General features: G+C 36.3%; 6 protein-coding genes and 1 non-coding gene across 7 annotated transcripts; 4 read left to right on the top strand and 3 right to left on the bottom strand.

Moving 5' to 3' along the window:
* Positions 1 to 25,466: 25,466 nt before the first annotated feature.
* LOC121420023 (UDP-glucuronosyltransferase 2C1-like) lies at positions 25,467 to 31,579 on the bottom strand. Its single transcript, XM_041614546.1, has 4 exons — positions 30,553 to 31,579; positions 28,342 to 28,567; positions 27,410 to 27,629; positions 25,467 to 26,227 (listed from the first exon to the last, which is right to left on the bottom strand). The coding sequence occupies exons 1-4, from the start codon at positions 31,399 to 31,401 to the stop codon at positions 25,945 to 25,947; spliced, it is 1,578 nt and encodes a 525-aa protein (XP_041470480.1). The 5' UTR covers positions 31,402 to 31,579; the 3' UTR covers positions 25,467 to 25,944.
* Positions 31,580 to 40,910: 9,331 nt separating this feature from the next.
* LOC121420022 (zinc finger protein 600-like) lies at positions 40,911 to 44,019 on the top strand. Its single transcript, XM_041614545.1, has 2 exons — positions 40,911 to 41,168; positions 41,823 to 44,019. Exon 2 carries the CDS (start codon positions 41,843 to 41,845, stop codon positions 43,496 to 43,498), a length of 1,656 nt encoding a protein of 551 aa, XP_041470479.1. The 5' UTR covers positions 40,911 to 41,168; positions 41,823 to 41,842; the 3' UTR covers positions 43,499 to 44,019.
* A 14,796-nt stretch (positions 44,020 to 58,815) lies between these two features.
* LOC121420675 lies at positions 58,816 to 75,222 on the bottom strand. Its single transcript, XM_041615337.1, has 4 exons — positions 74,831 to 75,222; positions 61,892 to 63,040; positions 60,927 to 60,992; positions 58,816 to 58,985 (listed from the first exon to the last, which is right to left on the bottom strand). Exons 1-4 carry the CDS (start codon positions 75,096 to 75,098, stop codon positions 58,816 to 58,818), a joined length of 1,653 nt encoding a protein of 550 aa, XP_041471271.1. The 5' UTR covers positions 75,099 to 75,222.
* A 263-nt stretch (positions 75,223 to 75,485) lies between these two features.
* On the top strand, positions 75,486 to 82,117 carry LOC121420674. Its single transcript, XM_041615336.1, has 6 exons — positions 75,486 to 75,925; positions 76,958 to 77,090; positions 78,061 to 78,131; positions 78,630 to 79,190; positions 81,712 to 81,811; positions 82,090 to 82,117. The coding sequence occupies exons 1-6, from the start codon at positions 75,583 to 75,585 to the stop codon at positions 82,115 to 82,117; spliced, it is 1,236 nt and encodes a 411-aa protein (XP_041471270.1). The 5' UTR covers positions 75,486 to 75,582.
* A 4,586-nt stretch (positions 82,118 to 86,703) lies between these two features.
* LOC121420673 lies at positions 86,704 to 92,696 on the top strand. Its single transcript, XM_041615334.1, has 5 exons — positions 86,704 to 86,833; positions 87,276 to 87,512; positions 90,764 to 90,896; positions 91,834 to 91,904; positions 92,266 to 92,696. The coding sequence occupies exons 1-5, from the start codon at positions 86,704 to 86,706 to the stop codon at positions 92,694 to 92,696; spliced, it is 1,002 nt and encodes a 333-aa protein (XP_041471268.1).
* A 9,867-nt stretch (positions 92,697 to 102,563) lies between these two features.
* On the top strand, positions 102,564 to 102,635 carry TRNAL-UAA. The gene has a single exon. It is a non-coding gene; the product is annotated as a tRNA-Leu (tRNA).
* A 22,830-nt stretch (positions 102,636 to 125,465) lies between these two features.
* LOC121420021 (UDP-glucuronosyltransferase 2C1-like) lies at positions 125,466 to 131,017 on the bottom strand. The gene is made up of 4 exons (XM_041614544.1): positions 130,124 to 131,017; positions 127,956 to 128,181; positions 127,034 to 127,253; positions 125,466 to 125,850 (listed from the first exon to the last, which is right to left on the bottom strand). Exons 1-4 carry the CDS (start codon positions 130,970 to 130,972, stop codon positions 125,568 to 125,570), a joined length of 1,578 nt encoding a protein of 525 aa, XP_041470478.1. The 5' UTR covers positions 130,973 to 131,017; the 3' UTR covers positions 125,466 to 125,567.
* Positions 131,018 to 144,179: the final 13,162 nt, after the last annotated feature.

Raw genomic sequence — 144,179 nt, 5'->3', positions numbered from 1 at the left:
CACTCACTGACTTTTTACTTTCAAGTCTCGCGCAACTTTTGAGACCAAAATTGTGACCCCCGGGTACGCGGTTCGGAAATTATGCAACATTTCGTAAGTGCATGCACACCCAAAATTACTCAAAAACGTGAATTTGTGTACAAATCCAATGCAAATAGTGTTTTTAACCAAAATTCATAAATGTATCATTATTTTTCCTTTTACTGCTTAAAATCAATTAATTTTATCTTTTTTATGGTCCAAATAAAGTCCCCGACAATTTCCATTGAAAAAACAATAAAAAACAAAAGTCGAAAAACAAAGAAATACATAAGAAATTTAGAAAACAATAGAATACATAAGAAAATAAATGTGATGTTGAAATTTTTTTTTATAAATTTGATCAGATGCCTATCTAGAGTATGTGAAACAAAAATTAGCATTTCAGGGGCATTATTTTATTAATTACAGCAAACTTATGATTTTACGCATAAATTAGCATAATTAATCAAACATGAGATTTTTGCAGAATTTGATGTTATAGTTTTGTAGATAATGCCATGGGTAACGCGTGTGCCAATTTTCGTCGCGATCGCGCGATCGACGGCCGAGATCATAAGGGGGGGGGGGGCTGAATCAGCCCCCCCCCCCCAGTCTTCTTAGGCATCGAAATAGCCCAGTCTATTTAGGGTTAAATTGTTAGGTCATTTGTCTATTTTATTTATGAATAAGTAATGATAAATAATCGCTAAATCTCGGTTTCGTCTTTTCTGGGACGCACTGTATAGTCTTTGTAGTCGAAGAAAACCCAAATAACACCCCTAAATTCATTTTTAAAAAAATATGAACGATAATCTTTATGGAGTATTCGAAAGTTGTCCGATTGTCCTAGTCCTTGAATTTACCACTCGTGACGTTGTCCTAAATGTCTCCGGTTCTGTCCTAATACGATCTGCATGCTGTCCGCACCGAACGCCGACAAATTTATTTAGATAATTTTGTCCTAGGACATTCCCAGGAATGTCCTACGACAATACGCAGACAGTCCTGGTTGTGTCCTAGGACAAGATCATTTGCATAATCTTTTACGGAATTTTGGTTGCGGACAGCATGCCGAAATGACAAAAGTTGCTTCCGCAACCCTTCCTGGTCTTGTCCGCGCCCTAGTGGAAAACCGCCTTAAAGGCGGTTTTCCACTAGGGCGCGGACAAGACCGCGTCAGGACAGGGTCCCGAAGGTGTCAGGAATTCAATATCCGCGTCCAAATTTTGGTCTCGACCAAAATTTGGATGCGGACAAATTTTGATTTCCCGAACACCAGGAAGGGTTTAGGACAGCGTGCGGACACTCCTAGGAATGTCCGGACAGGTTGCGGAAGGGTCGCGGATTGTAATTATTACATTCCGCGCCTTGTCCTGACGCTGTCCTGGCCCTAGTGGAAAAGCGCCTTAAAGAGCGTGTATAGTGACTGCACTTCGGAGTGCTGACTTGTCTAGTTCAAATTTGAACGAGAAAAATCAGCACTCCGAAGTGCAGTCACTATACACGCTCTTTAAGAGCTGAATTAGCACTTCATTTTTTTAGAGTGTATATATTGGGGTGCGCTAATAGCCCCCATCTCGATATGTGTGTACACAACATGTACACATGCATTATACTTTTATTGAATTAATATCCTCCATATTTCTTATGTTGAGAGGGAGCGAAGCGAGTAAAAACAATTGACCTTCATGATTGATTATATACATCATATAATATGTAATCATAATGATGATTATAAGAATAGTTGTGTGTATGAGTATAATGATAATAATTATGGTTTTATATCATTATAAAGAATATTATAATTGCTTTTTCACTTTTTTCCACGTTGAAACCGGAAGGGGTGATTGGAGGCCTACACAACATCCGCACCAGTGAACCCCCCCCCCCCATAAACCTGGATTTGATTTCTAATAATGTAAATAATTTTGACTGTTCCTAACGTACACTACAGTCCTATGTTTATCTATATGATAAATTACAAGGCTTCATATCTATTTCGGGCATACGGTCGAACATATGCATGTATAATTATAGCCATAATGTGACGAATAGCTACACTCTAAAAGGTCAAGCCCACCCTTGAATGAAAAAGAGAAATATCAAGCAAATACAGGCCCTAACAATGAAAAAAAATATATAAAAATGGGTGTAAAATAAGAATAAAATGACATTTTGAAGTTTCGCATGTCACCCCCAAACCCCTAAATTTTGAATTGAACCCCTAGGGGTGCAGTTTTGAGCCCGCAGGGTGCAAAAATGAACCCCAACCGCAAGGTTCAATTTTTGAACTCCAAATCAGGGGTTCAATTTTTGAAGCCATAGGGTGCTGATTTTGCATCAACCTTTCGGGGTTCAATTTTGAACCTTTATTTCTTAGAGTGTAATATCATTACCGATAAACATGATAAATGACTAACTTTGTTTGCTTTCAAAAAAGTTCCATCACGCAACTCTACAAAGTTCATTTGGGTCAGTCGCAGGTCTTGCGCAATACATAAAAACACAATTCATGGACTACTATTCGTTATGAAATCAATCCAGAGATTTAAAAAATAAAAGGATGATTCCACTGTTTGTTATTCAAGTAATATATTCCTCGGGATGTATTTATAACTAATTCTAAACACGATACAATGATAAATTAATTTTAAGGGTATTTCATTTCAATATACTGCTCGATGCAGATATAATTCAGACACATACCTACACGAAGGCGACCTTCGTTTATTTTTTCGAGTGCCTTTTTTATTTAGTTTTAAAAATGGTAAATAAGAGTTGAATTCCAATACAGGTTACTGTTGAAAGTTTGTTTTAGTTATTATTTACATGATGACTAGAAATTTTGCTTAACAAATCTCTATGATCGTTACATGTTTTTTTTGTAAGTGATTTTCAGCGACAGATGCTTACCATTGCATCTGCCGCTGAAAATCAAATGGACTATTTATATTCATATACACCATTATGCTGTATCTTTAATTTATGTATTCAAGAAGGAATATTTCCTGATCGTTGTAAAATATGCCGACTAATACCTGTATATAAATCTGGCCCCCAAAAAAGTTTTCTTAAATTATAGGCAAATTTCCTTATCATCTTGTTTCTCCAAAATGCTGGAGAAATGTATTTATACTAGGCTAATTACAAAATATTTCAATAATCAACATATACTTCATCAAATACAATTTGGAAGTAGAGAAAAACATTGTACTTCTCATGCTCTCATAGATTCTTCAACTGATAATAATGAAATAACGTTTGGAAGTATGATCTTAAGGCTTTTGATTGTATTTACCATGACATATTGCTTAGTAAATGATCTTTTTTTTAGGGAATACGGGGCATTGCCCTTGAATTGATACATAATTATTTAAGTAATAAAGAGCATTGTGTCCGTTATAATTCATGTCATTCTGAGTTCAAACCAGTATCATAGTCCAGGATAGAAGAGGCGTAACCTTGTTTTCTTATATATACAATATTTTTTAATGGTTTCTTGTCAATTCGAGGGTGCTGATTACAAATCTGAATGATGCCACTCGTGTAACCTTGAGCATTTTCCGCAAATTGGCAAAATCTAATATGGCCGCCAAAATATGCAAATTACCCATAAAAATCCTAAACTTGTCTGCACATTTGCTACGAAATGCATAAAATTGTGTGGCAGGAGTGAGATACTCTCTGAAAAATTCAATGATTTTTGACAAAATATCTATTTTCCTCATATTCAAAATGGCCGCCAAAGTCCATTGTATATTTTGTACAATATAAAGAGGAAAACTAGATTTCGCAAGGTGAGCACTAAACTGCAAAAAATCGCGATGTATGAACGAAGTGATATATGCAAATCATTATTACTAACGAGATATGTCATTCATTATATCATAAATGGGAAGATTTCTGTATTTTGATATCTAAAATGGCCGCCACTGGCCCAAACAGTATTGCGTACAATGGCGATGGGGGCCAAAAAAATTCACAAGAGTGATCCCTAACAGGCATATTATTAAGATTACACGAGTGGAATACTGACTAAAAACAACTGTTAACGAAATATATCATTAAATGCCATGTATGTGATGAATATTGTATTTTCATTTTCAAAATGGCTGCCAAAGGCCCTAAAAGTATTATGCACACAATGAGAAAGAGGGGCAAAGAAATCACAAGAGTGTTCACTAAAATGCATATATATCTGATAAATTAATGGGATACTGTTTAAAAACATATTTTCTAACGAAATATATCATTCAGGTTTAAAGTTTGTGTTAAATACTGTAGTTTTATTTTCAAAATGGCCGCCATCTGTAGTGCACAATGCAAAGTAGGAAACCAATTATGAGCACCATAAATGCGAGTATTAGTGCTCTATGAGTAGAATATTGTCCGAAAGCATAATTTACATTAAGAGATATCATTTATTCTGCCAGTTAGGTGATGAATACTGTTATTGGAAAGTCAAAATGGCCGATACAGGCCCTTATGATATTATGCACAATGTGAATGGGAACAAATTATTTCAACAGAATTTGGCTTTGCTTGGCCAAATGGTGATGTATGAGTGAAATATCGTCTGAAAACACGATTTATAACAAAATATATCATCTCTTATTTAATTTAGGTGATAAATACTGTATTTCAACATTCAAAATGGCTGCCATATGCCCTTTTTGTGAACATTATTTGTCTACACTCAAATTATATATTATACGATAAGGGCCTATGGTGGCCATTTTTAATTTAAAAATGCAGTGTTTATCACCTTTAATACACGATATTATGATATATCTTGTTAGAAACCATGGGTTTAGACAACATTTCACCCTTGCATCAGAATTCATAATTATAGGCAATATTTAGAGTTAAACAAAGCCAAATTATGTCAAAATTGTATGTCCAATGTTACAATGTACATAATACTTTTAGGACCTATGGCAGCCATTTTGGATTTCAAAGTACAGCATTTATTACCTCCATAAGCAATATGTGATGTATTTAGTTAGAAATCATGTTTAAAACAATATTTCTACTCGTTTCTCACAGTCATATGCATTTTATGATTCTCACTCTTCAATTTTTTTTTCAATTTTCAATTCATTTATTTATTCAACCATCAAAAGGATAAAAACAGTACAATATACAGTATCAACAAAGTATCAGAAAAAACAAACAAACAAATAGATGGTTCGGAGACCCCAGAGAAGCAATGCTTATGAAAGGGGTCACCACGCGATACATTAATACATTACAATTGACAAAATTAAGGAGTAAAAATCCCAGATCAAAATTAAAAGAAACACTCCTGCAGAAAAAAAAAATGAGCTAAAGGGGGGGGGGGGGGCAGCACTAATGTAAGATGTGAGATCATATGCATTCGATCAATAAACAGAAAATAACATTTTCCTGCCCTGCATAAAGATCTAAATCTTGATAAAGTAGAACTATTTTTTATATCATTTGGAATTTCATTCCATAGTTTGGGGAAGTAAGTCTTAAATGAATTAAAAGCAATGGATGTTCGAACATATGGAGGGCGTAGGCATTTGCTGTGACGAGTATTATGAGAATGGATTTGAGAATTTGAAACAAAAATGTCACTGAAGAGAGGTGGTAAGATTCTGGCATTAAGCTTGTAAATAAAAACTAGTGAATTTAATAATATCAGATCTTTTAAAGTTAATAAATTTGATTGTAAAAACAAAGGCTTTGTATGACTATTAAAAGGAGCATTTGAGATAAGTCTTATTGCTTTCTTTTGTAAAATTATTAATTTATCTAAGTGTGTTTTGAATGTATGACCCCATACAATGTTACAGTAATTTAAGTGAGGAAGTATGATACTGTTATAAAGAGTAATTAAAATTGAATGGGGAACAAAATGTCTAATTTTAGAAATAACTCCAATAGATCTTCAAACTTTGGTACAGATTGTATTGAGATGTGGTTTCCAAGAGAGGTGTTCATTAAAAATTACTCCTAAAAATTGAAAATGTTTTACTTGTTTTATATTATGTCCACCAAGAAAAATATTTAGAGAATGAGGAGGGTCCCTCCTGCCTCGAGTTCGAAAAATGATATACTTTGTTTTGTCTAAATTCAGAAAAAGTTTGTTGCAAACGAACCAATTGTTTAATTTTCTTAATTCATTGTTTGCTGATGAGACAAGATTATTTATTTTTTGTGAGATAATGTGACTGTTGTGTCATCAGCAAACAATGAAAAGTTTAGAATTGGGGAGCTATTAATTATATCATTAATGTAAACAAGAAACAGGAGGGGACCCAACACAGAGCCCTGAGGAATTCCACAAGATATGTCTCTGTGTTGAGATTTGACACCATTAATCACCACATGTTGGTTTCTATTAAATAAATAATTAAGAAACCACTGAAGGGGAATTCCTCGAACTCCATAATATTCTATTTTTTTTAACAATATGTGGTGATCAATGGTGTCAAAAGCCTTAGACAGATCCATAAAGACACCAAGGCAAAAAATTACCATCATCTATTTCTTTTGAAATTTTGTTAAATAAATTTAGGACACCAAGGTCAGTAGAAAAGTTCTTCCTAAATCCAAATTGTTGAGGTATTAAAACATGATTAACTGTTAGAAATTTGTACAACCTGGTATATACTAACTTTTCTAATAACTTGGAAAAGAATGGTAATAAAGCAATTGGACGGGAGTTTACAATGTCATGTCGATCACCCCTTTCAAAGATGGGAACAACTAAAGCAGTCTTAAGCTTATCTGGCACTATTCCTTGTGATAAAGATTCATTTAAGATATAACAAAGAGGGTTTACAATGGAATGAATACACTTCTTTATAACACGACTAGCAATAGAGTCAGGACCAGGTGAAGCAGAAGTTTTCATGGAAGACAGAACATTAATTATTTCAGTATTGGAAGTGGGATTAAAGAATAAAGAAGGTACAGGGTTTGATAAATAGTCAGTGAAATGAGAGACGGGATTAGGAATCTTTCCTTGCGTGGTTTTACCAACATTAACAAAATACTTGTTAAAAGCTTCACTGATTGATGTTTTACTAAAAATCTTTTCATGGTTAAAATACATATGAGATGGAAATGAGTCTTTCTTTTTACCTAATATATTATCAATTTCAGACCAGGTTTTTTTTCATATCAGAATAAATTACACCACACTTATTGTTCATATCAATAAAGTTAGTAAAAATCTGTTAACGTAGCAGAGTGCCTTGTCACCCGTGTAGGTTTGTTAATAGATGGAAAAAGGCCACATGAAAAAAGATAATTTAAGAATTCATTTGTCTTGTTGTCAACGTTATAATCGATTAAGTTAATATTGAAATTACCTAATAGATAAATGTCCTTTTTTGAGTAGTTAATGTCAGTAAGAATATTTGAAAGTGTTTCGTTGAATAAAGTTATATCAGTATTGGGTACTCTGTAAATGCAACCAACTACAAGAGATTTCTTTTTTGGTTGATTAATTTCAACAAAAACAGTATCACAGTGATCTTTACTTAATGATATCATATTGCACAAGTTATAATCAATGCCATCTCTTATATACAATGCTACACCTCCTCCATTTCTACCAACTCTATCAGTGTGAACAAGGGAATATCCATCAATATTATACATATCAATTGAAATATTATCACGAAACCATGTTTCAGAAATCCCGACAGCGGTAAATTTATAATCTAGAGATTTCAAAAGAAGCTGTAAGTCGTCAAAATTACGAACAAGACTTCTGGAATTAACATGTAATATAGAAAAGTTGTCACAAGTAGAATGATACTTAGGGATAAATTCATCAGAAAATATATATTTACAGGAAACATTGTTTACATTGTTTACATTAAATGGAGATTGAAAGCTACTTATATCATTATAGTCATTCTCAGATTCATTCAAAGTAAAAGGATTAATAGCCAAGGCATGAAAATTGTCCTCATCAATAGACTTATCTAAATGAAAGAAAGTAAAAATTGAGAAAACAAATTCTTCATTGCTTACATAATGGTTAAAAGGGAATAATATAGTATTGCAGGAATCACAAAATGCATTTTCATGATGAGATTTAAGTTTGGAACAGTTACTGCAGGTGAATAAATTACTTATCATAAAAAGCGTTCAATAACAAGGAATACAAATACAATCAAGTACATGGGAAAGAAATACTCTATAGACAGAGAGAAAAAAATGAAATTGGGGGAGGGTGAGGAGCTGCAGAGAGTGTTTAAAAAAATAAAAATAAAAAACACTTAACAATCAAAGAACAACAAATCAATAACAGTTTTAGACTTCAACAGTAAAAACAGTGTAGTAAGCTGTAGAGGTGAGTCAAGGCAGGCAAAGTTGTGAAAATTAGTTTCTCCATTCGCATTGTACATAATAAATATAGGGATGATGGCAGCCATTTTGAATGTCAAAATACAACATTTATCACATAAATGGCATATTAACAATGATGTTTTTAGTCAGTATTCCACTAGTTTATCTTAATTATATGCATTCTAATGCTCACTCTTGTCACTTTTTTGCCCCGGCCATTGCCCTTGTACATAAGCAGTTTCCTAACTGAAGTGGCTACCCTGGGTAAATAAAACGTTATTATTTATTTCTTATTATAATACTCTTTATGCCACTGGTCGCCATTTTGAATGTTGAAATACAGTATTTATCACCTAAATTACATAAGATATGATATATTTGGTTATAAATCGTGTTTTCAGACGATATTTTACTCATACATCACCATCTGGCCGGCTCTGTGTAAAAATGGCAGAGGAAATAATCGCAGAGGTAAAAATGGCAGAGGTAATAATGGCAGAGGTAAAAATGGCAGAGATAAAAATGGCGGAGTTAATAGTGGCAGAGGTAAAATTGGCAGGGGTAATAATGGCAGAGGTAAAAATGGCAGAGGTAATAATGGCAGAGGTAAAAGTGGCAGAGGTAAAAATGGCAGAGGTAAAATGGCAGAGGTAAAATGGCAGAAGTCATAATGGGAGAGGTAAAAATGACAGCTCTAGGTAAAATATGGCCAGCCTCAAACCCCGATGCAATGAATTGTCAAAAAGTCCCCGCATGTACAAAGATTAAATTAGAAGTGCATGTCACGGTTAGGCATTTCATCATATCATTATGTCTATATCTGCCTAACAATGCTATTTACGAATTCGTTGGAGGTGTACCGTGAAGGCTTTTTAAAAAGAAATCAAACGACAAATATTTTTTCATTCAATTCATCAGGAGCAAAATGAAACTGCACTATTCTCATTCATCATTTTATAACATTACTTTTTGTCTAGCTGTTTTTTTTTATCTCTAAAGTTTTGCCGTTACAAAAAGGAGGAAGAGTAGACATAAGAGAGGTGGAGAGATAGAGAGGGTTAGGGGTGGGAAAAGAACATAGCGGGAAAAGCTTAGACCTTGAAATTGTCACGAATGATTGTGGTTGAATATTATGTCCTTATTTGTAACGTCGTCTGTACTATTCTTTTTAAATATTTGAATGACAATAAGCATGCGTTCCCAGGCTTGGCACTGAATATGTAACTGATTATGAAAATCAATAATAATCTTGACTGGTAAACCAATTTGGGGTCGATCGAGGGGGACCGTCTGGTTCAGATTCTTTGCATAAAAGAAGACCCTGAACCTTCTTTACCATTGCATCCAATATGATATAGACGGCTTGATGGTCATAACCCTTGTAAGCGGAAGTGCTGTTGGGTATTTTGTACACCATAAGCAGCACCCTCTTGGTATAATTAGCTTGGTATGCTAAAAAACATTGTTTATTATCTGATTGTTATTATTTTTGTTGTAATTCTTTTTCTGAGTCAAAAGAACTTCACTTCTTCCTCATTTCCATATCCATTTATGCTCTATATTAAACTGTTTTTTTTTACGAAGTAAGAATGCCCTTCTGTAAAATTGTATTTGATTTGTATTGATTATATTACTTTGTATTATGTTTTGAATGGAAATGAAATAAAAGAATTGAATTGAATTGAATTGAAATAGTTGAAATAATTATTAAAGTCATTTCCCCCTTGACCAAATCCCCTTTGATTTTAGAGTGAAAACTTTTTTCTTCTCGGCTTTTTAACAAAGCAGCATCCGATATCTCTTTCATTTTTGCTTTATATGCCATCTTTACCTTTGCCATTTTCAACTCCGCCATTTTTTACACTGTTAGAAAATTTATACTTAAAAATAAAAAAAAATCCTGCAACAGAGTCTGGAGAACTCCTGTAATCTTAATGCACTGTGTAATCCTACATGCATGCATTTGTATAAACTTACAGAAAATTGGTATTTTGTGCATGTGCCCTTACAAATTTATTAATATAAAACTGTTTTCCCCTTTTTTAAAGCATATCTGTTCTGTAAAATTGTAGAAAAATTGTGGAAAACCCTCCTTTAAAATTATTTTGTTTTTTTTCTGTGAAACCTGTTTTTTTTTCTTCTGTAGAATCTATTGTTTTATCTAATAGTGTACCTCGACCACTTTTATCTCTGCTATTGGCACGTCTTCCATTTTTTACCTCTTGTCATTTATGCCTCTGCTCTTTTTATATCTGCTGTTCTTACCTCTGGCATTTTTACCTCTGCCATTATTACCTCTGCCATTTTTACCTCTGCCATTTTTACCTCTGCCATTTTTACCTCTGCCATTATTACCTCTGCCATTTTTACCTGGCACCATCTGGCCAAGCAAAGCCAAATTCTGCTGAAATAATTTGTTCCAATTCACATTGTGCATAATATCATAAGGGCCTGTAGCGGCCATTTTGACTTTCCAATAACAGTATCACCTAACTGGCAGAATAAATGATATCTCTTAACTGCTTAATATAAATTATGCTTTCAGACAATATTTTACTCATAGATCACTAATACCTGCATTTATGGTGTTCACTCATGTGAATATTGGTTTCCCACATTGTGCATATTACTGTTAATGTCTCTGGCGGCCATTATGAAAGTAAAAATACAGTATTTAACACACACTTTTAACCTGAATGATATATTTCGTTAGAAAATATGTTTTTAAACAGTATCTCATTAATTTATCACATATATATGCATTTTAGTGATTACTCTTGTGATTTATTTGCCCACTGTCTCATTGTGGATAATACTTTTAGGGCCTTTGGCAGCCATTTTGGACATCAAAATACAACATTCATCACATACATGACATATTAATAATATATTTCCTTAACAATTATGTTTTTAGTCAATATTCCACTCGTTTAATCTTAATAATATGCATTTCTGTGATCCCTCTTGTGAATTTTTTCGGCCCCCATTGCCATTGTACGCAATACTGTTTGGTCCAGTGGCTACCATTTTTATATCAAAATACAGACATTTTCCCATTTATGACATAATATCTCGTTAGTAATGATGATTTGCATGTATTACTTCGTTCATACATCGCAATTTTTTGCGGTTTTATTGCTCATTTTTGTGAAAATTGGTTTTCCCTATTTTTATTGTACATAATAGAGTATACAATGGACTATGGCGGCCATTTTGAATATCAGGAAAATAAATATTTTGTCAACAATTATTTTTTCAGAGTGTATTTTACTCCTGCCACACGCTTTCATGCATTCCATAGCCAATATTGTATGAAGCTCTATTCAAGCCATTATGCAAGCCTCCTTTTGAATACTTGTACAAATCCAAACCCTTTACATTCATATTACATACGCTGTAATCTAACAGACATAATATAAATAAGAGCCTTTTTCGGATGTTATTTTGATTTCATCCATGCCTTTTGCTATAAATGTACAAAGCTGCCTGTATTAACTGTCTGCATACTTTAATACGTTTACCTTTATCACTCACCTTTTGTTAAACAGTTGTTTATGACCATACATGTGATTCCAACTATAGGGACATTTACAATAGTCAGATTGCAATTTACAATATGTTGCATTACATACATTCTATAATTATGCCTTTTGGTCAACTGCCTAGCTATCTTTTATTTAATCAAACATTCTTTTTTTTATCGCAGTAATCTACAGAACAGGTTAACAACCTCATCACATATCGCGACGCAAATACCTTTTCGAATGTGATTCTTGGCATATCATCGTTGTTTGGTATTTGACTTTCTATAGTCCATCTGTCCATTACGTATTTTTTTTTTCAACTACAATCGTTGCATTTATTGCATGGAACAGTATCATTTGTGCTAATGAGGATTTCCATTGTGTAACGTCTGCTTAGAATTTGGATTCTTTTATACAAAGTCAATCTACACGACATATGACTTCATTCAGTACACCCTTGCTCAATATACTAGGTTTAACAAATCCCGGGTGACCCCTCCCCCTTTTTTCACTAAAAGCCCGGAGTCTGTTCGTCACATGTACGCGCTCATGATCGGACACACTCTTTCATTATGTACATACACCCTCACTTGCACCTGCACACACACATTTCACTACAAGCTTTCAACACCGTATTACAAACCCAAGTTTATGCCCTTTATGAACCTGGATGACGTATTGGATAATGCAGTATTTACACTTCAGTGTAGATACTATACTGTCAACGAATTTAATTCAGTTTTTAACACTTTCCAAAATGACAAACCAATCCACCTTAGCTTTATGCACATAAACATTAGAAGCTTGCAAAAGAACTTTGATACTTTTAGTGAATTTTTTTCTATATTGAATACTTTTCCATTTTCTGTTATCGCAATGTCAGAAACTTGGTTACACTCAACCACCCCAACCATTTTCAACATTGACAATTATACATTTAAACATAGTGATCGTAATCGTGGAACTGGAGGAGGTGTCGCTTTTTATATTCTCAATGATTTAAATTTTAAATTAGACATGATATTCACCTCCAAGGAATAGAATCCTTATTCATAGAAATTAGTGATGATAAAAATAAAAATAAGATAGTCGGCGTTATCTACAGACCACCAAATAACATCGCCAACATATTTTTGGATAAATTGGAATCTTGTCTCGAATGCATATCACACGAAAACAAGGATACATATCTCATGGGCGATTTCAATATAGATATATCTATGCCTCATACTCCACTGGGCCAACAGTTTGTTAACTTGTTTTCATCATTTTCATTTAAATCTCACATTAACAGACCAACACGGATAACAAGTACAACACACACAATCATTGACAATATATTTTCCAATGTAGGTCTATTAAATAATGATAATAACAATGGAATCATTTACTATGACATTTCAGACCATTTACCAATATTCACAATTTGTAAAGATAATAGACATTCACAAAAACAACAAAATATAGAAAATATTACCCGACGAAAAGAGACTAAACGTAACATTGAAACACTTAAAACTGATTTGAGTGCAGAGAGTTGGGAAGATGTCTATAGAGAAGACAATGTTAATAAATCATATGATGTATTTTTAAATAAACTTAGTCATTACTGTGATAAAAATGTACCTCTGTTAAGTATTAAACTAAATAAAAAGAAGAATAAACAACCGTGGATCAGCGAAGGCATAATTAAATCAATACTCACTCGTAATAGATTATATTAAATATCACTGAAATCACCTACTCAAGAACATAAAAACAAATACAAAAAATATCGTAATAAATTAACGTCAATAATTCGTTTGGCACGCAAATCGTACTTTTCTAACAAAATTGAAAACAACAAAGATAATAATAAAACATTATGGCACACTGTGAACGAAATATTAGGGAAGAAAACACATGATCTTAACAATGTTGATTTCCTTCTAAACAGACATGCAACGAAAAACCCTTCCGAAATTGCTGATGCATTTAATTTGTTTTTCGCCAATGTTGGTCCTAACCTTGCATCTAGCATTGCGACTAATGCCAACGACTTTTCTACATATTTACATAACAATACTGAACATTCTTTATTTTTTAATCCTACCGATCTTCATGAAATTTTAGAAATCGTTCGAACATTGAAATCTACTAAATATTGTGGCCATGATGGTATCAGTGTGAATTTACTAAAACAAATAATTCATTTTGTGGCTTCTCCCCTTGTACATATTTTCAATTTATCTCTCTCAAAGGGAATTTTCCTGGATCAACTCAAACTTGCAAAAATAATCCCCATATACAAAAAAGAAGACCCTCGCCATATTGCTAACTATCGCCCTATTTCATTACTACCAAGCATATCAAAAATACTTGAAAAAATTGTTTATAAACGTCTATATTCTTTTCTGGACACAATTCAATTATTAATTCCCAACCAATACGGTTTTAGGAAAGATCACTCAACTGACTATGCAATCTTACAATTATATGACAAAATAACAGATTCACTTTCTAAAAAAAGCACACCATTGGGGTTTTCATGGATCTATCGAAGGCATTCGATACCATGAATCATCATATTTTGTTGTGTAAATTAAAGACATATGGAATTAGAGGCATTGGTTCACAGACTACTTAAATAATAGACGTCAATTTGTTAATTTTAAATCAAAATCATCCAATATATGTTCCGTTAAATGTGGAGTACCTCAGGGTTCAATCCTAGGCCCCTTATTATTTTTAATATATATGAATGATATTATAAATGCATCACCTTTACTTACATATGTTTTATTTGCAGATGACACTAACATATTTTATTCACATCAGAACTTAAACATTCTTGTCGCAACTCTAAATCAAGAATTAAAGAAATTATCATTATGGTTTAAATTCAATTCAATTCATTTATTTTCTCTTTCAATCTTTTTACATTTACAATGATAGTTCAATAGACATATTTACAAAATATAATACATAAATCATTTCTATAATACAATAATGCTATGAAATCGAAAGAGAAGGAGACCAACTAAAAAGCAGAGCTTGTAGGGTGAAGGCCCCCTTTCATAAGTACATTTTATGAATAAAAATATGATAAAATAAAGAAATAAACAATACATAATACAATGAATAAAAAATAAACAAAAATAAAAATAAATAAAAATAAAAATTAATGAATCAGTATACACTGTATACAGAAATCATAAAACGATTAAACATATATACAAAGAGAAATTAACAAACACATTTACATATTAAGTTCTGAGTTACATAACTTTGTGGAAAAATAACGATAATCTAATATGAATCCAGAAGATATTTTTTCAGTTTTCCTTTGAAATTTTGTATTGAATTACATTGTATAATATCCTTTGAAAAAGAATTCCATAATTTTGGACCAGTAAAAACAAATGTCTTCTGTGCAAACGATGTTCTATTCAGAGGTAAATGAAAGGAACTCGCCTGGCGAGTAAAGTGCTTATGAATTGTATTATTTTTTACAAACATATTATTAAAAGGTAACGGTAATTGTTTATTAATAAACTTGTACGTTAACTGTCCGAGTTGAAAAGAATCAAATAGACTCTCCCTTAACATAAACAAAACAAACTTTATGTACTTTAAACATATCAATTCTAAACACGTTTTTTGCGATATCATTTATATCAATGATATGCCCATTCACGAAAAACAGGAAACTAAATTTTTAGGTATATTGATCGATTCTAACGTAACATGGAGTAGTCACATTCGTAATATTAGCATGATGATTGCAAGAGGCATAGGTATTTTGTACAAACTGAAATATTATCTATCTCAAAGATCATTACTTATGCTTTATAACTCCTTTATTTTGTCACACATATCTTACTGTAACCTTGTGTGGGGAAACAGTAACAAAATAAAAATAGATTCGATATTACGCCTTCAAAAGAAAGCTCTTCGAATTTGTTATCATTATCTCTCCCATACTGATCCCATATTTCATGATTTTAAAACATTGAAAATCTACGATATTCACACTTATCAAACTGCTATTTTCATGTATAAATTTTCCAACAACACTATACCAGCATCCTTCCGTAATATTTTTGTTTACAACAAAGACATTCATTCATACCCTACACGACATTCATCTGACTTTCACTTAACAAATCCAAAACTAATAATTGCTCACAAAACAATACGTCATCACGGTCCTGAAGTTTGGAACACTTTGCCGAATAACATCAAACAAGCTACATCTCTCTTTTCCTTTAAAGCTTTATTAAAGAAGTTTCTTGTATCAAAGTATGTGTAAAAATCTCACCTGCACGTGCACCCACACTCACACACTTCACCTGACCCTTATACACTCTCCCCTTTTTTATTGATATTTTAAATAATTTTCATGATTATGTGACATCATTTTTTATATGAATTGTTTCTTACTACAATGGTCAAACTGCGCACTGTACTGCGCACTGTGATGCGCACTGGATCGGCCCGAATTCAGGGAGAAACAGCGTTAGAAAGATGGTCGTATAAACGCTGATTCTGTCAGATCGCGATTCATGTTGCTGTTTTGAATTATGATTCAAATCGTCATTCAAATCATGATTCTGGGTTGAGGTCGCATAAACGCAGCCTAAGTCACCTCAATTACATTTTATTTTTTCCCCAGTCTTTCTCTGCAAAAGTCAAATTCTTTATTGACAAGTTGGGATTAAGTTTTAAGTTTTTAACTTTTTAAATGATCACCCACATTTACATAGACTGTTTCTCTTCTTATCTTGTATTTTTGTATCATTTTGGTTTATTGTTGTAATGTATTTTCTGCATTGGAATATTTATATGTATATATTGTGCAATAGTATGTGATACCATCTATGCATGTTTGTCTTTTTTATAATATGTGGAAATATATGATACAATCAAAAACAATAAATACTTCGGCCCTACAGGGACCTACTGTTTCATTTTTTAAAAACACCATCCCCTATTTACTCCTCAGATTGTTTAAGAGGAGAGTTTCGACCGGTATATGGAGATAATATCAACCCCCTCCCTCAATTCACACACACACCCACATACACACACACGCGCTCACCCACACACACATACACACACTCTCTCTCTCTCTCACCACGCACCTTCCATGCCTTCTTCATATTATTTCGTTGTCAAACGTTCATGAACCCATTCCGTCACCACCATTAAAAAATATGACAATGGCCGACAGTTTTGAGGTAATCAACCCCCCTGGCAAAAACATGCTAACTTTATCATCTCTATCAGACTACAATGAATCAACAAGAACAGACATGACAGATGGGATGTTTTTATCCAGTTATTTTAACATACGTGCCTACATCAATGACCAACTTTGTTTGCTATATAATCTCGCAATGCTACGAAGTTCGTTCAGATCGATCACACTTCTTGCGCAATAGTTCTAAGTTGCAAAGCTTATCCTGTCATCCCCACCATGGCCGGAAATCCCAGGTGGGACAGGGGGTCGTGTCCCCCCTTCTCAAAATAGTAGGGGGACACAATATCAAATGTCCCCCCTACTATTTTGGGTCTTTGGTGATGCTAAGAAATATATCACTGAAAATGGGAATAAAACGTGCGTTTTGGGACGAGATGACCTTTTTTTTTGTCAAATTTTCCAGACCCTTGTCCCCCTACCTTTTGGGAGAGATTTCAGCCCCTGGTCCCCACCACACTTAAAATAAGATGTACTACAAGTATTCGGTGTAGTAGGCCTAAATGAGATACAACCCATGCGATAAAAAACAAACCCAAAACCCTGACACCTCACAAATCCATAACTTTAAGGTCAAATATGTCATGAACACATATGGCCTGAAAGAGTATCTTCTAAAAAAAAATTGTGCAATATTTCTGTGATGTGTGTTAACGCTTTAATAGTCAGGTTTCAAGTTCAAGTATTCTTTATTTCGACTCAACACATTGCGCAAATATGAAATAATAACCATACAAATCAATACAAGGGAATATACTATGTAAGCAATATGACCATACAAAGGAAATGGATAAATGTGTTCGGTAAGCAATGAACAATAATGATAATCATACAATTATGTTTTATACGATGAGGGTAAAGCAAAATGTAGAACAATCTCGATTAAACATCTGCAAGGGTATTTAAATTTATATTTTAATAAAATAAAAGTTGAGGAAATGGAGGAATCCACCGAAAAGCAGGGCTTGTCAATTGTGGATCCCTCGAAGAATTAGAGCAGGGAGGGTGGGGGATAAAATTTATTTGATTGATGGTAAATGGAATATGGAGTTAATAGAAGGAGAATGAAAGACAGAAACTTAACCGAAAGGATAGCTGCTTAAATTTGATGAATAAACAGCCCCTTATATTTCACAAAGCAGAGCTAATAATCTCTCAAAAGCCATAACAATTAAACACCATTACCAAAAGGAGAGGGAAAGCAATTTATATTTGTCTAAATTGAAACGAAAAAGGGAATGCGAATTCTCTTGGTACGGTACCTGGATATTGTCAAAATGGGTATTGAAAAAAAATGTATTCGACAATGTTAAGAATCTTAAATTGACATTATATTAACACAAATTTAAATTGTGTCGAGTTCATTGTAATGAGATGCTCTGGAAACAATTTTACTTCGCAGGAGGGTAACATGCTTTACAATGGAGATTAATGACAACATTCTCCCTTTTTGACTTTCGAACGTACATGTAGGTGGTAGTCCTTCATAAAGCTGCTAAGAATTAACACTACACCTCAGAAAATGTCATGTACAGTTGGTATGTAGGTGTGTATTTTGAAGGGTTTGCTGTCGAAAAAAAAACAACCTAACCGTTAGTCATGACGTGCCGATCGAGGTACTCGATAAACATTGTTATTGAAGTTCGTTCGAGGTATTTTTTTTATTGTGCTGTAAAGTGATAGCGTGAAAGTAAGGCATGGTTGCAATCCGGATGCCAATGATGTCAAAATCGAACATGAGTTTGCAAATCCTTTTTCATTGATACAAAAAAAGTTTATTAGGCAATACCAGTCAAAAATGGTGTTTTGCAATGGGTTCAATGCAACCCTTGTAAGAGTATGACATCCTTGACATCTAACTGCAGCCATGCCTTAGCTTTCTTCGGCGCAAATCAAAAGTAACATCGACAAAGAATACCTACTGATTATCGAAGCATTGAAGACATACAACATAAATATGGTACTAAATTATCTGAGAGAAGATACTATTTCCAGCCATATATAAGGACTATTTTTTTACTTAATTTGGGAATTAGTGATGTGGCATTTTTGTCTCGCCTGTAATCAAGTATAACTGAACATCCTGCCTGAGTTTCAGGTCACATGACCAAGGTCAAAGTTCATATAGGGTCAATAAACTTAGACCATATTGGGGGAATCAATATCAAAATATTAACCAGGCTAAATTTTTGGAACGTTGTCATAACGTAAAAAGTATATGAACCTATTTCATGAAACTTAAATATTAGGGGAGGGGGGCGTCCCCCACCTCAAATTTAGGGGGCAGGATCCCCCTCCCCCCTGCTTCCGCCGCCTATGCTTGGGGCGCTTGCCAGGAAAATTTTCACGACCCCCCCCAAAAAAAAAAGAAGAGGAAAGAGAGGAGGGTGAAATACGATATTACTTTCTGTTTGTGTCAAAGTCTATCTCAAATTATTTTTTTTTAATATGAAATGTCGAAGTTGTTAAGCCTATGCTATATTCTGAAATAGGGATAAATCTAAAAAGTGGAATAATTCAGCTACATACTGGTAGTTTTATCTTTTAACTATGGTTGGAGGTGACGTTTTTCCTTTTATCAGTAAGTGCGAGCAAATGTTCGCTTAAATGAAACAAGGATTTTCCGTATATGTACAGCACAAAGACGTATTTAAAAGGTACATTGCCTCTTCCATGATGATGGAATATGACATAGTTTCGACCATTTTGACCTTGCAGTGCAAATAACAACGTGAACGAGTTATCAGCAGGGAAATCAATTTATGATCATCGTATGAGTACACAAACCCTGTTTGACTGACGATATATATAAATGAATAAGGGGGTGAATATGCGGTTAATCTTTTCTAAATAAATGTTAATTGGCATTTGAAGTATGTTTAAAGGTGTTTTTATGTTTATCAATTCTAGGAAATAAGGACCTGTAGCTATTGCCAAGTTTGTCATTATGTGTTTATTATAGTTATGTGTTTAACTTCGTTACGAGTCTTGGACCGCCTGGTAAAGATTTATCATCTGATTTCAAACAAAAATGTCTATACAATTTCGTTATTATTCCTTTATTCATTCCAAATCTGTTATATAATTTAAATATGAAACATTTGAAATGAGATAATAATGTCACATGCATAATGCTTATTTAGGTCTAGTCATTTTAGTGACTGGATCTGGACCATCGAGATTATACATAAAAAAAAAACACTCAGAATGATAATTTCTGTCCGCCCGACCGCTGCAATATTTTACGCCAAGAATTTTCATCCACTTCTCTGATGTCTACACACTCAGAAATAAAGGTTCAAAATTGAACCCCAAAAGGTTGATGCAAAATCAGCACCCTATGAGTTCAAAAATTGAACCCCTGATTTGGGGTTCAAAAATTGAACCCTGTGGTTGGGGTTCATCTTTGAACACTGCGGGTTCAAAACTGCGCCCCTAATTTTTTTAATTGAACCCTTAGGGGTGCAGTTTTGAACCCACAGGGTGCAAAAATGAACCCCAAACGCAGGGTTCAATTTTTGAACCCGAAATCAGGGGTTCACTTTTTTAACCCTTAGGGTGCTGATTTTGCATCAACCTTTCGGGGTTCAATTTTGAACCTTTATTTCTTAGTGTGTACCTTTCTGCACTTTGCCCCGCCCCTCCCGTCCATTATCTTCAACCATTCCATCATATTAGATAATGGAATCTTACATCTTAGACCGATTCGAGCTAAAGATGGCGCAAGTGTATCAGGATTCCAGTCGCCTTCCAGTGACTCGAGTAGTAATCTATGACGAGTGACATTTCAAGCCTGCCCGCACTTGTTCATGACAGAGTGGTTGCTCCCCATGAATTAAAAGAACTTACTTGAAATGAAAGTCATAATTCATACTGCGAGTGTGAAACGAAGTATACAGCAAAGGCAAAGACACGCAGTCGAGATTGTTAATGAAGGGGGATCCGACGAGCATCTGGACGAAGAGGAATGGGACAGAGGACAGTTATGAGAAGAATAAAACAGGATGTGGTGTAAAGAGTTACATTTGTGTACATTATTTGGAATTACATGGATTGATTTGATACAAAACATTGACATTCACCAGTGTGTTGGCTCAGTTGGTAGAACGTCTCACAACCGGGAGGTTGGGGGTTCAAACCCCGGCCGCGTCAGACCAAAAGACGTTAAAAGGTGGGAGTTGCTGCTATCCTGTTTGGCGTTCAACGATTAAAGGGATAGGGCCTCGTCGATCTGGCGCTGCACAGTGGCTGCCGGGCCCACGATCAATTGGGCAAAGCAAACTTTCGGAGTGCTTCCTTTCATGTCTATTTCGAACAATATATTATTGATTTTCCTTTTTAATTTTCATGATGCTTTTTAGATGTTTCATTGATTTATGAAAAAAAAATCCTGAAAATGTGTTTTGTTTACCATGAATTCGTATCTATATATGGTTTTGAAAACGTGTTCTTATAACACCGTTTAAATACTTTTCCGTGACCTTTCTAAAATGTTTGTTATTAAAGTAATATCATAATAGCATGTTAAAGGCGTTTTGTTACAGAAAAATAATCAATATGATACTATTAAAACGTTTTAAAGAATCTATTTGTTTATTTTTATTTGATACTGCATGGTAGCCCTGTTCAGTTTAAATATGCAAAATCCCTTTCCGACGGCGCACTGCAGTTTAACAAGAAACTCTCAATAGCAATTCAATGCATATGACATATCAATAAAGTAAAAGCAGAATGCATTTTTTCATACATAAAGAGTTACGTATCGTGGAATCATTACATTAAGCTATTTAGTGTATGGCTATCAGAATGCCTGGAGGGACGTGCATTTTTGTATACCACAAGGGAGCGAATTAAATAAAACGGCAGCAACATATTCAAAATATTGTCCTTTATAATCCGTCCTTGGGCAGGGTATTTGAAAGGAACATTGTTCAGAATATCGTGTTTTATAAGTTACATCACGTTTGTAGATAAGTGGTTCCAGATAGGCTGGTGCTAAATCGTTTTGTATTTTGTAAGCACTGTAGGCCTGTTTGTGTGTGGTAACAATTCATGTTGAGGAGTAAGATATAGTCCTTATTCAAACTTATTCGGGCATAGTTATTCTGCAGTTTTCGTATCTTATTTTTGTTGGTTATTGCACAGCTTCCCCAAGTTGTACAACCATAATCAACATAAGATAAAATCTTGGCAAAATGTAAATTCTTAAGAATTCTAGGCGGAAGAAAGTGTCCGATTCCCTTTATCAACATGTGGCTGCTGGTGTTTGTGACAGGATGACTAGCTCATATTTTGGACATGTTCTAACATAATTTCTGGAGTGACGAATTAGTGACAAGATGAGTACCAATGTTATCACACAAGTTGACGTTTCGTCCAGACTTGTATGACCAATAAAGTGTATCTTTAACTTGAACTTGAACTCTTCAATAACATTGGCATCTCCAGATTGACTTGACTTTTATAAAAAAAATCCGAAAATTACTTCCATTCTATTTCAAAGAAAATTTCGATCCTCGATAAATCGACTACGCCCTCACTCGGCGTGTTCGAGAAAGGTATCCGAAACACTCGCTTCTGACGTCATCGCAGAAATTCAGAAGCTCGTATTGACATAACCTGTCGTATGAGATATTTTAACAATGATACTAAATACATGTTATCTCCAAGTCATACCAAAGTCAAGCGTTACACCCAAGTACATGAAGTATTTCACTATATTTCACATTTTCTTTGGGTTCATTTCTATATTTTATCATTAAAGCATCAATTTCAATCTTTTCCTATGACTTTTTTATGCAAATGCACGTTTTGGTCGAGCCAGTTACAGGTAACATCAAAATCACTTTGCAATTTTCTTTAACCTCCTTAGATAAAATATCATAAGAGAAAGTAGCAGTATCATCTGCATGAAGACGCATTTGGAATTAACATTCGAATTCAAGTTACATACATCATTGAAAAAAATACAAAATATTAATGGACCCAAACTGGAGCCCTGTGGGACGCCTGATTTATTTCTAACACTTTCACTAATACAATTAGTTACCTCCGATCATTCGCCCCTGATCCATTTTATCAGACAAATAGTCTTTAATTTCAGTTAGGCATGAATGCAACGGTCTGGAACCTGACAGGGAATTTGTTGCCAATTCGTTTTCATTCAAGTATTCATAAAGTTGATTGTGGATTGCTTTTTCTAATATTTTAGACGAGGCAGGTAGAACAGATATTGGTCTCAAATTACCAACATCATATGACACTCCTTTATGTCTTGAAGTAATTCTTGTCGTCTTTAAATTTCTTCTAGTAGTACAAGTTAAAAATGTCATATTGTATAAATAACCAATGGTTCTACTGAAAAGGAGCACCCAATTTAAGAAGCTATGGATGTATGCCACTAACTCCACTTAAACAGACTTTGAACAATCAATGTACGACAATGGCTTAAAAACATAATCTTTCATTTTATTTCACTGAAATGAAATTCGCATTCGGGTAAAGATGTTTGTAAACTATTCAATCCATCAATATTTTGGAAAAACATTTGGAAAAATATTTTGATAACCTTTCTACAACTTTAATGCTATTATCATTAAGTTCTAGCTATCCTTTGAAATTGTATTTTTATCTTTTGTATTTATCGTAATATAGAGATGTTATTACGATAAATACATTGGATAAAACTTACAAAACCTTTTGTTATATGTTCATTTTTTTAATAACATATTTTCACAATTATTCGAGAACGTTTGATGTTATTGTCACACCCAATACATAAAGATGTTAGTAAATAGTTGTTTCTAGAAAAATGTTTAAATGATATAAAAGAAATCAGAATATGTATGTTTCTGATACACTTTTTAAAAGAAATTATAAAAACATTTCTAAAAAAATGTTTTGTTAAAATAGTTTAAAATATTATCATGACATTTCGAGAAAATTTTATGTTATTTTAGTGATATACTACGAACATATTTTAATGTTTTTTCACATATTGTATGACATTATAAGAACGATGTTATATAATCGAAAGACATAGTTTCATACCAATTCAAGAACGCTTGATGTTATTGGTATGATATTATAACAACCTTAAAATGTATTTTTAAATCCCATGTATAAACATAATACTAAAGTTATAAAATGTTAGAGAATTGTATTATAAAATACAAGACACTAAAATAAGGATTTTTCTGACACATTCTGAAATATTTTGGCCAATATGAGAAAAAAATCAACATGTTTTGTCGAACTATTATAACAAATATATATTTTTTTACGTTTCAATAATCGTTGACGTTATTATCATATTCTAACACATTTTTTAAAATGTCGATTTTTCATTAAATATATATCCTTCTGAAAATGTTAGTAGAATATTACTAAATTTTTGGAAAAAAAGTAAAAATCATATCATAAAAACATTGGAAAATATGTCTAAAATACATTCGGTAACGTTTGGAAACATATTAGGAAAACATTTCTCAAAAACGTTGAGTTGAAATATTGTATAAACGTAGTTTCATAACATTTCAAGAACGTTTGATGCTAATTTTAGAATATTGTAACAACGTTTTTAGAATGATATTTTAACATTCAATGTGTCACATTTTAAAGATGTTGGTAAAATGTTATTGTGTTTCTCAAAAAATGTCAATACATGTATTGCATCACAAAAGCGTAAAAGAGGGAAATGTTTTTATACATTTTTAAAAAAAATTGGAAAAAATTGAAACACCTTTTTCAAAAAATGTTTCTTTAAAATATTGTAAAATCATCGTTTCGTATAATTTCAAGAACATTTATTATTACTGTCATAATATTCTAACAACGTTTTGAAAATTTTGTTTTTACATCAAAGATATAAATTTTTAAATATGTCATTAAAATATTGCGTTTCTCTCAAAATGTTAAAATGATATCACAAAAACGTCAAAATTATTATGTTTCTAATACATTTTAGAAAAAGTTTTAGAAAACATCAAAAAAACATTTTTCAAAAACGTTTTGTTGAAATATTTTGAAAACATATTTTCATGACTTTTTATAACATTAGATTTTGTTGCCAAAAAATCCTAAGAACTTTCTAAAAATTATATTTTTACATTAATTATGCAACATTATAAAAATGTCAGAAACTCATTATTTCGTTTTCTTAATGTTTTTTTCATGTCATTTTAACATCATGATTGGACATTGGACATTGCCTTCATTTAATATGTAATTCTGATTATCTGTTTGTATAAATAAATGAACTTAAATTGTGATCGTTTTAGGCTATGTGGGAAAAGCGCGTTATAAATGTTGAGTATAATTATTATTATTATTTTTGTAACATTTGAAAAAAATGTCTTTATTTTTTTCTTGTCTGGCCATCAAAACATATGCTTGATATCATAATAAAGTTAATGTTTCATTAATGTTATGCACATATTCTTAAAAAATGTTTTTTGAAAGCATTTCCAAGAAATATGTCGTTCTGACACTATTCCTTTGATTTTTTTTTTCATGTCAAATTTTCTTTGGGGAATAAGTGCCACCCCTTTTCACCCCTGACGTCATTACTTATGTCCTCATGCCCCCAACCAGTAGCGTACCCAGGATTTTCCACAGGCCCCTCCCCCCCGTGGAAAATCCTATACGCTACTGTTTGGGGGCATGTGTACCGGGGGGAACCGTCCGCCAAAAAAATTGACAAGAAAAAAAAAAAAAGATTTCAAGCACGTCAGGGGGGAGGGGGGCAGGGATAAGTCCTTTGCATGGGTTGTGACTCGTCAGGGGGGCGGGGGGCAGACTGCTAGTGCCCCCAACAGACAAAAGGTGTCTTTATTCAGTTTTAGCTTTGCTACCGATAAACATTCGCTTGCATCCCTCAAAAGTAAGTTTACATGAATACACCACAAAAACAATTGATGTGATGAAAACGAGAAGGAAAACGGCGACGACATCGAGAAGGTAATATTGATACCAGGTTAGGTCATGAATCGGTGATCGCATGTAGCCGCCACCGTGCTTGAGGACGTGTTCGATCCAGTGGACTGCCGTTTCAAGAGGTGTCATCGGTCGGTCATGGAATATCGCCGACAGCTTTGTAACCGTTTCTTTGTATCTGAAATTGTTCAAATAATTGAAATTTACAATTAGTTAATTATTATAATTGGTTAATTGACCAATTTTGCTAATATCTAGAAAAAAATCCCCTCAAACTAGACATGCCAGCAAACCAGAATTGGAACCATGATTATGAAATTTCATTTCCCCCTTAAAGAATTTACATGAAATTATTTTGTGGTAAGAATTAATGAACTTATGTTTTATTTTTGGTGTTTAAAGGCTTAATCTGAAAATTTACAAGATCTGAAAGATTTTTGCAACCGATAACATGTAGGTCGGTACATTGCCGGATCCGGGGATGGCACAGCCGGCACATCCCCCCCCCCCTTGAGAAGCAAAATTAAAATTTGAAACGTGAAAATGCCGTTAAAACAAAAGTGTGCACCCCCCCCCCTCCCTGTGATAGTGAAGAATCTGTCAATTTGTTTTCAGGGCTGCAATTTACTGTAACTTTTAGTTAAAAACCTTGTCAACTTTTTCCTCGGAAAAATGGTTCCCCTTTTTGGAAAATCCTGACTCTGCCCTTGAGTCGGCACAACCTGTCGAATGGGGGCGTAGGAGTGGCTGCAATTGTTTCAAAATACCCCTCGAAAGATTTGAACATGACCAAAACCAAAACATCAAACACAAGAGGTGTAACATTGTCCCCTAGCGCAGCTAAGATGCATGATTCAATGCTTCTTAATCGTTTGTTGAAACAATATCAAGGAACAACCAAAATGGTTTTAGAAAAGGAAGATCCATATTTCCGGTGAAAATTTACTTTTAGTCAAATAGGTACCCCTAGAAGACTTCCGACCTCATTGTGCTCACAGACACATATCTGATATTATCCAAGGATTATATTTACCAATTATGAACATAATTTATACAGAAATTAATGAAAAGTTGAACAAAAACTAGCAAAAAGTCTGATGATCAATATTTTCTGCCATTTGGCGCATGAATGAAATGCATTTTTTAGTGGCATTTGAAAGATACGACATCAGATCATCTATCAACATCCAAATATAAACATCAAGATTTGAAACAAAATTTTGATAGACTTTTCAAAACTGACTCGTTTCCTTTTATACGCACTGTATAGATACCGGGTTGCGGTAGAATACCATCGGTGTTTTTGCATTGTGGAAACTGTCTGGAAACACAAATTAGGTTTCGCCTCGATTATACTTACTTCTTATCATGTATAACGGCATTGAGGGCGTCTACGATCTTCTCCGATGTTACGGTCACTATATCGAGTGAGAGGCCCATGCCTCGAGTCGTCACCCTAGCTGCGATGTCGGACTGGTCAGCGAACAAGGGTATGACGACGACGGGAACTGCATGATAAAGCGCTTCGTAGAGACCGTTGTTTCCTCCTTGGTACATTAGAACACGTGTTTTATTGTGACCTGCAGTAACGTATGAAAAGGGCGATATTGAAAAATTTAATATGATGCAATCATACCACAATTATCATGTTACCAAATAAGAAACCAAGTAATTTTCAACTCGAAATTTTTAGGTCCCCTTTACCCTAAAAAAGGTAATATGAAGTTAAATTAATTTCTATGTAATCAATGCTGAACTAAAGAAAAATGGGTTTCTTTCTTAATACATGCCATCGACATTTTAGGACGGGTTGTTTTGTCCTATACAAACTATATTTTTTTTATAACTTCGTATTTATTTTGTATTTTTTATCATTTATTTAATTTTTTCTCATTTGATTACATATATCTGTATTTTTACTTTGTTATTGGTTGTGTTATCTATTTTTTTTTGAGGGGCCCACATTGTACAAGCATTGCTTTTAAGTGGGTCCCTCCATTTCCATCTTAATTTAATTTCTATTGAAAAATAGTGTACTTACTTAAAACCTCCAATGTGTTGCCCAAATAGTGCTTTTTTCACAACATGTGTATTATTATTTTTGTTTCTTTGCAACGGATACAAATACTTATGTTTATATTTGGTATACAACTTGTTTTTTTTTTGTTTGATGGAAGTGAAATAAATAAAATTGAATTGAAATTGAATTGAATTGACAAAAGACAGTTTTGGTCATTTCACCGATGTTTTAGAAGCTGGCATCGAAACCTCAAGACACGAGAACGGTCTTACCGAGCAGGTCATTCTGAGGAAGCCATTCCATGGTCTTTATGTTGGGTATCTTGTCAACGAGAGGTGGCGCTGTTCCACGGAACTGCCAGAGCACCTTCTGCGGAAGTCTGGCGAAGGCATTTGCAAATTTGACAATGAACTCTTCTTCCATATGCATCACGTAGGTCCCGAGAGAGAAGATGATGATTCCATCATCCCCTGAACTCTGGACGAATTCTTCCAGGTCCTAAAAACAAAATAGATGAACAAAGCGGGCGTGTGTCGAGGGTTCGTGACAACGAAAGAAAAGGGAGATATATACACAGGGGCGTCGCCCAAGGGGGGGGGCAGTCAAATGTATTGCTGTACACATGCGTGACCAAATTATGTCCAAACACCCCCTAAACGAGTTTTTCTCTGTGTGCAAAATAATCCCCTAAACAAGTTTTCGTGGGATTTATTTACACATTTCGGCCCCTATAGACAAGTTTTTTAACTAGATTATGTAGTGACCCCAGGGAAAAAAAACTTGGGAGAAAACGTACTCTAAACACGTTAATTGGCTAATCTTAAAAAAAAAGCTTTGGGAAAAACATCCACTAAATACGTTTGACCCTGCGATTGACCATTGACCAGTCTTTCAAAACTACCTTTTTTAAATCGTTTTTTTTATACCCTCAACGAGTGCACGCGCGGCCCGCGTCCCAAACTGAAAAAAAAACAAAGCTTTAAACGCATTTTTTTTGGTCACGCGTGTGTACAGCAATAGATTTGACTGCCCCCGCCCCCCCCCCCCCCGGTGAAATAAGATATATTCTGAATATCGAAATCTACCACAAATTAAATTTTCATATAACAAAGTCGACAGTTTTTCTTCGCTAGCAAGTTTTTATAAAACCATTTAATACTTTTCTATGCATCTTAGCTGCCTCGTCAAAATTTGTGTTCTGATCCATTCTTGAAGTTAAGCTGAGAATACACTGTCAAGAAGTGATCATGGATAAAGTGGTAATTTTATTACAAACAGGGCGTTACTCCGAGTTAATATGGAAGGAGTGACTTTAGTTACCCCTCCTCTAACACCGACTAAGATACTCCTTGAGTTTTCTCAGAAGTATATCGTGGGTTGCAGTTGGCTTATAGAGGGGGAGGGGGTTGGGGACCTTACCGTTAAATGTCATCTTGCAGTCATGGCAACGCGTCTTACCGAGATGCGTCTTTTAGAGTGCACTTCCTCCATGTTCGTTTTCGGATAAACGAGTGAGCCTTTGGATTAACGAACCCTTTTTTCGTTTTCGGATTAACGAACATCGAGGTAAACACAACTTACGTATTTCGGAGTTACGAACCTTCGGAATTACGAAAAGTGTGACCGCCCTTTCTATAATCAGCGCGGTCATTGTTAGATGGTTAATCATATTCATACACTCTTGTCAATCAGCAATATGAAAAAAAAACTTAGATGGGTTGGGTTGAATGAGTATATTTTGCCATCTTGTTTTATAATTAGGCTCATGGCCCCCACCCTGTTAGTTTTTAGAGATATAGGCGTAATGCAGGGGCCGATCCAAGATTTTCCAAAAGAGGAGGGGCACATTTTCTCGAGGAAATATTTGAAAAGCCAAAAAAGAGTTTTTAACAAAAAATAAGGATATCTCGTCCACGAAAACATTTGACAAGCATAAAAAAGGTTTTTCATTAAAAAAATTATGGGTATTTCGTCCACAATAAATTACAAGCAAAAGAAGGGGGTTCAATGTTAAAAGGGGTTCAATGTTAAAAGGGGCACACTTCTGTTTCATTGGCACTTTTGCATTATTTTTTTTAGTTGTGCCTCTCGGGGGGGGGGGGTGGCACGGGCCGCATTTTCCCCAGGCCCTGGATCCGCCAGGGGCGTAATGTAGGCCTCCCCACTGGTCCATGCCCTACCAAACCTATGTATTGCTCACCTAATACAATGTGTGAGTGTTTATTGCTAGCCTCAAAGTCCATATACACTCCTCAAAGAATATTCCATCTCAAACAATGACTTTAGATCATGATCTTAATTTTAGAAAGATGCGGAAAAGAAAAAAAACAATAATTATTCTCCTCTCAACCTCTCCATACAAAAAATCATAAGGGTTGTCACCCCTTGCATGTACCACCCTAGCTCCCCGCCCCCTACCCCTGCCAGGGTCTCCCCTGTGCAAAATGGCGATGCTCTGCTTTTATTGCTTATAGAATACTAACCTGAGTTAGACTGCCTGCTGGTCTCGTCATAATGCCACCAACTGGTATCAGGTTAGGCATCACTGGAACCGGAAACTCAAAGGCGAAATCAACATTGGCAAGGAGCAGTTGTGACCTTTGATAGAGGTCACTGGGACGAAGCCCCGGGCAGATTCCATGGGCATCCTGGATGGCTGAAACGACATCGGTCATTCTTCTCATCCATTCATTAATTAAAACCATTATACAGTTGATAGCCCTTTGGATCAAGGTCATCTGATTTGTGAAACCAAGGCTCATCTCTGGCATGTAGGCAGCGTTTGAAGGGTTCCCATTGTATCTAGCAAGGTGTGAAAACGAGGTAGCCATGATCGACACATGTCTTTTGGCAGCATACTCAGCTACAAGCAACGTGCACGGAAAATAAGGATCAACCAATGCAACATCAAACTGAGCTTGACGAAGTCTTTGCAGAAGTTCCTTGTCGTTGAACAAATCCTCACAATCACCAATATACTCGTTGATAGCTTCACTCATCCTATACCAGCTCTCTTGACGCCAAGTTCCTTTGAAGACCCCTTTTGTAATAAGTTCATGCCTCCTCCACACTTCTTCAACCGGCACACTGTGCTTGAAGATCTCAAATTGCAAGTCTTTGTACTGTTCTTCCTTTGACCTATTCTCATAGGCATTGCTAATTATGACAGTGACGTTGTGGCCACGCCGCTTTAGCTCGTTTCCAATATGAGCTGCACACATAAAATGACTTCCTGCGCCATATGAAGTGTATATCAGAATATTACTCCCTCTCCCTTGTGCGATTTGTAAAAACCAAAGCAAAACGCCGAGTATTGTTCTGAAAGAACCCATCGTCAAGTACCAAACTTTACCTAACTGCGAGAATCATTTTGATGCAGAACGTAGGCGCGAAATTTCTTCATGACTAGGCAACTGTAATGAAGAAATAGAATTATAGAAAAGGCTCATTGAAGAGAGTGGGGTGTGGGCATGGCGTTTCAACTTGAGTGAGCTTCTGTTGTCAGCTTATTAAAGAGCTTCGCATTAGCACTTTGCGATAGGTTTTCCAGGTCAAATGCCCACTGATTGGAACCAATCGTCCTTATAGGGAGTTCGAATCTTTGTATAGGCATACATGAGCCAATATCCGCATAAGAATAGCCTTCTGTGTAGTTTTCACCCAAAGCACATATTATTGGTTAAAAACTGCCCAGAATTGGATGTAAGTTTTAAGCAATTGTTTTATGGAGAAGCTGCACATTTCCAAATTCATGCGGTACCCGTACCATAGAAACTTGTTTTGGAACCTGACATTCACTTGGACTAGCTGCAATGAGTTACTTAGAACACTGAACAATAATTGCTATAATTGCATCATTTTCATTAAATCATGTGGTATATATATATATATATATATTCGGATCCATTATGATGTGGAAGTAACGAATATTACTTTTATTACAGAATATTTGTTATTTTTCTCTTATCCAATCGATGCAAATGGTTCTATGTAATCTCAAACTTGTATATTTCCGTGGGTTAATGGCAGCGCATATTGGCGTTTACATTAAAAGTCGTTGGGTTTGCATATGTGATATAAAAAAATCCCTCATATACACAAAACGTTCACTTTCGCTCATCATATTCGTCACATTCTTATAAATTTTTATACGTCGAAAGGATATCAAGATATCATGATAAATATGGGCTTGAAGGTGATAAGTCGAGAGCTCGCTTCGTTACTGATATTATGGCTAGCATTTCCCTCATCTTGACGTCGAAGACATTTCTGACGAAGAAGCTGATTCTATTTCAATTGATAACAATACGAGCTCCAAGAACTCGGAATGTCTAACAATTAACCAGCAATGCAGAAAGTGCACTGAAATGGTTGATAAACTTCTATACAACTGCATTGCAATCACTTTCTGAATCTGTAGCTGCTATTGTGTGCACAAAGATTCCCTTGATCCGCATTTATCAGATGATTGTCCAACTCTCCAAAAGCCTTGTGACAACACCACTAGCCCAAAGAAGTCTGTCTATTCAAGATAAAATCAAAGCTTATAGGGATAAGCACAATAGGCTTCACGCAATGTTGAATCTCCGTCTAATAATACCGATTCAATGACAAAGGATCACGCTTCACGTAAGTCGTAATGATGTCTCCGAGACATCTTGGGCCAAGAGAGCCATAATAGCCGATGTCTTGATTATAGATTCATGTGGATCCCGGGGGGGGGGGGCACTTACATTGACGATTGGATACCATGCGCGACCAAAAAAACACGTAAAAAGGATGTCTTTTTCACGATAGGACACGTTACGTACGTAACGTGATAAGGGTGTCAAAAACATAAAAATAATGAAAAAAGGGTATCTATTTCGCTGGGAAAATTACGTGTTTAGGGTCGAGTTTGCGGGGATAATAAAACAAAATTTAAATGTTTTATAAAGGATGCCCTTTTTGCCTCAACAATTCGTGTTTAGAGTCCGATTTGCGCGAGGTGTAGAAGGTGGGGTCGTACTAAACCAAATAAGGTAAAGCCGACGACCGAAGGACCCGTAACAATAAACAGTCTTTTAATAATATGTTTAGATTCAACAGGTCTGTCCATTCCTACCCAACCCGCATATCTGGAAACCTCCACCTCACTAACCCCAAATTATTAATAACCCACAAATCCATTCGACATTACGGTCCCGATATTTGGAACAATCTTCCAGACAATATCAAATCATGTTCAACAATCTACTCCTTGAAAGCTAATATCAAACGTAACATTATTACATCTTACGCAGCCCCCTCTTAAACTTAATATCTCAACTGCTCTCTGCCGCACCTGCACCTACACCTGCACAGCACCCACTTGATCAATGAAGAACTACTACGTACCTTTTATGAGGCCTCCATCACCATCAAGCCTAATCGCTCACGATGGCGGTCTCCTGCATTCATTTATAACCTTGTTTTGAAAAAAATATACAACACATCTTTTTTTTTGGTTAATATTCATTTACAATATTTATACTATGCGACTATTATTTTGTTATAATCATGTATTACCTTTGTAAATATTGTATATATGTATTTTGTAATTCTGATATTGATGTGAATGCAGAAATAAATCAAATCAAATCAAATCAAATAAACATTCCTGTACTTGTTTAGGGGTTAATTTCAGGGAATATTTGCCAAGAGTATCGTTTTGTTTTCAATACTTGTTAAGGGTAGGGTTTCACACGCCAATACTTGTTAAGGGTGCATTTTCAGAATATGGAAATTACGTGTTTAGGGTGCTTTTCGAGACCCCATGGTCGCGCATGGTATCCACTCGTGAATGGAAGTGGCCCCCGGGATGTGGATCGAATTACCAAACTCCAAAAAAAGAGCAGCCCGTTTGATCCTTAGATGTCACATATATACCCCATCTAAAAAAATGTTTTAAAATCTAAATCGGACGGCTTTCAAGTACAGAATCATTTATTTTCGATATATATAGTTGTTTATACTGTGTTCATGGACTCGCACCAGAATACTACTCAAATCATTTTCGGAATCTAAACAAAACCCATTCGAAAATGCGAGGCAGTCCGTCAGACACGATCTTGTTATTCTAAGTTGTCGTTCTGATTATTGCAAACATTGCTTATCTTTAATACGCCTGTCCAAAACTCTGGAATATCTTGCCGGTCATCATACGGGAATCGTCATCTTTAAATTCGTTTATATAATATCTATAAAAAAACATCTCAGGTAGATTGACAATTAAGGTTTACGCTGGCACTTACTACTTTGAAAAAATTATGTATTTGAATGTAATGCCATTGAAATAATCTCTCTAAGTTTGCAATGTTTATTATTGATATATTCACAATTCATCTTTTATTGCATTTCTTTGCATATTTTATGCTTTTTCGAATGTTTTTATCTGTAAATATTCTCTGTTATTGCATTCTTGTGTATTGGGGCCCCATATGGGAGATCAACTGATGTTGAATGGGCTACCTCGTCCCTTATTGAATTAACAATACACAATAAAAAACATTGAAGCACTGTTCTAATTACGAACAGGCCAAGATAAATTCTTTCATTAATTACTCACTAATTGAAATAATGTTGGCAATATATTTGTTAATCATATCAACGGTAAATTATAAACCTATATATAATGATGTAAAACAAGACAAATTATATTAGATAATATAGCTCATTTCATCGACAAAAGTCTGTTCATGGTCAAAGGGCTCTCTCTCTCTTTCTTGTTGCTGTAGCATGTCATCTTAACCTTTGTCATGTTTAACTCCGCCATTTTTACCCCTGCCATTTTTACCTCTGCCATTGTCACCTCTGCCATTTTTACCTGGTACCGATAGTATGACTTCCCCAAAATTCACGCCAGTGAAATCGAAGGATGTTTTGGTTGGTTTATGATCAGTTATAACCATATTTACAAATCATTTGTATCAATGATTCATAGATGGACGTACGAATACTCTCGTGATGCAACGTAGCCCTTTGTCATGGCCAAAATCTTGTAAGATTAGAATGAGCGCGCGGTCCCAAGCGGAGCCAACGCGCGAGAAATTATGCATTTCAGGAACTTGGCAAATTTAAGCACTTAATTTGATTCCATTTAAAGATGAATCCACACATTAACAGTGTAGTATTTCAGGATGAAAAAATATTTTTTATGTCTTGAAAAGTGAAGGGGGTGATCGTACACCCCCCCCCCTCCGAAAAGATTGCTCCGCTGCAAATTCCTCACAAAAATGGAACGACCAACTTCAACCCTATTCTAAACCTAATGCGAAACCGAATCGCAACATAGACCCAGACCGTTCCCACGTATTGCACGACAAATCAAAGATCAGTCGGAATCTTATAAGCTACTTAACACAGAAATGCAAGCTTTCTGCCTTTTCACTACTAACCAGCTTAGTACTTTGTTGAAGAATATTATCGGGCGAAAATAAGAGTAAAGCGTCAGGCTCTAATGGCCGCCCGCGAAAAGTTACGTCCCCTCCAGAGTAAGAGCTGTCATTGGTGCTAGAATGCTTCTGAAAGGAAAGAAAATGAGTATCCAAGAAGACTTGACACAGGTTCGCCAAATCCTCCATCAGAGGTTCAAATCGATAGAAACTTCCAAGATCCTATTTATTGGAGCACTGATGACAGAGTATTTGTGTCACTGCAAGGGGCGGAAATCTCTCCTAAAAGGTAGAGGGGACAAGGGGCTGGAAAATTTGACGAGCAAAAAAAAAAAGATATCACCCCCAAACTTAAGCCCATTTAGACGAAAATAAATTTGACAAGCAAAAATAAAACAAGGAAAAGTAAAAGGTAATCACCCCAAATTTAAGCTCATTTCGACTAGAATAGATTTGACAAGCAAAAAAAAAAAGAAAAAGAAAAGGTTATCACCCCAAATTTAAGCTCATTTCGACGAAAATAAATTTGACAAGCAAAGAAAAAGTTTATCATCCCAAAAGTAAAGTCATCTCGTCCTAAAATACATGTTTTATTTCGATTTTGAAAGATGTATTTCTTACCATCATAAAAGACAAAAAAAATAGTAGGGGCAATTGATATTGTGCCCCCTACTACTTGGGCTAGGGGGAACACGTCCCCCCTGGAATTTCTGCCCATTGTCACTACCCTCCACTATCGGAAAGACAGGTGAAGAAACTCATCACATGTGAACAACATCTCTGGAATATCTAGGACTGGAATGAACATGATGAACGCATTGATCTTCCATTGTTTTAAATGTCCTGAGAGTATTTCGGATATTTTTATTTTACCTACCTGTAGTGTTAATCTGTCTCTTTTTACTGAGTAATAAATTTTCGCGATTTTTAACTGTATTTTGTGTTGCCCATGTTTACACCTGCTTTATTGCCAAAATAATTTGTATGACATAACTGATATATATGTTAGCCCATCGCACACATCATTTGTCTAAATTAAGTAAGATCCTATATCAATACATATTCGCCATGTCCATCTTACCTTGCCTCGATCTATCTTACCTTTCTATGGCATTGAAAATGAACCAAAATTTGTATGAGTGGTCTCATGTTCCTCATGCTTACCTGTACAAACTCGACATTTTGAGGATCTTGAGATATTTTCTTCTCTACTTAACCATGTTGACAACTCGAATTCTAATGAAGTTTTGTAGATAATGCCATGGGTAACGCGTGTGCCATTTTTGTTGCGCTTGCGCAGTCGACGGCCGAGATCATAAGGGGGGGGGGGAGGCTGAATCAGCCCCCCTCCTCCCCCAGTCTTTTTAGGTGTCGAAAATAGCCCAGTCTATTTAGGGTTAACACTAAAAGGACGGGGGGGGGGCATGATGACCCCCCTCGAAGCTTTTTTCAGAATCGCAAAAAGGTAGCACTGAAAAATTTTATGACTTTTTCTTTGGAGTCTCATGTAACTTTTGAGACCAAATTCGCAACAAACGGGTTTAGCATCGGGACACTACGTGACTTTTTACGAGACAATGTTCTGAAAGTGACTAATTTTTACACTTTGTATAAAAGTCTAGATGGAAAATGAAATTCATTTTAGGGTGATTATTTTTCATGCTAATTGGTCTGTATTTACTTTAGGGTTTAATTTAGTTGATTAATTTTCATTGAATAAACAATAAAAACTTAATATGAAAAAACAAAGAAATACATTAGAAAATCTAAAAACAAAGAAATACATATTAAAGGAAAAAGATGACTTTCGCATTTTTACTTTGTGGAAGCCTTTAAATCAGTTTATTAAGATGACATCTGGAAAAAAAGAAAAAAATTAATTAGTGAAATTGGGAGTTAAATTGCAAATTAGGTTTTCAAGAGTAGATTTGTATACCGTACTTTATTTATAGTGTATGAATAAAAATCTAATTATTTTCATTTTTTTTGTACTGGCTTGTAGTGCATTTGGTAAAGAATATACATGCCAAATTTTGGAGTGATCATGCAAACAGCAGCCAAAATCAGAAGGGGCCATTATACTCCCCTCCTTGTCCTCAATATGTCTCAAATAGCCCAGTCCATTTAGGGTTGACTTACGTGTGGGGTTTGCACAACTGACTATAGACAGTCTGTTCGGTGTAATAGGGTCTTGTTCATTTGTGATCATGAAGGGGCTACCAAAAATTACACATTTGGGTATTCAATAGACCAGTTTGTAGTTACCCAACGGACAATTTTGTTCAAATGACCTTTCATTTCTTTCCTTATGATAGGCAGATTTGAAAGCCAGATATTATATATGCATGCCTGACATAGCGGGATGAATAAATTGAGTAGACCAGGTGACTAGACTAGCACATCAATTAACACTCTATGAGCATTTCTACTTTGAATGCATTTTAAAGCATGTTCTACAGCGTATAGCTTACTAGGCAAACTGTGAAAAACCAGTCATTCATGGATGCATTGTTTTTTTTGTGGATATATTACTATTATTATTTGTTTTGGCGTCACCTGTGCCTGGGAGGCGAAAAGTGAACTGAATCACTATGACCCGAAGGTCTCTCCTCCCAGTATAACTGATTGGTGGAATGCAGGTGGACCACTACTCCGGGGTTACCCCCTACTCTTATACGAATAGTGCAGTGGGTTTTAACGTGCAAAGGTAGTGACTCTCCTCTACACGGGGCCGCCATTTAACGTCCTATCCGAGGGACGGAGTGTTTTCCATTGTAACATAGCCTGCATCTATGAAACATGGGAGAGACGTTTACAGACAAAGCACTGGCTTCAGTCATCCGCCCGGGGTGGACTCGAAGCCACGATCTTTGGTTCGACAGGCAACCGACTGAGCCAACACCGCTCTCTTAAAAATAACCTTCGCCCGATAAATGAAAAACACAATTCAAAATAATATATGAATAATGAAGACATCAAAGTTAGTGCTTATCTCATTAAATTTAAACCACCATGTCTCTTTAGTCCCAATGACCTTCCTCTGATCATGCGCAGAATCTTCTGATCATGGAACTACGAACTTGCTTTAATATTATCAAGGCTTCAAGGTCATTGACAGCCATTTTTTTTTTGGGGGGGGGGATTTAGTGCCTCACTTGCCTCGGAGATTTGTTGTGCGCTCCCCCCCCCCATTTTGGCTGCAATTTACATGTGGAAATATATAGGATGGGGGGGGGGACCTAATGCTACGCACTTTATTTACAAACAATTATAAAGACTTAATCCCAATTTTGATATTTGAACAAATTGTCTTTCTCTAATTATCTCAATATTTGTCTCAAAATCATGCTCTGATGGAAATAAAATTCAGGAATATCTTAAGGATCGTACGTATACAACTTGCTGTGTTCTATTGCATGAGCTTCCCTATGAAGAAGTATATTTTGGTCATTTTTAATGCTAAAACCTAGTTAACGTAAGCCAATCACCGAAAAAATTATAAAGTGAAGTTATCGACTGAACCTCTCTAAAATATCATCATTTTTTAAGGTCACCTATTATCTAAAACCCTTGTTTTTTAATTACATGATTGGAACCGGTATTCCGGCTTTATTCTGGTATATGCATGTTCATGGTGAAACCAGTATTCCATTTTTTGGGGTTCAAAGGGTTAAAGAATGCTAAACATGTCTCAATTAAAAAAAAGTGAGGGAGACACACCCGTCATCGAGCAGACAAATTTACGTCGTGCAATTGGGAGTCTTTTTTTTTCATTTTCAAATGTTGGCACTTGGCAGGCCTGTCATTGGTCTACCAGTATGCATTTGAACCTGCCATTTTCTGATGCAATTTGCTTCTCACAGCTGACCAATAAAATCAAGAAATACATAATCTAGGGCACTTTTAAATTCCCTTGACAAGTATTACCTATTAAAGAACTGAATTTCATTAAAGGGGAATGAAACCTTTGGAACATATAGGCTTGTGTAGAAACAGAAAAATCAAAAAATAAGAATAAAGAAAGTTTGAGAAAAATCGGACAAATAATGAGAAAGTTATGAGCATTTGAATATTGCAATCACTAATGCTATGGAGATCCTCCCATTGGCAATGCGACAAGGATGTGTGATGTCACTGATGAACAACTTTCCCTTTGGTTGACTATAAAATACACTCAAAATGTCTCTTTTTGCTTTTTCTTATGATGATACAAACTCTTTATCCATGATGTATTCTTAAAAAAATATGTATTACATGCCCTCATGTAGAAAGAACACATGATCTATGGATAGATGTGATAAAAGAGGCAATTCAAGTGAAATATATAGGGGAAGGCGGGGTAAGTTGTGACAGTTTTTGCATTTTGCATGTTAGAATTGATATGATTAATAATCTTGTCGAAATAAGTACCTTGCCTTGAAATTTAATTCTTCTGAAATATATGCCACCTATATATAACTTTCTATCCCCACACTGAAAGTCGTCGTGACCTTTGAAAAAAACGATGTCAAATGGCTCAACTTGCCCCATATATGGGGTAAGTTTGAGCCACCTTCTGGGGTAAGTTGAGCCACAAAAACTATGTACAAAATGTATGGGGGAGAACCAGCATGTCAATTTTTTGTTAAAAGTCTTTTCACTTGCTAATTCTCTATAAATACTAACATCCTGTAAAAGGAAAAGAGCAGTCATGTAAATTTGCTCCTTTCAGCCTGCATTTCAATCGATTTTTATGGTTTGTTTGTTTTTTAAGATACATTACCATAGGAATTACCATGGCTCAACTTGCCCAATGCTGTTTGGCTCAACTTACCCCAGTCCGAACTTAGTGCGATAATTTTGTATCCACACATTTATTATGCATCCATCATATAAAAGACTATGACAAGAATGAAGATCCATACCTGGACTAATAATGTTGTTATGTCTTTATTTCATTTAAAGATGTGTGTGTGTTTATAAAGCACTTATCCATTTCACACTCTTTTTTTACTTTTTTGGCTGAAATTCATATTTTTCCCTCTAAAAAACTACTTTTTGTTTCAAAGTTGGAAACAATGTGGTGGGGTTAGGGGTTATGCTATGGGTCATCAATACATGACACCACCACAATGTCTGACTCATTCATTATTGGCCTGGGGCTGGTGGCTCAACTTGCCCCTATGCTCAACTTACCCCGCCTTCCCCTACTAAAGTATATGGGGAGAGTTGTTCGCAAGTGACATCACACATCTTTGTCGCATTGCCAATTTGCTATCTCCATAGCTATAGTGATCGCAATATTCAAATGCTCATAACTTTCTCATTATTTGTCCGATTTTCCTCAAACTTTTGTTGATCTGTTTCTTTGATTTTTCTGTTTTCACACAAGCTATCTTGTTCCAATGGTTTCATTCTCCTTTAAAGTTTGAACCTTTTTTCCCCTTGATTTCAGCTTTGCCTTCGGGGAGTTGTATGGTACTACCTTGACGGCAGGAACGTCAGCCATAACAACTGGTTATCCTACATCAGTCCAGCAAGAACCAAAGCTGAGCAGAACCTAGAGGCCTTCCAGCATTACGGAGATATCTATTACAGAGCGATAGGTAACATCCAACCTGGTACAGAACTCAAAGTCTTCTATTCAGATGAATACAAGGAGAAGATAGGTTGCAAAATAAAACTGGACGATCTGAAGTACCAAAGAGGTAGGAAAATGAAGATACCTAAAATATGGAGCATTTTTGTCCATAGCCATGTATTTATATCCTCTTTTGTAAAGTGCTTGTCACCATAATGATGTATTTGGTCCTTTTTCATTATAATATCAGTATAATACCATTAATGATATTAATAGTAATCCATATTTTATTGTTCGAAATAGAAATCCTCTGAAAATTCATTTTTCCCAATTGATCATGGGCCCAGCTGCCACGGTGCAGCGCCAGATTGACATTGTTCTATCTCTTGAATCATTTGAATGCCTAACATTGTAGCAGCAACTCCCCCATCTTTTAATGTCTTTTGGTCTGACGCAGCCAGGGCTGGAACTCCTGACTTCCGGATTGATGCTCTACTAACTGAGCCAAGACACCGGTTGATTTCTACTTGAAATAAGATTATGACCAACCTATTACTTACCAACAGCAGTCACTTCTGGGGAGTATTTCATCAACATTTGTCATCGTCAGGGTTTAAAGTACTTTGAGTATTTGTCGATTTTTAGATTGATCATTCGTTATCAGAAAAGGTTAAGTATACCCCTCAGGTTTTTTTATCAATGGAAATGTCCTACTTTCAACATTGTGAAATCATCCCTTTAATTGCTTCATTATTGTGTCATCCCCTGTCTTCCTTTCCAGGTACCGATGACTTCCAGTGCATGGAATGCAATGCCAGGTGCAAGACCTCAAAGTTGATGTTGAGACACATGAAGTTCAATCATGAGCAGCAAGAACAGGCTACCAATCAACAAGAAACCTCTGGTAGACAGTCAGCATGGGGCGCCGCTTCTGCTTCGGATCAACTCCTTCACTTTGCCAGGGAGGCCTTGTCCAAAAACAATGCTGCCCAGACAACCTGTGAGAGCGCTGCATCCGAGAAGGATGTGGTCAGGGAAAATAGGTCCATGCTGAAGGATAGATTACTAAGTGGAGGCCATCTCAAACAGAGCATTACGCATTCTTCAAGATGTGGCAGAGAGGCTGAGGCAAGGAAACATTCTATGATTTACAGCAGCAAGGACGCATCGATGGTCGATAAAGATGCTATGTCGTCAGGACCAGTCGCTTCTGTAGGACTGAATTTAGAGTGTCCAACCTGCGGTAAGAGCTTCCAGAATGAAGGTATGCTGGCTTCCCATGAGTTGTTCCACCGAACAACCATCAAAGAGTTCATTTGCGATGTATGCAGCAAGGTTTCCAAGACATTCCAAGAGCACGTCAGACATCGGAACACCCACGCAGAGCATCTGAATCACTGTTTCCTGTGTGACAGCAAGTACCGTTATGTGTCCAGTTTGTACCGGCATTTAAGGAATGCACACCATATTAAAAAGCTACGGGAGAAATACTTCTGTCGGCTGTGCAAGGAGACATTGCCTAACCAAACAATCATGATTGCACACCGGACTGAGTGTGCACCAAGGAAACGATGTGTTGATAAGGAAGAGTATCAGTGGAGACGGGAAGAAGCTGAAGCAGAGAGGAGATCAGAGGCTATGAAAAGCCGTAGACAAGCAACTCAAGGTTCTACTAATTATTATGCCAAGGAAGTTGCCACTGATGAAGAAGAATCTGATGATCACGAGCCTCATTCAGGGGAAGATAATGGAAGTTGGATGGGCGAGGTGGAAGAGCAGAGATCTGAGGAAGGAATGGACTTGAGCAGTGTGGACAGTACTTCAAGCATCAAAGACACTGATGTTGCTGATTTACAGCTTAGACATCATCAAGAAGACTCTGATAAACTTGGCAAGATGATTGATTTTTATGACAGACCACGTCCTTTTCATTGCAAATATGATTCTTGCCCTAGGAGCTACACCACCCACCAAGATCTCTACAGTCACATCCGCAATGTCCACAGACCTCAAACCAAGAAGAAATTGGATGGCAACCAATGCCCTAGGACTTTCGCATCTCAGAAAGGATTCAACAACCACAAAGTGGATCACACAGGCACCAAACCCTTCAAATGCAAGCCATGTTCCAAGTGGTTCCACACCGCGGAGCGCCTCTACAGGCACAATCACAGAATACACAAGAATCGCACCAAGACGCACGAGTGCGAGGTCTGCGGCAAGAAGTTCCTGGAGGAATTCGCGTTGAAGAAGCACGAGCAGCGTCATCGAGGGGAGAGAAACTTTGCGTGTGATATTTGCGAAAGTACCTTCACCTCCAAGCACTGTCTCCAGACCCATATGGTGAAACACACAGGAGAGAAACCTTTCTCATTGAACCTCTCCCTAGTTCGTCATGCTGCTACACATGATTCTCTGGACGGAGCAAGCAATATTGTTGACAGAAGCTTCATGTGAAAATGACCAAACACATCTCAAGAAGGAGGCAAAAAATATATATTTCTTCTTATTTTCGGGGACTACTTCTCACAACCAAATGCCTTAATCTGTAGTGAAAGGGGAAGTTTGGCAGCTTTTGATTTTCCTTGGCTCTCTTGAACATTTCAGGGTTGAATGGATTGCCTCAAGCCCCCAAGCACCCATGATTTTCCCTGGTGAGAAGTCTCAACTTGCCTGGATTCTTATCTCAAAAATCATCTACATTTTCAATGTTTTGGGGGTCTTCAGTTATTGCAAAGTTATGAAAATCACTGATATGATGATGGAGGAAATGTGAATTTCTGCCATGAGATTAAAAAAAATTCAAGAGAATAAGGAAATACAAGGCAAAAGCATTTTTGTGTCTCGCCCACTTATGAAAAATAACCAGAAATATTGTGATTTACGAGGGCATGCAAGGGAATAATATTGAAACTTCATTGTGAAATGACTGGGATGGAATAACACTTGTCATAAGAGCCTTGCACGTAAACTTTAAGGTTGACTTGAAAATCACCTTTGACCTTACCATGTGACCTCCGACTGTAGCATAACATGCGGGTCCCCCAAATCCATCTACCATCCAAGTTTGGTTGAAAAGTGACTTACAGTTGCGGAGTTAGGTGTCATTAGAGAGTCTTGCATGTAAACTTTACGTTGACAAGAAAATGACATTTTGACCTAAACATGTGACCTCTGACTACAGCATAACATGCAGGTCCCCCAACTCCATCTACCGTTCAAGTTTGGTTGAAAAGCGACTTAAGTTTGCGAGATTAGGTGTCCTGCATGTAACCTTTAAGGTTGACCAGAAAATGACCTTTGACCTTACCTTGTGACCTCTGACTGCAGCATAACATGCAGGTCCCCTAAGTACATCTTCCATCCAAGTTTGGTTGAAAAGCGACTTACGGTTGCGGAGTTAGGTGTCATAAGAGAGTCTTGCATGTAAACTTTAACGTTGACCTAAAAATGACCTTTGACCTTATCATATGACCTCCGACTGCAGCATAATATGCAGGTCCCCCAAGTCCATCTACCGTCCAAGTTTGGTTGAAAAGCGACTTACGGTTGCAGTGTTAGGTGTCCTGCATGTAAACTTTAACGTTGACCTGAAAATGACCTTCGCCCTAACCATGTGACCTCTGACTGCAGCAAGACGTGCAGGTCCCCCAAGTCCATCTTCCATCCAAGTTTGATTGAAAAGCGACATGCGGTTGCGGAGTTAGGTGTCATAAGAGAGTCTTGCATGTAAACTTTAACGTTGACCTGAAAATGACCTTTGACCTTACCATATGACCTCAGACTGCAGCATAACATGCAGGTCCCCAAGTCCATCTACCATCCAAGTTTGGTTGAAAAGCGAATTACGGTTGTGGAGTTATGTGTCATTAGATTTGTGACGGACGGATGACATTTGGATCCCTAAGTCTCGCCTTCACCTCTGGTGGGCGAGACAAAAAGCAACTGTTACCTTGCAATTGGGCCATAAACAGTTTGAGAAGAAAAATATTTTTGTGCATGGACTTGTGAATCACACAAAACGGTATGGTTCTTTAATTATTGCTGTACTATGCTTGAGTGATAAAATATTTTATAGATATTGACAGTTCTTGATTATGTACACAATCCACTTATTTTTTTGCAAAGAATCGCACTTCATGATATAAAGAACGTCGTACTGGTTCCAGAAGACATGCTGTCATAAACAACGTGCATGGAAAAACAAAGGTATATATAAAGTGAAAAAAGCATAATGCTTTTTATTTTTCAATATCAGCAAATCCTGAATGCTTCCTTTAATATGTACACTGTTCTTCCACTCTGTAATTCGGAAATTTTGACAGATAAAGTGTAATTTTGTTTCAAGACATATTTTCTTTGAATACTTGTGCAGTTTTGCAACATTTATACTTAAATGGATGCTCCGGGCTGAAAATATTTACATCTAAATAAATAGAGTAAAATTCACAGAGCCAAATGCTGACAGTTTCATCACAATCTGAAAACAAATAGCGAAGTTATTGAATTTCAAGGATATGCAATATTTTGTGAAAACAGTTACATGCACATCGTCATTAATTTTTATTATGTGGGCTGATGATGTCACATCCCCACCTACCCTTTTTCTTAATGTTATTACATGAAATCTTAATTGCTTCATTATTTCATACATGTGTGAATGATATGTCTCCCTTATAATGAAATAAGCTGCAGCAATGAATATCTTAGGCATCTACATGTAATCAATTTTCAATCCAATGTTTTTAGTTTTCGAATGAAAAAAATTGAATAAACCCAATATCATATAATGAAATACAGAAGAACATGTGGGGATATGACATCATCAATTTGCTCTTTGAATATGCATGAAGACGAGCCTAGCATTTTTTCACCGGAATATTGCAAAACTTTGAAATGTCATAACTTTATTCCTTGTCCGATTTGGATCAAACTTTCAGTGTTTTGTTTGTTTGATTTTTCTTTATCTGTTCAAATAATTTTTTCCTCAGCCTGGATTATCCCGTCAATTTGAGACATACGGGTACATTATCATATGACTCTGTTTTTTAGAGAGGGAGTTAGACCCTAACCCTAGATAGTGCACCATTAGGTGGTTTCAGACCGCCTCGAAGTTTGTCAGTTCCAGGTATTCTCTGATCGGGAAATTTACCCCGAACAGAAAATACCAGGTATTTTGGTAATGTGAAAGCAAACTACGCGTAATTTCCCCCAAAGAAAATACCCGCTCAATAGTAGGTACTTGGCGAAATTGCGAGAACTTTCGCGGGGATTTTTCCAAGGTCGCAGGTATTTTGGCGATGTGAAAGCAATTTACGGGAACTTTTAGCCCAGCGTGTCGTTGGGCGCGGCGGCGTGGGTGGCTGCTGGGCTAGTGATTTTGAATCTCGCGCCTTGCCTGCTTATGAGACCATACTGCGCATGCTCGTAACTTCGGGAACTTATCCCGAAGGGTATGTTTCAGGGCGGTGTGAATGCAGGAATAATAATGGGTATTTTTTAGCCTAAAAAAGTTTTCGTAATTTAACGGGGATTCTTATGATCGAGGCGGTTTGAAACCACCTATAGAAGTGGAAACTAGATAATCGCCACCATAAATGCTAATGTCTCCCAACCATTTGGTCTAATTACGATCTAGCCTATTTATTGTTCTGTCTCGTTTTTGTCTCACCTGCGAAGCAGAGTGAGACTATAGGCGCCGCTTTTCCGACGGCGGCGGCGTCAACATCAAATCTTAACCTGAGGTTAAGTTTTTGAAATGACATCATAACTTAGAAAGTATATGGACCTAGTTCATGAAACTTGGCCATTAGGTTAATCAAGTATTACTGAACATCCTATTAAAGTTTCATGTCACATGACCAAGGTCAAAGGTCATTTAGGGTCAATGAACTTAGACCATGTTGGAGGAATCAACATTGAAATCTTAACCTGAGGTTAAGTTTTTGAAATGTCATCATAACTTAGAAAATATATGGACCTAGTTCATGAAACTTGGACTTAAGGTTAATCAAGTATCACTGAATATCCTGCATGAGTTTCACGTCACATGACCAAGGTCAAAGGTCATTTAGGGTCAATGAACTTTGGCCGAATTGGGGATATCTGTTGAATTCCCATCATAACTTTGAAAGTTTATGGATCTGATTCATGAAACTTGGACATAATAGTAATCAAGCATCACTGAATATTTTGTGCAAGTTTCAGGTCTCTTGATTAAGGTCAAAGGTCATTTAGGGTCAATGAACTTTGGCCAAATCGGGGGTATCTGTTGAATTACCATCATAACTTTGAAAGTTTATTAGTCTAGTTCATTAAACTTGGACATATGAGTAATCAAATATCACTGAACATCCTGTGCGCGTGTCAGGTCACATGACCAAGGTCAAAGGTCAATGAACTTTGGCCGAAGTGGGTGTATCAGTTGAATTACCATCAAAACTTTGAAAGTTTATGGATCTGATTCATGAAACTTGTACATAAGAGTAATCAAGCATCACTGAACATCCTGTTCGAGTTTCAGGTCACATGATCAAGGTCATGTAAGGTCAATGAACTTTGGCCATGTTGGGGTTTTTTGTTGAATAACCATCATCTCTCTGTAAGTTTATTGGTCTAGTTCATAAAAAGTGGACATAAGAAAAACCATGTATCACTGAACATCTTGTGCGAGTTAGAGTAGTATTCAAAGTCAGCACTGCTGCTATATTGAACCGCGTGATGCAGGTGAGACGGCCAGAGGCATTCCACTTGTTAGTTTAATAGGCTAGACCCATTTGGTCTAATATTACATCTTTGTCTGACCACCTAATCTTCATGATTAACTGAATTGTTTATGATATAAATAACAAAATATAGGATTTGTATATTACCCCGGCTAAGCTAGTCTACCGATTCTGGTCCACACAGCTTTTTGAGGAATTACTTTCTGCCGGTACCCATTTACCTCACCACAGTGTGGGTAATTATCATGCCGAAGGAAAACACGGCATGGCTAGGATTCTAACCCACGACCCTTTGTTTGAAAGGCGAAAGTCAGAACCACTAGACCACTACGTGCCCACATATAACTTGAACATATCAATGTAAACTTCTGAAAATCTGCCAAGGAGTAACATAGTAATGATAGCAGAGGCGTCGATCCTGGGGGGGCAGGGGGGGCGATCGCCCCACCAATGAAAATATTGGGGGGGCAAACATATCATTTTGCCCCCCAATAATTCCGGATATGGCAAAAAAAAAACAAGATTGTAAGGTTCAGCAAGCGGCGAGAATGAGATACACAACTCGTTCTTTATTTAAAATCGTGCTCAAAATGCCCGCTTTTCTGATTGGAATATAAAAATTTTCAGCTCGCGCTTCGCGCTCGCATCATTTCTGTAGCAAAAACCCAGTTCTCATGATTATTATAGGTGAATGCAAATGTCCCGTTTTCACTTTAAAGCCTCAATAGAACCCCGGCTTCGATTTGCATTCATCTTTTCTTGGATATATATCTTGTTCTTTATCAAAAACGTCCATTAAACTGTCATTCTTTTCAAATCGAAAAATCAAAATTCTCTGCTCGCGCTTCGCGCTCGCATCTATTCTTCTTTTAGATACCAATCTTAATCATTGGTACCAAAAATGCTTAGAATATCAAGCTTTCAGGTCAGAATATAAAGAAATTTTAGCTCACTCTCGGCACTCGTACTACCTGTGTAGTGAGATATGTATCCTCCTCATGAGTTACTACAAACAGTTCTAAACAGGCACGCTTTCCCTGCCAGTATACTAAAAAAAAATCAGCTCGCGCTTCGCGCTCGCATTAATTTGTTGGTGAGATACGTGTCTGTGTCTCATGAGTCATATATATCTATATATATATATATATGTGTGTGTGTGTGTGTGTGTGTGTGTGTGCGTGTGTATATGTGGGTGTCTTGTTACTCTTGTACGATCCAGCGCCTTTGGAACGTTAATGATTTTGCCCCCCCAATCTGAAAAATGGATCGACGCCCCTGAATGATAGTTAAATATGTATCCTTTATTACTTATTCAGTGTGCTACATAATATTTAAGAAGCACTTGCCCAGATGGGCAAGTAATTTTTTGAACAATTTAAATATACTTGCCCGAAAATTGATTTCACTTGCCCGAAAAAAAACTTTTACCTCTTCCAAAGTAAGTATTGTGGTCTCATAAACCATTGACCTTTTTCTCTCTTTTGACCTGATCTTGACCCTAATTTTGGTCATTCTACTGTGAGAATTTTGCTTGCCCAATTTGGCAAGTAGTTTTGGTCTTTACTTCAAAACACTTGCCCGACCAAACTTTTACTTGCCCCGGGCAAGTGCTTATGTAGCACCCTGCTATAACATGTATATGTGGATGACTCCATTGAAGTCATCATTGTCAGGTAGGATCCTTATTTATGAAGGGGGTGGGAGCATGTCTGCGCACCTTGGAATTTAACTTAGATAAAGCATGAATTTCTTTAACATTCCACAAAATACACAGTTGATAAACTGGTCCATGCATTTACAATTCTTTAGAGTAATTGTGCAAAAATTTCATTTAAAAAAATAGAGAAATATGTCATTTCTTCTTGCAACCTTTGTGTTATAAAGCTCTGGTAAAATATTATTTTCAAAAGGTTGTTCAATGATCTTGTATAGATTCATTTATATTTTAGTTTTTCAAGTCCAAAGAATGTATTCTGAAAAAAAAGTTATGTATTTTTATTTTATCAATATAAGAACTTTAATACATCTAGTCTTCTTTCTCTCTTTCCAACATTCTTGCCGTTTTGCCATTGGCGATTGAGCATGTTTTTAATATTTTTTTTTAATTTCTTTTACCGGGTATCTATTCTTGGCTTTACAGTCACCTCATGTGAATTATTGCAACTCTCCACTGAAACACATCTGTTTGTGTTATCAATTTCTTTCTTTTCATTGTGTTAAGTTATTCCATATTTATTTGTTCCTCATTCCAAGCTAATTTTGCATTAGACTGTCCCAGTATTGTAAAGTGCTTTGAAATCTTTGGTAGTACTTATGAAGTGTGCCCCCCTCCCCCTCGGTCCTCCTTTTCCCTCTTCTTTTCTATATATTCATTAGTATCATTATCGTCATCATCGTCATCATCATTGTCTTAATCATTGTCTTCATTGTTAGCATCGTCATCAGGATCATGATCATTACCGTCATCTTCATCGTCATCATTACCATCATCATCATCATCATTACCATCATAATGACCATCATCATTAACATCGGCATCATTAACATTATCATTAGCAACTTCATCATCAACAATCATCATCATAACCATCATCATAACCATCATCAAAATCATCATTGAAAAGCTCCTCATTGTCATCATCTGTTATACCGGGTGTAAGTTTTTGATTATTGAATTATTTTGGTGCTAGAAATCGTAATGTGTAAATATTAGTCTTCCTTCTCAAACCAGCATTTATGTCAACTTCCTTTGATGTGTGCTGCCCTCGTTTGACAAGTATTGGAAAGTACCACGTAGAGACTTGAAACCTATTTGCTTTCAATTTGTAAAAAATTTGAATATCAATTACAATCCCCAAAGAGATATCATTCTCAAATAACTTGGATGACATGTAATAAATTCATTTTACTATTCTTATATACACGGTAGTTTTAGTCTTCTATTAGGCCTATATCACTGTAATATTTGGATGAGCTCCAAGTTGTGTTAAAGGTCATTTTAAGTTGAGGTTAATGTTATTTATATGCCTTGTGACAGAGTGAGACTATAAGCACTACTTTTCACAACCAACATAGTATTTTATCATTATATGAATGGTGTTTTTTATGAATAATTATCTTATAGTCGTTTTCAAAGTCAGCACTGCTTCTGTATTTAATCGGGCAATGCAGGTGAGACTGGCAGAGGCATTCCATTTGTTTAATTCTTGAATACATGTCGAATTCCTGCTCCAATTATTTTGACGGAATTTATTTGTATGAAGTTTCACATGATACCAAAGTCGAAACATTTCAAAATGTCCCCCCCCCTTCAATATTTCATTTAAATTGTAGATCTTTGTTGAAAGTATAAGCCTACACAATATGTAAGTTTTACTCTAATCTTTACATCATTTCACTATCATAGTATAGCAAATATCAAACTCAATCACATATTTTTGTCAACAACAAACAAAACCTTTACTGTATTTTCATCTCAGAATATGTTACTGTATTGTGAAACCCTTCCAGATTCATTAAACTAATGTAACATGTATATGGTATATATATATATATATATATATATATATATATATATATATATATATATATATATATATATATATATATATATATATATATATATATATATATATATATATATATTTATTTATATATAATCATGGCCAACCAAATGAAATTTTCCCTCAGATTGAAAATGTTCAGGGATTATACAAAGTTCTTTATAAGGAAGACTGTTTCCTTCATTCGACACATCTCATGTTTGTTAAGGAAACTAAAAATGTTAATGCAAGTGTAAATGTAAATGTATTTGTACATTAGGTAAATGTATTTGTACATTAGGTAAATGTATTTGTAGATGTAAAATACAGAAATTTAATTTGTGCACGTAAATGTAAAAGGGTGCACGTAAATGCAAAAAAGCACATGTAAATGTACCAAGGACATTGAAATATGTGTACATATAGGCCAACAGTAAATTGCATTCTGTTGTACAGTATTTTGTAGGAAAATCTTGCAGTTTTTAGAAAACATTGCAACTCTTGTATTGATTATGTAATAAATCTATACTCGTTTAAAATGCAATTCTTAGAGGTCTACGGTCAAGTTTGTTATCGCAAGTGCTTGCAAGACATGGCTTCAGCTTCTGATACAAATAAGATTAACAAATCATTATTTACAATTGGTTGTCAGGATTTGTACATGCCTTGATTAAAAAGGGTTTTTGGTTACATGTAATTGTAGATTTGATCTTTTTTTGATGTTACACAGTCCATAATGATAATGATGACTAATGAAAGAACTTTGGGGGTGCATGAAAAGGAAAGAGATGTTCGAGGAAACCAAAATCTTCAGCTTCTGGTATAGAAATCAAATCATTGGCCCGAATTCACAAAGGTGGATTAAAGTTATACCCGGGGTATAAAACGCGTCATTTGACATCATTTTAATCCATGAACTAAAGTTAGCACCGGGGTATAACTCAGAAGTGGATTAAATTTAATGCGGTGCTAAAGTTAGTCCATGGAATAGTTAGTCCACTGTTTGTGAATAGCGCAGTGGACTAACTTTATACCCCGGTATTAGTTAACCTTTGGCTACGTTTAACCCCGGTATAGCTTCAGTCCACCTTTGTGAATTCGGGCTATTATTTACAATTGGTTGCAAGGTTTTGAAATGGATTTGAGTATTTTGTAGATTTGATCTTTTTCCATTTTTTATGTAATTTTGACCATAATGATGACGGTGATTAATGAAAGAGGGAAATGAATGAAAGAACTGGGGGAAGTGAAAAGGAAATAGTGGGTGTAGGACTTTCGGGAATAAAACTATTTATAGAGGGATAGGGTTGGGAGTTGGACTACACAGAGAATGGATGTCTGTGTGTGTGGGTGGGGGGATTGTGTGTATAAATTTGGGGGTGTGTGTTTGTGATGGTGAGGGTGTGTGTGGGGGGAATTGTGTGTATAAGTGTGAGGGTGTGTGTCGGGGGAATTGTGTGTATAAAGTGTGGGAGGGTGTGTGTGGGGGATTGTGTGTATGAGTGTGGGTGTGTGTGTTTGTGAGGGTGTGTGGGGGGATTGTGTGTATAAGTGTGGGAGGGTGTGTGTGGGGGGATTGTGTGTATGAGTGTGGGGGTGTGTGTTTGTGAGGGTGTGTGGGGAGGATTGTGTGTATAAGTGTGGGAGGGTGTGTTTGTGAGGGAGTGTGTGTGTGTGTGAGGCATACGGGGGCACGTTTCCAAGTTGTGGTCCTAATGACCTACTGAGCCCCACATTTTGATAAGTTGTTTGCTTTAAGTGATTTTCAGTAATAAATTTCTGATAGGCAAAATAAATGGGGCAGGGGCGGGGCCTATCAATCAATAAGAGTAGGGTGCAGATAGTTTTGGGTTGTGACGTTATTAGGTCCATGTTATGTCTTTCCCCTAGGTTCAGCTTGAGAAAGAGTTGTTGGCTCCCGGCCATTCACAGAGTCCAAACTGGACTAGGGCCTACCAGCCCATATGATTTCGTTCAAATAATGATAAACAATTTTTTCTGACTTATGATTTTCATACAGATCGAGCATACTGATCTTAAACAAATAGGAGTAATGCCGAAAATTTGTTAAACAAATTAAAAAATAATGATAAACAACTATTCGAGGAAACGAGAAAGTGGGATTATGATCGCGATGATGTAGGCTCAATCTCACACAAGAGGCCTGTACAGGGGCGGATCCATGACCCCCTCCCCCCCCCAAAAAGGGGGGCACATTTCCCAAGGAAAATTTGACAGGCAATAGTTCCTAGCTTTCAAAGGGGAGGGGGGCACTTGTGTTACCGAAATGACCTTCATTTTGTAGCAAAACCCTTTTTACTTTAGCTTGTTAAACTTATAGGGAGAAAATTTACCTTGATTTACGTTTAGAGTGCTCAAAATGCATAGAGAAAATGGAAACGTTTTGAAGATCTTTAGAAAGACTCGACAGAGATGTATATATGCCTACAAGTTTTCAAGCCCTTGAGAAGTTAATATGTTATTAGCAAAGGATAAGCATATTACGCCCTTATATGCCTAGGGTAGTGAAATTTTTAAGTTTAATTTCAATTATGAAACCATATTAAAAATAGTATCTGGGCCCCGTTGCATAACAGGTACCATAATATCTTGCATGGAACCCTGCATTTTGATTGGCTGTTGATCAGCGTTTCCATTAGGGCCTACAATTGGATGGCAAATTAAGTTACCACATTTGATTTGGAGCCCTGCAACTGTTTAAGCCGTGTGACGTGTCTGAGAATTTTATATATAATATGTATATAATTTTGCACTTGGTCAGGCGCGGATCCTTTTTGAGAACCATTAAAACAGAGGTGTGCCCCCTCCTTGGAAATTGAAGACCTTTTTTTTTGCTTGTCAATTTTTTTCGTGTACGATAAGTGGTTGAAAACTTTTCATTTTGGCTTGTCAAAATTTTCCTCCGAAAATTCTCCCTCCCCCGCCTTTGGAAATGGAAAATCCTGGATCCGCCCCTGGAATCATTTGGGAATTGTTGTATTAAAATAATGCACAAGAATTGGTCATCAGATCTGTTGAATCATAGTGTGTGGCGCCATCTGTAGCTCGAATCATGCTCGAATCAATGAAACAATAATTATCTCCCAAGAATCCAAGAATTGTGTGTATGTTTTTTTTTATTAATATAACTTCCTCATTAATCAGTTTGATTGAAGAGTACGGTAAACGAGGGAGGAAAAAAGAAAATCTTGTATAACTCGAGTTTTATATACAGATTATAAGTGCATTTCCGTAAATCAGATTTTTGCTGTTGTTGTACCCCGATTCTGTTCTGTATTAATCCCTTCGTGATTATAATTGTTAAAGAAATGTGAGCAGATTGATTCTAAGTTTATATTTGAAATTCATTTATATTCCTTTTCTTACCATGTTAAAAGGTTTGTGCGTAAACTTGAAACAATTATGTTAATGATGTCATGTCATATTTATATTTACATGTGATATGAGGAAGAAATAAATATGATTAAAAAAAAAATCCAATATGATATGATGGAATGATTGTGGGCGGTGAGGGGGGGGGGTTGGAAGTGAAGACAACAAAGAAGATTTTCACGATCGTGAGGAAATAAATTGACAATCTGAACTCTCTCATATATTTAGGTGGCTGACCCTAACTGGTATTTTCATGATTGTTTCTGTTGAAATATAAATTTTAAATATTTGCAATATGATAGATTTTCATCAAGGGAAAATTCTGTTTAGAAATCAGAAGATTATTTTTACACCTTAGTTCTATTCGGATGATGTGAGAAGCATTGTCAAACAAAGATAAATAGAAAACGTTACTTTCGTGTGCTTGGCAATAGGCTACAGGTTCTTATTTGATTTATTACATTAAAAATTGTTAACGATACAAAGTTCATTGCACTCAACATTCTAACGCAAAAGATTAATTGCATTTTCACTCCTTATATCATAAATCTAATTAACACAATATTGTATACTCTCTAAGACAATGATTGAATCAATTCTGTTGTTGCCAAAACGTCAACGATGTTTGTATATTACATTCCAAATTTTAAACGATTTAAACATTAAAAAACATTTAAATACTCCATCTCATCATAACACGTGATTTATATCATTCAATAAAGTCTCTGATTTGTCGATCACGCGTGACTTGTACAAAAATTCATATTCTATAAAGGCGAACATTTTGCTTACATGCACTAATATGAAAATGATAAATCAACACAATTAGTGAGAGATAGCTGGAAGTTGAGTAAAAAAAAGCGACCAGGATGAACCGGAGTGATCTATTTTCTGATCCATCTCAATAATCAACATTCCAATGTATTATTGTTGTCTAAAGTAAAATTATTTACCCGAGGTCTATTTATACTAACTTTTATTTCAATTAAAGTCCCTAATACTTGATTACTTTGTTATGTTATATAGGTCTAAACTTACTAGGAGCTATTAAGGTAACAATGTTTTTGACTCACTCTTCTGTTGTTGTTTTTTGTCTATTTCTATTTCCATATGGAATAAGCTTTGAAACGAGCATTGCGGAAGACATTAAACTGACCTGAATTAAATTCGCAGTATTGCGTGTCGTGATAGACTGCAAACTAGGTTAGTCAATAACGTACTAAATTCAAACTACATTTTCAAACTAAGCTTGATGCGAAAGTATATCTTGCAAATTGAATTTAGATTTATTTGAAGTGAGTAATAAGATAAACCATCTCAGCTCAAAATGTGCACTTTAGATAGGTAAATGACAGCGATATATTTAGTTTTGTTTAACCCTCCAAGAGTGCACGTCGCGCTTCAATTTAATTCCATTAGTGCATGTGCCCCAAAAGGGTTGAGGTGTGAAGGAAATTAACTAAAACAATTGTCTTATAATATTTGCAGCATTTGAGTCATGACATTACCTTTCTTCCCAAAATTTTGGCAAATTGAGTCAAAACTTTTGAGTGTGCAAGACCGACATAGGGGATTATAAAATTGGCGAGCAAGTGAAAAGAGTAAGCCAAAAAAGTATCGACTTCTTTAAAATGATGATATGATTATGTGATAGATATTCACATAATATTCAGAGGATGAAATAAACACCACCATTTTATTTCACCTTTTCTTGTTTTTCCTAAGTCCTGACGCTTTGTTGCCCTCCCCCCTCTTAGCAAAAACAAGTGTGTGCATAAAAACTTCCCAATAATTCTTTATCAAAGAATATAGATAGGCTATTCTTTGATGAAGACTTATTGAGAAGTTTGTATGCACACATTTGTTTTTGCTAAACTTGATTTTTAATTAGTGGGGGGGTCTACCTGAAATTTTGTGATGGACACATGTAAAAAGAATTTGACAAGGAAAAAAAAAAAAAAAAAAAAAGGGTCATCAACCTAAATTTTAGGGGGGGGGGACAAGAGACATTTTAAGGGGGTTTCACCAGAATTTAGGGGGGGGACACAGGGAAAAAATTGACAAGCCCCCCCCCAAAAAAAAAAGAGGTTATCAACTAAAAATTTAGGGGGGAGGTCATCCGCCGCCTATGCGTCCGTGGCGTTTGTCATAGGGCTTCTTCACACGTGAATCTTGAATCATCATTGTAATGATGATTGCTATTGTTATCGTAACTGTGATTAGCCTTCGTGATTCTAATCACGTTCAGGTTTGGTTTCACACGTGCTAAATATTCGACATTAGCCTTATATTGTACTGGAATCATCATTCGCATTACGATTTATTTTTTACCTTGAGAAAGGGCGGTAAATAACTGGGAAATCCCTCTATTAAAACCGTTACCGTTACTGAAAGATCAACATAATATTCGATTGAATTCTAAGAAAAATCTACAAAATACAGAAGCACTGGCGTAAATCCGTGTTAATGGGTGGGGGGATGACTGAAATATTTTGGCATTTTTTTGCAATCATGTATTTAGATATGCAAGGAATTATCATTGATATGTCCACAGTGGCGTACCGTGGGTCACGGCATTGTGGGGTCACCAGCAAAATTTTTGAATCACTGAGTGAGCGCGCGAAGGGCGCTCATTTGACAGTTATACTGACCTAATTGAGAAATTTTAAGGACAATGTCATTAAACGGATATGTATCTCACTGATCAAATAATGCGAGCGCGAAGCGCGAGCTGAAACTTTTTATATTCACACCTAAAAAGGGACATTATTATCAAAATTGTGTAATCACGATAGGTACCTGTCTTGCTAAATAAAGCGAGCGCGAAGCGCGAGCTGAAATTTTCGCATATTTTGACCCCAAACAGCGAGATTTTAAGGAATATAATTATATTTTAAGAATCCATTAAGAGTATGCATATCTCACCATAGTCATCTAATGCGAGTGCCAAGCGCTTGCTGATTTTATTAGAATTACATCTGAACACATGAAACACTTTTTGTAGTCATTGCAATCATGATTATCATACGCATCTCACTTATCAAATATTGCGAGCGCGAAGCGCGAGCTGAAAATTTAGACAATTTAGACCTGAAGTGGGGCATTCTAAGGTTTCTTTGTAGGAAGTAACTGGGACCATACGTATTTCATTAGTCAAATGATGCGAGCGCGAAGCGCTAGCTGAATTTTTTTTATATTCAGATCAGAAGAAGGGACATTTTAAGGACTGATTTTAGGAATTCATGAAGAGCAGACATATCTCACCAATCCACTAATGCGAACGTAATCACGGACAGGAAATGTTTCATATATACGAAGACCTTAACATGGGGCAATCACTTTTTGAGTCATGTAAAAGAAGCATATGTCACTACATAAAACAATGATAACTCAAGTGCTAGGAAATATATTTGGTTTATATTGAATTGAAAACGGGATGTTTTATACTTCAGGATTATATATCTCGTTAAACAGACAATGCGAGCACCAGGAACAATGAAGACGTAGGCCCTGGGCAAATTATGTTTCATAAAGTTATGATAAAAATGTTTCTTATGTAATGTATTACATAACATAATTATAATATAATATACCATTATAATGAATATTTTCTTCTTTCCCACTACGTTTCTCTTCCTTTCTCCCTCTTTTCTCCTTTCCCCCTTTTTTTTTTGGGGGGGGGTCAGCCGATGGAGGGGGGGGGGGGAAGTGCCCCCCGTAGTCAATATCCCTCCAATATTATTATTTTTCTTACCCCATGATGGTTCAATGGTTTTATTAGAGATTACATTAAAAAAAATGACTTTCCATCTTAATCCCTTCCCAAAGACCCCAACATTGATGAATTGGAAGAAACGAGGGTTTCTCTTCAATGTTATAGTAAGGACATAAGTATTTCGTTTGGAAATGGTGAACTGGCTCTTTATTTGCATTTTATGTTTCAATAATATTGTATTATTTGTTAAGTGGTATTTTAGGAAGAATTTTTACCAATAAAGCAACTATCTCTTGTGATTTTTTTTCATTTCTTTCGTAAAAAGTGGGGGGATGTTTGTACAGGCCACCCCCCCTCCTCGAAAAGTGGTAGGATATATCCCCCCATCCCCCCCGGGATTTATAACAGTGTACAGAAATTCTTCCGATGCAGGTTACCATAGTGTCGGAGGGAACAGTCGCTGAGCCAATGAACCAGATTCTTTTTGGCATCGTCACCAAATCTTCCTGAATCCGGGTAGTAGGGAAAGTAGAAGACTCTTGATGTTGAAACGAGGTGATAAAAATTTTCTGCATTCAATAAGAGATAAAATGAAAGTGAGACAAGAACAAAGGCGTGCATCGTCCATCCCACTTTGAATAATTTTGTTAGCACTAAATTATCCTTAAGCTCGTTCAACGTGTTCAAGTTCCGTGTATGTTCAGGAATCCATACAAACATACAATTTGTGGCCTAAATCTCTTCTTATAGAAGTACATTTCAACAAGAATATTTTCTGATATAATGCTATACGTTCTCCTCCATCTGCTCCCTAAAATATATACATATAATTAACAAAAGAAAATTCCAATCGCCTTATCCTTGAGATGCAAAAACATAGACAATGTAGACAGTTTCATGTTTCTTATTGATCTCATCGGAAATGAATGAAACCAGTTGAACAAAAACCGTTAAGTCCAAACAGGGGCGTCGATCCATTTTTCAGATTGGGGGGGGCAAAATCATTAACGTTCCAAAGGCGCTGGATCGTACAAGAGTAACAAGACACCCACATATACACACGCACACACACACACACACACACACACACATATATATATATATATATAGATATATATGACTCATGAGACACAGACACGTATCTCACCAACAAATTAATGCGAGCGCGAAGCGCGAGCTGATTTTTTTTTAGTATACTGGCAGGGAAAGCGTGCCTGTTTAGAACTGTTTGTAGTAACTCATGAGGAGGATACATATCTCACTACACAGGTAGTACGAGTGCCGAGAGTGAGCTAAAATTTCTTTATATTCTGACCTGAAAGCTTGATATTCTAAGCATTTTTGGTACCAATGATTAAGATTGGTATCTAAAAGAAGAATAGATGCGAGCGCGAAGCGCGAGCAGAGAATTTTGATTTTTCGATTTGAAAAGAATGACAGTTTAATGGACGTTTTTGATAAAGAACAAGATATATATCCAAGAAAAGATGAATGCAAATCGAAGCCGGGGTTCTATTGAGGCTTTAAAGTGAAAACGGGACATTTGCATTCACCTATAATAATCATGAGAACTGGGTTTTTGCTACAGAAACGTTGCGAGCGCGAAGCGCGAGCTGAAAATTTTTATATTCCAATCAGAAAAGCGGGCATTTTGAGCACGATTTTAAATAAAGAACGAGTTGTGTATCTCATTCTCGCCGCTTGCTGAACCTTACAATCTTGTTTTTTTTTGCCATATCCGGAATTATTGGGGGGGCAAAATGATATGTTTGCCCCCCCAATATTTTCATTGGTGGGGCGATCGCCCCCCCTGCCCCCCCAGGATCGACGCCATAAGCCCTAACATGACTCTTTTTTCCAAATAATAATAAACAGTTCTTGTATAGCGCATATCACAATGAATAATGTCTCTATGCGCTTCCAAAGGACTTGGATATTATTACCCCAGCTGTAGCTTGTCAGCCGTAATTACAGCGCACACGCATTTCAAGGAATAAATTCCTGCCAGGTACCCATTCACCTCACCTGGGTTGAGTGCAGCACAATGTGGATAATTTTCTTGCCGAAGGAAATTACACCATGACTGGGATTTGAACCCACGACCCTCTGTTTCAAAGTCCGCAGACTAATCCACTGGGCCACAACGTTCCACTCCTCCCCCTCTTCGCTTTGTGTTCCCCTCTGCTGTGAATTATGTACCGGAGGTTTATTCGAGTGCTCTATTTACTAGAAAAGTTTTACAAAATATAACCGAAGAATAGTTCACGCTAAAACGTTCATGATAGGTAATTCAACTGCGTAATAGTTAGTGCATCGTGTCCTCCATAAAACTTGGAGATGCCAACTTTCACACAATATTCATGAGACTTGTATGTCCGAGTTTGGCTTGAGAGTCCATCATTAAAGACTTTCGCTTAAACCACCTCCACGATCCCGGATTCCCACCTGCCTAACAAAAAAGTCCCCATAACCATAATGCACATCGAATTGTGTTTGACTTGACAACTTACTTTCAGGTTCTGAGACGGGGCCTGTAGTAGAGGCCGGAAACAAGATGGCGACATTTTGTCTATCATCTGGCAAGAAAGCAAAGAGAAAAAAGTTATTAAAAAATAAATAATAATACTGTTAGAGCGATACTATTTTCCACGTTTATTGACTGGAGTATTGATTTCAATTATTTCCTACAGATACCAAGTGATAAATTCAAATCTTGTTATTTAAGTTTCCAACTACGTTAAGTAAATTTTAAATATTTATTTTGAAAGAATTGTTTTGAACCAAGCTCCTCCCTTTGATCTCATTCTAGCCGTGAATTTATCATCCAGTAATGAGCTGACGTAAAGACAGTGGTAACAGTCTTGACAGGGAATATCAGTGTCCGACATTCTGTAGCCCAGGAGTGGATCCAGAATCCAGGATCCATGAAGGGGGTGCATTTGTTCCAAACATTTCATGAATCAATGAAAGAAAAAGAAACGGTCATCAGTAAAAACAATACGAACATTTAAAGTCTAAAAAAGGAATTGACAAAAAGAAGTAATCACTCTCAAAGTTTCGATTACCCCCCCCCCGACCAGTGCCTGCTCTACCATCAAAAAAGGCAATGTAATATTGGATGTTTTACGTACTATTGTAAATGTTAAATACGCCGAATCTCATCAATTATATCCAAAATGTCCTTTGGGGGAATGGAGCTCAGCAAGTTAATTCTTAAAATCTATGACATTTTTAAACATATTTATACGGTAGAGGAATCAATCTAGCCAGATCAAAGGAAATTCAATGAAAATTATGATGGTTGAAAAAAGAATAGAAATATTTTACCACCCACCAAGATAACACTTTTAAGGGAAGAGGAGCAGGGACAGCCGAAAAGTGCAAGAATACGGAATATTGCTTGGACAGTAATACAGCTGAATATAGACTGCATTTAGAATGGAAGCGATATATACTTTTTAAAATTTGAACATACACATGTTATCCAGGCAAGCCAACAAGACATCTCTATGTAGTTCGGAAGTCGGTGATATCCCGACGTCGATAAGAATGGCCGTGTACATATGCCACATGCCTTCCAGTTCTTTCCAGTCGCCATGCGGCATAAGTGTCCTTTGAGGAAAGAGTTTTCTAACAGCCTCCGAAACTGAATGGTTTCCTCTACGGGAGAGATCAAAGAATGCCAAAGCAGCGCACTTCTCGCTAATAATCTTCTGCTGACTAGCCATCACGTTCGCTGCATGTTGGTCTACAGTTGATTCCAATGGCGTAGATGGTTGCGTCTTTGCTGAAGTCGCTTGTCCGTAACCATGGCTCTTCGGATGAGGATATTCTCTGACGGCTGCTGACGAATAGGCATCGTCGGATGAAGTTGTGCTACGATGCTGGGAAAATCCTGAAGAATTACTTCCTCCTGCTTTCTCACTGTATGATCCCAAGCTAAGGCTGACAGAGGGCTCATGGGGATCTTGCGATAATGGATGTGGAAGTGAGGACATATCTGCTTTGCCAGCTTTAGGCATATGTCTATCAAAATTGGCGGGAGGATCTCTAGTTGGCCTTGTATTTTGAGGAACCTCAGTCCCCTCTTTAGAGTCATCTATCTCCATCGGTGCGTCAGCGGCGGAAGCAGTAGAAAAGAGAGTCTTCCTGTCCTTACTAGCACTAACATCAGTGTGCTCTAAATCCTCGCGCCCTCCTGCTTTACCACGTGTAATTTGCAGAGCAGGATTTTCATTATCAGGAGAACTATCCTCGTGTCTCGTTACACTATTTTTGTCCGATGCAGCCGAAGTAGATTTAGTCTCTGGGATTTCCCCCGACGAATGCGAATGCTCATCGGGTCTGGCAATATTCGTTGTTGTTGCTTCACTCAATCGTGCTGCGGATGTAGACCCTTCTAGGAGAGGCTTCGGTTTCTCATGATGCGGTGCATTTTTAAGGAACTCAATAAGGTGGGAGATGTGTTCATCTTCCATTTTTGCCGGGTTGTTGCATTGGATGACGTAATTAGAACACTTGAAAGTTGTTGGCTGTGACTTCTTAAACACCATCATGAGGGCGCTCTTTGATACTGGGCTGTAACTGGTCATGGAATGAACAATGACACCCACACGATCAGGACCTGCAGAAAAATTGTATAAGAGATATGAAGAGTCTTGTTCAACACTGATCGTAATACAGTGACACATGCACGTAATACCGATATCCTGATAAATCACAATGTTGAAGTCTATTCTTGATGATAAGGAAACTACTTTAGCTTACTTTCAGAATGATAGTAGTCGATGAGTGCCCAGAAAATGCCCTATATAGAAAGTTATTAAACAATATGTGCAGATGAAACATCTACTGATGGAAATTGAGTGCATTCTTTGAGGAGATGCGATTGTAAATGATATTCAACAAATTCGACACACATACATCATTTACAAGCATTCATTATGTGATTACCTATGCAGTACATGTAAATAACATAAATATAACGATGGTCCATAAATTATTTCTACGAATTAACAGGGGAAAAACTCATCACTAGCTATTTGGGTTAAGTGGGTGTACTTAAATTTTGAAAAGGCGCTGCACACTGTCATGACTCTATACGGTGTAAAAACGTTTTGTCTATAAGTGAAAACCTCAAAATGTGATAGACTTGGACATGCTATTCAGAAATATTATATATTTCACATATTTCGCTTTCATTTTCTTGGTTGGGGAATTGTTTATTTATATTTTTTTTTATTCATATAATTTCCATAATTAATTTATTCAATGGTAATCATCATTATTAAATATCATTATAATTATTGGAGGCAGTGCTCTCCAAGCCCCTATATTAACGTCAGTGTGGGTGTTTTCATGCATGTAAACATATGTGAATGTGTGTAACTTAACCTCCTCCTAGTGTGTTTTTATTAAAGCGAGCGCGAAGCGAAAGAGTGAGAGAGATAGACCCCTCAAAAGTTCGGAAATCATTGTTTACCCATTAATTTCCCCCAACTCCCAACTTTACACGATAGATATTTTACATCATTCAAAAGACCATTTAATTCACTTTAAAATGATATTATGCTTATCATGCCATCGTGAAAAGAGCAGGATTCAAAAGTGTTGGATGAGGTCTGAATTGAATAGCTGCAAAACGAGCAAAACAAGTTTGGAAATCTGAGTTTGGCTATTTATTTCTCCCAACTCCCAATTTGACACAATACATATGTGGTATTATTTAATTCTCTTTAATTCTCTTTAAATGATACCATGCTTGTTATGATATGGCATCACGAAAAGAGCAGATTTCAAAAGTGTTGGATGAGGTCTGAATTGAAAAGCTGCAAAAAGAACAGAAATAGTCATGAAGGGTCAATTCAGAACATGATGCTTTTGTCTGTGTCAATAGAAATCAAAATCCATTAAAATCAAGACACTGCTTCTGGACAGTAGTAATGGTTCTGTGAGATAACATGGTAGACTTTTAGTCGTGGTTTGGAATACCCATGTATGTTTATTTGTTGTGTGTTTGCTTGTGCAGAGGTGTGTTTGATTCCATATACACTCAGCAAAAAAAGTTCGTGGACACTTATAAAAGTTAAAATATTCCATATAGATATTTGATTGAAGGTAAATCATTGTATGTCATCATGACCAGACAATATTCCTCTTCCAGTATGACATGACATTTTCGTTTAAACAGTCATGCATGGGTAGTTATATGCTCTAAACAATAGCAATGTCAGTAAAAGAAAATTGCAAGAATGGATCAGTCAGTGCATGGCTGGTTACAAGCATTAAACAATAGCAATGTCAGTAAAAGGAAATTGCTAGAAAATGTTCAGCCTTTCTTTCAGTTGTGAAAGTTTATATGGCATAAATATCCATTAAACGACAAAAGCAAACTTAAAGTCGAACACCACTCTGAAAGAGAAAATAATCCAACTTGGACGCATCACTATTCCACTGGAATTTTAAGTCAAAGTTAGTCAATGAATTTCAGATCCGATAGTTGGTGCAGTGACAAATCGCCTTCTCAACGCAAGCATCCTTAACCTCCTATCTTCTGCAGGGGTGGTGGCCCTAGGTCGACCACTCCTAGGGCGGTCTCTGACTTCATCAGTAGCCAAATACCGCTGGTTCAAATTTGAAATTGTTGTTGGTGAAACTTGGAAATATCGAGCCACTAGTCTACATGGATTCCTATTGCCCTTGCACGCTCTTGATTGGAAAGCTTCATCTTGAAAGTGAGTGTCCAAATGATCCATCTCATTATGCATCTCATGATGCATCCCTAAGCATTTAATTCGAATGATAACCACCTATTGAAATTGTTGAATGTATGCCTACAGGATGGCCATGATCATTATCATTGAGTGGTCCATTTCTTGCAATTTTCTTTTACTGACATTGCTATTGTTTAAAGCATATAACCACCCATGCATGACTGTTTACATGAAAATGTCATGTCATACTCGAAGAGGAATATTGTCTGGTCATGATGACATACAATAATTTACATTTAATGAAATATCTATATGGAATATTTTAACTTTTATAAGTGTCCAAGAACTTTTTTTGCTGAGTGTATGTTGATGTTAAGGTGTATGAAAACAATTAAAAGAAACTCATTACCACTGAAAAAAAAGAACCGATGAGGAATTGTTAATCAAAGTCAAAAGAAACCGTTGAGAAATTCACTCATCACCACGGAAAAAACAATGACTTTCAATATTGTGTCATTTTGCAACTTTTGAATTTTGACCTTGCCCCACATCAAGGCACTGCACCTCCATGTGAACCATAATCATATCATGTAGGGTATCCGCCATTGTGGATTGCTGCCCTCTGTCGGGCAGTGTTGTATATGTTACACATGCGATTCGTTATCATCGGCCCTTATCCGGCTAGCTCTGTGTAGAGGTACATTGTCATTAAAATATGAACCATAAATATTATTGTGATTGACGCCTTTATCATTTAATGGTGTGGTGGCAGTTGGGATCAGCCCTGTCATTGTCTGTTTATGATGGCATTTGCTAAAAATAGCAGTCAGTCGGTCGGCCAAAAGTGGTCGTGATAGGTAATCTTTCCGCATTTGTCGGTCTTGGGTCGTACCACTCGCAGTAGCTGTAGTCCCATGTATAGATCAGCTATGGCTTTACCCATGAGAGGTTGCACCCTCAACCTCGCCCCCAGGCCCCAACCCGCGGCCGCCCTCACGTAGATTTCTTAAATCACTATAACTTACACATTACAAATCAAAAGAATGAAAGAGTGACTGAGAATGGGAATGAATGTAACAGTCTTGATTATGATGATTTTGATGATTATGCTGAGAAGTTGAATGATGATTGTAGAGAGGAGATTTCGGAGACAGAGTCTGAGTTAGTTGAGTTTGACAATTGTAATGAGTCCCAGTTTGATCACAATGAGTTTGAGTCCGATGATGAGCCCATATGGGACAATCCTATTCCTAGCAATCATCCTCCGTCAGTTAAGGTTTTACATACTACTAGTAACAACAGTGGGCCAAATGTTAGTCTAGGTCCTATAGGTCTAGTACCAGTAGATCCATATAGTTGCCCTTTATGTTTAGCAGCTAAGCGCCCGAGTCACCACCACATCGGTGACTGTGAATACCTCCCTCAACATGAGAAAAATATCATTGCGCAAGCTCGCCAAGCAGCAAGTATACTAGGATAAACTCGAAAACTCACAGTGAATGATTGTTATGAAAAGTATGAGTCTGCCAAGAATTTGTCAGATTGTGACAGTGATTTAGATTATGATAGTGATTTTGACAATTTGTCAACTATTGATTGTGACGAAGTTCCTGGTAGTGCTCCAACAACAGATTCAGATGTTTCTGGAATCAGTCATCAGTCACATGTTTATTGTGACAGTCCTCTTAGTTGCCTTGTTGACTCGTCGAAGTCAGATGAGTCGCCTCTAGTTCTTGAAGTTCCTCTCAGCAGGATTCATCAGAGTCCGATGGATTACATCAAGGATACCATTCATTGCCACATTGTCCAGTGGCTGAGTCGTCTATGTTGCCTAAGCAGGCCAAGATACTTCCATTTATTGACCTGTATTATGGTCAGCAGTGTGTCCGGGTCACCTTAGTCAGTGGGTCATCACAGAATTTCATAGGTTACTCAACTGCTCTGAGTCTTGGTGCTGATATCTTTGACACGTCCTCAGGTATGTGTCATGCCGATAGTTCAAGCCTGCCTTATGTAATTGTTGGAGAGACGCAGCTCGTACTTACAAGGGATGATAATGAATTCATCTTTGAAGGCTTAGTCGTCGAGGCTGATACCGTATTAGCCCGAGCTGGTATCCCTTTCTTAGAGGTGAATGATATCTCTGTTCGTCCTTCTCGGTGTTCGGTCACGATTGCTAATGGGTCCTCTTACACCTATGGCCCAGCGCCGGCCCCTGCGCGTTTAGATACACCGCTCTCAGTTGTCGTCTCGTCAGTCGTTCCTCCCATTGGCGAACATAGCATTACATCTCAGGTACCTCACACTGATCCTGCAGCCAATGTGGAGACAAATTCCTCCAGCTTCAACGTCAATGAAAAACCTTGCATACACGTCAAGCCAATACTTACCAATAATCAAGTCAGTGTGGATGCCCGTAAGGATGCTGTTTGTTCTAAGATACCCCGAACGTACATCCCTGGTGGTTCCTCCACTGCTCTTGAAGTCAATCCTGATAGCGAGATCACCAAAGTCCAACCGGAACCTCAATCCGGTGGTCAGTCCTCCCAAGTACCATCATCAAATGCCGACCAGTGCCACCTTAGTGATTCTCTGGCAGATGCGTCCCCTACTCATAAGCCTGTGGATTGCTTGGTCACCAACTTCACCGGCGAACCAAACCATCGCTGTTCCTTGAAGGTTGAGTACTCTCCTGGACGCCCCCCTGATAGGACTCCTTGTACTACCCTTGGACTGTTTGCCTCCATCCCTGCCCATGTGCACTCCAGGATGGTCTCTATCTCACCCATGCTGTCTGACGTAAGGAGGTTTGCCATACCCCTTCCATTGATCGCTCGTACTCGGCCAGGTCTCCCTTTCAGCTTGATATTGGGACCCCCTCATGGACGCCCCCCCCCCCCCGACTACATTTATAACCGCTACCCATGATTGATTCTCTGGACTTTTTTGACCATGTTATTCACATGTACCATGATGGATGAAATATTGACTCTAAGCCTTTACCTCGGATTTGGTTGCTTCTGTTTTTGCAAATACTGGACAGCTTAATTGGTTTTTCATAACTTTTGATGTCATCGTGGACACTTGTTTTTTGATCAAAATTTGATCTCATTGATATTATTGTATACTTGATGGCCTTATGTATTTTTTAAAAATGTTTTTAATACTTTTGTTTGTATGGACTACTTGTTTTGGGCTTAGAATGACCCTGCTTAGAATGACCCTGCTAATTAAACATTGTTATATGAATATGGTTTTCTTATTCATGTATTGTTGTTTATTTAGTATTTTGTGTAGTGATGGCTGCTTGTAGTTATGAGACATGTGTATGATCTTGTATGTAGTGTGATTTTTACCAGATGCTTGCTGTGCATGTGCATGGGTGTGTTTTCATAAATGCCTGTTTTCCCTTTGTTTTTGCTGAAATTAATTTGGGTGTATAAGATTGTTTCATTTATTTGAACTTTATATAGCATGAAAATGACATTGTTGTATGATACATGTATTTTGCATTGATAAGCCTTTATTGTTGTACCCCCCCCCCCCCGTTAATGCCCTTAATTTTGTTTGGTATGGTTAGGATTGCTATGTTTTGCAGCTATATGACGCTAGCTATTTATGCATTGTTTATTGTGAATTGCTTGGACTGTAGTTTTAAATATTTTCCTTTTGGCTGATGGTTTATTGAGAGTGGTCATTTTGTATATTACCCTATCAGTTAATACCTATTTTTATGTCATTTATCAGCTGTCCAATTTAGACTTTTGTCTTATTTCTTATCTGTGTATTTGTTTTTTAACGTTGCAGGTAGGAAATTATGTACAAATGTGTGTATGTTTTGGTGATTTCTACTTATTTATCTGTTTATCATTTTTATATACATGTCAAAAGTTGCAGTACATTCATGATTTTATAGTGATTTTATTTGACTTATATATATGTTACAGCATTTGGTAAGTTTTGGACTTATTACTGTAATTATGTTTAGAGATTGATAGGAAGCAGTTTGCATGCCCCTTGTACAGTTTTTATTTCAATAATGTGTATAAAGGATGTGCTTATTCTTTTGATTTTAGTTCATGGTATCGAGACTCTTATATTTTGCCTTGTGCGTTTTACCAACAAATTAGGCTGATTTATATGCAAGGGCGCCGGAAGCGGGGGGGGGGGGGGGCACCGCACTTGCCCCCCAAAGAAAATTTTTGGGGGCAAAACGAGATTTTGTCCCCCCCCCCAATTTTCCCCCTAAAAGTAGAAAAATTATATTATTTAAGGACAAAAGTAAACGATGAAGGCACTTTTCTGCCTAAGAATTGTCATTTCTTTTGTCAAAAATGAAAAAAAATTCGCCCCTGACGGGGCAATTACACATCATAGTAAGCCTTGCGTCTTTTGACGAACATGTCCCTCTGTGAAACATACCTTTGATAAGCCCCTTTTCCATCTTATTACAGTGTGATAAACAAGACCGCTGAAAGACCTTTGAAAGACCATGAATTTTGGTTGATCTTTCAGAGGTCTCTCAATGAACCTACAATGGTCTTTGAGGTCTTACGCGAGTCCTGACCAATCTTTCAGTGGTCTTCGTGGTCTTCATGGGCTCCAAAACTTCTTGAAACGGTTCAAAACAGTCTTACAACGGTCTTACAGGAAAATTGTCTTTCAGTGGTCTTTCAGCAGTCTCTCAAGATTTTTGCGGAGATCACTGTAAGACTCATGAGAGATCATTGAAACATCATTGAAAGACCATTGAAAGACCAGGCAAAGTCCATGGAAAGAATTCTGAAAGATCACTTATTGCATAAAAAAATCTCTGAAAGACCATTGAAAGATCTCGAGAGGACTAGTCTAAGACCAGTACGACAAGAAATATCCAACTAGTCTTTCAGAGTTCTTTGAGGGGTCTTTCTGAGCCATTCCACAGAGTCGACAAATTTCATTGATCTTGAAGACCGCTGTAAGACCTCACCAATCTTTCAATGGTCTCCGTTCTGTGGAATGGGGGCCTATTAGTATTAATGAATACATTTCAGACTAAAACCGAATGGCAAATTTGCATGCTGTGTCGGCTAACAAACGCGCGGTCGCCCAGAAACGCTCAGACCGGGGTGGTGTTTCATAAATATTTTCGTCCGACAAGTTGTAAGATCTGACAACTTTCCTGTATTCTGATTGGTTAAGAAGCATTGTTACCATAGTAACTGTCGGATAAAACGTCCTACAAGTCCTTTCATGAAACGCTCCCGGACCTGGGGAGTGTTTCATCCGACAAGTTGTCAGATCTGACATCTTTCTCTGATGTTGATTGGCTGAGAGGTACTGTTACTATGGTAACTGTCGGATGAAATGGGACTTTTCGGATAAAACGTCCGACAAGTCCTTTCATGAAACGCCCCCCCCCCCCCGATATCACCAACGCGCGTGAACGCTAGTTACTCGAGCAACATATGGAATCTGAAAATAGCTGTAAAACCAAAAGTTTAAAGAGTTATAGAGGATTGAGTAGTTGCTTATTGGATAAATGAGAAGATGCTATGATTCGGCGAATGGGGTGTAGAGCAGGAGTACTCATCTATCAACTAATCAAGCCTCTTCTTCAACCTTTTCTGGTTTACTGTCTTTATCAGGATTACGCTCATTTGAACAAAACATTACTCGACTTTCACTGTCTACTTCCTCCTATCAATTTCAATTCTTCCTCTATCCACTTTTTCTCTTTTTTTTTTCGAAAACTCCACATGGTGTACCGTCAACCACATCCGCTATTGGAATGTAATTGTTTTCTTCTAAATAATGTTACATAATGTACATTATGAACTGCCGTAGTTTGTTAGTTCATGATTATTTACCAATGAATATTTCCAGGAATTCGATATTCATCATTTCCTAGTTATGGTCACATTTTCCCCAGAAAATATGTAAAGAAAAAAGAAGATTTTGAAGGGGTCATCCAAAAGTGCTTCCCAGCCATACAAAACATGCCAAAGGAAACACATAAATCGAGTAATGTTTTAAATTTTCAGAAAAGTTTTAAATTGTTAGACAATAATTAAGCAGGTCATATTTCTTTTTCCTCCAGTTACAAAATATGAAACGTTTTGCCTATGTATGTATAATCAGGGACTCTCTCCAATGCTGAGGTCAGAAATGATATAAATAGAATGGGTATTTAAGCGCTTATCGTCGTCTGCCACGTCAGAACACCCGCCATTTTGAATTTAAAAAGACATTCATTGGAATGTATTTTGTTTCTGTTGTTACGCTTCTTCTTCTTCTTCTTCTTCTTCTCGCGTCGTCCGTGTATGTAAATGTACATAAATATTTCTGAAAGGATATTGCATGAAAAATGTAATTTCTGGTATTTTGAGTCAATATAAGCGTATTACGTAATTTAATTGATCAGACACGAAAACCACATTCCGAATTAAGCGAGCGTTTTGCGCGTAGATTTCATAGGTTCTCATAAACTCTGAGTATAGTCTTTCGTAGTGAATTCTATGTTTAATTCTCAAGAAATTTATTTTTGAATTCTCTTAGAAACGTAACTTTTAAACTCCATTTTTACACAAAGTCCTTACCGTGGGGGGGGGGGGGGTCCCACGCCCTCTACCGCTCGATCGCTTCGGTATCTCACGCTGTCAAAAATATTGTGCCCCCTTCGGGATTTTGCCCCCCCCAAAACTGAAAGTGTTCCGGCGCGCCTGTTTATATGGGTAATGTTTTGCATTGGTGGAAATTGATTTTTATCATCAGTTGCTGTATTTATATAGCTTGTTTATTGTTTAAAGAAGTAGGCTTTTATTCAGTTCCCTATTATGTTAAAAAGAAAAAAAAGGTTGCCATGGTAAGCTGTTATTTGTCTATGACATGTTGTGTATTTTGATGGGATAATAGGGGGATAATAGGTGGAGAAAGTAATTATGGTGCTATTTCAATTTAGTTGTATGTAGTTTATGTTGGTGAACTGGTATGTACTCTGTAGTTGATGATAGTTACAGGTAATTTGTATTAGTGATAAGACAATGATTATTTATAGTGATACATGTACTTTGAATTATCAACAAGACTATTATTATTCATGCAGGTGAACTGGTATGTACACTATAGTTGGTATTAGTGTTACAGGCACTTTGAGTAATTGATAAGACAATGATTATTAGCAGAGTCAAAATGTTTACTGTTGAGCATTTCTCCATTTGAATTTAGTGGATTTTATGTGAAGGCCAGTTTGCATCACTGTTACTGTTATTGTTTAAATAGTTGTATTGCTTTATATTTCAACAGTTGAGTTGTGTTTTTCATAGCTTAGATGTGATGATATGGTTTAAATTTGATTTTACACTTAACAAGCTATTTGGATGTCAGATGGGTAATTGCAGTAATTTAGAAAGTTAATAGAAGAGAAAGTTAAAGAAGTTAGTAGAGGGAAAGAAAAAGTGGTCACGCCATTGTGGATTGCTGCCCTCTGTCGGGCAGTGTTGTATATGTTACACATGCGAATCGTTATCATCGGCCCTTATCTGGCCAGCTCTGTGTAGAGGTACATTGTCATTAAAATATGAACCATAAAGATTATTGTGATTGACGCCTTTATCATTTAATGGTGATCATTTTTAAAGAGAATCAAATGTTCTATTCATTAATATTAATTACGCATTAATATTTACTCGAACCGATGAGGAATTATCGATCAAAGTCAGATTTCCACTTTTGTTAGGAGTTTAGTAATAATAGTAATAATAAAGCAATAATAAGAATTATAATAATAAGTTCAAAAAAATAAAGATTATCACTTGATTGTTCATCACTTTGAAATGGGGGGGGGTGATTGTTCACAGCGTCCCCACTCTAAGAATTGGGGGATGCAGCCCCAATTTCCCCATAATCCCGCTCTCCCGCCGTGCATGCCCCTGAGATAATAACCACATTATATGTTGATTCAGTGGATATTATGAAAGAATGAGACAGTTTGAACATTTCGGAAGGTCCGGTGATGATTGACTGGATAAAAAAACAAATGTAATAGAAATTAGAGGATTATAAAACTTTGGTGTTTTTGTTCGAAAAGTAAAAAAAAAGAATGAGACGTCAATGTGTTATGGAAAACTAAATATAAAACATGTCAAAATGTAATAATTCATCAGCTTATCCACGAATGAACAGCTGTATAAATACTCACTAATTATTCAACTAAACAAATAGAGATAATTTAAAAGCGAAAATTGAGCACAAAGTCTTAATATAAACATATGAGCAAATTTAAGCATTTCTACAAGAAAATGAACAGGACGCGCATCTCACTAAATAAAATGACTATACAGTGCGTATCAAAAAAAGTTTACACTTAGAAAAAAATCCTGTAAAATTATTGATTAGTAATATCTTGAAAAGTATTCCACATTTTAACATTGGTACAGATCCATTTAAGCAAATGACGATATAACTTTCGAAAAATATTTCCGCTTGAGTGAACACCACTTACTTTTGAAAAGTTAGTGAAAAATGATTTGCGCAGAACTTTGAAATAGTTATGCGAATAAAAGTAGACCATAATCATGAAAAACACGTTCAATTTAGCTAATAAAATTGATTTGAAGATATCTTTTACTTTTTTTAAACTTGTTTCATTGCCCAAAACACCATGAAGAGTGCATTGCACCCCACCCCACTCCCCCACACACCAAGGCCATCGTGATGGTATTTGCTTTACAATGAGCTGTGATCCACATGAAATGGCCTAGGCTTGATTTTCATTTTGTTAATCACTTTCAAGCCTGGGAAAGGTCTGGAAAAGTAAGTATTAAATGAAAAATGAAATGTAAACCCACATTAAATGATAAAAACTTAGTGAAAAGTGCTGGAGATGTCTGATATAAACTTTTGGTCAGATTCAGTTATGTCCTAAGATCCAGCTGGCACAAAAAGGGTAAAGGTTGTGCTTAATAAGTGTTGAAATTTTCACTTTTGGTGGCAAAATTGTTCCAAAATGCTTGAATGTATCCATTTCATTTCAATTGACTAAGAGGGTAAGGGAAATGTAAAAGAAATGTTTCGCAAGCTAAGTTTGATTTGGCCCTTTCCCCTCGACAAAGCGTTAAAACGAGCATTTCTGCGCAAACAGATTTCTGCGAGCTTTACAAAAATGGACAGTGCTCACTCAAGTGCAACATTCTTTCAAAACTTTTACTTTCATTGGATAGATGAGACCCAAACCCAAGAATATATGTGAAAAATTACCCACATGTTGTATATTTTTTAATTCCCAGGACTTTTTCAAAGTGTAAACTTTTTTTTGATACGCACTGTAGAACACAAGACTGAACTAAACTAAAAATATTCTTCACCTTGACTTCAGAATGGAAAGGTATAAGCGCTATATACGATCCATCTTATATGAATCTCTAAATCAGGCAATGCAAATGCGATAAAGCAGTAGGAGATATTTTCCCCTTACCTTTTCTACTTCCCCCACTTTATAATCTCTTTCCTTACTTCCTTTCTTCTTCATTTGTTTTTCTTTCCTTAGATTTTTTAACACCACCACAAGTGGGAGGGGTGGACCCTTCCGCCCCCTGGGTCCACCTCCATGGAATTGTATATTTCTCTAATTCTACATGCCTGTCTAGGCCTTATCATGTAAATGTAATGGAATATCTTCCATAATTAACTTCTCACTGGAATGGCCATTAATAAATATTTACCATATTTTTCCTTCAGTTTGAGCAGCAGTTTGTTGTATTTAGCGTCTGCAACATCAGTGATGGAGTTACGACCTTGTGAAATTGAATGTAACAGAACCACAGCGTCATACTCATCTTGAGGCATAAAGAACTGTAAGTCCCGATGTGTGAGTTTCACAAAAATGCAATCTAGTCCATGACCTGTATTAATACGTTCAATTAACTGATCTACACAGGATTCCGTTGAGAGGGAAAGAAAAGCAACTACGATACCACCAGCATTGGCCATTATTCTGGGTTGTTTCTGCTGTGCTGTGCGGGAACTTGTAAGAACAATACACTGGAATTCGAGTATAGCAAAGAAATCTGATGATTATAATTTCCACAAGAGTTGACGATTGCGAAATGTCATATGACCCTGAGGAGAGGGGCGGGATGTTCTATGGAGGCCCGCCTTAATGGGCGTTTCTTATAACCGTGTTAAGCATGCGCACTTTGCTTCCACTGGGAGGCTATTTACCAAGCCATATTTGATGATCACATTATGCTAAGAATTTTGAAATCAAATTATCTGTGTTATTCATTCGACCTCTCGCAAAAGAATTTCCAGTTACATTTTACAATTGGTTATAACATTTTCTTTTTTTAATGACACCGAACTGCAAACGTTTCCCAAAGAAACTACATTCCTCGCTTATATTCTGCAACTCTAGAAAGGGACTGCCTGAAACCGAAAAGTCCCATGCATGGCAGCAGAACTTCTTTAAGACAACATGGAGTCGGAAATAAAAGAAATCCGTGAGATCGTTCAAAATTACAAACCGGGTATTACTGTAACAGTTCCCGACAAAATAACATTTCCCGAAAATTTGTTCGTTGGACTGTTTGGCAGGACAGAATGCGGGAAAAGCTCTCTTATAAATTCCCTAAAATTTGCTGTATCAGGTCGTCTGAGAAGGGCACAATGGGTCGACGTTGCAAGTCAAGAGAAGGCAGGAGGCCACACAATGTTCAGAAAGATCGCCAATTTGACCCACTGCATGTACGTAATTGATAACCGAGGCTTAGACGACCCGAGTGCAGAACAAGCACAAGCTGAAATAGCAGCGCAACTGGGTAAGTTAAGTTTTAGTGTTTTGGTCAGAGATTTGAATGATTTCTAAAACGGGGTGCTGGTTTCTGAACAAAAGATTGACCATCCCCTTCCCCCACGAAAAAAATGATTTTTCACTCCCAAATGAATATGACTTTGGTCAGCAAAAATTTGACGAGCATAAAAATAAGGTATCCACCTGACCCCCCCCCCCCCCGAACCCCCGCTTTTCCGTTAACTACTCCCATTCCTAGTTCCCGCTGTCATGATCTGTGCCACGACACAAACAGCGTACTTAATCGTGTAGTAATCGTAGTGATCCTATCAGATCAGCCGTGGTAATCGCATCATCGTCGAAATATTTTAAATTGTTTTGATTTTTTTGCAGATCATTTACGAAAGGCCAATCGGCGTAAATATTCATATCTGAATGATACGCGCCTTAAAACCCAAGATAACAGCAACAACAAAGGATCGTACGGCAATGGGAACGAGATATTACGTTCTGTCGTACGATCCGTTACGAACGTCACGATATCGATTAGCCATTCGTAATTGATTGCGATTTTTTTTAAACCATTCAAACTTTTCCAACATCAATACGAATGCCACAACTGGTGTGATGCGATCTGATACGATCACGACGACCAAGTTTTCACGAATAAGATGCACCGTTTCAATCGCGGCGCTATCGTGACGATGAGATATTAATGGAAGTACAGCAGAGCAATCGTTATAGTGGCAGGTACATAAGTTAAAAAAGAACTTACAAAGCAATTTCGGCAATGAATGGTAAAAGTTTTTTTAAAGGGTCAAAACAGATAGAAACAAGAAAACAAGTTAGTATACTCCGTAGCATTTAATGATTTCATTACTCAAGTGGTCTCTAATGGAATATTAGCATATGATTGTACAGGCAATATCTATTAGAGGTAATCGTAAGGTAAATTCGCTGTACCATATATGCGTACCCACATATTGGAACGCATATTTTTTTCCCTACAAATTTATTACATAATTTAAGCAAACGTTTCATACTTTGCTTCTATTATAAGATGGTCATAGAGGCTACAGCGAACGTGTGCAGTGGGCAACAGACGAAGAGCAATCAAGTTCCGATACGTCATGTACACCAACACTAAACCTTGAAACAGGACACCCGATTTCTTGTGTTATCTTCGTGTTCAGGTATTTACACTGTACACTAAACCTGGCGTACACTATGCGATTCGTTGCGATTTGATTTACAAAGAAATTATAATAACATTTGATATGAACATTCCAACCAAAAATATCTTAGTGATCAGAGATAGGAACAGAGGTACATGTAGGACTAAAGTGAAATACATTTTCATTCTAGTTCGAGCCTCCATGTAAGAATAAACTCAAATTCAATTCAAAATCACAATGACATAATCATTGATCGGCTGCGATTTGGAGCCGATTTGGACTTGACAACAGGGCATGCCGCAAAGCACAATTATGATTTTATTATTTATAACATTGTGCCGAACTTCAAAATAAAGTATTTTTTTAAACTTTAATATTCAATGCAAAATGCGATTTTATATATATATAAAAAAACACTCGTCGTATCGCAATCGCATAATGTGCATTTGTGGGCTAAAGGTATAGGCCTACTTGTTAAGAACAACATGAATCGGTGTTCTGAGGGGAACACATCCTAGGGTGTTATGAATCACCATAAAAAACGTAATGTACGCCAATTGAACTAGCCATTAATTTAACACTGCATGGTGAAAGTGCTTGATAAGTTGTATAATGTCTGGTGTAGGCTAGTCTTAACACCACTTTTTTGGTATTAACACCTACCATCCAACAGACAGGAATCGTTTCTGTCATTTGACTGTAGCGAACGTAGTGGTAGTTCAGCGGAACAACCGATGATGCAGAAACTTTTCAAGCTTCTCGTCGAACATGCGAGCTACCTATTGCTCAAGTTTTCGTAAGATAGAAAGAGAAATGATCAGGACATACTTCTGCAGAAATTCATCAAGTAAAATCAAATGATATTCTGTTTGACATTGTTGAGATAAGTTAATTTGTTTTATCATCATACCGATTGAATGTTGCATCGGTTTTGTTGTTTTGTTATGGTAGCACTTATTGTTAGCAATCATCTTTTTATTTCTTGCAGCGCCATTCACGATATAGAGGCTGACTTTGCAGGGCTTAATCTCGTGATCGATTTCTTTCATCGACACCAAGGTATTCCTCAATTTCTCATTTCGTCCAAAAACCTTCGGCAAATAATTGAAGGCCTACACTGTCACAAGACTAGAAGCCGGCATATTCCCGCATATTTTGCAGCCCTGAGAAGCATAAATGTCTGCAATTTTCATCAATCAAAACAAAACCAAAGGTCAATTATTATACTGTAAGCGATCTTCCTGTTTGTGTCCCATTCATAAAATTTGTCCCCAGCAAAATGATAAATCTTATAGTTTTTGTTTGCATTCTAACATTCTGATATTTGAATTTGCATCATCAACATAACAAAAAAAAATACAAAGCGATGTGTAGAGGTGACATTCATTCGAGGCATATACATGTATTACAAGTTGAGACCTCGACAGATTCGTAATAAAAATACACAGCAATAGGCTAAAAAGAGTGATGATAAAAGTTTTGCCTTAGTAATTATTATATAGAAATCAATTATAGAGAGGATGAATGTCACAGGTACATTTTGTCATTCAACTATAGGTTGCTACCCCATCGCTGTTGTCACTCACGTTGACGTTGCAGAGCGGAAGAACATCGAAATCCTGGTTGCTGTGCTCCGTGTATCAGGGTTTGGTGACATCTATGAGGTGGCTAACATCACAGACGAACACACCAAACTCGACGAGCAATACCAACTCAATCTTTTGTCACTGCTTGAGAGATGCATGACGATCGGAGATAATACTGCTGTCTTCAAGCATTACCAACGAGTAGAAAAGGAGAAAAAGAAAAATATGCTGAAGATGGGTCGTAGAGAAAAGGTAGTAACACCGGAAAACGCTGCGCGTACCAAGCCCACTGACATGACTGAAGACCAGCGACGCAAAAGGGGAGAGGGTAAAGAGACGTTGCAAAAAACGGAGGAGGAACGGAAGGAGATTGACACACTCAAGAACGACTTTCGGATGAAGATGATGGAACTGGAGATGTTAGAGTATGAGCACAAGATGAAGATGAATCTGCAGCAACAAAGGCATGAGCTTGAGATGCAACGGAACGCCCTGGAGATCCGGGAGATGAAACTTCAGGAGGAAGAAAGGGAACGTCTGTTAAGGCCCTAAACCGCAAATTGCACCTATAAACCGCAAATCGCCGCCTAAGCTTGTAGAAAAAAAGTTTAGTCTTGTTTACTCAATAGCAATGCACTCTTTGTAAACTGTTACATTTTCATCTTCTTCTCCAGAACGGCTGGTCCAATCTTGACCAAACTTGGTAGGAATCATCCCTATGCGTAGGGGATGCAAAGTTGTTCAAGGGATACCTGTAGCTCCCATGGGGGCCCTGGGGGAGGGCCCCAAGGGAGAAAACACTGTAAATTTCAAAAATCTTCTTCTCCAGATCCAGAAGTAGAACAGTCAAGTTGTTTTGTGTGTAGATACCTTAATAGGCGAAGAATAAAGTTGTTCATGCCAGTTCCTGGGGTGCCCCCCTTGGGGCCCTGTTGGGGCTTAAAAGTCGGGGGTGGGGCACTTCAGGGAAAAAACATATGTTTTTCTTCTGTTTCAAAATGGATGGTCAGATATCATTCAAACCTGGTAGGAATTATGCTTAGGTGTAGGGGACACAAAGTTGTTCAAGGGATACCTGTAGCCCCCATGGGGGCCCAGGGGGAGGGCCCCCAAGGGGGAAACTCTGTAAATTTCAGAAATCTTCTTCTTCAGATCCAGAAGTAGAACAGTCAAGTTGTTTGGTGTGTAATAGGTGAAGAACAAAAGTTGTTCATGCCAGTTCCAGGGGTGGCCCCCTTGGGGCCCTGTGGGGGCTTAAAATTTGGGGGTGGGGCACTTTAAGGAAAATCCTATTTTTTTTCTTCTTTTTCAAAATAGATGGTCAAATTTTATCCAAACCTGGCTGAAATCATGCTTAGGGGTAGGGGATGCACAGGTGTTTAAATGGTACCCCCTGGACCCTGTGGGGGGCATCCAGAGGCAAAACTGCAAATTTCTACTTCTCCTTCTCCAGTTCCAGAAATGGAAGTTGTGTCATGCATAGAATCTTATTGGGTGAAAAATTAAGAGTTCTTCATGACAGCTCCTAGGATGACCCCCTTGGGGCCCTGTGGGGGTTTCGAGTTGGGGGTGGGGCATTTCAAGGGGAAAATATTTTTTCTGTTGCAAATTTGATGGTCAAATTTTATCCCATATTGATACTGGAATTGTGCTCATGAATAGGGGATGCACAGATAATATTCACATTGTAAATATGGCCCTCGCGGGGACCCTGGGGGGGGGGGTGGGAGAGCCCAAAGGGGCAAGACTCTGTAAATGTCTAACTTTTAATCCAGAAGTATAGGAGTAAGTTTATTGTGTCCAAATACCTTCATAAGTGAAGAATGGAAATTATTCCTGAAAATACCTGGGATGGCCCCCTCTGGGGTAAGGGGGGGGGGTGGGGTGCTCCAACGGTAAATATAATTTGTTTTGTTCTTTGAAATGCATGTTCCAGTTTTATCCCAACTTTGTAGATATGATTCTTATATGTTTGCAATGCAAATATACATGTGCTTGTAAGCTGAGGAATAAAAATTGCTCATGTCACTTCAGAGGGTCTTGCCATTGGGCCCTGTGGACCCAAGTTCAATTTAGGTCCAGTAGGATTTCACAGTTCTAATTGATGCCATGCTCCTAGTTGCACCAAGGGAGCTTGCATCAGCTGAATATCCGTCAGCTCAGGTGAGCGTTAAGCCCCCTGGGGCTCTTGTTAATAATTTCAGGGCGAGAAAATCACTTGTCAGTATTGATGTTTGGATATTTATATTACAGTGGGTTTTGAAGAGTTTTAAAGCTACACGTTCGTCCTTTAAGCAAAAATAGGATTTTCCTTAAAGTGCCCCACCCCCAAATTTTAAGCCCCCACAGGGCCCCAAGGGGGCCACCCCTGGAACTGGCATGAACAACTTTTGTTCTTCACCTATTACACACCAAACAACTTGACTGTTCTACTTCTGGATCTGAAGAAGAAGATTTCTGAAATTTACAGGGTTTCCCCCTTGGGGGCCCTCCCCCTGGGCCCCCATGGGGGCTACAGGTATCCCTTGAACAACTTTGTGTCCCCTACACCTAAGCATAATTCCTACCAGGTTTGAATGATATCTGACCATCCATTTTGAAACAGAAGAAAAACATATGTTTTTTCCCTGAAGTGCCCCACCCCCGACTTTTAAGCCCCAACAGGGCCCCAAGGGGGGCACCCCAGGAACTGGCATGAACAACTTTATTCTTCGCCTATTAAGGTATCTACACACAAAACAACTTGACTGTTCTACTTCTGGATCTGGAGAAGAAGATTTTTGAAATTTACAGTGTTTTCTCCCTTGGGGCCCTCCCCCAGGGCCCCCATGGGAGCTACAGGTATCCCTTGAACAACTTTGCATCCCCTACGCATAGGGATGATTCCTACCAAGTTTGGTCAAGATTGGACCAGCCGTTCTGGAGAAGAAGATGAAAATGTAACAGTTTACAAAGAGTGCATTGCTATTGAGTAAACAAGACTAAACTTTTTTTCTACAAGCTTAGGCGGCGATTTGCGGTTTAGGTGCAATTTGCGGTTTAGGGCCTTAACAAACGTCGCTTTCAAGAACAGTTGCGGAAGATCGAGAGTGATAATCGGGGAGAACTTATCCGAGTCATGGAGGCAAATAATGCCGTCAAGGGCGCTACACTGTTAGAAAAAATAAAAGAAGTTCCTGCAGCAGAGTCTCCAGAACACCTGTAATCTTACCGAATTGCGTAATAATCATTCTGTAAATTCATAAAACAAGAATTTTTCTGCAATTTAATAGAACAGGTCTGTTTAAAAAGGGGAAAAGAGTGGTTTATTCAAGGAAATTTGTAAGATTCCATACATCAAATACCAATTTCCTGTAAGATTACGCAATTCGGTAAGATTACAGGTGTCCTCGAGACTCTGCTGCAGGAACTTCTTTTATTTTTTCTAACAGTGTAGATGTGCAAGGTTCCAACCAGTAATCAGTCTTCCTAGCCCACTTCCTTCATCAGTCGTATTCAGTGACTTCAGAAAATTATTTTGAATTCAGTCGACACACATTGACTGTAGACGTATTGAGCGGACGCATGCGCACAATTTTAAGACGCTCGATGGGCTAGCCCCGCGACAGTTCTATAGAGCTTCTCTTGTTAAGAAGAAACCCATTTCTTTTAGACTAAAATCATTAATATCGACAAATAAAAATAATACACGTACCACTAATTTTATTCCGTAGCTCAACCGGTGGAGCTGAGTGTCCTACACACACTAATAATCATTGAAAAGGGTGGCCCAGATGTAACTTTCCTAAAAAGTATTTGTACTGCAGTATGATTCCTGCAACAGTAATGCCACCAACCTCAAAATGTGGTATATTGATTTACAACAGCTACTCTCGCAGTCCTTTTTAGCACCAATGGAATCTTTCATTTGAACTGGTTCTGTGGAATCACACGTTATCATGGTTATGGGGGGTAGCAATCACGTGTAGGTTTATACAAACTAAGATGGAAATAGGTTTAACCACTGAGTAAAGATTCGGTTATCAGGAGTTATTACTGTCCGGAATAAGGTATTTTACGATTCATTATATCTTTCTTTAATTAACAGTATATGTAAAAGAAAATTAATCTAGGTAATAAGGTTGATTATAAATTGAGTTTTATCGAATGATCATTATACACCTACCGCTTTTAGTCACCTTCCACTAAAAAATCATTATCAGTGTCTGATTATTACCATACATCCGAAGGTCTTTTCCTATTGTAGCTTTTGTAATTATTATTATTAGTTTTGCTCTTATTTTGCCTATATTGCTATGCCTGGGAGACTTGTTGAAAGTGAATTTAAAGGAGATAGAAATAGAAAGCTGCTCCAAACAAACGGGAAAATAAAACATGAGATAAACATAAAAAAATCATCAGTTTTTATCATTCAGGAAAGGCTATGTGTATTATGATATTGCTCAAGAAAATAATATGTAAATCCGAAAAGCAAAGAAAAGGTCATCCATTTTTTGTGTGTACAAAGCTATAGAATCACAACATCTACTGGCAAAAAATGACAAAATAACATGAATGCTGGCTGGAGGCCGGTGAAAAGCAAAATAAAGCGTTTTTGAAAATCCCGTTAATTGAACTTTTTTTTTCAAGCAACTTACTCTGGTGATAAACCTGAACTGTCAACTTCATTTGTGGTTCTGTCAGGGTTTTTAACTTAATTTAGAAAAATATCCATTTACCCATACCCAGCAAAAAAGTTTGTGATAATTAAATATTCAGGAGCAATTAGGGATAACCCGTCCGCATCTTGCGGTCTCGCGAGAATATAAAAAAAAACTAATTGATTTTCCTATACATGTAGAAGCAAAAAAAAAACCGACTAAAGAAATTTGAAGTCACTCCAAATAAACAATGTCGCAAATGTAATAAAGCATATGATCAGGCACAATTGATTACTGGTAGGCCTAATAGAGGGAACCCATATATATTAAATAATTTTTGGAATTTTGAAAGATATTTATTATCATTTTAGTATCATTCCAGTATTATCTATATATACAAACAATAGAATAGCTATGATATCCAGAATAAAATTATTTAATTTGTTGTTATCTTCAACAACTGTTGGGGGCTGGGGTTGGTTGGGGCTTGGGGTGGGTTGGAGCATTGTAGTTTTCTTGGGCGCCTTTGAAATAGATTTGTGCGGTGCTGCCCTCAATTTGTTGCAATGATAATTCAACACTTGTATTGTTAATAGGGATAGATTGAGGGCGGTGTTGCATGAATTAGTTTTGGAAGGGGTTGCAGTGTTTCGGCTTGCCCCGTGTTCCGGCTGGCCCCGGTCTCCCCTACAGTTGTATTTTACAATTTTTGTGTTACATGCATGTTTATCTTTGTAAAGTCACATGGATTGGAAAGGAAGACCTTCGGGTTATAGTTATTTAGTTAATCTTTTTCCTTTCCCGGCATCCATGTGACTCTCCTTATCCTATTGTTTGTATATGTTGTATTATGTTTCATTATGCCGAATAAATAATAATAATAATAATAATACAAACACAGAAATGTTCAAGGGTTATGCTTGACATGATAAGAAAGAGCATCTTTTTCTAAAGGAAAAACAACTTCTTGACCGGCTTGTGACAACAGTCTGCGTTCGCTGAGCGGGAGTGAAACGGGTGCACTGGCCGCGAACTTTCCAGACAACCCGGGGGGGGGGGGGGGGGCTTTCACGAAAGGCTATATTGAGTAGTTTCTCATGGCCCTGGGAAGCGGGGGGGGGGGTGCCTTGTGCATTATTTTACATAGTTCAGCACCACAAGGAATTCTGGAAGGTGCGACAAAATGGAGAAATGTAACCAAATAGTACTGCAACCTCCCATTTTTTTTGCTGGTCAAATTTACATCAGCACAGCAAACCAGAGTCACAAAGTTGTTCCCAGGGCCCTGTGATAGCATTGTCATTAAGGCAGCTGCCATGGTAACGTGGTTCCGCAGCCATTCGCAAAGTAATACAGCAAAGTTATCTTAGCTCTTAATGAAACGAAACCATTGACTTGTGAAGTTATCTCGTTCGTTGAAGTTAATGTTTAATATCAAAGACAAAAGTCACCAGACACAAATCTACAGTAACTAGGCGACTCCATTATTGTCAGAATTGTAATGGAATGGATATGATACGTAGCACAAACGAGACTGGGGAAATGAGTATACATGTACATGTATATAGTTTGAATAAACGAAGTGTTTCATGAACTATCTTGTCTGTGATATTTCTGACAGTGGCGTATACAATTGTCTAACAGTTTGTTTTACGACATTCCATTGAGCAAGTTCATTAAGAATTAAGAACTCTCGAATGGCAACTCGAAACTAAGAGGATATGTTAATAAACTCTTGCACAGTGGAATGTAAATGAAGGAAGCTATGAAACTTTTTTTTATCGGATTGCAAAATAAATTTGGGAAATACCAAGTAATTGAACTAAAGAAAAATGCGAATTCATGAATGAAACGTGAAAATAATTAAAAATCATCCTTATTTTTTGGTAATAACAAAAACACAATTAGAGTTACAAACCATAATCGATACGTAGGACTATTGCCATTAAGAAATGAATAAATGAAAATAATAATAGGTCACCTTTGTAAAGAAAAAAAATGAAATATCAATCTGAAAGCTATATTCACTTCTTACTAGACATCCCTTTTTAAGCGATCAAAATAGTTTTTTTTTAAATATTCATAAAAAGGGCAAATTGTGAGAACTGGTAATCCTCAGCACTATACACGAATGTATTCCGAAACGCGATAGAACTTAAAATGTAGTGTGTGTGAGAATATGGGAGGGCTAGATTTGGTGCGTATTGGTGTGTGTGTGTGTGTGTGTGTGCGTGATAGTTTTAAGTGCATGAAAGCGTCAAGAGAGGGAGGAGGGTGAGAAGGGAGGGGGGGGGATGACTGATATAAACTACACCGAAATAAATTATACTTCATAATAATAATGCACCCTTGAAAATATTACGATTAGAAAGTGGCTTGGGCAGAAATATAAACAAATGTTGAACTAATTGTTAAAAGACCAGCGTAGATAAAATTTGTGATGCTAAATAATAACAATCGTTGCTCTTGATAATAACTATTTATCATTCATCTTTCTTTTTTTAATTATTGGTATGGTAATCACTGATTTATCATTTTTAAATCCAAAATGGTCAATTATAAGACTTTTGGAGAATATAAATAAATAACGGTAAGCATAAATTTACTTTTGAAAGACAGAAAAGAAACCCAAAGATAAATATGCAACAAAACTTTCTTGGGAAATCACTGTTGCCATCGACGGACATCATAAATCACGTGTAACAGAGTTAAGGTGAACTCAAGGTAGCCTCGGGCGCACCCCCAAAATAGCGAATTTTCAGCTTTTTCATTGTAATTCACGACGTTCTTTTAAAATATTTTAAAGCAAATCCTTAATAGTCTATGGAATTGGTATACTATCAGACAGTTAAAGCGAATGAAGCTAGCAAACAAATTGAATTGAATAAGGAAACCAAATCAATTAGAAAGATGAGACATAATCTTTGGAAAGATAATTAAAAATGACCAAATGATAATGATAAGCAAAGAAAAAATGAGTCATTAATTTTTAAGTATTTCTTTTCATTTACACTCGTCAGTCGTCACTCCTACGTAAGTTATCCCAGTGAGAACGCTTTAGATGACTTAATCCTACATGTCCAATACATATATAATCATCGTCAAATAATTCTTGGAGCATGGGTGCGTGTCAGGTGACGTAATGTGACAGAAATATCCCTTTGTAATTTATTCGAGCCATGTGACCAAAAGGGGGTTGGTCCACGCAAGTTTAGCTCCGCCCAGCGCTTTTCAATAGCTAAACATGGTAAAAAAATAAATCATCGTCTGTGTGATGACACTCCCACATTATGAATATTACAATTATCCCATGCATAAATAGAATGATAATCACAAGAATTTCATGATCGATTTTTCATGACCTGACATAATAGATAGCTTTGCATTTTAAAGTTTTTATCCGACATGGCGGCATTTAGCAAAGAGGAGCTAAAAGAAGAAATTCAGGAACTGAGAGGAGAGGTGTTAGAATATGAACCGGGCAAAGCATTGGTGCACCCTGAACGAGTTGAATTCCCGGAGAATCTTTACATTGGTAAACGCTATCTTAGTTCTATACTGTTCCTTTGATTATAATCTTAACCACCATGGGTACGACGTAAACATGAGGAAATTAAACTACAAAAACCATAATATATTTGTAATTTATCTATTGGGCTAATCATCAAAATAATATATGCCGATAGATAGTGCCGATATTTTACAGCCCGTAGATGCAACATTGACCGTTATTCGTACAACATGTCTGCTACCCTAAGAAAATTACGATAAAATACATTATTATCCTTAATTATCATCGTTGATCCGACTGTGTAATACGTACGGCCACATCAAGTTTTGGACAAAGGCCTATTATTTTTTTTTTATTTCACCACATTATGCAATATGATGTGATTACGGTCAAATCATGTTGGAATAGTGTGCGTTTTCATCCACAAATAAAATGCTCTACATTGTTAATGATTTTCTTCTTATAGGGCTTTTTGGTCGAACGGGATGCGGGAAAACATCACTGATAAATTCATTGAAGTTTGCCGCTCATGGAAAATTTCGAAGAGCTAAATGGCTGCAGGTAGCGACACAGGAGAAGGCTGGTGGGCACACCATGTACAGAAGATTTGCTGATATTACCAAAAGGATTTTTGTGATTGATAATCGAGGTCTCGATGACCCTAACACCGATCGAGCAACTGCTGAACTTCTTGCACAGTTAGGTAAGGATGTGCTCGGGGTTGGATAGGCCCTATAATGAATGTAAGCCAATAATATTACTAGTATGTATAGCATATATAGCATGAGGAGCGTTGTGGCCCAGAGGATTAGTCTTCGGACTTTCAAACAGAGGGTCGTGGGTTCGAATCCCAGCCATGGCGTAATTACCTTCAGCAAGAAACTGATCCACAGTGTGCTGCACTCAACCCAGGTGAGGTAAATGGGTACCGGTAGGAAGTAATTCCTTAAAAAGCTATGTGCGCTATGAACGCCTAGCTTAGCCGGGTAATATAGGCATGATAGGAGCGCCTTGAGCACCTTAACAAGGTGGATATGTGCGCAATGTAAATACCCTATATTATTATTATTATTTTGATATGATACACTCTTAAAAATGTTGGGCATTACTGTCCATACAACAATTGGTTAAAACTTTATCCAATTCTGGGTAGTTTTGAATCAAGTATGTGTACTCAGAGTGAAAACTACACAGTAATGGTTGTTAACTATCCCAGAAACTAACCAGAGTTTGATATTTTTAACCAATTGTTGTGAGGACAGTATGTTGGCCAGCACTTTAAGCCCGGGGGGGGGGGCACTTACATTGACGAGTGGATACCATGCGCGACCAAAAAAACACGTAAAAAGGATGTCCTTTTCACGATAGGGCACGTTACGTACGTAACGTGAAAAGGGTGTCAAAAACACAAAAATAATGAAAAAAGGGTATCTATTTCGCTAGGAAAATTACGTGTTTAGGGTCGAATTTGCGGGGATGAAAAACAAAATTAAAATGTTTTATAAAGGATGTCCTTTTTGCCCCAACACTACTTGTTTAGAGTCCTATTTGCGCGAGGTGTAGAAGGTGGGGTCGTACTAAACCAAATAAGGTAAAGCCGACAACCAAAGGACCAGTAACAATAAAACATTCCTGTACTTGTTTAGGAGTTCATTTCAGGGAATATTTGCCAAGAGTATCGTTTTGTTTCCAATACTTGTTAAGGGTAGGGTTTCACACGCCAATACTTGTTAAGGGGTGTATTTTCAGAATATGGAAATTACGTGTTAAGGGTGCTTTTCGAGACCCCATGGTCGCGCATGGTATCCACTCGTGAATGGAAGTGGCCCCCCCGGGACTTTAAGATTGTATTTTTTCTCACAAAATTAAAAATTACGGGTGTGTGCGCGGGTGCGCATGTGTGTGAATGATATGTAAGTGTGGGTATGGATGCGAGTGAGAGTGTGTGCGAGCGTTGCATGATGGATGTTATGCATGTGCGTGTGTGAGATTTTATAGGATGATGCGGACTTGCAGAGGCTTATTTGTGAGTAGGTTCTAATTCGCTTGTGAGTTTGAATGTAGAAGGTGTAAAGGCAGCGCGCTGTGGCAGGTGCGTTTACTTTTCATATTTGAATTATGTACTTTGAATAATTTCAAAAATATACATGTAGTTTATGGGGAAATTCAAAGATTAAAGTATGTTCTGCTTTAACAAGCAGCACGAGCAATAGATGGATAAAAGTTTTATTGTCTGGTATGGGTAGCAGAATATATTGCCGTCCTCATTATCGCCGCATTAGTTACATATGAGTTTCCTATGGGAAACTGGTCTGGTATGGGTAGCAGAATATATTGCCGTCCTCATTATCGCCGCATTAGTTACATATGAGTATCCTATGGGAAAAGCGGTCTGTCTGAATTTAAGGGAGATTGTTGGATTCTTAAGACATTCCAGGATCTGCTAATCAAAAACAAATAGTTGGAGATCTCCGCGCTGTGCGGCCATATATGGCGCCTTTTTGTTGGTATATCGTGTATTTCACAAACGGTTTGTGCTTTATGAGTGCCATGTCTTTTATTTTATTTTATTTCTGCACTCAGGATAAATATGCAACATAACATCTACGTGATTCAATTAAGTTTTACAAAACAGTCAAGCACTAGTCATAGTAAAGCAATGAAAAATAAATATTAACAAGAAGCAATATTCAATGAAAAGAAAATAACAGTTTAAATGAATGCAGGAGACCGCCATCGTGAGCGGTTAAGCTTGAAAATGATGGCGGCCTCGTAAGATGGTACATATATTTCTTTCTTCATTGATCAAGTGGGTGCAATGCAAGTGCAGGTGCGGGTGAAGTAAAGGGCAGTTGAATAATTAACTTGAAGAGCGGGATGCATATGATTCGGGTTTTTTTTTCTTTTTATAGTGTATTTAAATGAGTAAATTGTTGAACACGACTTAGCGTTGTCTGGAAAGCTGTTCCAAATATCAGGACCATAATGTCGAATTGATTTATGAGTTATTAATAACTTATAGGGTTTGTGAGATCATGGACCTATTAGGTCCATGGTGAGATGAAGGTTTCCTGACGTGCGGGTTGGGTAGGAATGAACAGACCTGTTAAACCTATACATATTATTAAAGGACAGAGGAAGATGATTATTAAAATATTTGAACATAAAGTTGGCTACTAGGTTAGTATTGATATCAAAGATATTTAAGGTTTTGAATTTATGAAACAATGGGTCAGAATGAGCAAAGTAATGTGATCCTGTGCACATATGGATTGCTCTTTTTTGTAGTTTAAAGACAGAGTTTAGTTTAAAAGAACCACATTTTGCCCAGGAAGAGTGAATTTTAACTTGAAAATTATCTCAGTACTTTTGGAAACGGACATCGTAACGTGGTTTATGTGTTGATTCCAAGTCAAAGATTCATCCATAATATTACACCTAAAAATTTAGATTGTTTTTTTTTCTGTTCTATGGGGGGGTGCCGTCAATGTTAATGTGAATCGGTGTGTTAATGTTATGGGAAAGGTGTCTGAAATATATACGTAAAATGTGTTTTTTTATGAAGAGAGAGTTTATTGGTTTTGAACCAGTCTGATACGATATGAGAATAAAATATATTGTTGTCCTCGGCAAATAAAACGGAGGATGAAATAGAGGAGGTTCTAATAATGTCGTAAGTGTAGAGTAAAAATAAAAGTGGGCCTAAAATGGAACCTTGAGGGACACCACATCGAACTGAAAGAGAATCAGAGTCGCAACTGTTAAAATCGACATATTGCCTTCGATTATTTAAGTAGTCTTTAAAAATGAGAGACATTGACCTCGTATTCCATAATGGTTGAGTTTGGATAGTAAATTTAATGGTTGAAGGTGTCAAACGCTTTTAAAGCGTTTGAAACCTTCATCGCAAAAAAATGCCAATTATGAATGATTGGGACATACTTTTTCTTCTAGCTGGAGAGCGAGGCTACGGATCCAAAGTCGAATGGCAAGGGGAAGGAGACGAGAACGAGCCAGATACCTCAGAACTGGACTTGGGCCAGGAAAACAAAGGACACCCAATTGGATGTGCTGTCTTTGTATTCAGGTAACCGGTTTACAATATAATATAGAAGTTGTTTTGAGTCAAAGGACGTTTCACCTTAAGGTGATTGTGGTTATAATTATTACTTTTTAAAATGCACTCTTCTCAGAGTGAGTGGGGTAGTGGGACCAGTCTCGATGGAATGAGATTTCAGTCTTTCAAGAGTGAATTTTGAAGTAAGCAAGCAAAGTAAGCATCTTTTTTACACTTTCACTCGAGAAAGGGTAAAAATTCAATCTTGGAATATTGAAATCTCATTACATCAGGACTGGTTCCCCATCTCACTCTGAGACGAGTATGATTGTAGGGACCAGATTAGCTCCTTTTGATTTGGAGAGTATTATAAATTACTAGAAAGAAGGTATGGCTCCTTAATTTTCAAATGATTCTAAACATTACAGTGGTGCGCACTCCGATGACAAACTAAATCATTCAATTCGGTATCTCTAGGGATCTGGATTCTGCGGAAGAAATAGTAGTGTCAGTTTCATTCTAGATCCACGCCTTGGAAAGTCTCGTGAATCCTACATACAATTGGATATGACTAGCCTTTGCGTTTTTCCGACTTTCTTGTATGTAGGCCCATATCAAATGCAGAGTGTGTGATTTTTTTGTTTTTTGTTGAATAATTATAGTTTGTTTTCTTTTGTCATATTCCCCATTCTTCTCTTCACAATTCACCTTGCAATCGTTTACTGGTATTATTCTCGTTATTAACTATCAATATTAATATTGTTTTTATCGTTGTTATTATCATCACTATTATTATAAACATATTTATTGTATTATTAAGAGATTGATATTGCTTTTCCGAGACTATTCAAATTTTCACCTGCTTGTCTGATTTTTCTCCATTCAAAACAACTTTTTATTTAGGTTTTAGTCTATTCAAACCCCATTTAACTTATCAATTTCATGAATTTCTCCCTTTCTGGCACAGCGCTACACATGATTTTGAAAAAAATACTACTGGGTTGATGGAAGTGGTGGACTTCTTACACATATACCAAGGTATGAAATTTATTGCAAAAATGATTTCACTGCTTCGAATAAGAATTAGTCTGTGGAAAGAGAATAGTGGCAAAATAACAAGCTGTGTATATCCGCGAAATGGTTTTGAAAGTGGGGGGGGGGGGGGGGGGATACCACAAAATACGAGTTTGATGAACTTGCAAAGTACCCTTAAAGTCAGATGGTCAAAAGTTTATTGAAAAAAAAGTTCAATGACGACCCCTCCCACCCCCGGTTCCTTTGCTCCTGATTATGTTTGAAAATATCCATGGAGACCTTTGATATTCTTTCTCAAATACAAGCCCGCTTGCATATTTTTGAACATCTTACATATTCTTGCTCCTCATCTTCGTTCTGTCAGGTCGCTATCCAGTGGCTGTCATTACCCACGTAGATGTGACAGGGAAAGACAACGTTGAAACCCTCAAAACAGTGCTGCGCGTGTGTGGTATCAGTGACATCTTCGAGGTCGCCAACCTGACCGACGAAAAGGCAAAACTAGAAGAAGAGTACCAACTCAGTCTCCTGAGCTTCATCGAGAGGTGCATGACAGACGGCGACGAAACACTCGTTTTTAAATACTACCAGCAGAAGGAGGAAAGGCGAAGACAGGAGATCAAGAAGAAGCAAGAAGAAAAGGAGCGAAAAGAAGAAGAGCGGGCACGGAGGGAGCAGGAGCACGAGAAGCACTACGAACGAGCACTTCGAGAAGCACAGGTTAGCAGACAGGATGAGATCAGACGAATTATGAAAGCAAACAGACATAAGGAGGGTCTATGTTCAATATTTTGATTTCTAGGCCTGCCTAAGGACCACGAACCGATCTTTAAAATGGGGGGATGTAGAAAATGGTATTTGTTCAAAATTAAATGGGCAGCCCCCGCTATGTGTATTGGTGTGTGAGCTAGAGTTCATGTGTGGTTACTTTGTTAAAGAGATAGAGAGAGAGAGAGAGAGAAAGGAAGAAAGAAAGAAAGGAGATAGCAGTGAAGGCGTGTAGGCTAATGTATATATCTGAATTTGGGCCTACAAAGAAAATTATGCGCGATTCCAGCAAACATAATCCACAGATTTAGTAATGACTAAATTCTCCGGAATCGTTTATGATATACTGGATTCTAATTTTGATTGTTCAACTAAAGAGGGGGCGTAAAACGGTGGTTTCGACATCTGGCGTGACCAGTGATCACATTTCAATTCCCATTAGGTTTTATTATGCCCTTTAGAAAGGCATTTATTACGCTACCAGGACCCTTGGAGAATACCTTAACACTTTTGGTTATCTGTTTGCTTGCTAGTTAGCAATCAATCAATAAACAAAGCCCCATTAGTACTTAGAACAGTCTAAAGATTGTTTTGATCAGAACCCATCAATACCCAAGTGTTTGTACATACAGTATGAAAGTCCTCGTCAACCATGTGTAAAACATGACAAACATATCAAACATGACATGACTATAAAAAGGTTTCTGGTCTATTTTAAAGTAAAACTATACACTGCAAAAGCTCCAGTGTTGATTTAACACCAGACCGGAATCTATTATGTCCACACCAGAGAAGTATTGAAACAACACCAGTTTGGAATCAAACCGATGCTGTTTCAATACTAATTGGTGTTGTATAAACACCTATCTTGTGTTAGACCAAAACCAAACTGGTGTTGTTTAACACTTCTCTGGTGTGGACATATATAGATTCCAGGGCGGTGTTAAATCAACACCGGAGTTTTTGCAGTGTACGTGTTAAGCATGTTAAGCTTGTGCTTGGTGATCGTTGTCACCGTAGGCTTCATATTTGAACCAGATCTAGATCTACATGTGAAATCAAGATGATATGACAATGTTTCTTTATATATACTTTCCTATTTAATTCATTGTTTGCTGTAAATATGTAAGCTTCAGTCACATTGTACATGTATATATATACGACAATAAATCAACAAATACTATTAACGTATTTTCTACATCAATTTTTTCAGTATGTTCTGGCTCCAACATGTCCCCTTCTTTCATTAATATCGTGAAATGATCTCCAACACACACGTGAACAGATGATGGATTTGTCTTCAGATATGTATGGATGTTATTGTTTGCGGTGGATTGTAATTTCTAACAGTATCTTAGCAGATAATAGACCGTGTAGGACTCATACTGATAGTGAAACAAAATTGATTTTCTGGGCGCGTCGTTGTCTAGGGGTTATGGATCTCGCCTTTGAAACAGAAGGTCGTGGGTTCGAATCTTAGCCATGGCGTGTTTTCTTTCAGCAAGATATTTGACTGTGCCGCAATCGACCCAGGTGAGGTGAATGTTTATCCGGCAGGATTAGTTCCTTGAATGCACGAGCGCTGAAAGGCAGCTCGAGCTAAAGCCGCAGTTATAATAATAATAGCAATGCGCCTCGTAATATATTTTTTAGATATAATGCGCTATACAAATGCCTATTGTTATAATTATCATTATTATTATTATTATAACTTATGTTTGCTTATATTCTTTGCCTCTTTCTGTGTACGTTTAAATCGTTTCTCATACTGAGTCAGTCAGAAAAAAAATGAAAATTTGATGACGCAGACATGAAAACATAGCTTATATACATTTCCTATAGGAGTTTTTCTTACAAATACTTTAACATCAGTATTATGTGGTATATGTTAAAGCTAGGGTTTATCGGGAGGCAGTGGCGTAATAATCCAAAAATGCTGTGGGGGTAAGATATGGGGTATTGGCAAAATTAATAAAAAGTTGTGAGAGAGCAATATCTTTTTAATTAAAAAAATCCAATTTGTGATAGATTTTGATAAAATATTCAGAAAATAACATTATATTCCACCCTTTTGTCTTTCCACTTCTGTTTTCTTTTTTCTTGGTCGTCAAAAATTGGGGGGGGGGGCTAGCTCCCCCCTCCCCATTTGTAAGGTGCTGTCGGGAAGAATGTTGCTGTGTCTTAAAATTCAATATGTGCGAAAGTAAGGCAATGAATGAATCTATTGTCCCTGAAGTAAAAATTTACTACAAAATAACTTAATCAACATATGAATTGATATTGACATTTTTTCTTTATGAAAATTAAATTCATGTTGTTTATTGTAAACATGCAATTATTTTTATTCTTTATATCTTGTAGGATTATGACTATAGAGGGTTAACACTTTTGCAACTATTCCGAATTCCTACTATCGTAATATTTTATCATTTATATTGTACTCTGTTTAACAGTAATTCGTAACTTTTTGTTTAAGATTTCATGAATAAATACCATTATATTTATCATTATCGCATTAGATATATTTTCAAAAAAGATATTGTGTGACCTTAATTAATGCTTTCGATGTTAAAAACCTTGAGTGTTTCATGATTCTACTTGTCGACTGTTTTATCTGACAATATATATATATATATATATATATATATATATATATATATATATATATATATATATATATACGTGTGTGTGTGTGTGTGTGTGAAATTATACATGTACTACAGCTTTGGCAACTCTTTTTTTTTAATATTGTGTGAGAGAAATGGATGAAGAGAACAATGGTAGGCGTAGCTTAAATCAAGGTTCCCCAGAGCTATCTACCCTTTGGAAAAATTGTGATGCCGAAAAAATGTCTCTGCCGGGAATCGAACCCGGTACCCCAGCTTTGAACGCCGGCAGAGACATTTTTCGGCATCACCAATTTTTCCAAAGGGTAGATAGCTCTGGGGAACCTTCATTTAAGCTACGCCTACCATTATTCTCTTCATCAATTTCTTTCACACAGTATTTAAATAAAAGAGTTGCCAAAGCTGTAGTACATGTGTAACTTCACACACTTTGTATACTATCGCCCATACGTGTATACTGTATCAAATCAATAGCCGATAGCTTTGATCCAGCTGAGGCATGGCGGCTTGTCATTGTTCAAAACCTATCTCCACCCGACAAAGGAAATAATTGGTATGCTGTCGAAAATCTGTCTATCTGACGGTCAATCGGATCGGGTCACCCTAGCCACTAACCCGTCTCTGTGGTCTAGTGGTTAAAGCTCCGGCGTTCTAAGCTGGGTGCCCGGGTTCGATTCCTGGCAGAGACATTTTGTCGGCATCACCAATTTTTTCCAAAAGGGTAGATAGCTCTGGGGAACCTTGATTTAAGCTACGCCTACCTTTGTTCTCTTCATTCATTTCTTTCACATACATATTCATACCTTGGTCAGTTCCATCCACTACCGTTGGTTTCACGTTTTCGGCGATCTTCAGGCAGACTGATGGTTTGACGACTTGGTTGAGTCTGCATGCTGCGATGGGTCGTCACACCTGATTGGTTTTCTGGGGGGTCTTGGTCGGTGTCTGTGGCGGCAGTTTGATATTATTTTTGATCTTTTGTTGAGGCACATTTTGCATTGGTGATAATGAAGTACTTCTCTTCTCGGCAGAGATTGTAGAGCCCATTCTTTCTTAGGTTAGTGTTAGACTTCTTCTCTATCCCCCACGTTAAATCAAATTTGGTGTTTGCTTCCTTTAGTTTCCATATATACTTAGAGAGTTGAGTTTTATCTTTGATTTTTTTCGTGTTTCATTGATTTGATGTGATTTCTGTATCTGTCCTTGAACCCCCGCAAGACCATAGTAGCATTTTTCCTCGTTTCCGTGCGGGATGCTTGCTTTGTTGACGAGGGCCGTTTGTTTGATGACTCTCTGGTTGTGTGATTTCATTACTGCATCCATAGAGAGGCCAAAACCTTTAAACGCCATTATCTCGGAATGGCCAAAAGCAGTTAAGGCCCTTTTGGCATAAGGCCGACGAAATTCACCTAAAACAACTTTTTCCTAACTTTGTATTTGCACAATCTGAAACACGTATACATTATGTATGTATATATACTGTATATATATATATATATATATATATATATATATATATATATATATATATATATATTACTGTATATATATATATATATATATATATATATAAATACAAAACACAACAAAAAAAAGTAAGTCCCCCTAAATCAAATTGATGTAAATTTTGAACGGAATTGTTTTGAGATATGATATTTCGTAGGTAGTTTTCTACACATATTAAGCAACTCCTGAAGAAATATGAGATTGATCGGTTGAGTCATGCATGAGTAATCAAAGATTGAATTAAAAATGACCATTTTTGAAAGTCACAAGAATCGTGTTTCAGATTGTGCAAATACAAAGTTGGGAAAAAGTTGTTTTTAGGTGAATTTCGTCGGCCTTATGCCAAAAGGGCCTTAACTGCTTTTGGCCATTCCGAGATAATGGCGTTTAAAGGTTTTGGCCTCTCTAATAATCAAAAGTTTGTGGTCGTTTTTTTGCTTTTGAAGCCAATTTCGATAAACGTGTTAAGTTATTAAGTTTTACATGAAATGTGTTAAATTTATTATAAAATATTCAGAACCCCTAAAATCGGGTTAAGGCCCTTTTGGCATAAGGCCGACGATTTTATGTGATACTGCTTTACTATCCATCATTTAGCCACTCCATACACAATTTTGATATCGTATGTTCATGGTTGAGTGAGCACATCGTATTACGGGGGCCACGGAGCGGTGGAGGGGGTTTAGCCCCCTCCCCACTTTTTTTCAAAAAGCATGTACAAAAATGTAAAAACGACTATACGATTATGATTTTTTGCATGGTCAGCCCCCATCCTCCCACTTTTGGCTCAGCTCCCCCCCCCCCCCACTTTGAAACTGTTCCGCGCGGCCCCTGTATTGTGACGTATCATCATAGGGGGTTATGGTAGTATCCATTACAACTTGCTAAATCATGTTAAAATTTGAAAATGTTGGTGGCTCCCCCGATTATAGGCCCCTCCCCCATTTTTAAATTCTGGGTCCACCACTAATTTGCCCATAAATTAAACTGATCATGAGAAATTGTTACGAAAAGAATACATTCATGCCGTATAAAGAGAATTCATTCCTAAGTTTATGAATGTGCTCGCTCAACCATGAAAATGTTCAAAGTGCGGAAAGTGGGTGGTGATAGAAATGATGGATGATAAAACAAAAACATTTGAAACCGAATTTGCCCTCAATATTCACTTTATTACCCTTTAAAATGAGTCTGTGACATGAAAATACCAATTACCCACTTTGATGCGTGCTCACTCATCCATGAATAAACATGTCGATTTCATTTTTGCACAGAATTCTGCCCTTAGGTTGATAAACATTACTGCCAAATGACATTGCTAAAGACAGCCTTGAAAAAAAAGTTCCATCATATTGAATGAGGGGTTACTTATTCTTAAACATATGCACCCATAATGTACACAAGTTTATGAGAGAAGAAGTCAAAATTTTCACAAATATGAAATGAGGGTTTGTTTCATGGACGGTTTTTGCTACTTCTGCCAACAGTTATTTCATGAAACTTCGCACATGGCTTCAGAGTGACACTATCCAAAAGGCGCGTACACCAAAATAACCATTCAACACGACACAGAGTGGGGCCAAGGCTTTGAACTTTCTTCTCATTTGCATAATTTTCGAATATTGTGTGCTCACTGATGCATTAAACATCGGGATTTTCATGAAAATCAAATCAAATGAACTATGCAAGGAGGTTTTCAACAGATATCCATAGTTACGAATTGCATTTTTTCCAATAACGTAAAAAAGAGAGCATCACATTCCACATGTTTATTCAAGCGTGAATGTTTAATTAAACGCCTTTGAATCATTGAAGCATGTTAAATGGTCGTGAACATAACGAAAAAGTTAAGAAAAGATCATTTTCAGTTACCAAAATGAAACAATACTTGCCTATGATATTTGAAAATCGTATTTTTTGTTTTTATTAAATGTTCATTGAACCGTGAAACGATGAATATTGTTGAAGATACTCTTCCCAAAAATAACTGTCATCATATTCTTTCATTCTTACTGATATAAATGTATAAAAATCCAATTATTGCAAATTTGGACTTGTGTTTATTCAACCGTGAAATTTAGCCAAAAAGGTTGTATCGTACTTTAGAAAGTACCTTTTACAAGCCTTCTGACTATTTTTCATGATAAGAATGTGGAATTAGTTCCAGTAAAATGGAATCAAAGTCATGATTTTTGGCTTGTGACTTTTGAAAAGTGACATTTTTGTCTTCTGACGGTGCTCACTGAAGCATGACGCAAAATAAGTCCACAACATTTACTCAGAGGGTAGCTTATAAAATTACCTACACGCTCATGTAAAAATATACTAAAAACTCGCATTGGTTGGGAAATTATTGATGTTTGTTTAAGGGGGACTTACCTTTTTTGTTGTGTATATATCATTCAGGTTTAAAGTTTGTGTTAAATACTGTAGTTTCAAAATGGCCGCCATAGACATTAACAGTATTATGCACAATGCAAAGTGGGAAACCAATATGAGCACCATAAATGCAAGTATTAGTGATCTATGAGTAGAATATTGTCCGAAAGCATAATTTATATTAAGAGATATCATTTATTCTGCCAGTTAGGTGATGAATACTGTTATTGGAAAGTCAAAATGGCCGATACAGGCCCTTATGATATTATGCACAATGTGAATGGAACAAATTATTTCAACAGAATTTGGCTTTGCTTGGCCAAATGGTGATGTACGAGTGAAATATCGTCTGAAAACACGATTTATAACAAAATATATCATCTCTTATGTAATTTAGGTGATAAATACTGTATTTCAACATTCAAAATTGCTGCCATATGCCCTTTTTGTGAACATTATTTGTAAAATTGGCAGAGGTAAAAATGGCAGAGGTAAAAATGGCAGAGGTAATAATGGCACAGGTAAAATGGCAGAGGTCATAATGGGAGAGGTAAAAATGACAGCTCTAGGTAAAATATGGCCAGCCTCAAACCCCGATGCAATGAATTGTCAAAAAGCCCCCGCATGTACATAGATTAAATTAGAAGTGCATGTCACGGTTAGGCATTTCATCATATCATTATGTCTTTATCGGCCTAACAATGCTATTTACGAATTCGTTGGAGGTGTACCGTGAAAGCTTTTTAAACAGAAATCAAACGACAAATATTTTTTCATTCAATTCATCAGGAGCAAAATGAAACTCCACTATTCTCATTCATCATTTTATAACATTACTTTTTGTCTAGCTGTTTTTTATGTCTAAAGTTTTGCCAGGTTTACCGTTACAAAAAGGAGGAAGAGTAGACATAAGAGAGGTGGAGAGACAGAGAGGGTTAGGGGTGGGAAAAGAACATAGTGGGAAAAGCTTAGACCTTGAAATTGTCACGAATGATTGTGGTTGAATATTATGTCCTTATTTGTAATGTCGTCTGTACTATTCTTTTTAAATATTTGAATGACAACAAGCATGCGTTCCCAGATTTGGCACTGAATATGTAACTGATTATGAAAATCAATAATAATCTTGACTGGTAAACCAACTTGGGGTCGATCGAGGGGGACCGTCTGGTTCAGATTCTTTGCATAAAAGAAGACCCTGAACCTTCTTTACCATTGTATCCAATATGATATAAACGGCTTGATGGTCATACCCCTTGGAAGCGGAAGTGCTGTTGGGTATTTTGTACACCATAAGCAGCACCCTCTTGGTAATTAGCTTGGTATACTAAAAAAACATTGTTTATTATCTGATTGTTATTATTTTTGCTGTAATTCTTTTTCTGAGTCAAAAGAACTTCACTTACATGTAGTTGAAATAATTTTTTAAGTCATTTTCCCCCTTAACCAAATCCCCTTTGATTTTAGAGTGAAAACTTTTTTCTTCTCGGCTTTTTAACAAACCAGCTTTCCATATCTCTTTCATTTTTGCTTATGCCATCTTTACCTTTGCCATTTTCAACTCCGCCATTTTTTACACTGTTAGAAAATTTATACTTAAAAATAAAAAATAATCCTGCAACAGAGTCTGGAGAACACCTGTAATGTTACTGCACTGTGTAAACTTACAGAAAATTGGTATTTTGTGCATGTACCCTTACAAATTTATTGTAATAAAACTGTTTTCCCCTTTTTTAAAACATATCTGTTCTGTAAAATTGAAGAAAAATTGTGGAAAACCATCCTGTTATTATAATCTTCAAACTTATTTGTTTTTTTCTGTAAAACCTGTTTTTTACTTTTCTTCTGTAGAATCTACTGTTTTTTCTAATAGTGTACCTCGGCCACTATTTAATACCTCTGCTATTGTCACGTCTTCCATTTTTACCTCTTGTCATTTATGCCTCTGCTCCATTTATATCTGATGTTCTTACCTCTGCCATTTTTAACTCTGCCATTATTACCTCTTCCATTTTTACCTCTGCCATTTTTACCTCTGCCATTTTTTTTACCTCTGCCATTATTATCTCTGCCATTTTTACCTCTGCCATTTTTACCTCTGCCATTATCATTGATTATTACCTCTGCCATTTTTACCTGGCACCATCTGGCCAAGCAAAGCCAAATTCTGCTGAAATAATTTGTTCCAATTCACATTGTGCATGATATCATAAGGGCCTGTAGCGGCCATTTTGACTTTCCAATAACAGTATCACCTAACTGGCAGAATAAATGATATCTCTTAACTGCTTAATAGAAATTATGCTTTCAGACAATATTTTACTCATAGATCACTAATACCTGCATCTATGGTGCTCACTCCTGTGAATATTGGTTTCCCACTTTGCATTGTGCATAATACTGTTAATGTCTCTGGCGGTCATTTGGAAAGTAAAACTACAGTATTTAACATCCACTTTAAACCTGAATGATATATTTCGTTAGAAAATATGTTTTTAAACAGTATCTCATTAATTTATCACATTTATATGCATTTTAGTGATCACTCTTGTGATTTCTTTGCCACTCTTTCTCATTGTGTGCATAATACTTTTAGGGCCTTTGGCAGCCATTTTGAATATCAAAATACAACATTCATCACAAAACATGGCATATTAATGATATATTTCGTTAACAGTTATGTTTTTAGTCAGTATTCCACTCGTGTAATCTTAATAATATGCATTTTAGTGATCACTCTTGTGAATTTTTTGGCCCCCATTGCCATTGTACGCAATACTGTTTAGGCCAGTGGCTGCCATTTTAGATACCAAATACAGAAATGTTCCCATTTATGACATAATAAATGAACAATGATATATCTCGTTAGTAATGATGATTTGCATTTATTACTTCGTTCATACATCGCAATTTTTTGCGGTTTAGTGCTCATTTTGTGAAAATTGGTTTTCCCTATTTACATATATTGTACATAATAGAGTATACAATGGACTATGGCGGCCATTTCGAATATCAGGGAAATAAATATTTTGTCAACAATTATTTTTTCAGAGTGTATTTTACTCCTGCCACACGCTTTCATGCATTCCATAGCCAATGTGTGGACAATTTTAGGATTTTCATGGGTAATTTGCATATTTTGGCGGCCATATTGGATTTTGACAATTTGCGGAAAATGCTCAAGGTTACACGAGTGGCATCATCCAGATTCGTAATCAGCCCCCTCGAATTGACAAGAAACCATCAAAAAATATTGTATATATATAAAAAACAACAAGGTTTGGTCATGTTTCTATGGGGCCTATCCTGGACTAATTGGTATGGTGTCGAAAATCTGTCTATCTGACGGTCAATTGGATCAGGGTCGCCTAGCCACTAACCCGTCTCTGTGGTCTAGTGATTAAGGCACCGGCGTTAAAAGCTGGGGGCCCGGGTTCGATTCCCGGCAGAGACATTTTTTCAGCATCACCAATTTTTCCAAAGGGTAGATAGCTCTGGGGAACCTTAATTTAAGCTACGCCTACCATTGTTCTCTTCATCCATTTCTTTACAATATATATATATATATATATATATTATATATATATATATATATATATATATATATATATATAAATTGATAAACATATTGTAGCTGAACTGACTTTCTTTCCTGACGAACTGGTTCGTTTCGGTTGCAATTTACCAGCAGTTGGTGTAATATTCTTCTTTTTCCACTTCTGACTTAAACAATTCCTGTATCTCCATTATCTATTTCGGTAAGTTCATTTTTTTTCTGTATTTCAGTGAAGTAATTATTCTCACTCCTTCAAATCAGTACTTAGTACCAACAGTAGTATCAACACTTTATTGTAGTACTCCTTCTCTTTCGACCATGCATTCGTGTAGCTCCGTACAGCGAAATAACGATAGGCATGGAAGCGTGAATTTCTCAAACCTTTATTTAAGAAATAAGGCTCATCCCGTCAGAGCAAGTTCCAATTACATTGGACAGAATTTCGTAAAGTAATCAAAGCTGACATACACATGTATTCCATTGCTGCATATTTTCAAAATTGTCAATTTTTTATGACATTCAGTTGTTCCCTGCTTTAAAACGCCCAGAAATACGAGGATAACAGTCATATTACATATTATAGTAAGTTTTTACCGCATCCACCGGCTCCACCACCCCTGTTACTTCAAACTTAATGTACTATAGTTTTTGTTCCTGATATTGTATTGATCTAATTCATAGTAATATATTTAGCCTATAGTTCTAGCTTCAAAATGAGATATTACTCAATATATTTGGTCAAGATGCTGTGATGTAGCAACAATTTATCCATGGCACCGTGTGGAAAATTTTTCATACGCCACCCTTTTTGCATACCCAACTTATGAAATGCAACCAATTATTCTACACTCTTCAACGTTTAAAACCATGCTGAAAATTAAATTAACCTGGATTTACAAATGTAAACATAGTATTTGAGCAAAAGAAATAAATATGAAAGAAATCTATCAGAAAGTAAACCAAACATTTTCTCAAATGAAGAGATAATTAACATCTTATTAGTTTTCTGGGTGATAACCTTGAGAGTTTCTTCCCATATACATTTCATAGTGGGACATTCAATAAAAATGTAAATATAGGTTTCAGGCTCTGTATCACAAAAACAACAATTTGGGGAATCTTTTTTTCCTTATTTTATACAAAAATCGTTTTAAACCTATTACTCTATGGAATAATTTAAAATAAAAAGAACGAATTTGTGTGCTTAAAGTGGACTTAAATTATTAAGGTGAATCTCTTCCCAATCAACTCCGTCAGTATCCGACAGAGCGTTCCAATATGAAATTTGACGTTCAGGAAGGGTGGTGTCTCGCCAAGTATTGTAACTATATTTTGGATTTTTTTCGACTTCTGGAGCTGTTCTTTAATTTCCTGAAATAGACCACCAGGAGCGTAATTGGAGGTAACCAAGAAATCATGTGGTATATATTTCATTAAAGAGTTTTATTTACGCCTATCGTTTTGGCTAATAAATTCTTCGAAAAGTTAATAGCCTGGGAGGGGAGGATTTTATAAATCACTTATGTAAACAATTCCTTTGTCAAACCAATCCGCAAATACAAAATAGGTCATGGCATACTCCGTATATCGATGACGTCACACAGACCCGACCTGATTTGGATGAGATGGATTGAGATGGATGTTGCGCTTCAAAGATGCCTTATTTTTGCGTAAAGCCATATGCGTCTTAGACTCTTGGTGATGCGCGTTGGTATCTTGCGATTGATTTTGATTTTCAAATAATATTGAATATTAAAATTGAAGAAAATAAACGTTCATAACGACAATAATGCCACAGTTTCCAAAAGTAAAACGATAACATTCACATCACTGGCTTTGGTGTCCAATCAGCTTTCACACGATGTAAAATTTACAAGTCATTTCCAAGTGCTTTTTGCTGTTTGTTGACAATATTCAGAGCAAGGCAAAAACACGTCTTCTCCCTCCAAATAATAAAATAATAATAATAAGCCATGTATATATAAATAAATAAATAAATATATATATATATATATATATATATATATATATATATATATATATATATATATATATATATATATATATATGGTCGCATTTCATAAGTTGTGTATGCAAAAAGGGTGGTGTATGAACAATTTTCCACACGGTGCCTTGGATAAATTGTTGCTACATCACAGCATCTTGACCAAATTTATTGAGTAATATCTCATCTTGAAGCTAGAACTATAGGCTAAATATATTACTATGAATTAGATCAATACAATATCAGGAACAAAAACAATAGCACATTAAATTTTAAGTAACAGGGGTGGCGGAGCCGGTGGATGCGGTAAATGATAAAATATAAATTAAATCTAATTAACAACTAACTATAATATGTAATATGACTGTTATCCTCTTATTTCTGGGCGTTTTAAAGCAGGGAACAACTAAAATGTCATAAAAATTTGACAATTTTGAAAATATGCAGTGCATAGAATACATGTGTATGTCAGCTCTGATCTGCAACCTAATCAATTAGTAAACCGGAGAGATTTGGTTAATTATCTAATTTGTAATCTTAATTTTTAGTACATATGTTGTGTATCATTGCAACAAACATTTCTACCCATGATGTTGTCATTTTGCCAAGCATATGAATACAGTGACAGGTATTTTGGGGGCAAAAATGTGAAATTAAATACTTTTAATTAATTAGTATAATTAATATGCTTACAATAATAGATAATTATTCGATTTTTGGTACAGATTTAATTATTGATGGTCAAGAGTATAACGGCAATTTTCTAGGGTGATCCAATGTTGCATTAACTTTTGACACCATTTTACATTGACGTCTATGTAATAACTAGCTGTTAATTAGTCATTTTAAGGAAAAATAAAGGTATTTGAGACTTAAAACTTTTTCATTTAGAGAATGGTAATAGCTATAACATATCAAAAAATTAAATTTTGGACCATTTTTACCCTGTTCGCGAAATTGGACCACCTTATGACATGTGACCATATATATATACAATGCGTGCCCCCCCCAAAAAAAAATATACACTTTTGAAATGTTTGCCAAATAAGAAATGTAGCACTTTGGGGGAAAATACTTATAGATATGGAAAGCCAGTAATGTCAACTTTCAAATGACACCAAAAAGTTGAAAAACTAATCATGTATGAGCGAGCACTGCCAACTGAAACAAAGGGTATGAAAATTAGGGCATGTAGGGTGGGCTGGAATTAGCCGTCCAATTTCTTTCAGGTTTGTTTGTTTGGTACTTGCAAAGTTGAGGGTTATTTGGTAAATTAAAGATCAGTTGTGATTTATATACTCCTGAAGAAGACGGAGGTCCGTCGAAAATTCGAGGAAATAAAAACTATATTGGCTTTGAAAGCATTACCATTTATCTTCAGCATATTTTATATATATATATATATATATATATATATATATATATATATATATATATATATACACTCTAAAAATGAAGTGATAATTCAGCTCTTAATACCCCTTTTCCACTAGGGCCAGGACAGCATCAGGACAAGGCGCGGAATGTAAAAATTACAATCCGCGACCCTTTCGCAACCTATCCGGACATTCCTGGGAGTGTCCGCACGCTGTCCTAAACCCTTCCTGGTGTTCGGGAAATCAAAATTTGTCCGCATCCAAATTTTGGTCGAGACCAAAATTTGGACGCGGATATTGAATTCCTGACACCTTCGGGACTCTGTCCTGATGATGTCTTGCCCTTCCTAAACCCTTCCGCGTCTTCTGGAAACCATCCGCAATCAGGTCAGCTTCAAGGAGGAAAGAAGAAGCCATGCGGAATGTTTCAGGAACATGCGGATTGGAATAAGAAGGCAAGCGGACAGTTTCAGGAACGTGCGGACAGGAATAAGAAGGCAAGCGGACTGTTTCAGGAAGGTTCGGACTGGAATAGGAAGGCAGGCGGAGTGATTCATGAATGTGTGGATCCAATGCTAATATGTATGGAACGAGTACACAAGTAGCAAAAGCCATTTGTGGTCAGTGCACTAGATGGGGCAACGGGATAATACAAGACAAGAAAATTACAAAAAGTAAAGAAGTACGGGGTCAAGGGGCCTAATAGTATATCACTAAACAAACCTGAGAACCTAATATTTCAAGCAGTGTTTTAAACATATTATTACGCGAGCGCGAAGCACGAAGGAGGAATATTTCAAGCATTATCTTCTGATCTGAAAAGTGGACTTTTCAAATATTTCTTGCAATAGTTAAGCTGGCAATGATGCGAGCAGATTAGTTTGTTCTGTACTGAACATATAAAGATGTTTCATGCAACGTTTGATTATGAACTAGATTATTCTAATGTACTCAACTGAAAAGAAAAAGGACCGTATAGGCAACGCTTGACTTTATAAATAGGACAAATATCATAACATGATGACTATCTTCCCAAGCGAGAGATGAAACTTGTCGATATTCCATTCTGAAAAAAAAAAGGAAAATGATTATTAGGAAATCATTAAAATGTTATTATATTAATTATTAATCTAATAAGCCCAAAGAGGGCGTGAAATTGATATTAAGGTCAGATAACTGGACATTTTGTAATCATGAATAGGATGCATGGGTTGATATATTACTAACACAAATAATGCGAGCGCAAATTGCAAGCCGAAAATTTTGATAAACTGTCGAGGAATTTAAAATAATTTGTTACAATTGATACAGGTATACATAAATCCCCAATCAAAATGCAAGCGATCAGCTTTAGCTGATACTATTTACAATCAGACCATTCTAAAAAGGGGATATTTTTCAAAAAAAATATAAAATACGCGAAGAGAATAGTTATTTGACAAATCAAATAATGCTAGCGCGCAAAGTCTTCATATTTAGACAATAAAATATAGTTATTTTTCAGAAAACTATAAACTCTATTTGTAAATCAAACAAATTGCAAACTTAATGTCCGAGAAATGTTTTGTATATTTACTTCAAAACTCTATATTCTAAACTCAATATAAGTCTATTGAGCAAGTTATGTATCTCATAGATTAGGCAATGCGAGTACAAAGCGTGAGCGAAAATTTAACATAGTGACATGAAATCCCCCACCCCCCTCATCTTTTTTAATTCACTCGTCTTTCTCCTATTGTTTTTCCTCTTCATTTTCTCTTCTATTTTCCCTACTGTTTCTTTTCCCTCTCCATTTTTTTTTTCTCCTTTGCTCGTTCCAAATATTGGGAAGGGGGGCATTCGATATCAAATACCCCCCCCCTTCCAAAAAGTGAGGGTTCGCGTCGCCCTAGCTGTCTCCCTGGGATGTCCATTACTGTTTGCAATTTTATTTGAAATAAAAGAAAATCCTATACAGTGCGTCCCAGAATAAACGAAACCGAGATTTAGCGATAATTTATCATAACTTAATCATAAATAGAATAGATAAAAGACCTACAATTTAAAGCTTAGAATCTCCTCTTTCATCTGATATTACTTAGCTTATTTCATATTCACGCATGAGTGAGCAAAAACAATTTGAAGAAAGGATACCAAAAACTTATTTGGCGAGGGGTATCTGGGTTTCAAAAAGAAAACCACATTTCTTAAAAGTTCAATATCTGCTCTTTAATTTGGGACCTCAATTACAGAAAATGGTCAAGAAATAAAAAAGTTCTGGTCATTTGAAATAAGGCTTGTATTTCCATAATTTCATGAGATAAACGTGTTTTCACCGGTTTCCCACAGAAGCTTTCGCATCGTGAACAAAAGAAGGCTGATCGTCAACAAAACGGAGTGTTGAAAGCCAGCCTGGAGAACATCGTCATTTTATGAAATTATTGAAATTCAAGCCTTATTTCAAATGACCAGAACTTTGTTATTTCTTGACCATTTTCTGTAATTTAGGTATCAAATTAAAGAGGATATATTGAACTTTTCTAAAATGTGGTTTTCTTTTTGAAACCCAGATACCCCCTGCCAAATGAGTTTTTGATATCCTTTCTTCAAATTGTATTTGCTCACTCATGTGAGAATGAGAAATGATCTAAGAAATATCAGATGAAAGAGGAGATTATAAGCTTTAACCCTAAAAAGACTGGGGGGGGGCTGATTCAGCCCCCCCCCCTCGACATTTTTCGCGATAAATCCGCCGCGCAAAATTTTTTGACCGCGTCAATCACTGACTTTTTACTTTCAAGTCTCGCGCAACTTTTGAGACCAAAATTGTGACCCCGGGTACGCGGTTCGGAAATTACGCAACATTTCGTAAGTGCATGCACACCCAAAATTACTCAAAAACGTGAATTTGTGTACAAATCCAATGCAAATAGTGTTTTTAACCAAAATTCATAAATGTATCATTATTTTTTCTTTTACTGCTTAAAATCAATTAATTTTATCTTTTTTATGGTCCAAATAAAGTCCCCGACAATTTCCATTGAAAAAACAATAAAAAACAAAAAGTCGAAAAACAAAGAAATACATAAGAAATTTAGAAAACAATAGAATACATAAGAAAATAAATGTGATGTTGAAATTTTTTTTTATAAATTTGATCAGATGCCTATCTAGAGTATGTGAAACAAAAATTAGCATTTCAGGGGCATTATTTTATTAATTACAGCAAACTTATGATTTTACGCATAAATTAGCATAATTAATCAAACATGAGATTTTTGCAGAATTTGATGTTATAGTTTTGTAAATAATGCCATGGGTAACGCGTGTGCCAATTTTCGTCGCGATCGCGCGATCGACGGCCGAGATCATAAGGGGGGGGGGGCTGAATCAGCCCCCCCCCCCCAGTCTTCTTAGGCATCGAAATAGCCCAGTCTATTTAGGGTTAAATTGTTAGGTCATTTGTCTATTTTATTTATGATTAAGTAATGATAAATGATCGCTAAATCTCGGTTTCGTCTTTTCTGGGACGCACTGTATAGTCTTTGTAGTCGAAGAAAACCCAAATAACACCCCTAAATTCATTTAAAAAAATATATGAACGATAATCTTTATGGAGTATTCGCAAGTTGTCCGATTGTCCTAGTCCTTGAATTTACCACTCGTGACGTTGTCCTAAATGTCTCCGGTTCTGTCCTAATACGATCTGCATGCTGTCCGCACCGAACGCCGACAAATTTATTTAGATAATTTTGTCCTAGGACAGTCCCAGGAATGTCCTACGACAATACGCAGACAGTCCTGGTTGTGTCCTAGGACAAGATCATTTGCATAATCTTTTACGGAATTTGGTTGCGGACAGCATGCCGAAATGACAAAAGTTGCTTCCGCAACCCTTCCTGGTCTTGTCCGCGCCCTAGTGGAAAACCGCCTTAAAGGCGGTTTTCCACTAGGGCGCGGACAAGACCGCGTCAGGACAGGGTCCCGAAGGTGTCAGGAATTCAATATCCGCGTCCAAATTTTGGTCTCGACCAAAATTTGGATGCGGACAAATTTTGATTTCCCGAACACCAGGAAGGGTTTAGGACAGCGTGCGGACACTCCTAGGAATGTCCGGACAGGTTGCAGAAGGGTCGCGGATTGTAATTATTACATTCCGCGCCTTGTCCTGACGCTGTCCTGGCCCTAGTGGAAAAGGGGTTTAAAGAGCGTGTATAGTGACTGCACTTCGGAGTGCTGACTTGTCTAGTTCAAATTTGAACGAGAAAAATCAGCACTCCGAAGTGCAGTCACTATACACGCTCTTTAAGAGCTGAATTAGCACTTCATTTTTTTAGAGTGTATATTGGGGTGCGCTAATAACCCCCATCTCGATATGTGTGTACACAACATGTACACATGCATTATACTTTTATTGAATTAATATCCTCCATATTTCTTATGTTGAGAGAGAGCGAAGCGAGTGAAAACAATTGACTTTCATGATTGATTACATCATATAATATGTAATCATAATGATGATTATAAGAATAATTGTGTGTATGAGTATAATGATGATAATTATGGTTTTATATCATTATAAAGAATATTATAATTGCTTTTTCACTTTTTTCCACGTTGAAACCGGAAGGGGTGATTGGAGGCCTACACAACATCCGCACCAGTGAACCCCCCCCCCCCCCCATAAACCTGGATTTGATTTCTAATAATGTAAATAATTTTGACTGTTCCTAACGTACACTACAGTCCTATGTTTATCTATATGATAAATTACAAGGCTTCATATCTATTTCGGGCATACGGTCGAACATATGCATGTATAATTATAGCCATAATGTGACGAATAGCTACACTCTAAAAGGTCAAGCCCACCCTTGAATGAAAAAGAGAAATATCAAGCAAATACAGGCCCTAACAATGAAAAAAAATATATAAAAATGGGTGTAAAATAAGAATAAAATGACATTTTGAAGTTTCGCATGTCACCCCCAAACCCCTAAATTTTGAATTGAACCCCTAGGGGTGCAGTTTTGAGCCCGCAGGGTGCAAAAATGAACCCCAACCGCAAGGTTCAATTTTTGAACTCCAAATCAGGGGTTCAATTTTTGAACCCATAGGGTGCTGATTTTGCATCAACCTTTCGGGGTTCAATTTTGAACCTTTATTTCTTAGAGTGTAATATCATTACCGATAAACATGATAAATGACTAACTTTGTTTGCTTTCAAAAAAGTTCCATCACGCAACTCTACAAAGTTCATTTGGGTCAGTCGCAGGTCTTGCGCAATACATAAAAACACAATTCATGGACTACTATTCGTTATGAAATCAATCCAGAGATTTAAAAAATAAAAGGATGATTCCACTGTTTGTTATTCAAGTAATATATTCCTCGGGATGTATTTATAACTAATTCTAAACACGATACAATGATAAATTAATTTTAAGGGTATTTCATTTCAATATACTGCTCGATGCAGATATAATTCAGACACATACCTACACGAAGGCGACCTTCGTTTATTTTTCGTGTGAGGACTTTGCCATTTTTTTTATTTAGTTTGAAAAATGGTAAATAAGAGTTGAATTCCAATAAAGGATACATTTGAAAGTTTGTTTTAGTTATTATTTACAAGATGACTAGTAATTTTGCTTAACAAATCTCTATGATCGTTACATGAGAATTTTTGTAAGTGATTCTCAGCGAGAGATGCTTACCATTGCATCTGCCGCTGAAAATCGAATGTACTATTTATATTTATATACACCATTATGCTATATTTTAATTTATGTATTCAAGAAGGTATATTTCCTAATAGTTGTAAAATATCGCAACATATTCCTCTCTATAAATCTGGCCAGAAAAAAGTTTTCTTAAATTATAGGCCAATTTCCTTATTATCATGTTTCTCCAAATCGCTGGAGAAATGTATTCTCCAATTAACGCTAGAAACATGATTACTCAATTAATGATTACTCAATTAACGCTAGAAACAGCTTCAGAAATAAAATTAAAAGGGTCATGGATCCATACAATCTCAAACAGATAATAAACTCACCGACCCGGGTTACAAATACGTCTAGCACAATAATTGATCAGATATTTACTACAAACCATGATAATATATTATGTAAAGGTACAATTATCACCTCTATAAGTGATCACTTTATGGTATTTGCTATAAGACGCAAGCATATAAAGGTCAGAAAAGCTGGGAGAACATTACAAATACGGTCTTTCAAAAATGTTACTCCAAGCAATTTTAATGAAGAATTTCTTAATGTAAACTTTGATGATTGTTTAGATCCAACGAATGTGAATCGCAGTTGGAATGCCTGGAAAGAATTATACCAAAACATCATAGATAAAATTGCACCTATCAAGTTAATAAGAGTACGTAATGAAAGCCTGCCATGGATAACATCTGACATCAGAAGAATTATGACAAAAAGGGATCTCCTTCATGTCAAAGCAATTAAAACCAAAATGGAGAGTACTTGGACTGAATTCAAAAAAGTAAGAAACGAAGTTAATACATTGATAAGAAATGAAAAGCGTTCGTACATTATGAATGAAATCAAATTGAACAGAAATAATCCAAAAAATATGTGGAAATGTCTCAGAAACCTAATTCCAAAAAGTCAACAGAAATTACCAAACCAGTTTAATATAGAAGGCGAGATGGTTGAAGACGAAATGGAAATTGCTTGTGCTTTTAATAATTATTTTATCAATATAAATACAACTAGTAATGATATACACTGTAGTAACCAGAATGATAACACAGCGTGTAATTCAATACCACCAGAAGATACGTTTAATTTCTCACCCGTAAATGAAGATATGGTAAAAAAGGTTTTCAATTTGTTAAAAGAAGCTAAAGCGTGCGGTTTGGATGGCATCGGAGCGAAACCGTTAAAGATTTCAATTCAAACTGTTCTACCTTACATTACAAATTTCATCAATCAATCCTTTTTGGAGAGCACCTACCCTGATGAATGGAAATGCGCAAAAGTCTTACCCATTTATAAAAAAGGTGACACTTCAAATTTAAGTAACTATCGCCCAATTTCAATTCTCCCCACGATAAGCAAAATAATTGAAAGACTTGCCCATCAACAATTCTACGATTATCTCACCAAAAAGTCAATCTTGAGTAAAGTACAATTCGGTTTCCGACCGGGTCACTCAACCGCAGCCGCTTTAGCTTCAATGACGGATCACTGGTCTAAAGCAATAGACAATGGTCAGCTAGTGTGTGCTGTTTTCATTGATCTTAGACGTGCGTTTGACTCTGTCAACACGAATGTACTGCTAAATAAGCTCCAGTGTATTGGCTGTTCCGATAAAACACTTAGATGGTTTAACTCTTATCTCAACATGAGATTGCAATGTGTTCAATATAACAAATCTATTTCTGAGAAAGAAAGTGTGTCTATCGGAGTACCACAAGGATCCATATTAGGTCCGCTACTCTTTCTAGTACTTATTAACGACCTGCCGAATGTAATAAAGAATGGTCAAGTTACAATGTATGCCGACGACACAACATTATTTTTATCAGGATGTGATATAGATAGTATGAAATTGGCTTTACAAAAAGATGTAAATGCTTTAAACCAATGGTTAAAATTAAATAAATTGATTCTCAATGTTGAAAAGACAAATATGATGATTCTGGGATCAAGACAAAGAATGAACAAATATAATAATTCAGATTCAGATATCTCTATCACGTTTGATGGTAAAGTAATAAATAAGGTTCACTCCACTAAGTGTTTAGGTGTCATAATAGACGATAAACTTCTTTGGCATGATCATGTAGAACACGTTAGTAAAAAAGTATGTGCTGCTCTCGCCATACTGAAAAGGGCTAATCCATTCATTGATGTTACCACTGCTAAACTAATCTATAAATGTTTAATCCAAAGTCAAATTGACTATTGTTGTGAGGTATGGGGTTTAAGATTTATCACACAAACAAATCAAATAATAAAACTTCAGAAACGTGCTGCCAGAATAATATTCAAAGCAAACGTCCTCACCCCTTCTGATCAGTTATTTAAAACACTTGAATGGTTCTCCTATCCCCAAAGAGTAATGTATTTTCGATGTATATTTATATTTAAGAGCTTGAATAATTTATCTTCCGACTTTTTTAATGAAAATTTTAAATTAGTATCCGAAAAACATAACGTAAATACAAGATCCGCCTCCAATCTACTACTCGATGTCCCAAAATGCAATACTGAATACTATAAATGCTCATTCATTATTTCCTCAAAATCAATGTTCAATTCCTTGCCCCTTCATTTAAAAACCCTATCCACACTCTCTAGTTTTAAAAAAGAACTGAAATCATATATAATGTCCAGCAAATGTTAAAATGTCAATGATTCTTGTACCACAAATATTTTAGTGATTTAATTTTTCATGCCTTTCTGTCTTCTAATAATTATGTATGATTTATATGTTTTTACCTTGTTTTACATTGTATGTTTTACCACTTGTATATGTACTATTTTTATGCTTTTAGGGCCCCTTTTGATACCAGCTTTTGCTGAAAGGGCACCCTATTGAAATATTGTTTAATGAATAAATAAATTCATACTAGGCTAATTACAAAATATTTCAATAATTAACATATACTTCATCAAAAACAATTTGGAAGTAGAAAAAAACATTATACATCTCATGCTCTTATAGATTCTTTAACTGATATTATAAATGCTTATGATAATAATGAAATAACGTTTGGAAGTATGATCTTAAAGGCTTTTGATTGTATTTACCATGACATATTGCTTAGTAAATTATCTTTTTTAATGGAATACGGGGCATTTCCCTTGAATTAATACACAATTATTTAAGTAATAAAGAGCAATGTGCCATTTATAATTCATGTCATTCTGAGTTCAAACCAGTATCAATAGGCGCATCCTCGGTCCTCTTATTTTTCTTATATGATCTTAATCTCTGTTTTAATTTATTAATAAACATGATAAAATTCGTTATTTTTGCTGACGACACAAATACATTGTTTTAGCCATCGTGCCATAAGTTATTTACAACTAAATATTCCCTTAATGCTTTATTACACTTTAATATTATCATATTTCAATTATGGAATCATCGTTTGGGGAGATTCACATAAATATTTATCAGATAAAAATTTACAAACAAGAGTCATCAAATAGATATCTTATTCTGGTTCAGCTAGAGCCAACCCTTTCTTAGTTGAATTGAATTATTGCCTGTGCATGAATTTATAGTTATAATCTTGGTATCTTTATGTATTCATACTACAATAAATTACTGGAAATATAATGTTGTTAAAATTCTTATATTCACAATCATGATACTAGAAGAAAATCTGATTACCGTGTGAAATTAACATTATCCCGAAAATTGATAACTCATAATGATCCTGTATTCTGGAACTGTCTTCCTGAAGATGTAAAAAAATCGCAATCCCTTAATATATTATTCAAATATAAACTTTAACATTTCTTCTACGAAAAATATTAATTCCGTAGACTAAGTTACTTCAATTACATTTAGTTTTTTCCATTCTTTCTCTGCAAAAGTTAAACTTTTTATTGACAAATTGGGATTATGCTTTAAGTTTTTAACTTGTTAAATGATCCCCACATTTACATAGACTGATTCTCTTCTTATCTTGTATTTTTGTAAATAAGTATTGTTTAGATTTGGGTTCATTGTTTCATGTAATGTATTTATTTGTGTAATGTATCCAACCGCAGCACTACTGTCCTTTGGCAAGGCCTTTATCTACATTTGCCAATCTCGACCCAATGTGCAATATCATGTCATACCATCTAATAAACAATAACAATTATTGTTTATTTGATACCATCTACATGTATGCACTGTTTGTATTGTTCTTTTTATAAAATGTGGAAATGAAATACTTTGGCCCTATTGTAGGGACCTACTTTTTTTATCCCCATCCCCTATTTGCTCGTCAGAATTTTGAAGAGTTTCGACCGGTATGTAGATACTGACAACCTCCTCCCTCCACACACACGCACACTCACACCCACACACACCACGCACCTTTCATGCCTTCTTTATATCATTTCGTTGTGAAACGTTCATGAACCCATTCTATCAAAATGACAATGGCCGACTGTTTAGGGGTAAACAACCCTCTTGGCAAAAAAAACTTTGTGCAATCATGCTACCTTTATCATGTTTATCAGACTACAATGAATAAAAAAGAACAGAATGGATTTTTTTTCCAGTTATTTTTACATTCATGTTAATGACCAACTTTGGTATTTATCTCGCAATGCTACGAAGTCCATTCAGATTCCGACCAAACTTCTTGCGCAATAGTTTTTAGTTTCAAAACATATCCTGTCGTCCTTACCACACACGAAATAAAATGTACAAGTATTCAGAGTAGTAGGTCTAAATAAGTACAACCCATATGCGAGTAAAAAATAAACAAACCCTGACACCTCACAAATCCCGAACTTTAAGGTAAAATATGTCATGAACACATTAATATTATATATGGCCTGAAACAGTATCTTCTAAAAATAAATGAATAAATAAACAAGGTGTCACATTTCTGTAATATGTGTTAACGCTTTGATAGTCAGGTCTGAAGTTCATATCCTTCATTTCATTTAGACTCAACATATTACACAAATATGAAATAATAACCATAAAAATTAATACAAGGGAATACACTTTGTATTCAATATAACCAAACAAAGAAAATGGATAAATATTTTCGGTAAGCAATACACAATAATGATAATCATACAATTATTATTTATACCATGAGGGTAAAACAAAACTGTAGAACAATTTCGATTAAACATCTGCAAGGTTATTTGAATTTATCTTATTCTTAATAAAATAAAAGTTGTGAAAATGGAGGGATCCATTGAAAATCAGGTCTTGTTAATTGTGGATCCCTCAAGGGATTGGAAATAGGATAGATTTGTAGGTATAAGTATAACATTCGAGCAGGAGGGGGGATACAGTTTATTTGATTGTTGATAAATGGAATATGGAGTTAATAGAAGGAGAATGAAAAAAAGAAAAATGAACCGAGAGGATAGCTGCTTAAATTTGATGAATAAGCAGCCCCCTAAAGTTCACAAAGCAGAGCTAATAATCTCTCAAAAGCCATAACAAACGCCGTTACCAAAAGGAGAGGGAAAGCAATTTATATTCATTTAAATTGAAACGAAAAAAAATGCGAATTTTCTTGATTTGGTACGGTACCTGGATATTGTCAAAAATGGGTATTGAAAAAAAATGTATTGGACAATGTTAAGAATCTTAAATTGACATGACATTAACATATATTTAAATTTTGTCCAGTTCATTGTAATGAGATGCTCTGGAAACAATTTTACTTTGCAGGAGGGTAACATGCTTCACAGTGGAAATTGATGACAACACTCTCCCCTTTTTGACTTTCGAACGTACATGTAGGTGGTAGTCCTTCATAAAGCTGCTAAGAATTAACAGTACACCTCAGGAAATGTCACGTATAGTTGGTATGTAGGTGTATATTTTGAAGGGTTTGCTGTCGAAAAAAAACAACAACCTAACCGTTAGTCATGACGTGCCGAGGTATTCGATAAACATCGTTATTGAAGTTCGAGGTATTTTTTTTTATTGTGCTGTAAAGTGATAGCGTCAAAGTAAGGCATGGCTGCAATCCGGATGCCAATGATGTCAAAATCGAACATGAGTTTGCAAATCCTTTTTCACTGATACAAAAAAAAAAGTTTATTAGGCAATACCAGTCAAAAATGGTGTTTTGCAATGGGTTCAATGCAACCCTTGTAAGAGTATGACATCCTTGACATCTAACTGCAGCCATGCCTTAGCTTTCTTCGGCGCAAATCAAAAGTTACATCGACAAAGAATACCTACTGATTATCGAAGCATTGAAGACATACAACATAAATATGGTACTAAATTATCTGAGAGAAGATACTATTTCCAGCCATATATAATGACTATTTTTTTTTACTTAATTTGGGAATTAGTGATGTGGCATTTTTGTCTCGCCTGTAATCAAGTATAACTGAACATCCTGCCTGAGTTTCAGGTCACATGACCAAGGTCAAAGTTCATATAGGGTCAATAAACTTAGACCATATTGGGGGAATCAATATCAAAATATTAACCAGGCTAAATTTTTGGAACGTTGTCATAACGTAAAAAGTATATGAACCTATTTCATGAAACTTAAATATTAGGGGAGGGGGGCGTCCCCCACCTCAAATTTAGGGGGCAGGATCCCCCTCCCCCCTGCTTCCGCCGCCTATGCTTGGGGCGCTTGCCAGGAAAATTTTCACGACCCCCCCCCCCAAAAAAAAGAGGAAAGAGAGGAGGGTGAAATACGATATTACTTTCTGTTTGTGTCAAAGTCTATCACAAATTATTATTTTTTTAATATGAAATGTCGAAGTTGTTAGGCCTATGCTATAGCTACATGTAGTCCTAACATGCTATATTCTGAAATAGGGATAAATCTAAATAGTGGAATAATTCAGCTACATACTGGTAGTTTTATCTTTTGACTATGGTTGGAGGTGACGTTTTTCCTTTTATCAGTAAGTGCGAGCAAATGTTCGCTTTAATGAAACAAGGATTTTCCGTATATGTACAGCACAAAGACGTTCTTAAAAAGTACATTGCCTTTTCCACTATGATGGAATATGACAAAGTTTCAACCATTTTGACCTTGCAATGCAAATAACAACGTGAACGAGTTATCAGCAGGGAAATCAATTTATGATCATCGTATGAGTACACAAACCCTGTTTGACTGACGATATATATAAATGAATAAGGGGGTGAATATGCGGTTAATCTTTTCTAAATAAATATTAATTGGCATTTGAAGTTTGTTTAAAGGTGTTTTTATGTTTATCAATTCTAGGAAATAAGGACCTGTAGCTATTGCCAAGTTTGTCATTATGTGTTTATTATAGTTATGTGTTTAACTTCGTTACGAGTCTTGGACCGCCTGGTAAAGATTTATCATCTGATTTCAAACAAAAGTGTCTATACAATTTCGTTATTATTCCTTTATTCATTCCAAATCTGTTATATAATTTAAATATGAAACATTTGAAATGAGATAATAATGTCACATGCATAATGCTTATTTAGGTCTAGTCATTTTAGTGACTGGATCTGGACCATCGAGATTATACATAAAAAAAAAACACTCAGAATTATAATTTCTGTCCGCCCGACCGCTGCAATAATTTTCATCCACTTCTCTGATGTCTACACACTCAATAAATAAAATAAAGGTTCAAAATTCAAAAATTGAACCCCTGATTTGGGGTTCAGAAATTGAACCCTGTGGTTGGGGTTCATCTTTGAACACTGCGGGTTCAAAACTGCGCCCCAAATCTTTTTAATTGAACCCTTATGGGTGCAGTTTTGAACCCACAGGGTGCAAAAATGAACCCCAAACGCAAGGTTCAATTTTTGAACCCGAAATCAGGGGTTCACTTTTTTAACCCTTAGGGTGCTGATTTTGCATCAACCTTTCGGGGTTCAATTTTGAACCTTTATTTCTTAGTGTGTACCTTTCTGCACTTTGCCCCGCCCCTCCCGTCCATTATCTTCAACCATTCCATCATATTAGATAATGGAATCTTATATCTTCAACCGATTCGAGCTAAAGATGGCGCTAGTGTATCAGGATTCCAGTCACCTTCCAGTGACTCGAGTAGTAATCTATGACGAGTGACATTTCAAGCCTGCCCGCACTTGTTCATGACAGAGTGGTTGCTCCCCATGAATTACAAGAACTTACTTCAAATGAAGGTCATAATTCATACTGCAAGTGTGAAACGAAGTATACAGCAAAGGCAAAGACACGCAGTCGAGATTGTTAATGAAGGGGATCCGACGAGCATCTGGACGAAGAGGAATGGGACAGAGGACCGTTGTAAGAATAAAACAGGATATGGTGTAAAATGTTACATTTGTGTACATTATTTGGAATTACATGGATTGATTTGATACAAAACATTGACATTCACAAGTGTGTTGGCTCAGTTGGTAGAATGTCTCACAACCGGGAGGTCGGGGGTTCAAACCCCGGCCGCGTCAGACCAAAAGACGTTAAAAGATGGGAGTTGCTGCAATCCTGTTTGGCGTTCAACGATTAAATAAAGGGATAGGGCCTCGTCGATCTGGCCCTGCACAGTGGCTGCCGGGCCCACGATCAATTGGGCAAAGCAAACTTTCGGAGTACTTCCTTTCATGTCTATTTTGAACAATGTATTATTGATTTTCATTTTTTATTTTCATGATGCTTTTTAGATGTTTCATTGATTTATGAAAAAAAATCATGAAAATGTGTTTTGTTTACCATGGATTTCTATCTATATATGGTTTTGAAAACGTGTTCTTATAGCACCGTTAAAATACTTTTCCGTGACCTTTCTAAAATGTTTGTTATTAAAGTAATATCATAATAGCATTTTAAAAGCATTTTGTTACAGAAAAATAATCAATATGATACGATAAAAACGTTTTAAAGAATCTATTTGTTTATTTTTATTTGATACTGCATGGTAGCCCTGTTCAGTTATGCAAAACCCCTTTTCCGAAGGCGCACTGCAGTTTAACAAATAACTCTACATCAATAGCATTTCAATCCATGTGACATATCAATAAAGTAAAAGCAGAATGCATTTTTCATACATAAAGAGTTAAGTATCGTGGAATCATTACATTAAAGCTTTGTATAGTTTTGGTAAATCCACCAAAATGCACCTACCACTATTCCAATTCATTGCTAGCTAATATGAATGGATATGCCCTATAACAGTTATGATGTGGAGGATATGAAATGAAAATGTGTTTTTACAGGATAAATTTTGCGATTTTACATGGAAATTTAACTTGATCGGGTCACCCGATCAAATCAAAATATCTGTGTGATTTTGTCTTTCAATTAAATCCTATTCCAAATCATGGAATGGGCTGAAACTTTCAAGATATGTTCTTTGTCTGTAACTTTTGGATATCTAATCACTAAATTTATAAGATAAGTGCTTGAATGCCCATTTTTTTTAATTTAAAACAAGCATCGCCGACAACACCGAGAGAGGGCGCTATATATCCAAGATTTGAATATTTGAAATTTTCTCAGAGAAGTGCAGTTGGAAAAATATCTAACGGTCTCTACGCTTCAGTAAGACTGTCATTTTAGATAATATTCGATTATCAATCACATTATTGACCCTTTACCAAAGCTATACACAGGCTTTAAGCTATTTAGTGTATGGCTATCAGAATGCCTGGAGGGACGTGCATTTGTGTATACAAGGGAGCGAATTAAATAAAACGGCAGCAAAAATATTTTCCTTTATAATCCGTCCTTGCGCAGGGTATTTGAAAGGAACATTGTTCAGAATATCGTGTTTTATAAGTTACATCACGTTTGTAGATAAGTGGTTCCAGATAGGCTGGTGCTAAATCGTTTTGTATTTTGTAAGCACTGTAGGCCTGTTTGTGTGTGGTAACAATTCATGTTGAGGAGTAAGATATAGTCCTTATTCAAACTTATTCGGGCATAGTTATTCTGCAGTTTTCGTATCTTATTTTTGTTGGTTATTGCACAGCTTCCCCAAGTTGTACAACCATAATCAACATAAGATAAAATCTTGGCAAAATGTAAATTCTTAAGAATTCTAGGCGGAAGAAAGTGTCTGATTCCCTTTATCAACATGTGGCTGCTGGTGTTTGTGACAGGATGACTAGCTCATATTTTGGACATGTTCTAACATAATTTCTGGAGTGACGAATTAGTGACAAGATGAGTACCAATGTTATCACACAAGTTGACGTTTCGTCCAGACTTGTATGACCAATAAAGTGTATCTTTAACTTGAACTTGAACTCTTCAATAACATTGGCATCTCCAGATTGACTTGACTTTTATAAAAAAATCCGAAAATTACTTCCATTCTATTTCAAAGAAAATTTCGATCCTCGATAAATCGACTACGCCCTCACTCGGCGTGTTCGAGAAAGGTATCCGAAACTCTCGCTTCTGACGTCATCGCAGAAATTCAGAAGCTCGTATTGACATAACCTGTCGTATGAGATATTTTAACAATGATACTAAATACATGTTATCTCCAAGTCATACCAAAGTCAAGCGTTACACCCAAGTACATGAAGTATTTCACTATATTTCACATTTTCTTTGGGTTCATTTCTATATTTTATCATTAAAGCATCAATTTCAATCTTTTCCTATGACTTTTTTATGCAAATGCACGTTTTGGTCGAGCCAGTTACAGGTAACATCAAAATCACTTTGCAATTTTCTTTAACCTCCTTAGATAAAACATCATAAGAGAAAGTAGCAGTATCATCTGCATGAAGACGCATTTGGAATTAACATTCGAATTCAAGTTACATACATCATTGAAAAAAATACAAAATATTAATGGACCCAAACTGGAGCCCTGTGGGACGCCTGATTTATTTCTAACACTTTCACTAATACAATTAGTTACTTCGACAAAATGTCTCCTGTCTGTTACCAAAAAAACTTACATCCAATCATATTATTTACCCTTAATTCAATAATACTTCAGTTTTCCAAGAATGAAATTGTGTGGTATACCATCAAACGCTTTACGTGAATCGAAGGAAAATACCTCCGATCATTCGCCCCTGATCCATTTTATCAGACAAATAGTCTTTAATTTCAGTTAGGCATGAATGCAACGGTCTGGAACCTGACTGGGAATTTGTTGCCAATTCGTTTTCATTCAAGTATTCATAAAGTTGATTGTGGATTGCTTTTTCTAATATTTTAGACGAGGCAGGTAGAACAGATATTGGTCTCAAATTACCAACATCATATGACACTCCTTTATGTCTTGAAGTAATTCTTGTCGTCTTTAAATTTCTTCTAGTAGTACAAGTTAAAAATGTCATATTGTATAAATAAACCAATGGTTCTACTGAAAAGGAGCACCCAATTTAAGAAGCTATGGATGTATGCCACTAACTCCACTTAAACAGCCTTTGAACAATCAATGTACGACAATGGCTTAAAAACATAATCTTTCATTTTATTTCACTGAAATGAAATTCGCATTCGGGTAAAGATGTTTGTAAACTATTCAATGCATCAATATTTTGGAAAAACATTTGGGAAAATATTTTGATAACCTTTCTACAACTTTAATGCTATTATCATTAAGTTCTAGCTATCCTTTGAAATTGTATTTTTATCTTTTGTATTTATCGTAATATAGAGATGTTATTACGATAAATACATTGGATAAAACTTACAAAACCTTTTGTTATATGTTCACTTTTTTAATAACATATTTTCACAATTATTCGAGAACGTTTGATGTTATTGTCACACCCAATACATAAAGATGTTAGTAAATAGTTGTTTCTAGAAAAATGTTTAAATGATATAAAAGAAATCAGAATATGTATGTTTCTGATACACTTTTTAAAAGAAATTATAAAAACATTTCTAAAAAAATGTTTTGTTAAAATAGTTTTAAATAATATCATGACATTTCGAGAAAATTTTATGTTATTTTAGTGATATACTACGAACATATTTTAATGTTTTTTCACATATTGTATGACATTATAAGAACGATGTTATATAATCGAAAGACATAGTTTCATACCAATTCAAGAACGCTTGATGTTATTGGTATGATATTATAACAACCTTAAAATGTATTTTTAAATCCCATGTATAAACATAATACTAAAGTTATAAAATGTTAGAGAATTGTATTATAAAATACAAGACACTAAAATAAGGATTTTTCTGACACATTCTGAAATATTTTGGCCAATATGAGAAAAAAATCAACATGTTTTGTCGAACTATTATAACAAATATATATTTTTTTACGTTTCAATAATCGTTGACGTTATTATCATATTCTAACACATTTTTTAAAATGTCGATTTTTCATTAAATATATATCCTTCTGAAAATGTTAGTAGAATATTACTAAATTTTTGGAAAAAAAGTAAAAATCATATCATAAAAACATTGGAAAATATGTCTAAAATACATTCGGTAACGTTTGGAAACATATTAGGAAAACATTTCTCAAAAACGTTGAGTTGAAATATTGTATAAACGTAGTTTCATAACATTTCAAGAACGTTTGATGCTAATTTTAGAATATTGTAACAACGTTTTTAGAATATTTTAACATTCAATGTGTCACATTTTAAAGATGTTGGTAAAATGTTATTTTGTTTCTCAAAAAATGTCAATACATGTATTACATCACAAAAGCGTAATCAGTTTATACATTTTTAAAAAGAATTTGGAAAAAAATTGAAACACCTTTTTCAAAAAATGTTTCTTTAAAATATTGTAAAATCATCGTTTCGTATAATTTCAAGAACATTTATTTTTACTGTCATAATATTCTAACAACGTTTTGAAAATTTTGTTTTTACATCAAAGATATAAATTTTTAAATATGTCATTAAAATATTGCGTTTCTCTCAAAATGTTAAAATGATATCACAAAAACGTCAAAATTATTATGTTTCTAATACATTTTAGAAAAAGTTTTAGAAAACATCAAAAAAACATTTTTCAAAAACGTTTTGTTGAGATATTTTGAAAACATATTTTCATGACTTTTTATAACATTAGATTTTGTTCCCAAAAAAATCCTAAGAACATTCTAAAAATTATATTTTTACATTAATTATGCAACATTATAAAAATGTCAGAAACTCATTATTTCGTTTTCTTAATGTTTTTTTCATGTCATTTTAACATCATGATTGGACATTGGACATTGCCTTCATTTAATATGTAATTCTGATTATCTGTTTGTATAAATAAATGAACTTAAATTGTGAGCGTTTTAGGCTATGTGGGAAAAGCGCGTTATAAATGTTGAGTATAATTATTATTATTATTTTGATAACATTTAAAAAAAAATGTCTTTATTTTTTTCTTGTCTGGCCATCAAAACATATGCTTGATATCATAATAAAGTTAATGTTTCATTAATGTTACGCACATATTCTTAAAAAATGTTTTTTTGAAAGCATTTCCAAGAAATATGTCGTTCTGACACTATTCCTTTGATTTTTTTTCATGTCAAATTTTCTTTGGGGAATAAGTGCCACCCCTTTTCACCCCTGACGTCATTACATATGTCCTCATGCCCCCAACCAGTAGCGTACCTAGGATTTTCCACAGGCCCCTCCCCCCCCCCCGTGGAAAATCCTATACGCTACTGTTTGGGGGCATGTGTACCGGGGGAACCGTCCGCCAAAAAAATTGACAAGCAAAAAAAAAAAAAAGATTTCAAGCACGTCAGGGGGGAGGGGGGCAGGGATAAGTCCTTTGCATGGGTTGTGACTCGTCAGGGGGGCGGGGGGCAGACTGCTAGTGCCCCCAACAGACAAAAGGTGTCTTTATTCAGTTTTAGCTTTGCTACCGATAAACATTCGCTTGCATCCCTTAAAAGTAAGTTTACATGAATACACCACAAAAACAATTGATGTGATGAAAACGAGAAGGAAAACGGCGACGACATCGAGAAGGTAATATTGATACCAGGTTAGGTCATGAATCGGTGATCGCATGTAGCCGCCACCGTGCTTGAGGACGTGTTCGATCCAGTGGACTGCCGTTTCAAGAGGTGTCATCGGTCGGTCATGGAATATCGCCGACAGCTTTGTAACCGTTTCTTTGTATCTGAAATTGTTCAAATAATTGAAATTTACAATTAGTTAATTATTATAATTGGTTAATTGACCAATTTTGCTAATATCTAGAAAAAAAACCTCAAACTAGACATGCCAGCAAACCAGAATTGGAACCATGATTATGAAATTTCATTTTCCCCTTAAAGAATTTACATGAAATTATTTTGTGATAAGAATTAATGAACTTATGTTTTATTTTTGGTGTTTAAAGGCTTAATCTGAAAATTTACAAGATCTGAAAGATTTTTGCAACCGATAACATGTAGGTCGGTACATTGCCGGATCCGGGGGTGGCACAGCCGGCACATCCCCCCCTTGAGAAGCAAAATTAAAATTTGAAACGTGAAAATACCGTTAAAACAAAAGTGTGCACCCCCCCCCCCCCCTCCCTGTGATAGTGAAGAATCTGTTAATTTGTTTTCAGGGCTGCAATTTTCTGTAACTTTTAGTTAAAAACCTTGTCAACTTTTTCCTCGGAAAAATGGTTCCCCCTTTTTGGAAAATCCTGGCTCTGCCCTTGAGTCGGCACAACCTGTCGAATGGGGGCTTAGGAGTGGCTGCAATTGTTTCAAAATACCCCTCGAAAGATTTGAACATGACCAAAACCAAAACATCAAACTTAAGAGGTGTAACATTGTCCCCTAGCGCAGCTAAGATGCATGATTCAATGCTTCTTAATCGTTTGTTGAAACAATATCAAGGAACAACCAAAATGGTTTTAGAAAAGGAAGATCCATATTTCCGGTGAAAATTTACTTTTAGTCAAATAGGTACCCCTAGAAGACTTCCGACCTCATTGTGCTCACAGACACATATCTGATATTATCCAAGGATTATATTTACCAATTATGAACATAATTTATACAGAAATTAATGAAAAGTTGAACAAAAACTAGCAAAAAGTCTGATGATCAATATTTTCTGCCATTTGGCGCATGAATGAAATGCATTTTTTAGTGGCATTTGAAAGATACGACATCAGATCATCTATCAACATCCAAATATAAACATCAAGATTTGAAACAAAATTTTGATAGACTTTTCAAAACTGTCTCGTTTCCTTTTATACGCACTGTATAGATACCGGGTTGCGGTAGAATTCCATCGGTGTTTTTGCATTGTGGAAATTGTCTGGAAACACAAAAATTAGGTTTCGCCTCGATTATACTTACTTCTTATCATGTATAACGGCATTGAGGGCGTCTACGATCTTCTCCGATGTTACGGTCACTATATCGAGTGAGAGGCCCATGCCTCGAGTCGTCACCCTAGCTGCGATGTCGGACTGGTCAGCGAACAAGGGTATGACGACGACGGGAACTGCATGATAAAGCGCTTCGTAGAGACCGTTGTTTCCTCCTTGGTACATTAGAACACGTGTTTTATTGTGACCTGCAGTAACATATGAAAAGGGCGATAATTGGAAAATTTAATATGATGCAATCATACCACAATTATCATGTTACCAAATAAGAAACCAAGTAATTTTCAACTGGAAATTTTTAGGTCCCCTTTAGCCTAAAAAAGGTAATATGAAGTTAAATTAATTTCTATGTAATCAATGCTGAACTAAAGAAAAATGGGTTTCTTTCTTAATACATGCCATCGACATTTTAGGACGGGTTGTTTTGTCCTATACAAACTATATTTTTTTTATAACTTCGTATTTATTTTGTATTTTTTATCATTTATTTAATTTTTTCTCATTTGATTACATATATCTGTATTTTTACTTTGTTATTGGTTGTGTTATCTATTTTTTTTGAGGGGCCCACATTGTACAAGCATTGCTTTTAAGTGGGTCCCTCCATTTCCATCTTAATTTAATTTCTATTGAAAAATAGTGTACTTACTTAAAACCTCCAATGTGTTGCCCAAATAGTGCTTTTTTTTCACAACATGTGTATTATTATTTTTGTTTCTTTGCAACGGATACAAATACTTATGTTTATATATGGTATACAACTTGTTTTTTTTTGTTTGATGGAAGTGAAATAAATAAAATTGAATTGAATTGACAAAAGACAGTTTTGGTCATTTCACCGATGTTTTAGAAGCTGGCATCGAAACCTCAAGACACGAGAACGGTCTTACCGAGCAGGTCATTCTGAGGAAGCCATTCCATGGTCTTTATGTTGGGTATCTTGTCAACGAGAGGTGGCGCTGTTCCACGGAACTGCCAGAGCACCTTCTGCGGAAGTCTGGCGAAGGCATTTGCAAATTTGACAATGAACTCTTCTTCCATATGCATCACGTAGGTCCCGAGAGAGAAGATGATGATTCCATCATCCCCTGAACTCTGGACGAATTCTTCCAGGTCCTAAAAACAAAATAGATGAACAAAGCGGGCGTGTTTCGAGGGTTCGTGACAACGAAAGAAAAGGGAGATATATACACAGGGGCGTCGCCCAAGGGGGGGGGGCAGTCAAATGTATTGCTGTACACATGCGTGACCAAATTATGTCCAAACACCCCCTAAACGAGTTTTTCTCTGTGTGCAAAATAACCCCCTAAACAAGTTTTCGTGGGATTTATTTACACATTTCGGCCCCTATAGACAAGTTTTTTAACTAGATTATGTAGTGACCCCAGGGAAAAAAAACTTGGGAGAAAACATACTCTAAACACGTTAATTGGCTAATCTTTAAAAAAAAGCTTTGGGAAAAACATACACTAAATACGTTTGACCCTGCGATTGACCATTGACCAGTCTTTCAAAACTACCTTTTTTAAATCGTTTTTTTTTATACCCTCAACGAGTGCACGCGCGGCCCGCGTCCCAAACTGAAAAAAACAAAGCTTTAAACGCATTTTTTTTGGTCACGCGTGTGTACAGCAATAGATTTGACTGCCCCCGCCCCCCCCCCCCCGGTGAAATAAGATATATTCTGAATATCGAAATCTACCACAAATTAAATTTTCATATAACAAAGTCGACAGATTTTCTTCGCTAGCAAGTTTTTATAAAACTATATAATACTTTTCTATGCATCTTAGCTGCCTCGTCAAAATTTGTATCTGATTCATTCTTGAAGTTAAGCTGAGAATACACAGTAAAGAAGTGATCATGGATAAAGTGGTAATTTTATTACAAACAGGGCGTTACTCCGAGTTAATATGGAAGGAGTGACTTTAGTTACCCCTCCTCTAACACCGACTAAGATACTCCTTGAGTTTTCTCAGAAGTATATCGTGGGTTGCAGTTGGCTTATAGAGGGGGAGGGGGTTGGGGACCTTACCGTTAAATGTCATCTTGCAGTCATGGCAACGCGTCTTACCGAGATGCGTCTTTTAGAGTGCACTTCCTCCATGTTCGTTTTCGGATAAACGAGTGAGCCTTTGGATTAACGAACCCTTTTTTCGTTTTCGGATTAACGAACATCGAGGTAAACACAACTTACGTATTTCGGAGTTACGAACCTTCGGAATTACGAAAAGTGTGACCGCCCTTCCTATAATCAGCGCGATCATTGTTAGATGGTTAATCATATTCATACACTTTGTCAATCAGCAATATGAAAAAAAAACTTAGATGGGTTGGGTCGAATGAGTATATTTTGCCATCTTGTTTTATTATTAGGCTCATGGCCCCCACCCTGTTATTTTTTAGGGATATAGGCGTAATGCAGGGGCCGATCCAAGATTTTCCAAAAGAGGAGGGGCACATTTTCCCGAGGAAATATTTGAAAAGCCAAAAAAGAGTTTTTAACAAAAAATAAGGATAAATAAGGAAAAGTTTTTTCATTAAAAAATTATGGGTATTTCGTCCACAATAAATTACAAGCAAAAGAAGGGGGTTCAATGTTAAAAGGGGCACACTTTTGTTTCATTGGCACTTTTGCATTATTTTTTTTAGTTGTGCCTCTCGGGGGGGGGGTGGTATGGGCCGGCTTTTCCCCAGGCCCCCCTGGATCCGCCAGTGGCGTAATGTAGGCCTCCCCAGTGGTCCATGCCCTACCAAACCTATGTATTGCTCACCTCGTACAATGTGTGAGTGTGTATTGCTAGCCTCAAAGTCCATATACACTCCTCAAAGAATATTCCATCTCAAACAATGACTTTAGATCATGATCTTAATTTTAGAAAGATGCGGAAAAGAAAAAAAAACAATAATTGTTCTCCTCTCAACCTCTCCATACAAAAAATCATAAGGGTTGTCACCCCTTGCATGTACCACCCTAGCTCCCCGCCCCCTACCCCTGCCAGGGTCTCCCCTGTGCAAAATGGCGATGCTCTGCTTTTATTGCTTATAGAATACTAACCTGAGTTAGACTGCCTGCTGGTCTCGTCATAATGCCACCAACTGGTATCAGGTTAGGCATCACTGGAACCGGAAACTCAAAGGCGAAATCAACATTGGCAAGGAGCAGTTGTGACCTTTGATAGAGGTCACTGGGACGAAGCCCCGGGCAGATTCCATGGGCATCCTGGATGGCTGAAACGACATCGGTCATTCTTCTCATCCATTCATTAATTAAAACCATTATACAGTTGATAGCCCTTTGGATCAAGGTCATCTGATTTGTGAAACCAAGGCTCATCTCTGGCATGTAGGCAGCGTTTGAAGGGTTCCCATTGTATCTAGCAAGGTGTGAAAACGAGGTAGCCATGATCGACACATGTCTTTTGGCAGCATACTCAGCTACAAGCAACGTGCACGGAAAATAAGGATCAACCAATGCAACATCAAACTGAGCTTGACGAAGTCTTTGCAGAAGTTCCTTGTCGTTGAACAAATCCTCACAATCACCAATATACTCGTTGATAGCTTCACTCATCCTATACCAGCTCTCTTGACGCCAAGTTCCTTTGAAGACCCCTTTTGTAATAAGTTCATGCCTCCTCCACACTTCTTCAACCGGCACACTGTGCTTGAAGATCTCAAATTGCAAGTCTTTGTACTGTTCTTCCTTTGACCTATTCTCATAGGCATTGCTAATTATGACAGTGACGTTGTGGCCACGCCGCTTTAGCTCGTTTCCAATATGAGCTGCACACATAAAATGACTTCCTGCGCCATATGAAGTGTATATCAGAATATTACTCCCTCTCCCTTGTGCGATTTGTAAAAACCAAAGCAAAACGCCGAGTATTGTTCTGAAAGAACCCATCGTCAAGTACCAAACTTTACCTAACTGCGAGAATCATTTTGATGCAGATCGTAGGCGCGAAATTTCTTCATGACTAGGCAACTGTAATGAAGAAATAGAATTATAGAAAAGGCTCATTGAAGAGAGTGGGGTGTGGGCATGGCGTTTCAACTTGAGTGAGCTTCTGTTGTCAGCTTATTAAAGAGCTTCGCATTAGCACTTTGCGATAGGTTTTCCAGGTCAAATGCCCACTGATTGGAACCAATCGTCCTAATAGGGAGTTCGAATCTTTGTATAGGCATACATGAGCCAATGTCCGCATAAGAATAGCCTTCTGTGTAGTTTTCACCCAAAGCGCATATTATTGGTTAAAAACTGCCCAGAATTGGATGAAAGTTTTAAACAATTGTTTTATGGAGAAGCTGCACATTTCCAAATTCATGCGGTACCCGTACCATAGAAACTTGTTTTGGAACGTGACATTCATTTGGACTAGCTGCAATGAGTTACTACTTAGAACACTGAACAATAATTGTTGAATTGCATCATTTTCATTAAATCATGTGGTATATATATATATATATATATATATATATATATATATATATATATATATATATATATATATATTCGGATCCATTATGATGTGGAAGTAACGAATATTACTTTTATTACAGAATATTTGTTATTTTTCTCTTATCCAATTGATGCAAATGGTTCTAAGTAATCTCAAACTTGTATATTTCCGTGGGTTAATGGCAGCGCATATTGGCGTTTACATTAAAAGTCGTTGGGTTTGCATATGTGATATAAAAAAATCCCTCATATACACAAAACATTCACTTTCGCTCATCATATTTGTCACATTCTTATAAATTTTTATACGTCGAAAGGATATCAAGATATCATGATAAATATGGGCTTGAAGGTGATAAGTCGAGAGCTCGCTTCGTTACTGATATTATGGCTAGCATTTCCCTCATCTTGACGTCGAAGACATTTCTGACGAAGAAGCTGATTCTATTTCAATTGATAACAATACGAGCTCCAAGAACTCGGAATGTCTAACAATTAACCAGCAATGCAGAAAGTGCACTGAAATGGTTGATAGACTTCTATACAACTGCATGTTCAATCACTTTCTGAATCTGTAGCTACTATTGTGTGCACAAAGATTCCCTTGATCCGCATTTATCAGATGATTGTCCAACTCTCCCACAGCCTTGTGACAACACCACTAGCCCAAAGAAGTCTGTCTATTCAAGATAAAATCAAAGCTTATAGGGATAAGCACAATAGGCTTCACGCAATGTTGAATCTGCAATCTCTTCCGTCTAATAATACCGATTCAATGACAAAGGATCACGCTTCACGTAAGTCGTAATGATGTCTCCAAGAGAGCCATAATTATAGATTCATGTGGATCCGGGGGGGGGGGGGGGACTTACATTGACGATTGGATACCATGCGCGACCAAAAAAACACGTAAAAAGGATGTCTTTTTCACGATAGGACACGTTACGTACGTAACGTGATAAGGGTGTCAAAAACATAAAAATAATGAAAAAAGGGTATCTATTTCGCTGGGAAAATTACGTGTTTAGGGTCGAATTTGCGGGGATAATAAAACAAAATTTAAATGTTTTATAAAGGATGCCCTTTTTGCCTCAACAATTCGTGTTTAGAGTCCGATTTGCGCGAGCTGTAGAAGGTGGGGTCGTACTAAAACAAATAAGGTAAAGCCGACGACCGAAGGACCCGTAACAATAAACATTCCTGTACTTGTTTAGGGGTTAATTTCAGGGAATATTTGCCAAGAGTATCGTTTTGTTTTCAATACTTGTTAAGGGTAGGGTTTCACACGCCAATACTTGTTAAGGGTGCATTTTCAGAATATGGAAATTACGTGTTTAGGGTGCTTTTCGAGACCCCATGGTCGCGCATGGTATCCACTCGTGAATGGAAGTGGCCCCCGGGATGTGGATCGAATTACCAAACTCCAAAAAAAGAGCAGCCCGTTTGATCCTTAGATGTCACATATATACCCCATCTAAAAAAATGTTTTAAAATCTAAATCGGACGGCTTTCAAGTACAGAATAATTTATTTTCGATATTTATAGTTGTTTACACTGTGTTCATGGACTCGCACCAGAATACTACTCAAATTATTTTCAGGATCTAAACAAAACCCATTCGAAAATGCGAGGCAGTCCGTCAGACACGATCTTGTTATGCTAAGTTGTCGTTCTGATTATTGCAAACATTGCTTATCTTTAATACGCCTGTCCAAAACTTTGAAATATCTTGCCGGTCATCATACGGGAATCGTCATCTTTAAATTCGTTTATATAATATGTATAAAAACATCTCAGGTCGATTGACAATTAAGGTTTACGCAGGTTTTTACTACTTTGAAAAATTTATGTATTTGAATGTAATACCATTTAAATAATCTCTAAGTTTGCAATGTTTATTATTGATATATTTGCAATTCATCTTTTATTGCATTTCTTTGCATATTTTATGCTATTTCGAATGTTTTTATCTGTAAATATTTTCTGTTATTGCATTCCTGTGTATTGGGGCCCCATATGGGAGATCAACTGATGTTGAATGGGCTACCTCGTTCCTTATTGAATTAACAATACACAATAAAAAAAAATTGAAGCACTGTTCTACTTACGAACAGGCCAAGATAAATTCTTTCATTACTCACTAATTGAAATAATGTTGGCAATATATTTGTTAATCATATCAACTATAAATTATAAACCTATATATAATTATGCAAAACAAGACAAATGATATGTTATTACATAATATAGCTCATTTCATCGACAAGAGTCCGTTCAAGGTCAAAGGGCTCTCTCTCTCTCTCTCTTGTTGCTGTAGCATGTCATCTTAACCTTTGTCATGTTTAACTCCGCCATTTTTGCCCCTGCCATTTTTACCTCAGTCTGCCATTTTTACCTGGTACCGATAGTATGACTTCCCCAACATTCACGCCAGTGAAATCGAAGGATGTTTTGATTGGTTTATGATCAGTTATAACCATATTTAAAAATCACTTGTATCAAATGATTCATAGATGGATGTACGAATACTCTCGTGATGCAACGTAGCCCTTTGTCATATGGCCAAAATCTTGTAAGATTAGAATGAGCGCGCGGTGCCGAGCGGTGCCAAAGCGCGAGAAATTATGCATTTCAGGAACTGGGCAAATTTTAAGGACAAGTCCAACCCAACAAAAACTTGATTTGAATGAAAAGAGAAAAATTCAACAAGCACAACACTGAAAATTTCATCAAAATCGGATGTAAAATAGGAAAGTTATGACATTTTAAAGTTTCGCTTCATTTCACAAAACAGTTCTATGCACATCTCGGTCAGTATGCAAATGAGGGAACTGATGACATTACTCACTCACTATTTCTTTTGTATTTTATTATATGAAATATGAAATATATTTTGATTTTCTCGTCATTGTCATGTGTAATGAAGTTTCATTCCTCGGCCTGAACATGTGAAATTTCATTATTTTAAAATTTTGTGCGTCAGGCAAGGAGGTCCTAATCATCAAATTCGTAAAAATTGAAATATTGTATAATTCAAACAATAAAAAAAAGAAAGAAATAGTGAATGAGTGACATCATCGACTCTCTCATTTGGATGTAACTGGCTCGTTCATATAACTATTTTGTTAAAAATAAGCGAAACTTTGAAATGTCATAACTTTCTTATTTTACATCCGATTTTGATGAGATTTTCAGCATTGTGCTTGTCTGATTTTTCTCTATGGATTCAAATCAACATTTTTCTGAGGTGGACTTGACCTTTAAGCACTTAATTTGATTCCATTTAAAGATGAATCCACACATTAACAGTGTAGTATTTCAGGATTAAAAAATATTTTTTATGTCTTGAAAAGTGAAGGGGGGTGATCGTACACCCCCCCCCCCTCCGAAAAGATTGCTCCGCTGCAAATTCCTCACAAAAATGGAATGACCAACTTCTACCCTATTCTAAACCTAATGCGAAACCCAATCGCAGCATAGACCCAGACCGTACCCACGTATTGCACGACAAATCAAAGATCAGTCGGAAGCTTATTTATAAGCTACTTAACACAGAAATGCAAGCTTTGTGCCTTTTCACTACTAACCAGCTTAGTATTTTACTTTAGAATATTAACGGACGAAAATAAGAGTAAAGCGTCGAGCTCTAATGGCCGCCCGCGAAAAGTTATGTCCCCTCCAGAGTAAGAGCTGTCGTTGGTGCTAGAATGCTTCTGAAAGGGAAGAAAATGAGTATCCAAGAAGACTTGACACAAGTTCGCCAAATCCTCCATCAGAGGTTCAAATCGATAGAAACTTCCAAGATCCTATTTATTGGAGCACTGATGACAGAGTATTTGTGTCACTGCAAGGGGCGGAAATCTCCCCCAAAAGGTAGGGGGGACAAGGGGCTGGAAAATTTGACGAGCAAAAAAAAAAAGATATCACCCTAAACTTAAGCCCATTTAGACGAAAATAAATTTGACAAGCAAAAAAAAAAGGAAAAGTAAAAGGTAATCACCCCAAATTTAAGCTCATTTCGACGAGAATAGATTTGACAAGCCAAAAAAGAAAAAGAAAAGGTTATCACCCCAAATTTAAGCTCATTTCGACGAAAATAAATTTGACAAGCAAAGAAAAAGTTTATCATCCCAAAAGTAAAGTCATCTCGTCCTAAAATACATGTTTTATTTCGATTGTGAAAGATGTATTTCTTACCTTTATAAAAGACAAAAAAAATAGTAGGGGCAATTGATATTGTGCCCCCCCCCCCACTACTTTGGGTAGGGGGGACACTTCCCCCCCCCCTGTTCCCCTGGGGTTTCCGCCCATTGTCACTGTCCTCCACTGTCGGAAAGACGGTGAAGAAACTCATCACATGTGAGCAACATCTCTGGAATATCTAGGAATGGAATGAACATGATGAACGCATTGATCTTCCATTTTGTTTAATGTCCTGAGAGTATTTCGGATATGTTTATTTTACCTACCTGTAGTGATAATCTGTCTCTTTACTGAGTAATAAATTTTCGCGATTTTTAACAGTATTTTGTGTTGCCCATGTTATACACCTACTTTATTGCAAAAATAATGTGTATGGCATAACTGATATACATGTATATATGAGCCCATCGCACACATCACTTGTCTAGATAAAGTAAGATCCAGTATCACTACATATCCACCATGTCCATCTTGCCTTGCCTCGATCTATCTTCCCTTTCTACATGTTCTATGGCATGAACAAAAATTTGTATGAGCAGTCTCATGTTCCTCATGCTTACCAGTACAAACTCTACATTTTGAGGATCTTGAGATATTTTCTTCTCCTCTACTTGACCATGTTGACAACTTGAATTCTAATGAAGTTTTCGGGGATGACCATAGTGGTAAATACTACTCGATTGAATCTTTTCATAATAGTACATCTAACTAGAACTCTTCATCCTTTTCTATGTTCTATTGTGAATACCAAAGCTTAACCAAGGATTTCCCTATTGCATGAATTTAATACATATTTTATAACACATTTTTCAATATGGACTCACAAAAATCTGGTTCAAGAACTCTGTATCCACTTTGTATAATATTCCCCGTTACTCTTTTTTTTACACGAAGGAGAGGTGGAGGGGTTTAATATGTATCTGATCACCTTGTGTATAATACACGTGACGATCTGAATTTTATTTCTGAAAAAATAATACTTGACTTGAGTTATATAAATTTTATCATCAGGTATTACCTTGGAGCTCATTTTATTCTTTTCTCTCCTATCTTTCACTTTCCCTTTTATTTGTTTTACATCTACCTCTTCCGACTTTTCTCTCGTCTCTTTACTTTACCCCTTTTTTCAGCCTCTTGTCTTATATCTATAGCTATTTATTTTTTCCTATTCAGGCTACCTTGCCTGCTGGCCTCTACTGGCATTTTTAGGTGTGCATCACAAGCCTTTCATAATTTTAGAATACATTCTCTCCCCCCTCCCCTTTCACTGTGATGATCACTCAAAAGAGCCGGCCCAAGGAACAAAATGATACCATTCGCGGATGATCTGGGGAGGGGTGCATGGGGACATCATTGGTACGTTGCCAATGAGTGAACGTGTCAAATTCAAAATCCTTTTACTGGTATATCACTCAGTCCATGGCTATGCTCCACAGTACAACAGTGGGGAGCGTTTCATGAAAGGATTTTATACGACAAATCGTGTTTTATCGACAACTACCGTAACAGTATACCTCTCAGCCAGGGGCGGATCCAGGATTCCCCCCCCCCCCCTCCAAAAAAAGGGGGCGCATTTTGGGCAGGGAAAATTTGACAAGTAAAGAAAAAAATTGAAAAGAAAAGGTTTTTAACCCCCCCCCCCAAAAAAAGGGATATTTCGTACCGAAAAAATTTGCCCCCCCAAAATAGTCTTCACTTTCAAAAGAGGGGGCTTCTCAAGGGGGCACAGGCCAGTTGTGCCCCCCCCCCCTTAGGCAAGATGCAATTAAAAAAATAATGAGGGAAATCTTAAAATTTGTGTACAAAACAAAGTGATTACCTTCTTTCTGATGATAAAAATACGCCCTCTTGGAAGGGGAAAAAATAATCATGAAATGTAAAAAGAGGATGATAAAACAAATCAAGACATCACACAGCATTTTTTTAATCTTGCATATAACATATCACCTTTAATTGTTCAGCTACACAATATTCATTAAATATATGTATTTACATTTCATTGTGGCACACATTCTGTCTATACACAATTTGAAAAAATGACAACTTCAATAAAACTATACAACTATAAAGTATTACATGTACATAAACCATATATAGTACAGGCAGTGTAATATGAATTGACATAATTTCTTTGCAAAAAATGTACATGCACACTGAACAATTATGAAATTTGTATTAAAAATTTCTACATTCAAGAAAAAAAAACGCAGCTATGTTTGCAGCTTTAGAGATAGTGCAAAGTGACCTCCAGGGGCCCGTAACACAAAGCTTTCAATGATCGTAGAACGTTTTTTCTACGACTGATTCCAGTGACTACAATGTACAAACATTCCAGTGACTACAATGTACAATCAATCGTAAAAATCAAGCTTATGATTAATCACTAACCTTTGTGTTATGGGACCTACGTGTACTATTGAAAAAAAGTAAAGGCATGTTTGATATCTGAGTATTGCAGGGGAGATGGAAACATCTAGTGCAAAACTTTTTAATTTGTACTTTTTTTTTAATGCATCCTATTCCATGCTCTTATGCAGTGGACCTCAAAATAATATTTAATAATAAATCTGTCCCTTTAAATCATTTTTAAAAGGAATAAGAAATTATCCTTGTAAAGATATGCATAACTGACAAAAAGCTTATTTGGTGGGAACGTTAAGTAGGTTTTTTTTAATCCATATTGATACTTTGAAAACTTTTCCATTTGAACGTTTGAAAAATGCACATGTGTTCCATTCCATTGTCTTTACACAGTGACCCTCAAAATAATAATAAATCTGTAGTTTTCAACATTTTAAAGGAATAAGTCATCATATAAATGTCGCTAGTCATCATCATCCCAGTAAGACTTCAAAATAATGATAAATAATAAATCTATACCTTAGTTTCAATAATGAGTCTTCACATAAATGCTGTAAATCATCATCATCTTAGTAAAGATATGCAGAACTTACAAAAAGCTTTATGAAACACCGAAGGATTGACCTATTTCTTTCTTTTTAAAATTAAGACCAGGGGAGGGGTGTTTCACAAAGATTTAAGTATGACTTAAGTTGCACTTAAATGCCGACGCGTACATGACATACAACGCACAATCTGATTGATGGATACGCGGTAGTGCGCGTCCTGTGCGCATGATCTGACCAATGTGGTGATGTCTTCTATAACGTACACAACTGAGAGTTGAAGTGCGACTCTAATGGAGTGTTGCAACAAACTTGCGATCAATTGCAAGTCTATTTTTGGTCCCTAAATCAATCATATGTCTTGTAGTTAATTGCAAATTAGTGATTGTTAATCTGCTCCTTGAAACAAGAAGTTTAATCTGATTTGCTACAGCTAACGTTGATCTATCAATTGTAAAATTGCAACAGGATATTGCAATTGATCGCAAATATTTTCTTGCAACACCCCCTAAGTCACACTATAATCTTTGTGAAACACCCTCCTGGATATGGACACAAGAGAAATACTGAAGCAATGAGATCATCAGTGGAAGTACAAAATATTCAAGGTGTACATGTATAAGATCATCATTTTATCAAGGTGATCCATAATCAGTAATATAAAATGTTTAGAGACCAAACGGGGGGACGTTTCACAAAGAGCCGAGACTGATCATGCCTAAGTGCTAATGTGTGACCTACTACCCCAAAACCACCAATAAGTCGCCAGGAAAGGTTCTCTGTAAATAGCCATAATAGTAATTTAGTCTCCTAAAACCCAAATTATTAAAACAAAATAGCTGATCTGAAAGAGTAATTTTCTTCAAACTGTGAAAATTTGAAGGTTGGAAGTTGAATAAAAGAAAAGATACGCGAGTTTCTTGGACACTACTTTTTCAGACGGCTTGGAAGAACTTAAATAATAAAGGAGAAAAACAAGGTTTAAAGTTTTGGGTTCACTCAAGCATGAGATGTGCATACTGTGTAATCTCAGTGTAATTTACTGAGATTACACAGTATGCACATCTCATGCTTGAGTGAACCCAAAACTTTAAACCTTGTTTTTCTCCTTTATTATTTAAGTTCTTGCTGAATTTCCTCTGCATTGAATCAAGTACTTGTACTGGTCAATTTTAACATATCATTTATCATTCTAAAGCTTAGGAAGTGAATTTTCAAGGTCAATAAAAATCTCAATATTCATTTTGGTCGACTTATTCTTGGTATTGGGGTGGCATGTCACATATTCACATAGTAAGGTGCAATCTCAATCATTAATACACAGTAGAACAGTAAACTGCCGGTAAACAGATTTGTATCTCTATTCAGTTTGAACAAATTACAATCTCTAGATCTCTGTCGAAGAAAAACAAATTAATATTTCTTTCTAAGTTGAAAGTGACGAAAAACAGCTGCTTTTAAATCCTACATATACATACCCCTAACATGCCTAAAAACAACTGTCATATTTTCCAATGACACAATCACACAGACAGCAATTCAATTGGGACTCTACATAAGCTAACAATGAATTTTTGAACACAACATTGACAATATTTCAGACCAAATTAAGACACTTTAGACCTATAAATAAGGCAAGTACAACGCACGGACGGTTCATGAATTGGGTGATACATACAGTACAACACAGAAAACCTTGCAAGACTGAAATGCCAAGAGGTCAAAATGCTGCATAAATTGAAAGCTAGAAGAGAGTAATATAAATTCAACCAAAGGAATTATTTTTTTCTTTGTATATATTCATGAAAGATAACTGCTTCGCAAAAATCAATTTCTTACTCCTCTTCTCAGTGACTCCTTCACAAAATAGACCTACATACATGTACTTATGGGGCATTGCAAGAAACTTGCTTGCTAGTCTATTGTCAGTCCCTAAATCAAGCATATATCTTGCAGTAAATTGCAAATTTACGAATGATTGCTAATCTCTTCTTTGAAAGAAGGAGTGTTATCTGCTTTGCTGCAGTTCAAAGTCATCGATCACTTGTAAAATTGCAATTGATCACAAATATTTTCTTGCAACAACCCCTAAGACTTACAAAAAGTAACTATTAAAGGCTGCTATCAACAGCCCAAAGGCAAACCAGACATGGCAACAAGCAGTAATCGGTTTGGCGAAATCACCATATGATGTAAAAGGTTCAATACACCCCAAAATATTTAGTTTTTTTGAGTATCTGCTCAAAGTATTTGCTAGTCAGATAATTCAGGTTCTCTTGGTACCTTTGCTTTCATACATTTGGAGTTTCTGTCAAATTGGACCACTTGCATCTTTTTTATTAACCAAGCATACTGCTTTTAGAACTACATGTACATAGTTAATTCTAAAACAACTAAAAATAGGTCTACATGTGTCTTTATTTAATGACCCCTGAAACATTTGACTAATGCAAGGTGAACTATCAGAACATCTTACGAAAACAATGACCAAAATTTCTTGCCAGTCACACACAGGCACAAATGATGAGGGTTTCTGTTTTGCATATAAAGATTTTTTTTCTGCCCAATACAAAAAATCCCTTGACATTAACTTAATACATATTTACAACACAATATCTATTTGTTCGAAAAATGAGAAAGAACATATTATTGCAGATGAAATAAATAAAGCTTAGTCTGCTTTTTTAAGTATTTTATATAATCGCCAAAGTCAAAGCATTTTTCCAACTGTGATATGGAAAATGTGTGTTATTTCTTTATTTTGAACTTGGTTTGTTAAAAAAAGAAAGATTTCTCTGTTCCCTAGAGATATGATGCTTCATTAGGGGTAAATTGCCAATTCATCTATTGCCAACTCGTCCATTCATCACATGGTCTTTCATTTTAATAGTCTAATGCCATTCTGTTCATCAACATTTCGTCTAACAACCATCTGGGGAGCATTTCATGAAAGGACTTGTCGGACATTTTATCTGACAGTTACCATAGCAACAATGCCTCTCAGCCAATCAGAATCAAGGAAAGTTGTCATATCTGACAACTTGTCTGACAAAAATGATGATGAAACACTCCCCTAGTCCAATTATTATTTGGTCTAATTATCATTTCATCTAGTCACCAGTTCGTCTATGACCAATTTCGCTTCATAACCAGTTGGTCTAATATACATTTCATTTTCATTCATTTTGCCAAATTAATACTTAGTCCAATCAGACTAAATGGTATGTGGACTAAATGGCTATTGGACCAACTGGCTGTTAGACAAAATGGTGAGTGGACGAAATGGCAATTAGATCATGTGAATAGTGGAAGAACTGATGGTAGACTAAATGATAGACCAGTTGGTAATTGGACGAATCAGCAATAAACCAATCGCTAACACCGTATTATTATAGGCAACTGATTAAAGAGACCTTGTGAATGAATGCAAAGAATCTCCTTACAACAACAATAATAATAGCTGGATTTATAAAGGACTTTTGACCCAAGGATACAAAGCGCTGCTATTATTACCCCTGCTTTAGTTTAAGCTGCCATCATCGGCGCTCAGTGCATTCAAGGAATTAATCCTGCCGGGCACCCATTCATCTCACCTGGGAAGAGTGCAGCCTTATGTGGATAAATTTCTTGCTGAAGGAAAACATGCCATGGCTAGGATTCGAACCCATGACCCTCTCTTTAAAAGGCGATAGTCAGAACCACTGGACCACGACGCACCCAGACAGACACTTTGAATCCTTCAGATCCCACTCGCTAGACAGAAAACAGGGCAACGTCTCACAAGAGTTACGATTTATCCGATCAACCACAACTATGGAGAGCCAGCCACATCAACATTACTCAAATTACTTTCTAGATATGAAGTATATTCATACATTCATCGTTTGCTTGAAAACTCAGTATGCTCCTCTTTGTTTACAAGAGGAAAATGTGCAAATTTCCAGAAGGAAAAGTTATGGCATTGATGTATTTCTATATAGTTGAGGTTTATCGGATCAATCGCAACTCTTTGTATGATGGGACCCAGGCTGGTTGCGCACTTGCGAGTTGCGACCCAATCAGAGAGTGAACAGGAACGTCAGTATAAATGGCTATGAAAGGCTTTTTGGTTTACAAACCTGGGGGCAGTTTCAGAGAGCTGTTTGTAAGATAAGAGCGACTTTACGAGCAACTGGTGAACCTTTCTTACGCGCTAAACCATCGCCAATGAATATACCATTTACCACAGGAAAGGATCACCAGACGTTCTTTAAGTCGCTCTTAACTTAGGAACAGCTTTATGAAACACCCACCCGTACTATCTTTCCCTATCTTGACTGACAGTGTTCGGACTTGATCCACAATACCGGGAAACATATCTACACATGCAAATACAATAATGAAATATATACATTAGGGGCTATGAAGTTTTCAACTTGATCATAAGCTTGTTCAGAGTGACTACTGACCTATTGGCCCACTGACTATAGAATTCTGGGGGTCCTATAGACTGCACCCATTTGTTCCCTTCCTAAATCTCTAAAATTGTTTACTTATAACTAATTAAAGTCAAGATTTTTCATGACTTTGGCCACACACATGATCAAAAGTGGCCATTTACCGGACTCCCTATAAATCTATCCTACGTTCTAACATATTCTCCATTAAAGTGGACTGAAACACAATTATTTCCAATAAGGAATACGAATGGATTGCCTGAATTTCCTTCAATTCTTGTTCTCGGAGCATTGATCGTCGGTTGGCAAGTCGATTTGTAAAATACAGTTCTTTCAAATAAACATATCTAAAATGAAGCAAGAGAACTGTCAAAGTGAGTATGTATCATGGAATGAGGTATCAAGGTGGTGAAGAGATGATTTAAATAAAATCAATTTTAAGAAAATGGATGCGGGCACCATGTCTTAGAAAGAGTAGCGACTAATCCAATCAAAACAACTAAGAAAAGCAAGCAACGCCACTTCTAAAATGCACATCGTGGCCGGGCTTATGAAACTTTGTATCTCAAAATTAAAATATTTAATGACAGCTCATAACGAGCAAGATTTTAGAGCTGAAACGTGGGTAGCAAGCTTATATTTTGCATTGAAAGATTTCTTCACAAGCATCAGAAGACTGTTTTCAGACAATATGGCCCGAATTCACAGAGGTGGATTTTAACCATCGGTTGAAACCATTGTTTATGCAGATTTCCTGTATAAATTACGCTTATTTACTAATTTATTTTTAAAAAAATGTCCGAAATCAACACTTGTTGCCGTGGTTTTCCACGCTATTTTAATCATGAGTCCACTGTTTTGAATTAATGAGTCCACTCTTCAAACAGTGGACTCATGAATAAAATGCGTATTTAACCATGGCAACAGGCGTCAATTTGGCAGACTGACAAAAGCGGCATCAGCATTGGACATTTTCTTTAATATCAGCGGAAATAAGTGTAACTTATATACAGAAAATCTGCACAAACCATTGGTTTAACCTATGGTTTTAAAAACCACCTTGTGAATTTGGGCCTATAAGACTGCCACCATTTCTATATCTTTGAA

The sequence above is a fragment of the Lytechinus variegatus genome, chromosome 8, assembly GCF_018143015.1.
Source record: "Lytechinus variegatus isolate NC3 chromosome 8, Lvar_3.0, whole genome shotgun sequence".
NCBI classification, from domain to species: Eukaryota; Metazoa; Echinodermata; class Echinoidea; order Temnopleuroida; family Toxopneustidae; genus Lytechinus; species Lytechinus variegatus.
The sequence above is the reverse complement of the archived record's forward strand: the minus strand, read 5'-3'. Positions and strand labels throughout refer to the sequence as shown.

Bases quoted from the DNA above. Each gene is read 5' to 3' on its own strand.
- LOC121420023 (XM_041614546.1), bottom strand. From the start codon at position 31,401: ATGGGTTCTTTCAGAACAATACTCGGCGTTTTGCTTTGGTTTTTACAA. The intron at 28,568-30,552 runs GTTAGTATTCTA...TTTTGTTTTTAG, and splicing joins CAGCAGGCAGTCTAACTCAG to GACCTGGAAGAATTCGTCCA. The intron at 26,228-27,409 runs GTAAGTATAATC...GAACAATTTCAG, and splicing joins GCCGTTATACATGATAAGAA to ATACAAAGAAACGGTTACAA.
- LOC121420022 (XM_041614545.1), top strand. From the start codon at position 41,843: ATGGAATGCAATGCCAGGTGCAAGACCTCAAAGTTGATGTTGAGACAC.
- LOC121420675 (XM_041615337.1), bottom strand. From the start codon at position 75,098: ATGGCCAATGCTGGTGGTATCGTAGTTGCTTTTCTTTCCCTCTCAACG. The intron at 63,041-74,830 runs GTAAATATTTAT...ATTTTTCTGCAG, and splicing joins CAAACTGAAGGAAAAATATG to GTCCTGATCGTGTGGGTGTC. The intron at 58,986-60,926 runs GTAAGTTGTCAA...TATTGAATGCAG, and splicing joins CCCCGTCTCAGAACCTGAAA to AAAATTTTTATCACCTCGTT.
- LOC121420674 (XM_041615336.1), top strand. From the start codon at position 75,583: ATGGAGTCGGAAATAAAAGAAATCCGTGAGATCGTTCAAAATTACAAA. The intron at 77,091-78,060 runs GTATTTACACTG...TATTTCTTGCAG, and splicing joins TGTGTTATCTTCGTGTTCAG to CGCCATTCACGATATAGAGG. The intron at 79,191-81,711 runs AACGTCTGTTAA...AGGGCCTTAACA, and splicing joins ACTTCAGGAGGAAGAAAGGG to AACGTCGCTTTCAAGAACAG.
- LOC121420673 (XM_041615334.1), top strand. From the start codon at position 86,704: ATGGCGGCATTTAGCAAAGAGGAGCTAAAAGAAGAAATTCAGGAACTG. The intron at 86,834-87,275 runs GTAAACGCTATC...TTCTTCTTATAG, and splicing joins CCCGGAGAATCTTTACATTG to GGCTTTTTGGTCGAACGGGA. The intron at 90,897-91,833 runs GTAACCGGTTTA...TTTCTGGCACAG, and splicing joins TGTGCTGTCTTTGTATTCAG to CGCTACACATGATTTTGAAA.
- LOC121420021 (XM_041614544.1), bottom strand. From the start codon at position 130,972: ATGGGTTCTTTCAGAACAATACTCGGCGTTTTGCTTTGGTTTTTACAA. The intron at 128,182-130,123 runs GTTAGTATTCTA...TTTTGTTTTTAG, and splicing joins CAGCAGGCAGTCTAACTCAG to GACCTGGAAGAATTCGTCCA. The intron at 125,851-127,033 runs GTAAGTATAATC...GAACAATTTCAG, and splicing joins GCCGTTATACATGATAAGAA to ATACAAAGAAACGGTTACAA.